This window comes from Glandiceps talaboti, chromosome 1 (genome assembly GCF_964340395.1).
Source record: "Glandiceps talaboti chromosome 1, keGlaTala1.1, whole genome shotgun sequence".
NCBI classification, from domain to species: Eukaryota; Metazoa; Hemichordata; class Enteropneusta; family Spengelidae; genus Glandiceps; species Glandiceps talaboti.
The window spans coordinates 10,044,095-10,188,273 of NC_135549.1; the positions used below are offsets into that span (position 1 = coordinate 10,044,095).

Consider the following 144,179-nt stretch of genomic DNA (forward strand, 5'->3'; position numbering starts at 1 on the left):
CGCATGGTTATGAATCAACTTTTTTGTCAGAATGCTTACATAGTCATGTCAAAAGGTCAATGAATTAATAGGACTCAATTCCGACACCCACTTTTCTTCCACAGAGAGTAGCAGAGTGTACGGGTTACATGTAAGTTCATGTTTAATGCTACTGTAGATTTAGATCTGTGAATCAGATATACTAGTACAATACTAAGACTCTCGATTATGTTAAAAGTGATTTTGTAGTATTTTTAATGAATATTGGAAGGTTTTTTTTTTCTTTTTATTTTCAAAGAAGTGATTATTGTATTACATGTGCATTCTTCTAATATTAGCAAAAGAGTGTTTGCTTTTTGTAATTACAAACATTATAAACAAACTATTCACTACGTACACTCTCTATGATCACACTAGATCATGTCCATAACCATCATGACATTACAAGACATCATATCTACATTTCACATTACATTCGACACTACAAAAAAAACAAAAATCTAGTGAGGAATTCGCGTGTTTCTGTTTGCATTACATTTTATATTATTGTACCGCACCGCATTGCATTACATTACATTACATTACATTGCACTGCACCACATTACATTACATTACATAACATTTCAGAGCATTGCATTGCATTACATTATATTGGATTGTTATATTACATTACCCATCATTACATTACGTTACACTGCATTGTTATCAATTACACTACATTACATTGCATTGCACTGCACTGCATTATATTATATTACGTTGAATTACATTACATATCATTGCATTACATTACATTACACTACATTACATTACATTACATTACATTACATTACATTACATACATTACATTACATTACATTACATTACATTACATTACATTACATTACATTACATCTTATAAGAGAGTGGCACGTCTGAATACTTTCGAATTCAGTATTTTTCTCAATTTCGGAATAACTAGTGTTATGATTACCTCAGAAGTTGACATCTTACTCCACCAATCCTTGCATCGATAGAATTTCCAGTCAGTAAGTGATCGCCTATTAATTCAACCAGAGTTCCGCCAGACCTTGGTCCCAATATCGGAGTAAAGTCTCTGAGTTGAGGAAACTGTGGGCGATATAGTTTCAGAAGTATTAATAAAACAGATTAACAGCATAGTGCGATACTTCTAGTAACAATTCTAAATCATTAAAACTTCCGGAACCGAATACTGAAGAATAAAGATGTAATTCTATAAGTAAGTTACGTCCCCTAAAATACAGAACGTAATGTATTAGACAACACTACTCTATAACTAACGACTTCAATATGTACCCCTCTTCACAGCAGTTGCTATTTAAACAAGATTTTGCTTTTCAAGTAATTCTTCTCTTAGGAGACCGCTTTTAGAATTATCGAGCGTAAACTATTCCGGGCGCATAGTGAAAGTTTAGTGCTGCAACATACAACTTAACATGCTTGTGTAACACATAAAATTGCTTCTTTAACTACTGATACATTCCGTGTTTTGATGACTACTATGGTTGAAAAATGATATCAACAATCAGCTCAAACATTCACTTTGCAATGCAAGCTTTAGAACACTCTTAAAATATTGCTCACCGTAAACTCAAACGAATCTGTTGAATTGAGTATTATGTTGGAAAAGGCTGACCAATGAAAGAAAGATACTGATACCGGGGCTTCGAATTCAAATAGTGGTGACATCACGGAACAGCTGAGAGAATAGCTGGAAATGAGAATATATATGATGTAAGATTTCTACATAATTATCTGGAATTTGAAAATCACAATTGAAACTGTGGAAGCTGTCAAAAACCGAAGTGTGCTATATATCGTCCATTAAAAAAAAGCACGATGTCAGACTGAAGAGAGACAAATCGTTGATAAATTCAATAAACAAGTATTGCAGTTTTTAGAAGTTTGAGACTTTTGGTCATAAGTGATGTTACAACTACTGCCATCTCTTGTGTTTTGGGACTTTCACAAGAATTATGACATGTTGCCAATCCAAACTTAAACTTATAAAGCTGTCATTATAGTAGGTGCTATAGCTAGAAATCAAACCACAAGCTGTCAATCCATTGGTATAAAAGTGTTTGCTTACCTGTGGTTTGACGGAAGAAACTCAGAATCGGAATAGCTGTCGTACAGATAGTCATAATCAGAGGACAAAACGGAGACGTTCTCACATTGCACCAAATAACTGATAAAGATTCGAATGGAGCTTTCCGATTCCGAGTGTATCGGCAAGGGCATCTCACTCGCTATGTTAATCGTTAGGTTGGTTGAACCAGTTACTAGTCCAGCCTCTGGAGAAAACTACAACGAACAATGTAAATGCATGTATTGTTTGTTTGTTTGTTTGTTTGTTTGTTTGTTTGTGTGTGTTTGTTTGTTTGTTTGTTTGTTTGTTTACACTAATGTATGGAGGTCTAAAACATTTCACCTGTCCTTTCATTTTGTGTGCTATTCAACGTTATAGTACAGCATAGTAGGGATATTTGGAATGAATATAACGGACGGTATGTCGTATAGAAATATTTCCATGTCACATTTCAATGGCATTTCCACATCTTACCCTCGTACATTAAAAATAACTACTCACGAATTGAAGGAACTGTATACACATATTGTCCAATAGGTATAAAATTATATTGCACTGAACCAAGGTTGACTTTGACAGGTCTACCGTCTATGCGAAATGTTTGTGGTACATGATACATGATGGCTCTCAAGTTCTGATTATTTATTAATCTAGTCGATCGTTCTCATCATCAAATACGTGTATGTATGTATGTATGTATGTATGTATGTATGCATGTATGTATGTATGTATGTATGTATGTATGTATGTATGTATGTATGTATGTATGTATGTATGTATGAATGTATGTATTATGTATGTATGTATGTATGTATGTATGTATGTATGTGCATGCATATATATATCTTAGATAAAGGTGTCTCACTGGGGAGAACAGTGCTGAATGCAATGTGTGTAGCATAGCATAGCATTAAGCTATCAAGCTAAAAAAAAACGTTTAAGAAATGGTAAATAACGACAACTTAACGTGTTGTAAAAGTATGCAAATGGTCTTACCTGAATCCAATAATCACCAACAAGTTCGATATATAGACATACAGGACTTATTGAAGCATCATCTCGATAAAAGGAGTATGCATGTTGTTGTAACCATTCAGCCCTCGGACAGAATGGCTCTAGCGTACACCTATATAATATGAAAGTGTGTAATATTATTTGATGTGATGTTGATGTGGTAAAATGATTTTAGGTTTTGATAATTGTGAGCTAACCTCCGAAAATAACCCTGAAAGTAGCTGCTTCAGTATATATATGCCGAATCCCATCTATTTCTATGTACGTGAATATCTGTTGGCAATGCTTGTCTGTCTGTCTGTCTGTCTGTCTGTCTGTCTGTCTGTCTGTCTGTCTGTGTCTATCTGTCCGTGTCTGTCTGTATGTCTGTCTGTGTCTATCTGTCTGTATGTATGTCTGTCTGTCTGTCTGTCTGACTGACTGACTGACTGTCTGTCTGTCTGTATTTGTCTTCTATGGACTAATATTAAAACATCACAACTAAAAGTACCTGTTTTGTTGCTTACACCATCCACAATAAGGGTCTGACACACATGAGGTACACGATTCGTATGTGGTGCAGTTGGACAATAGGGCTTTCATCACTCTTGTATTTACCTAATATGAACGCATACATTGTTATTAGTGATGGAATTGAAGTACGCATTGAAGTTGATCATTAATTATCGGTTTACTATTTTGCGATGTTTATACATAATAACAGCAAACTAGAATTTGCCGTCAAAATTCTTAACAGCAGTAGCAATAGCTGTTCACTTTGACACACACTATACATTGTATCACCTTTAAGTTCGTCATACAAACTGACGGGTTTCTACGACATTCCCCATGTACACAATAAACCCCAAAAAAATTGAGAAACCATATCTTTTCTCTTTACCTCAGTTCTTGAGTATGTGGTTACCAGCGTGTAGGTGTGGATATTATCTGGATGTAAAAGTAATTCTTTGCTGATAGTTGGACATACAACCACTTGATAATTATCCGGAACATATTGATGTGCACTCGCTGATATAACATCCTACACAGAAATAAATTAGAATGTTAGATAGTCATAAAAAGACTAAATTATCATCTGGGTATAGTATGAAATAGTTAAATAACAACACATGCCAGCAAGGACAATATCGCCATGGAAATAATGCCTGCACAAGGGTTAGCCTAAAGTGACTCGATTCTGCTCAATGAAAACAAGACCGGCGAGGTGTAATAGCATAGTACAGCATCATGGCTATACGCCACTCGCACAAATAGGACCAATGCTATTTATGATAGGATATCGGCCAACACCCGTGTCTACATACACAGTTCTTTCATTGCATCAAAGTATCACTGCGCATGACATCGGTCAACTTAACTCCCTCTAAATGAACACGTACAGTCGTTATAACTCAGTCCGCTCAGAACACGTTATAGAAACCAAAAATACTGCCTCTTTAGGATAACGAAATCGCCAAACCCAGAACACAATTTAATTTTGTTTTATATGCTTTAACATATTGAAACTGTAAGGTGTATATCTCTCGCTGTGTCTAACTTGGTCAAACAAAATATCAATCTAATAATATAATTTAACAAGATATACAGGAGACGATTCGATATAGTCCTAAGTGCACTTACCATTCCATAGAAAGCTCCACCATCACTATATATGAGAACTGAATGCTTTCCAACGTTAATGACTTCAGCCATTCTTGCTTCGTTAACCCCAAACACGACTTCCCCTACAAGTGGAATGGGTCCAGCGAGGGGTATGGACGGCAAGTTACCTGGTATACCACACTCAACATCGCTTGCTGTTACTTGCTCCTAAAAGAAGTGCAACAAACAAGGCAATATAAAATAAATATAAAATATTACCGGAGGGGAATAAAGGCCCGGGTTCATTACCCGGGTCCATTACTAAACTTTGCATGTAAAATCAAGATCCTGTTCACCGGATTAAACAAACATACAGCTGTAATTGATTGACTTGACTCCTACTTACTTTCTCTTATTATAAAAGTATCATTTTTAAATTATCACATACGATATCATCCTCACGTCCTATGCCAAAATAACAACATATTATCAATCAATAAAATGATAAATTCTTAGTATCAGTTGCCTCCCATCTCTCTCTCTCTCTCTCTCTCTCTCTCTCTCTCTCTCTCTCTCTCTCTCTCTCTCTCTCTCTCTCTCTCTCTCTCTCTCTCTCTCTCTCTCTCTCTCTCTCATACTCATACTCATACGATGGATGTACCTCAGACATTATGAAGATGTGGGAAATGTAATATTCTTAAAACTTGTCACGCCATCGGCAATTAACTTCATCCTGCGTTAACGCAAATCAATTAAAACAAATTTCTAGATGATACATGTTTTATGATAGAATTTGAAACAATGAACAGTCTACAAGATTCTGAACAGAAACTTTGCTAGAGAGTAGAGATTTTGATAATCTAGTTTTGAGAACAAAACATCACTTTTTAAAGTTGATAGGTATGCTAAGTTGAATAGATACTTTTTTAAATTGTACAATATAAGTATCAAAGTTGTCTCCAACTCACATTTATTGGACACTTCACACGTCCATTCCCAGGAACTGCTGACGTCAGATTGCCACCATCCAAACACAGTTGAATGTTATCTCTAAATAATCGTTCAACTTTGGCCATAGAGACAACGCAAACAGCGCCATATGACATAATATAGTAGAGAACATCTTCACTTTCTGTGTAACCAAGACTTTCCGCCATACTTTGACTAGCTTTTGTCATCTGTGCCCAGTTTACTGACTTGTTATAAACTATTTCCACGGAGTCACTGCTTACAGGCACACCTATGCTTCGCTTCTTGAGACTAAGTGTAGCCAGATTTTGACGACACTGTAATGGTATTTCCATGTAGGAACTAAACGTCGTATCCGACTGACAAATACGTGAAATACGTGACGTGTATGTGAAGTCTTGTCCAGTGAGAGGGTATGATCCAATAAAGTATTTATAACCTCTGTGATTGAATGCATAGACGACGTTATCTGCCAAGGAAGAGGGTTCTGCAAAAGATGATATGTAAATGGCTGATAGTTCGTTGGACTGTGGGTTCGATATCAAGTTAAGGTAATTCTTGGTTATAGATGTAGTATTCCTGATTGCAAATTTTGGCGTTTCGCAGTCAGAACTCGTACCATAACCAGGACTGGTTGCTATGTACAGAAGGTCATCGTTCGCTCCTGCAAAGAAAGCTGCAACGTCTGCACCTGTTGGAGTACACGCAGTTTGACTCGGTGCAATGTTTGATACAATGCATTCACTTGGGGGTTGTTGCCCCGCTGTAATAAGAGTTTCCAAGTCATAGGGAGAACAGCGACCATCATTTGTGCAAACAATTATGACATGATTGTTGTAATCAATTATCATAAACTTTATAAAACCAACAACTTTTGCGACGCTCGTCATATTCAGGTTATCATTTGCAAGTCTATATACAATTGATGCGTTCTGTGTAACTGCAACCGATACATAAATGTCGCCCGTATTTCTATCTATAACAGAGTAGGACATCTGACCAGGAATATCGATAATTGCGACAGGTGCCTGAGGTTGTGCCATGGTAACACTAACGACAATAAGCAACAAAAAACTACGGATTAACTCCATTTCAAGGCGTGACGAAGTATATATATCGTAAAACACGTGTTTGTTATTATTCCGTGCTTAGACCCATAACGTTTGCAGGAGTCAGACTCAACACACTCTTCCCATCACCACTGCATCGAGTATCTAGAAAAAGAAAAACAGTACCATATTAGAGTTAAATACTTCAATGGCATTCATATGGTTTCCATCCACAATATGCCACAAATCCCAACCATACCATTCATATATGTTTAAAACAAAGAGCACGTTACCTTTTTTTCACTTTTTGGGTTTACTTGTATTAGAAATTATGAAGTAACCAGTCTAGAGTAGTCATGTTCAGACAACCACAGACAACCTACAGATTTAAACTATCTCCCCACAACACATGGCTTTACTGTGTGGGAGAGTTGTGATTTGGTTGACAGGGCTCTCTACTCAGGCATTAATAATCATGCCAATACGCATACCAAATGACAACGTTGCCGGAAGATAGTCAAACATTATTGTCTCTGTTTAAAGACATAACCATACGTTGTTTTCGTTTTTCCAGAGATTTGTCGACTCGTGCTAACGGCACACTCAATCACCGCGTGTCTCCAAACTATAGCCTACTGCACAGTCCCTTAAAAAAACAGCCACCACTAAAATGGTTTATTTTATAAATATATTCCATATGGTGAAAATGTGTATTATTGGCGACGTTATGGCGTACATATACCCGGTACTTAAAAGAGAAATATAGGCTATCATATACTGAAGTTTGGGAATATCTCACATGGATAACAAACTTGCAACAAGGCATCATGTTTTATGTTATATGTAAAATGAAGCATTTATCTATAGAAGTGATATGGGAATGTCGCTTTATAGTTTTAGTAATTTGCAATAAGTTTAAATTGTAGTAGTTTTTTTGGCTTGTATCGAGGCTCCGTCCGATTGCCGCAGTATCTATCAGCAACTAATTATAAGTTTGTATTATGACACACCAGAGAAAGATTAGATTGAAAGTGGTGCACAACGAAATGATGACATGGCTCATCGTTTGTACTTTGTTTGTGTATACTTATGAATATCATTTTAACTTTGGTAATGAAAATGAATTCCCTTCCACTCACTACCATATCTATTTATTTAATGGGCTGTATAACAATGAAATAGCCGATGGTTACTTTTGTCCAGGTTGTGGGAAACCGTCTCATTCAATGCCGATATTCTAATATATTATCTAACCAAACATTCAAAGACAGTGATATAGAACAAAGAGTTTAAAAGGTTGTCAGGTAAAACTGTCTCATTACTTTGAAAGAGCATTCATATTAACATTCATCCGAAAGAAAATGTGCTAAATTAGACGTAATTGTGATACAAAGATCCTTTTCTATAAATAAACATTGTCGTCGTAACTTTCCGTCACTTTTGTTCATTTACAAGGTTGACAAATACACTAAAACCTTTGCTGATTAGGAGAGTCGTCTGTTTACTTATTCCATATAAATGATTATATATGGTACTCTGTGTTCACTATATATTGATGTCCGTGTGTAAACAATCTTGCAAGAGTTACGAACCATTAATTCATTTGTCACAAAATTGTACATTTTGTGTGATGTTGTAGGGTTTACACAATGCATCACGACCATGCATGCTTCAACAACATAAATACGAACAAAATTATGAATAAATATAGTTCCAGTTACAGCTACGGGGGCGGGGGCTTTAAGCAGATGACGATAACCCTATCTTAGACATTTGACTAATGGGCATGACTTCTAAGTCGGTATGCCTTCTTTAGTTTTTATTTCTTTATTTGGCATGTTTCAAAGAGTTTGTTTAAATCATAGATTAGAGAAATAAGTCAATTCACATACGTCATGGTTTAGGCGATTTCTTTTACTTTCACATTTACCGGATTGGGCCAGTGAATGCTTATTACGTAATATTGAACCGATGAGTCATGCATGATGACAGCTATTGAACCATAACTAAGACTGTGTAGGTAGAGAGACTACTGCATACCTCCATGTCGAGACATCCATTGTACAACCATGATTGTACGAAGCCTACACTTTGGTTTTGGTATTAAAAACGACGGAATATCTAGATATAAATGTGTTGTCCATTTCGTCTCAGCTGCACCATGTATGTGCAACTTACATCCATGGTTACACACACACACATGTTGTAAATCAAAATGACTTCCTGTATATGTAAATCTACAACAATATATGTAGTACCATCTTGACTACCCTGTCTCGGGGCACTGACTCGAACTGAACATTCTTCCACTTAACTGTGTCATTAGTTAAGAAATTTAGAAGAGAGAGTAGGTAACAGAAGCCGGTGCGACAGATTGAGTAATTGCGGACACGTTTTACTTTTCTTTATGTTGATGCATCAAAGTCATTAGTTGAAGGATAACATTTCATATTTTGTTTTTCTTGGCTTGACACAATCAGGGAAAGGCACGAGAAATATTCTAAACGAGGGTTAATCCTTTCTGGATACGCTTGAGAAGTTTAACATAACACGGATGCTTACTGTACTGTTGTCTATTCATTCCAATGTTGTATAGTAGACTTTGTTGTCTTTCTTCTATTGTTATTAATATGTATGAGGATTTACGGCGTTCTATGTTTAGTAACAACTTATAGACCCGTCAATAAACGACGTCTCAGTGTGGTAAATTAGTTGGAAGAGTATAAAATTGTCTGTGTTTATCATGATAAAATGACAATTTCGACATATAGTACAGTATGTTGATGGAATTTGTCGTATGCATACATTTTGCAATTGGTGACACCTATGGGGTATTAGTATGTGGGAGGATATTGATACCGTTATCATAATAAGTGCTACCTTTAGGGATAGCAATGTGTACATGAAATTGACCTCAGTCAACTATAGTGGTCTGAAAATATTGACCCAGTCTTAAAGGCATACTAATTAATGCGACCTATGGTATATCAGTGTGTAGATGAAAATGACTGAATCGAAGGCAATAATACATGCAACCCGTGGATTGGAATACCCAGTGTGTAGGAGGAAGTTTACTCGGCAGATCACCAAAACACGATGGATACATTTACATAGTGTGTGGGATGAAAGTGATGGGGTGTCGTGACTTACATGGTAATACCTATAGGGAATACAAGTGTTGGGCTCAGATCATTGGAGTTTGCCAACTTCCAGGCACTATGTACAATGTCTGTGTATTTTGATAAAATATGAATGAAATATTTGTTGTTTGAAAACAGATGTTAGGTGTAGAGTACTTCGAAGTAGACTGACCCTTTTAAAAATGTCTAAGATCACTATAAACACACGCTATACATATAATTCAACCTCGACCCATCGCCCTGCAATAAAAGGGGGATGCTGATCGTATTACACGTGTGAACTTTACGTATGTCTCGTGAAAAGAAAATAAGTACTACGATATGTCTTCTGTTCGATGTTATTAGTTTAATCTTCTTATTCATTCCTTTAAATTAATTTCCTCTTTATTTATCCCGCATTGCAGTGTCCCTTGTCAAGCCATAATTTGAAGATGTAGACCTACAGTATTTTCAACTTCACTTTTACAAGGTTTAACTATAAGCTTAAATGTGCACATTTACTCATCCGAATTCCATAGACGTCGTGAACTCGGATAACCTGTCATGGAATAGTTGCAATAACTACAGAGTTTACTGCAGTTATTGCTATGGATACAAAAACAGGAAATAATTGCTTATTTGAACAATCAATTCATGTCAAGGTTTCTTTATAACCGTGATACTAGAAAAGTGTGCACTGTGGTATTTATACCAATGGCGAAGTTTGTGACTCCATATTTAACCTCTCAAGAGTGTCAAGTGTGCGACACGATAAAAGCTAATACAGCCGTAAACAACCATAAACTGTACAACTAACAAGTGCTATGGTCAGATATTATGAGGGTGATAAATCTAAAGTGTGCATCATGTTAGGCAGACTTTTGACTACCGTTACAGTACCAAGTGCATCGTTTACATTGTTAACGATGTCACATATATTTCAATATATCACGTGATCAAGTGTTAAAAGTGGAGAATAATGAAACACGTGTTATGTATAATTAGAGTACTAGTATTTGATTAATAGATTTGTGATAACACACAGGCTCTTGATATGTTTTGTCATCCATAAAACGTTTAAATTCGACTTTTGGTGGCAGCATAGACCCTACGTGTAGGGTATATGGTAGCAGCCCAGCAGATCGCAAACCTTACAGCAAGAGGTGATAAAAGGTAACACAATATGTAGTCTTTAGGATCATTAACATTTAGGATTAAATATTGTGTCAATATTGACAGTGAACATTCCAGAGATACACAATATTGAAATTTATTTAATAATATCCTATGAAATAGACCTGGTACAAAGATTAGTACAACGATTTACGTACTCACTCACGGTCTATTTGACATTCAACTTTTAAAGATATCAAGTGTTACTGGAAGCTCAGACTACTGAGCTGGAAGTATGGGATTGGAGAGAAAAAAATTCACATTTCTTTTCGCCCACATCTCCAGACAGTGCATGCAGGGCGGAACGTAACGTAACCGTTTAGCCGTCGTTAGTCATGTGCCATGGTACTCTGTCGGAATGACTGCTGAAGAATCAACAATCCGTAAAGCCAAGCAAGTTTATGATATGTGATACTGGAATTAGCCTTGAACCTTCTATAAACTTCAACGGTAGATGTTCATAACTTTCCAGTGCAATAGTTTACATGGTATATACTGAGATTATATTAAAAGTCTAACAAATCACTTGCACCCACAACACATGTTGGTCATCAAGAAATGGGGGGCTAACCCCTTATACAAATAATGTATTAATGTTTGACCTAGAATATTTAATTTGTATTAAATCAAAACTACGCAGGGTTATATTGGAAATAGGTTGGAGGTAAGACTCCCGTAGCTTCATACATTCTACTCATCAGCTAAATTTCCTGTAATCTCAATGGGTTGATAACCACACTTGTTTATCGTTATCGGAAGCAGAACACTTGTCCGCACCATCAGGCACATTTGATTAACTTGTTCACTCCAGGGTCTGTGATTTTTAAAGGGATCAAGAGTGTAACTTCAGCTATTTTCTACTCTCTAAGAATAGTTCAGCTTCTGCATGCAGGGTCTATAATGTTAATTGACTACTACCTACAGTACCGGAATGACAGGTTCATGTTTCTTACCTTATGACGTGGTCGTAGGGAAAGTTTGAAATTGTTGACAACAACTAACACCTGCCACATTTCACCACATGTATCTTCTAGTGGAAAGACATGAAAAACATGTATGTATGTCTTCCATTTTATGGGGTTAATAGAGTTTGCTTATTGGATGTATTACATCCTAAAAAACTAGCATGTGTTTGTTCTTGTGGAATAACAAACGTGATGACAAAGCCAGACCGTTTGTGACTGCAAAGATTAGAGAATGGGGAAACGCTAAGGCACAGAGAACACTGCATGGTATCGTTCTTGGCGAAAACGTGTCAAAAATTTACAACTGATCATGTCAAATTGAAAACGAGGAGTATACAGAAAAAAATTATTACTCGAAAGGTTAACGGTATAGTTGATAGTATCTGTTCTTTGATGGTAGGTTCGTAAACACATTTATGGACGTGTGGAGTGTCAGTCTCATCCCATCGTTGACTTTATACCGTACCCGTACTTTTTGTCAGTTATAAACTGGTTCACATACAGGTTCAAATCTCTAGTCACATGTATGATATCGATTAATCACCCTTTGATTCAAAGTCTTCAAACACCGTGGAAGCAAGACGCTACTTACCGGACATGTGTGACCTTAAATATCATTTCCATATGAGAACTGGAATGAGGTTAAGATTCACACAAGGCCAAGGTATAATCGTTGTTGATGGGGGGCTTCGTAACCTACTGTAACACTCAGTCATACATCTTTGTATGTTACAACGAATTTATGACTTTTTAACGAGGATTTATACGTACACTGGTGTTGTCTATTATTTCACTTGTCCTTTGAAATCAAATGTTCCCCTCTATTCGATTCCAACACTAAGATCTCAAAGTCAGTGATGCACTGTTATATAATGGAAGGGGTGAATTTTGACTGTAAACACTGGGGAAAACGCGTACATACGGATAGATACAACACATTTGATCAAACTACATTCACGAGTTTGCGAGTAACATAGCATGTAGACGTGACCACGTACATGTATCCCCATCAGACCATTTCATATAAACAGTTTACACTTCAATGTGATGGTTTGGCCAGCCTATAGCCATTACATGTAATGCCCTACTATGCATACTAAAGATACAACAGACACAAATTCCATATACTACATGTACGTAGATTAATAATGAGGGGTGACGGAAATAATGAATTTATATCTGCACATTTTGTTTTCCCCATTTTACCAACACAGAGAACCTAAAACTGAACCCCTAACATTTTGAACATTAAAGCTTACAGTTTCTGATTACTTTCCCACGAGTTTGAAACAATAACAATTCCTGGACTGGCAGTAGACTTGCATTGCAATCATTCAGTCTCTACTGTGAAATCTGGGATTTACAAGCGAACTTCTGTCAATTATCTGCCTATTGTTCTCCTATCAATTGTTATGGATAATGATATGCAGTAAACATCAATGTATGAGTCGTAAATCTCTGGTAATTAATTCCTGTATGACCTTCTGCAACAAAAGTTTGCCTTTTTTTTCGATATTTAGTTGACTATAGAACTTGTAATGAACTCCATCACTATCCTTGAGTTCTAGCGACACAACTACCGGTATTACGTTATAGAAACATGCTTGTTACGAGGCTTGTACTCACCGTCATCTGGGTCTTCATATGGAGCATACATACACACAAAATTCCAACTACTGTAACTTCAGGATTTCAAGTCAGCTGACAGGTGATCAACTTTGTGTTATATGTTATGTGACCCAACTTATCGTATTATATGGTACATTTCGAAATGTTGGAAGATAGATAACTGTTATCCACTTTCCGACAGATAGGATGCCGTCCTTTAAGAGTTGTGATATGTGATACCGCTGGAGGCACGCCTCAAACTTATACACCAACAGTAAAAAGAAAGTGGTGACGCGATGACCTTTCAACTTTGACGGTGATAGCAATTTGCATAACAGAAGCTTACGCTTCTTCATCATGTAAGCGCCTGTTTTCATTTGTTAGTAGGTTTACCTTTTGAAAAAAAATAAACGTTGATTATTCACTGGCAACACCCTACGAGTACCTAGCCCCTCCCCGAAAACAATGAGGAACATATCACAAGTCTTTGTTGAAAAAGCGCTGTCGACAAAGTGAATAGTTGTAAGTCTGGAGTACGTGTACTTATACTAAAGTGGATATCTTGAGTGTCGAGAGAGTAACTTAATATATTTAAGTGACACTTTTCTTTCTGTAAAGTTCAAATGCTTCATATTCCCTCTCCTAGGAAGCACTAGAATTTCCACTGATAAAGCAAAAGTGTCCATCAAAAGAATATACTAGTACTAAGAGAAGAAGTAAACTGGGTGACTCTATTTTGCTGACTCCTGAAAAGTTGGGCACCAGTACTACTAGTAGACCAAGCGACATGCCACATGATTAGATGTTTGTTATTTCCCCAATGTTTTTCTTCGAATTGTTATATATACAAGGAAAATATGAATGACCTAAGGGGTCTTTGTCACTACGAGTTGCTAGACGAGTAGTGACAACCATTTGGTCACGAGTATTTTCCGCCTGAATGAAGAACAATATAAATTGGAGTATACTAGCGCCAGTAATATCAAAGAAAAATCGGGGAAAGTGATGACAATTTTGAACGTCATCACTTTCGAATATAGCAGAACCAGTGACGTAGACACGCGTTGTCGTTACTTAGAGCGACCAGAGTATATATTCCATATTTTTTACTTGGCTCCTGCATGGTATAATGTGCAAAAAAAACATACACGACTCTGTTGAAGCTCACGCTGCAGAGACAGTGTCGACATGTATTCAAAGGTATGTCATTCTAATTGGTCCATGCTAGCTTGTCAATATAGCGTATTGCCGACATACATTTTCTGTGGTATATGGAGTATTATGCAGCGTGAACTTGCTCTACTCAACAACACTTCTTGTGTTTTAACATATACTAAGTAGTTGGTATGTAGAGACATTCACAATGAAGAACTGTAAAAATAAAACGAATAAATGAAATTCCATAATTCCCAACACGACCGTCCATTGACATCCATCTGCGTCAAACATGTGTTAGCGTTATTTCGGTTCAACATTCGCTATCAAATAAGCTATGATATCAGATGTAGATGTAGATGTGAAAGACTTAATATAAAAAGTAACATTTATAGCCAGGATTTGACTATATGCAGTACTCTGAAAAAATGATATAATTCGGAGTGCATTAAAAATGGGTGCACAGAAATTCGCAGTCACAAGTTACAGCAAATTTGAGAAGAAGAGCGAGAGATAAGAGAACGCGCAGAATGTACGGCAAGGAGGGGGTCGAGGAGAAAATATTTTGGTTAACCCCCCCCCCCCTTCACGCCCTCAAACAATTTCACCCCCCCCCCCCCGATGAACCCAACAAATCCGTAGCTCCTCCCAATGGCCTGTTAGCTATACCTGCTGACTCTCACTTTCAGTTTAACAACAGACCATCCAGAAACAGACACACTAAAACTCTCATCATACCAACTTGTAATACCGAAATCTACAAAAATTCATTCATACCAAGGACCATAAAAGATTGGAATGCTCTACCTGAGTCCACTGTAATGTGTAAATCACCAGAACAATTGAAGTCCGCATATTGTCATCACTCTGTGATCCGCGTGATTAAAACACAAACATAGTGCGCACATCCCCCTGGAGGATTTTTGCTCAATTGTGAGACGGTCTCCAGTATTCAAACAGATACAGATAGAGAATGGCTAAACAGATTTTTATGTGCAATAATAAAGTTACTTACGACTTCAGCGTTCATAGAGTATTAAGATATTTCTTTATAAATAGATGTGGGGTTTAAAAACAGAGGTCTCATCTTGGTATGTACCTGTATTTGGAGATACTTTCCCCACCAATATATATCCAGTATAAATAAAGATTATTATTATCATTATTATTAATATATAAACACGTTATTTTGGGATGACTATAGCCTGTCCGCTGTTCCCATGTGTCACATATACTACATGATCACAGATAAATAACTCAGAGACAGCCTTATGTACGTAGTTCAAATCATAATTTACAATATACCTTGCTTGAAAGTTTACAAAATGTCATCTATACGTATGTAAGTCCAAGAACTTGAGTATGGATATACGTATATTAGGGTTCCCCCTAATACATCCATGATTTAAGCATGGAAGTATCACCCAGTCGGCGATACTTCCATGGTTCAGATTCTTCATTTTAGCTACACCGTCCATAGACCCTGGGTCTATGCTACACCTTAAACTCACAGATTAGTAAAAAAAACAATGTAATTAAATTAAGCTAAACAGCGATAAGAATCATGAGATTAAGAATCGAATTTCAAACTTAAAAAGAATATATCAGAAAATGTAGTATGGCCTATTTTGTGTGTGTAATAAGCTTTCCCATAATGCTTGTAAAATAAAGTTTTAACAATTGTACCAACTACATTGTGTGAACATAGACCCTCGTTGGTGGAGGCTCTATGGTTTGAACAATGGCAAATTTATAAAGCTGTTACATTGTTTTTGTTGTTGTTACCAGCACCATAACTTGCAAGCACAATACAGCAATCTAATCAATGTAATTGTAAGTGGCAACTGTTAGGCATTACAAAAATAATTGTTTGGTTCCGGTTACCCGACCCACGTAGCTTTTCACTGCCAACCCTAAACTTTTTTCTTTTTTTTACATATTACAAATTGTGTGAAGTCTCATGTGAAACTTAGTACTGTATGCGGAAACTGCCGTCAACTTAAAAAGACATCTTATAGGATGAAATAAACAACACAGGGACCATTTGGAAAACCTGAACTAGACACTAACACAGTAAAAAATATAATAAAATAATGAAAAATCTACCCACCCCACCTATTCTAAAATTGAGCGTGACCCGAACCACACAAGTTTTTTATTTAATAGGCCTTAGTGGAAAACTAGGTGGAGTCGAGAAACCGGAACCAAACAATTATTTTTTTATGCCTTACAATAAATATAGGCCACGTTGTTTTAGGGGTGATGAAAAGTTCACTGATTAATTGAAATTTAGTTGAAAGTTCACAATTTTACAAAAATGGTGTCAAAGAACTACCCACTCATATAAGGGTTTCCTTGGTTTTCTACACTGTCGCCGTTTCCGTATATCCCAGCGCGAGTCAAGGAAATTCATAGGAACTTGAAGTCGGGCAATACGTCAGACATTTTCCTGTACGATGCTGTCAACATACCAACAGATCTAGTTCCAGACCAAACAATAAAGTACAGTTTTACAAATGGCGGAATACCAATCTCAAGTGCAGAACACAAATCTCAATATTAATGTAAATTATATGTGCAATTTTGCAAACCGCAACACACAGGTTAGTGTACTGTACCTATAGAGTGTACGCATGCTCAGTTTGATTATTGTTTGCGATTCAACATGGTGGGCTTAATTATACTGGGTATCATTCTCCTCGCCGTAGCATTACTGTTTACTATATCAATTCTCATAGGATATTCTGGTCTTTTTCACAGTATAGATATCAAAGCAGGCAAACCGCCTGTGCAAAATATAGTGATCGCGTACAAATTCCAGAAGGGATCTTACAAGAACGCTGGTGATTTATTCACAGAGACAGTGAAATTGGCCCCCGATCAACGCTGCTTGGCTATCTACTATGACCAACCTTGTGAGGTAAGATAAAGGTCATTGTGTTCAATGGTTCACAGGCGTTTAAAATTGCCAAAAATCTAAGCACACTGATGCAGCGATAGCTGTGGTAGACCCCTTGATATGTAGCCTGCGGTTTGTGTTTATAACCCTCGCCAGTTTTCACTTGCAGAGTGCCAGGGTTGAAAGGTCACAGCCTTGTCAGAGGAATCAATCACTGGGTAATGTTACGAACGTCAAATTTATATGTTTATTGGGTGAAAAATGATGGGAATCGGGGGAAAAGGTCATCATAGATAATCATTTAAACTCGTCGATGTTCATAAATAAAGCCTGCGTATATCATGATACCACATTTACTTACTAAGTATTTCCTAAATAAAAACCCTCGAGCGTTTCCGAACGATTACATAAGGGGTCCACAGTCTATGAATAGAGACAAAGAAAACAACAAAACCACAGACTAGCAGGAAGGAAGGAAGAAACAACGAATTTTCCAAACAAAAGAAATGCAAAGCTTATGCAGACCAGTGACAGACAGATCACTGCCATTAGTTTTCTCATATTTTCACTGAAACAAATAGTAAGCCTAGAAAATTTGGTTCAATCTTTCCGCTCGATATCCTAATACATAGTACATTTATATGCTGTGTGTTATTTCTAAAATGTATGTATCTACTATCTTGTCATGATAATATCTACTTCCTGGTATTTAAAGCACCAACAATGATGTATAAAACTGACAGTAGATTACAAACTGAATAAACCGTAGATAGTGTGAACAATTTACTAAAAAAAAATCATGCTTGATTTATAAAATATTTCAATTTACAGTTCTGGTAATATTTCAAAAAAGAGATAGTCAGTCTAGATTTTTTTAAACAGTTTGAGAAAATGTCTTTGTTTTGAATCCTCAAATCTAACAGTTGATCATGTATTAATAGATATAAATATATTGGAATTGTCGGTGGCCAAGCGGTTAGCTTGTGTCCTCCTGCAGTCTTGGTTTGAACTCATCCAGAGTCAGTTAGGTTTGATTAGTTTCTCAGATTTGTATGTAAGAAGGCAGGTGATGCTCAGTTTGACAATACTAAACAATAATGGGGACTTTTCCTGTATATTCAGGTTTCTTCCTGCTTTAACAATAGCACAATTGAGCATTTCACAAGTGGTGACTGTATTTGAATGTCTGAATTTCATTTGGAATAATAAATTATACTTATTATTAATGGAGTGGCTATAATACCACCCTGGGTGGTAATAATAGCGAATTCACTATTGCCACCCCTTATGTTTAGTGTTGCCTTACTGTTTTTCAACTAAACTTTCTCTGCCTCATCAAATGGTTCCACCTGTATTTTTTAGTTGTAATAGTGTTGATTCACCTATGTACTAGAGTATTGTTTTCAAGATTCAAGGCGTTAAACTTTGGATCGATCCTACCATGCATATCTTTAATGCAATGACCCTTGACCGAAGCAACTAATGTAACAGCTGTGGAACGGTTATGGTCAAGTCGGTTGCAGTTAGCCAGTGATTGATTATCACAAAATTTGTCAACTCAATCAACTGCTAGAATGATTCTAAATTGTATTCTGAATTGTACTATGCAGAGCAACAGTTTCACATGGTGAGGGGCAAGTTTATCGGCAGAAACAGTTTGAAGGTAGTGCAGAATAGCGAATTCACCATTACAACTGGGGTGGCAATAGCAAATTCACTATTACACCCTGGGTGGTAATAGCATTGGCCCTTTATTAATATTGAAATGTTTATACTTTTGATCACCAAGACTGTGATTTAAGAATACTGATTGTGTTAGAGCTGACCTTCCCATGGTCAAATTACAAGTTATCTATATACATATACATGTATATAACAGGATCATCATCATAAAGGCAGCTTGTGAGAAAAGTTACAGCAATAAAAGTCTCATTCAATATTGTGTTGATTGAAGTATCCATGGAAGAATATAAGGGTTGGATTTATGATTGTGACAACTTTCTAGATGATTTGGTAAATGGATACACATCTCATTTGTACAATGGTGTAACCCTACTGAACTCACAATGGAATTTGACATGCTAACCTCACACACAGTAACACTTGTCAGTTCCTTGAATTATGAATGACATTATCTGACATTTGTGTGACTCAACTATGTCATGTCAATAATGTGCACTTTCTCGTTTTGTAGGTTGCTGATGGGGAACTACGGTATGTAGTGGGCTGTATTCTAGCAGAAGGAGACAAGAAACAAAGTAAAGAAATGGAGGAAAAGATGAAAAGTAATAACTTCAAAATAACTACATTACCACAGATTGATCATGCAGTGTCAACTACCTTTCCTTTTCTGAGTGTCTTTTCCATCTATATCGCCCTCTACCGAGTCTATCCAGCCCTGGCAGATTTTATCAAGGTAAGAATAGTTACAGAATTCAGATTTAGGGCATAGGCAAATGTTTCAAGTGTAATCACTCGAGTACAAAACAGTAGGTTTTGTACCTCCCACAAGTTGAAAACATTTAAACAAAAATACAGAATTTATACCCTGGTCTTGTTGTAAATTGTCATGAAAGTGCACATGTACATGTTTGGTTCTGCCATGCTAGAAATGTGAGTCAAAACATTCAAAAGTGCCGTGACTTTTTTTCCATATTTTCATAAATTAAGGTTGTCAAGGTTCAGTTACATTACTCCTAAATTTTGATGATCCATGTGTTTGTGTGCCTGCATTGCTGTTAAACTAAGTTCATTTAAATGAGAAAACTACTCCACTGGAATCAGACATTTGTTTGTGACTATAAGAATGCGAATTATGTGTACACAATCATAATGGTTTACTTCTTACACTATGTTATTTATTCCTGTTGTTGTAACTTGTCTGATATGTCCCTTTTTAAAAAAAAAAAAAAAAAACATTTTTTTTACTACAGGACCCATAGATTGCTAACATTTCATCATTTTCATATCTTTTTTACATTTATGGTTTGGTTGCAGGAAAAAAAATTGTGTGCGTACCCTTTTCTTGAAATGTACCACAAAGATGTAATTCAGTTTTGGGCACCACTAGCCAAACAAGATGAATTCTACGTACCAGAATCAAAGACAACATCGTCACTGTTCAGTGAAGAACCCTACGATTTACCAACCGACCAAGTTGACATTTTACCATCAAAGGACGATGACACAGTAGGAGAAGAACCTGTCACTAGTCAAAGCAAACAGAGTCTTGATGCAGCTGATGATGATGATGGCACTGGTGGCGATGATGTAACTGGAGAGCGTGAGGAGGAGAAAGATGAAAGTGGCGTATCAAGCTCAGGAAGCGAGAGTTCATTTGAGGAACTGACAATGTCTAATAGTTAAAAACAGGTTAATTTATGAATAGTCAAGTTGTGTTAGTGTGGACTTACTTAATTCTCTGTTTCTCATGACCCGACCGACTGTACATTTCTTCATTCTAGGTAAATTTGTGAAAGCTCTGATGCCCTCTATGGCAGGATTAGGAAAAAAATCACATCACTTATTGTCAGATGGCAACTCCACAATTACAGGTGCATATCTGAGCAAAAATTATCATTTATTGCTGAAATATGGGGAATTTAATGAAACACATGGTTCACAGTTTCCGTCGGACTTTAATTGTCATTTCTATGTAATTCAGAATGTTAAAATATGGTTTTGCATTGAAAGTATCACCAAGATACACACACTTACTTTTTTTTTTAATGTAAATTTTTAATCAATCGACCACTAATTTTTAAGGTGTTACGATGAGAAACATAGAGTTAAGTAATGGCGGCCATTATCATGGACACAATTTTATTTATATGTACGTCTACAAACAATGTTTTGAAGCAGAATCTGTTTCATCTGTTAGCATCCATTCACATCAACAACTTCCTGTACAGATGTTGTCACCAATCAGCACTGTTATGCAATTTTCATATTACTCGTTATTATAAAACTTTTCTGTGAAAACAAAGTGTAGATAACTTCTAATGAGTAATACTATGTTTGGTTTTAAAAATAAGAAATGTTCTCTTTTTCTCAATAGATGAGTGTTATGTTACTATAGGATTACCATCCATGTGGATTTTGTTTTCTGTTTCATGACATCGTATGTCTAGGAGGAAGACTGTTGCAGGTAGCACTTGAACGATTGCCTTTCCCATTCCTTGCATGGGGACAAAAATATTGGGGTGGGGGTGAGGGTTCTTTGCTCTTTCTCTGTACATTTGATTTAAAAGAGATTCAGTTAGAGCTTATGTACAACTTGTCTGATGGTGATAGCTCTAAAGTTGCACACACATCATACAAACTCAAGGATTTAAAGTTAAAGGTATACCAGCTGCAACCGGGATGTTTTCTGAAACATTTTTTTATAGACATAATGACTTACTTGTTATGTCATACACCCTAAACAGTATAGAATCACCTGTGGGGAAATATATTTCTGATGCTGTACTCACAGCAATATACCCAATCAAATTGATTTTGGGTCACACCCTAAAATAAGTGCCCGCAATGTGACCACAATATAACCCGTTGCTGTACTACTAATAGATACAATCGACCTCTAACTAAAATGCACAATGTCTTACTATTGGTATTTTATCAGTTTTCAATGAATATATTGCCATTTGTCTGATTGACCAATAATACATCAATTACAGCTAGTGGAGTTTTAACTAAATGCAATGAAACTTTTTTTTATTGATTTGAGTAATGAAGGCACTGCCACTTAAAGTCACATAAAGTGGCAGTTTTAAAGATTTACATGTATGTACTTTTTAAAGTTTTGAAAACTAGGTGTTTTGTGATTTTTTTTGTATTTGTTTGAATTTTATTACTATTGGTAAATAGTGGCTTGTTGATCCATTGTATAGAAAAAAAGGCATGTACAATACATTCAATATTTTTTGCAAGGCAAACAAGTTGTCAGTTTCATTTGCTGCTTGAAATTCAGAAAACATTGACACAAAAACTCTCTCTCTCAGGTATGTTTCTGATGTGTAAATATGTATGAATGTTTAGAACTGTATGTTTAAACTAATTGCAAATAGTGAGGTTTACTGACTAGTGCATTTTGTAAATGGATTTGGATCTTATTGAGTTGACTGAAGATCAAAGTACATTAAATGCAGTTTGTTTCACTCTTATCAGATACAAATCTGTACACATTTTCTGAAAACCCAGTTTCGAGATCTCATCATGGCAAACCACAAACCAATCACCACCCCCTCAATCAAAACACACCACTCTCCCAATCAAAACATTACCTATCACCACCCCCCCTATCAAAACATTACCTATCACCACCCTCCCAATCAAAACATTACCTACCACCACCCTCCCAATCAAAATATTACCTACCACCACCCTCCCAATCAAAACATTACCTACCACAACCCTCCCAATCAAAACATTACTTATCACAACCCTCCCAATCAAAACATTACCTACCACCACCCCCACCCCCATCAAAATATTACCTATCACCACCTTCCCAAGCAAAACATTACCAACCACCACACCAATCAAAACATTACTTACCACAACCGTCCCGATCAATACATTACCCATCACCACCTTCGGATAGGTCGCTACATTTGGTGTATGTTAATCTTTTCCTTGATTTGTCCAGTAGCATGACGAATATCCTCAGTGGTACAAACTAATAGTTTGTAAACAGTTCAACCTGACATTTTATTCATCATAAAGTTGCCAAATATGTAGATGACTGAATGAGAAATGTATGTATCGAAGAAAAATGGACCTACCATTCTCTTGAAAGCAGTGTCTCTTCGGAGGCAGGCGTTTCAAGTTGATGCCTTCTTCAGACCGTGTTAGCGCCCTCTGCGGGCCACGTTTCCTGTTGATAGTAAGGTTGTTGTTGGAGCTGTCTATATGTATGCAAACAATGTATTGAATTGTAGCAAGAGAGAATAATAATTCGGAGACAAATTTTCGATGTTTAATAATCCCGGGCACAAAAAAAGAATGCCCAATTTAGCACAATGTCAACACTTGGATATACATTATGAACCCCATTGCTTCATAGAACTACGATATTGAATACAGCGTTGGTCTTATTTGCAGGGTTTTTTAAAAAATACACCCAGGACTAAATTTTGTTGAACAACTAGAAACAATGAAATTCTGCGTTCTTTATGGAGATAGATGAAATACGTGCCATGAATTGTATCAGACTTCAGACAGCACCATGGACTTCATACCAACCCGCAACATTAATCATCTACAGAATGTGCCATATCGTTGAGTTACATACTGATTTCAAAACAGTGTTAAATGAACCATGTCAATTGGTCTTAACAACACGCACTATAAGTTATCGTGTGGGAACAGATCTGAGCCCGACATGATGATGATGATGATGTCACAGTCGATATGAGATCTGATCTAGCCCATCATGATGACGTCACAGTCGACATGAGATTTGAGCTCGTCATGTCGATGATGTCACAGTCAGTCGATATGAGATCTGATCGAGCCCGTCATGATGATGTCACAGTCGATATGAGATCTGAGCCCGTCATGATGATGTCACAGTCAGTCAATATGAGATTGAGCACGTCATGATGATGTCACAGTCAGTCGATATGAGATTGAGCCCGTCATGATGATGTCACAGTCAGTCGATATGAGATTGAGCCCGTCATGATGATGTCACAGTTAGTTGATATGAGATTGAGCTCGTCATGTCGATGCTGTCACTGTCAGGCGACATGATATTGAGCCCGTCATGATGATGTCACTGTCAATATGAGATTTGAGCTCGTTATGATGATGTCACAGTTATCTGAGATTTGAGCCCGTCATGATGATGTCATAGTCGACATGAGATTTGAGCTCGTCGTGTCGATGATGTCACAGTCAGTCGATAGTACATCACGTTGAGTCCGTCATGATGTCACATATGAGTCGATCTGAAATGATACAACTCTATGATCATAAAATTTCCAGTTTTTGTAATTTCTCTAATTTCCACAAACAAATTAGACGAACACGATTACGCAATTATACTTGATTCCCTGCCATCACCACCCCATCCTCCGTCCCCCAAAAATTGATATACTCAATATTTTCTATGACAATCTTACAGTTACTTTTATTTCTCAGAAAAAAAAAATGATACATGAATAATCTAAAACTAAAGTTAAAACACACATGCCAGATATTCAAGATACAGAATACAACAACGACGGGCGAGTATACTTTAATATCATTCAATAAACACAGTCAAACAGACAGGTGTGACACAAGTCTAACAAAATAACTCATAAAGTAGTCACAATTGTCCTCAGCCTGATCAAATTCACATACTTTGTGTGAATTTCAGGCGATATCCACTCACCCTCATCCTAACAAATTGGTCCACATATGGAACAAAGATTTAAGTATGAACGAATGACAGGTAAACTATAGAAGGAAAGAACGAATTAGGTGTCAGCAGAATATAGTTTATTTCATGCTGGTATACTTTAACCTCACATCGTTTCCATACTTACGAATGTAGTCTGGTTTGTTTGGATAAACAGATTCCTCTCGAGCTCAAAAAGGACAGTAGGACACTGTTTTAATGGTTCGAGGACATCCTTTTGACTACTACAACTACTTCTTCATACCTATTCTGGTCCTAGCAACATTGTATACAGAGTATTTGTAACAAAATAACCCGATTGCTTAGATTTAGTCATATTTACATTAAAAAGTCGCAAGACTAGTTACAGGTAATCCAGAAGCTAGAAGGTCTATCATTGGTCCCTCGTAATAGCGCTCCCTAGGAAATTTCTAATCTTTCGCTGTAACGATATTCAGAATACGTCACCATGGCAGTACTCTTAGCACATATGTAATCCTCTTTGTGTTCTCTATACGTAGAGCTTTAATGTTATAGTCTCATAAACTAAGGAAATGTTTATAACGGTATACTTTACACAAGCCATGATTTGTGATTGAAATGACGAGTAACTAACAGTAGAACTATTGGGTGCATTCAGTGCATATGAATCATTATGCATTTCTTATAGAAGTCATATTTCTTAATTTGGCAACGAAAATTGGCTTAAAACAGCTGTCAAGAACGGTTTAATGGACGACTACAGTGTATATAGAAAGTTTCCTGTGTGTTATTAACGCTTAAGTTGTGCATAGCGCATTTCGTTCTCTCACTAATGTTTATTCACCCAGCATTCAGCTCCTATCTGTAGTTATGTTGGCCCGCCTATAGTGTTTTGATCATAAAATATGGGTTATATCTATGCAGAAAATAAATGTACTTTTTTTGTGTGTGTGAGGGGAATTCAGATCCTTTCTAATAACACGCAAGTAGAAGTGTTTTCTAAAGGTCTGTAGTGGAAATGGGGTTTGGCGTTTCCTGATATTTGATAAGAATTCGAACGAAGCAAAATTATTATTTATCTAAATTTCATGTGAAGCAATTGTTAATGGATGGTTAAGTACACCATGCAAGGACAATATCTTTATAAGGAAGTTCTGGTATTTTGTTAATTGAATATGACTGTTGTTATTAAGTAGAGTATATGAAGTGTGAAGAGGCTGATTACATGTCTATTTCTGTCTTGTTGGTATGTTACGTACCAATCAACCACCAACAGCCGAGCTTGAATCACTTTATAAACATGTGACCTTAAGTATTCCTTTATACTATGCTGGAGAGTCACTTCGTGTCATTGCAAATCGTATAGAGCTGATTAGTCGTGTGGAGAGAAACGCCAATTTTTACAAATTACGGCAAACATAAACTTATGAATTACAAAGTACTGTAATAATACGCGATATTTTGATATTGCTGTGTCCACTAAAAGAGCAATTTGAAGTCTACTGAACAGTACTATTATTGAGGCGGTGTAGTAGACTGCGTGTCTGAAAAGTCGAGTTAAACTAAGACGTTATAATGCACCGTAAAAGAGAGGAAATTCCTTTTAAAAGAACCGTTACAATGCAACACCCTAAGTGAATAGAAACTTAAGTTCTTTGTTCGCGTAAAGCTGGAAAACATACATTAATTGCTAACCATAGAACTACAAGTCTGTCGTGGTAAATCATTTTGTCATGATAAAGCATTCTCTAGGCGATGACAGCTTTTATGAATACAGGCTCACAGCATCAAAAGTACACACTCAATCTGATGTTTCATTCACCGTCTTTTACAACCTAAATTATACATTTATGCCGCTTCTATACGAGCTATAGGTAGCAGTTACTGCAATGCCATTAATTTAATCTTTTGAAGAAAACTAGTTTATTTGGGTTTTTTCAATCCCATCATCCCAAGTAAAATACGGTATTGGTACGTTCCTAAGCATCACTTTGTACAGACTGACAGATGATGGAAATATCACAGTATGATATAATATGGTAAACAATATTGCTAATAAACATGATTGTTTCATCTTTGTTGCCATGGATACAAATTTAACTTTGGTTTCTATAATTAAATCGAACTGCCGGAGCTTGGTTTCGTACTACTTATTGCTTATTGTGTAAAGATCTTGTAACGATATAATGATATACCGGTATATGTACATCAACTTTCCATGGTATTTTATCAAATTTGACTCAAATAACATCATAAGGTAATACGTAGATATATTGTTCACAGGTTGCTATAGAGACTGTTTTCACAGGTTGCTATAGAGAAAGTCGTATGTTTTCACACAGGTTGCTATAGAGAAAGTCGTGTGTTTTCACACAGGTTGTTATAGAGAAAGTCGTGTGTTTTCACAGGTTGCTATAGAGACAGTATGTTTTCACAGGTTGTTATAAAGTCGTGTGTTTTTACAGGTTGCTATACTAGAGAAAGTCGTGTGTTTTCAGTGGTTGCTATAGACAGTAGTATGTTTTCACAGGTTGCTATAGGGAAAGTCGTGTGTTTTCACAGGTTGCTATAGAGACAGTAGTATGTTTTCACAGGTTGTTATAGAGAAAGTCGTGTGTTTTCACTGGTTGCTATAAAGATAGTGCGTTTTCAAAACATTGCGCTGCGAAGAAAAAATGTCACATTAGAAGGTTTTTCAGTGCTTCCAAATTGTTTACCTATCATGCTGGATTTTCTACACTGGCAATATATTAATTTATGACATTAAATAAATATCCCATTTTGTCCCCACATTATGACATTATCATTTCACAAAATTAGTTATATCAACAGATTGTAAGGCTAACGAATAATGGTAATATGAATGCGAGAGAGAGAGAGAGAGAGAGAGAGAGAGAGAGAGAGAGAGAGAGGGGGGGGGAGAGAGAGAGAGAGAGAGAGAGAGAGAGAGAGAGAGAGCGGGACATACAGACAGACAGACAGACAGACAGACAGACAGACAGACAGACAGACAGACAAACGGACGGACGGAGAGGGAGATGGTAGAGGTAGAATATAGTTCAGGCAGTTGTCGCCACAGAAATGAGGAGTGGGGCATGGGAAACTAAAGAGAAAGAGTGTGCGAGAAACGATTACTTACGATTCAAAATGTATATAATGTCATCGGCACTCTGATAACAACATCAGTTAAACCAGACACCACGATTTGTTAACAATAGAACCAAATCTACATGTCTTGTTTCGCTTTAAAAAGTCTCCATGGTTGTTTTTTTCACAACTAATCTGCTAGGCATGCAATAACATTTGTTACTTCTGTCCTACACTAGTTTGTAGCACCAATAGCAGTCCCACGTGGAATTGTCTTAAGAATGTACAAAATAAAACAGACTCGTTATAGCCTGCCACTGACATACACGTCAAATTGCCATGTATTTATATGCAAAATAAACTAGACTCACAATAACTTGACGTGCTTTAATTTTGTTTGCCGTTACTTTCGACCTCCATGTAAGTAAATAATGGCGTTAAAATATATCAGTATATAAAGATACATCATCACAAATATACTTTTAACAAGCATCTGAAGATGGGATTGTACTTTGACTTGTTGCCTCTATAATAATTGATGAGAGTTTCTGTTCATTTACCATAGCAAAGACAGATACAGGTTGAAGGGACGGTTGAAGTATAGTGAGACCAGAGAGAGAGGATCAATGCTTGTTAGATAGCTAACGTTTGCGTATTAGTGATGCACTCCCTCTTCGTCATCGTCACCACGAACACCACCCATTTATGCTAGATCGTTGTCTGCAGCTCGCCGTATATATCAGTAATTTCTGTCGTTGCCGCAAACGTAATTCCTTCAAATCCGTCTCGAGTGTCCGGTATACTGCAAGCCTTCTTCAAAGCCACGTCTGTTGACAAAGAAAACATTCAATCCATTCAGTACTTGTCTGTGTACTGGTGACGAGTCTTGGTCACCGCCTGGTCCATGTGATCGATGACAACCAAGGGAGAAACGATGTTGAGACAATAATAGCGTTGGTTTGTGTGACAGCAAAGTTCTGTGACATTATTGGGCGTGATTTCGGTTGTTGTCAGCTGTGAAGATGGCCACTGATATCATGTGGTTGTTCGTTCGTTACAAACTTGTGATCATCAAAGAGATAGATGAAGTCAAATCGATGTCGGTTCTGTAACGATTGTCTTGCCTGACGTCACTGGAAGGAAGATCAGTGTAATTACCTGATGAGCTCGTAGCTGGTGTACGGCTGTATTCTCGACCATTCATTGTGCTTGGTTGACGGTTGCTCACTTTTGTTGCTTGACGGATATTTTTGTGAGGCTGGAAAATCACAATGTAGACTTTTGGCACAAACAGAAGAACAAGAGCTACAGTGCCGCTCATATTAAGTGCAAAACTTAAACTTGTCATCTGAATCTGGTGGAAAAGAAAACAGTTAAATAAGAAATATTCTTAAATAGAAAACACTTCAATTTTGAGATATTTCATATGCTTATCAGATTACAGTTTTATGATAGAGAGAGCGTTATATCCGAAAGTCATAATTTTGTAAAAGAAAATTGTCTCCATGTTGCTTATGTTCAATATTATGTAATTTCGTTTTATACGATGATTATACATTTGCTACATTGATTAACTGATACAAATGGTGCCTATTGATACCATGTTACTTTGTTCTAACGTCATGGTCAATTAATGACGCTCACCTTTGGATCTTTGTCAGCCGTTGCGAAATAAATAGGAAGGAACGCCAGCCACACGATGCAAGTCGTGTACATGGTGAATCCTATGAACTTTGCTTCGTTGAAATTTTCTGGTATTTTTCTTGTTTTAACTGCATAGATTGTGCATAATATTATTAGTATCATATTGTATAGCAAAGATGCCATCAAAGTCGTGTCGCTGATGTCACACTTTAGCACAGCACGATCACGTGTTATATATTCAATCCTTGTCTTGGGCGGGTCTATAATCAACCAAATCGTTACTCCAAGAATTTGCAAAGATATTAACGCAGAGCATATGATGATCTGCGACCTCGGACTTGTGTATTTTGGTCTTATTGTACTTCTCATTCCTTGGTTGAATATTCTTGAAATTCTGTTCGTTTTTGTGAGCAATGCCGCATAACACGTGACCAAACAGAGTCCTAGTCCCAGTCGTTCCAGGCAGCATTTGATTACACTCGGTTTTGTCATAATAACAAATGTCATTGAGTAACAAAGAAATGTACCGATCAATAAAATAAACATTAACTCTCGCCCAGATGCTCGAATTAAAGGTGTATTGATGTAAGATACAAACACTGCGAATATCAGTGTTTCAAATATAATTCCTGTTATTGCAAAGGCTCCTGTAGCAATGGCCCAGCTAGAAGTCCATGTCATGTATTCCTGTGGTATTTCATAGCATCCTGTCCTAGTGTCGTTAGGCCAGTTACCAAGGCCACAGTCTTCACATGTTGATTCGTCCAATAGATATTCATGTTGTTCACACTTGGTGCACACCCAGCAACACTTTTCGCCAACATTTCGTTTCATCGCCATTCCCGGAGGACAAGGATGTGAACACACAGAATCAGGAAAATCATAACCCCAGAGGGTCTTGGTAATGTCAATATCTAGATCCTCAACCCATTGACCAATGGGAACATATTCCCATGTGTTATTGACCAATTGGTATTGGTAGATATCATAATTACCTGGTGCATCGCCTTTATTGTTGAAGCGAACATCAGTGTTGGCACTACCTGCAAAAATGAACAGAGAACTATTAAGTTAAACCTCACACTAGCCGTGGTTATTGTTTGTAAAAAGGAGCTTGGATGTTGGCTTATGAACATATGGATAAAGAGATAAACAGATAAATAAAAAATATATAAGTATTAAATAAACAGTACTTTCCAATATCATGATTACGCGAATGGCACCTCCAGTAACTACGTATGGAAAGGGCCGAGGTAAATGTAGGTATGTCAGTTCTCGGAGAGGGCAACATTTAAGAAAATTTAATTGGGGAGAGTCACATTTTAGTTTGATTTATTTAAATATTATCTAACTTTGCATTTTTAGTGATTTTTGCATCCCACCATTGCCAACGCTGTCACCTCCACTGCCACCGGTGTAGCACAATATCAGAACATAGTCAAATTGCTTCTGATAACCATGCAGTGAATCAATTGTTAGTAGTTATGGAGTCATGAAAGGAGTGTGTCCCACGGAAAAGAAGAGGGATCACGTTTAAGACATTGGGGATGTCGTGGAGCAGTGGCCCTCGATCTAGGCTATGTCGGTATAATAGTTTACTTGTCTAGTCTTGTCAAAGATGTGGTCTTTAGCCACAACACCAATTAAATCCAAACACAGGGAATTAATGCAGTGTCTCCAAGCAAATTCGCCTGCAGTAATAGTAGTGGGAAAATAACCAATGCCATTAAAATGATGAATGTGTGCGAGATAGACTCTTTACCATCACATAGATTCTCATATTCGTGTCCATTTTCATTTCGGTCAGCATAAACCAAATTATGTTTTATCAAATGTTTGAGTACTGAGGACGGTTATGTTTTAGAATTTGAAGTGTATCATATCTGCCAAAGTTTGAATTTGATCAGCCACATTAATTGTTACATTTTACGGTACAAAGTACAAAGCAACTAAATGTAGGTATACTTGTTACATTTTACGGTACAATGTACAAAGCAACTAAATGTAGGTGTACTTGTTACATATTACAGTGCAATGTTTCGTACTAAGCAACTAAATGTAGGTCTATTTGTAACTAAGTGGTGACACGTATTCTAATTCCGTATAGCCTAATTTGCATAATATAGCCTTACAACCGCAATTATGTACATGTACGTATAATTGGCAAACGTAAGGGCCATGTTGTCCTTCGAGATACCTCGGGGAAAAGGTAGAGTCGCCATGGATTCCAGGTTTGAACAGTGAACAGAAAAATTGGTCTATAACATAATCTTTATATATGTAAATCTATAAAGTATACAATTAAGCTAAATTAAAATATTACAACGAAAATCACAAACCCTAAAACAAAACGTAGCCTGGCTTGACAAAAATCTCACTAACATTGTTATAGTTTTTTGTCTGGCCGGCTAGACAAAACATCTCTTTGATAATGTAAATCTTCTCGTCTGGCTTGACAAAAATCTAATTAATATTTTCCACATGTTATCGTCTGGCATGACAAGAACTGAATTATAATATTACATTTTAGTCAATTGACTGTCTCAAAAATTTAAAAGAACGCCCCTTCTTTAGGTTTACCAGGGGCGGGCGTATAAATTTGGCTATGTTCTCCTAAGATAATGGTAGCTCACACAAAGAAAGTGTAACAATATTGGTAAAGATGTTTGTCATGCCAGACAATTGACGAAACGCTGTTGGTAAGATTTTTGTCTAGCTAAACGATAAAATGTAGCAATGTTAATTTTGTCAAGCCAGGCGATGTTTTGTTATGATTTTAGTTGTAATAGAATAAACACTAAGAACATATACCAAACCAGAAAGACTCAAATTAGGCGGCACTAGGTCTTTCACATTTCATACAACGTGGTTTGTTACGAATTACACTAACAAAGTGCATGCGCTGATAGCACACACGTACATGTAATTTGTGACAACAAAATGTTGTGTGAGATGCAAAAATCTCGTGCCGCCTAAGTGAAACTCTATAGTCACTCTGGTTTGGTAGTAACATCCGTCGTGTTGAAATATTTCATCGACCATTATAGCGCTTTTTCTTCACACCACACATATCAATCTGGTAGGTGGTTTTGGTGTAAAATTTAAAATTTTGAATTTGTTCCCAACAAAATTAATTATCTAAATTACCTTTAAACGTTACTTTTCGTATGTACTGAAGGAAATATTCGCCAGATTTGGATTTCATTTCTTCACAGTATTCGTCTGAGTCAGGGCAAAGTTCATCTTTCATGTTCTGCAAAGCATGAGCAAATGCTAAGATTGCATCCACCACAAACTGTACCAGACCCTCCTGTTTGTAACCAGACTGGAATGATATCTTTTCTTGACCTATGGAGTGGAAATTGTAAATCGGAGAATATCATGTAGGGTAACTTGTCATGGTCGATTCGATGAAGAGTGCAAACAGGGAAGTTTTTGTGATCTCAATGTCATGTTATTACACCTGATGATAAGTTAAATTGTACTACTAGTATTTTCTTAGTTGGTGTTAAACGATTAAATAGGAGTTAATATTACAAATAAGAATTCTAAATGACAGACAAACTTCAAAGCTGGATGGACCACTACTTTCTTTTAGGCAAACATTTTGTTGTCTTACCAGTACATATATCTCCAGCCACGGAACGATTAAATGTACATTTGAAATGACTTTCCCAGAATTCTTTGAACCAAGGATTTCTTGTGTTGTTACCGGGATTCAGTGACTGGAAGTAATTTTCGAAACCTGAAAAATCAACGAACTTCAATCATTATTATCGAGAATATTGGCTCTATTATACTATTTAATTGCAAGTTTTCTTTATAATACGTGTGTTTGCTTATATTTCGGTCTTTGGCCTTGTTCGTTCTGTCTTTGTCTTTGTCTTTGTCTTATATTAGTCCCTCCCTCTCCCTATCTGTCCCTGTGTCTGTAGCTTAGCAACTAAAATTCACTGAAGCACCAATGTTCTGTGCCATATATGTAATATGCATTATTTATAATAACACATGCTATAGTATTGGTATGATAGTTTACATTTACCTGGTAGAGGAATGCGTTTCGGTAAAACCGTAATAGCTCCCTCAGCGACATGTTCTTGTCCTTTGACGGGCGATTGCTTTGTACCCCAGCTATCACTAGCAATCCATATGAAGTGACCAGTCATGTTGTTGCGTTCTGTGGCCTGCAGTAGCTGTTTTAGGTCGTCTTCATTTACGAAAGAAATTACTGCTCTTGCTTGTGTTTTTTCGTGTAAATACCTAACGATCCGATCAAATGCTGAATCCAAAGAGTCCGAGTAGATTTTCTCAGATCTTGCTATGCAGATACCTAAATAAAAACACAGTTGAACCACAAAATATTTAATTATTCATTATGTTTTAATTAGTCCCTTGGGGGGGGGGGGGTATCACAATGGGTTCCGTCCGTAATACGTCATTTCTCTGTCATGCAATATCCGACTTCAATAAAATCTGGCATATAGGTGATATACCAAATGGGACATATGTACGTCACTTTGTTTTACAACAAATGCACATTTTACCGAATGACGGCCATATTTGTACTTAAAAATCAATATTTACTTCAAAACTAAAATACTGTAATGCACAGAGACTCCATTCAAGTGTCTACCCCAATATTACCATGTACAAGTTTTCTTTTAGGACTGTGACCTTTGATCTTGATCTTCATGGTCAATCATCAACATTAAGCCAATTAAGCCAATTCCTACTTGTCACGCACACCTTGTTGTACTTATTTGTCGCCAATGTCTTTTAAATCATGTTTACAGGCAATATAAATAAAATATACACAAGCATTATATTTTACTGATTTATAGCAAAAATAACCCCATACAACCACATGCCTGCTTTCTTGTAAGACAGTGACCTTTGACCTTGACTTTTGTCCTGCATATTAATTTTCAAAATTAAACTATTCATTGTGTATTGCAGACACTCTTGTATTTATGTGTAGCTAATTTCTTTTAAATAATTTCAAAACATAGTACAGAACAAGAGTAGCGTAAACATGTATTACTTTTGGTGCTCATGTCACTTTTTTGTGGCTATATTTGTAGTGAACAATCATGATTTACGTAGCATAACTCAAAAAAGTTAATACACGGAGACTCCATTCAAGTGTCTACCCCCGTATTATCAGGTGTAAGCTTTCTTTGAAGTGCTTTACTTTTGACTTGACTTTGCGTTATCAACCAAATCAGACGATTTCTCGCATATCACGGACACTTTGTAGTATTATCTGTTGCCACAATTATCTTAAAATCATGCCACCTTTCAGTCATATAGAAGTAAATTGTTTGAGTGATATATATATATATATATATATATATATATATATATATATATATATATATATATATATATATATATATATATATATATATATATATATATATATATATATATTAATTATCTGAGGCAGAGTAGAGCTGTAAGCTGTAAGCAAATGTAATGATGCAACGTACACAAGATATTGCTTCAATTTAACCTTCCTTCTCAGTTTACATTTCATTCAAGTTTACTGAGAGACGCCTCGGGAAAGCTTTTTCGGGTCAAAAAGTTAATGAATATATACGTGGCGTCAAGGTAAAGTCAATCAGTACCAGTCGGATGAACTTTCATTGTGAAAAAATGAACTTAAATTGCCTCTAGCGAAAGGGCTGAAATATCTTAAGTCAATTCCAAAGTGGTTGGTTAAAGTTATGGGGAGATTCCAGACAGTATAGACCCGTTAGCTGTTTCTATGGACACTAAACAATAGCGAGCTAAATTATTGTTTGTTTGTTTGTTTGTTTGTTTGTTTGTTTGTTTGTTTGTTTATTCATTTGTTTGTTTGTTTGTTTGTTTGTTGTTTGTATCCTGATATAGATAAATATTGTGGAACTATTACATCGAATGGCATGGTTGTTGAGATATCGAAAAAGGTATCGTTCACTCACTTTTCAATAATCAAAATGCTTGCCGTAAGCCAGACTTGAAATTGTAAAGTCTGACGTTTGAGCCCTTGTATGGTAGAACGTGGACCAATGTAACGCTAAATCAAACAACAATGTCTGGCTTTGAGAGAGACTTAGTATGGAAGAACGTGGACAATATAACTCTAAGTCAAACAACAAAGTATGGCCTTTGAGAGACTTAATATGGAAGAACGTGGACCAATGTAACTAAGTCTGGCTTTGAGAGAGACTTAGTATGGTAGAACGTGGACAATGTATTGCTAAGTCAAACAACAAAGTATGGCCTTTGAGAGACTTAATATGGAAGAACGTGGACCAATGTAACTAAGTCTGGCTTTGAGAGAGACTTAGTATGGTAGAACGTGGACCAATGTAACTCTAAGTCAAACTAAAAAGTCTTTTTATGCCTTAATACAGTTTTTATCTTTGTGATATGCGTCTCATAAATTCCATGGTCCGGAAGTTATGTTTTTACTTGAGACAAATTTGCTACTAACATGAAAGCGTACACAGCTGCAAGGAAACCAGTTGTCCAAGAACGATGAACCTATTAAAGGTATTGACATGTCTCGCTGAGATAACAGAATTGCAAGAAAAACACGAAGTCCATGTTTAGACACAAAATTGAATGCAGGGGGAGACACGCTGTGCATGAAATAGTTATTTGTCACCTCCAAGTAATTAAACCTATACACACATTGCTAACTGCTCAAAATGTATTGCATCAAACACAATCTATTTAAGTGATGAGTGTTGGCATTCACTGCCCCAATATAACCTGTATCATACCTTACAGATAACCATCTACGGCCATCTAAATCTATATATACGTAGGTACTGATATCCAAGTCAACTTTATTTTGAATACGTCGTATCAAATGTTTCACGACCTTGAAAGAGTTTATATACTCCACTTGAAACCGACTCAGTCTTGATCTGTTAATCTAGCCTTCAAACTATGCTTCCTGTACATCCTGACAAGTTTAAGTTCTATTTTCAATTTAGCAATCAAGTAGATTTATCGATGTACACACATACCATCTCCCTCTCGACAAAAAAGACATCAACAATATAAAAACAACTTATAAAAAAAACATACATACATACATACATACATACATACATACATACCTACCTACCTACCTACCTACCTACCTACCTACATACATACATACATATACACACGTATACGTCGTATTGCCGAACATCCTCATCAATTTTCGTAGAAGACACAATCACTCAAACAGACAGACAGACAGACACACACAGACAGACAGACATACAGACAGACAGACAGACAGACGAGGTGAGAACATCAAGCGATAAGACACTGATATCGCAATGAGAGGAGAAATCATCTAAAAAGGCATACTCTGTTGAATGTAACAATGCCAGCGATATCCTGGATCGCCTCAGTCTTTGAAATAACCGATTGTCTGTTTCATTGTTTCTACCCAGAAGACATCGTAATTTGTCACTGTTTATCTGAAAATAACTAGTCCAAAGAGAATCTCTAATCAAATATTAATGAAGCCATTACATTAACGTTTGCCTTTGTCTCTGTAGACTAAAGACACATACCTGGTTGCTGAATTCAATTTTGTGTTTAATTTTGAATCTTACAAGTTGTCACTGAACAACCTGTCATTTACTACTACCTGAGATGAAAATAGTCTGCGACAGATCAAAATTTAACTACGGTAAAGTTTTTAGAAGGTTCATGACCTGTAGATTTCAAATCAATATGTGAACGATTTACACCAGAAATGTACAAAGCATAGCAATGATGTCTTCTCATTGAAATCCCATATGGGGGCAATTGATGCCTGAAAGATACTGAATACCATATCATACTTTGTTATCTGAAATGCAACCCAAGGCAGTGTTGATTGTATACTATAGTGAGTGAAATTAAATGAAATTTGAAATCGACAATTCCGTTGCATTTCACAGTTCACTTGTTTAGCTCAAGTCAAGCGTACTTTATGGAGTCCTTTGCCGATCACATTCTACAATTGACAATCACTCTGGTTTTGTAAGATTGCGAGAAAAGAGCCCACCATCTGTCTCATGATCTGTCAATCAAAAGGCAGGGTATTGACATGCAAATTACCCATTCCTGAAAAGGCTATAATAATGTTTTAAATCGATCAAACTGTAAAAAAATAACACATAATGATATTAACTATGTTGTGACATCCTCAGTCGAACATTCAACTTTTCGAGTATGTAATCTTTAGCGAGCCCCATAGCGAATTAGTGGACAATTTTATATCGGTAATTGAAAGAAGAGACAACTGTTTCTGCTTAAAGCACTATGTGATTACAGATTAAAGAAATTACATACCCTATGCACAAGAAAACCCCAAGTAACCCTTCTCGCTTTCAAAAGGAAAAAAGTAATCATGTTTCGCCTTGTTCAAAGTTTGAAATGAAAATGAAAACCCTACAAAAGTCACTGTTACGCATAAACAGAAACTGACTCATACATTAAACATTCATTTTTACCTTTGAAGTTTGCATTCTCAAGATATTGGCTTATTAATACAATAATCAATTATGCAAATAATTGATTATAATAAAAACTACATTAACAGACGATATCAAGAACGTGCGCTTTGTTTATCATAAGTGCATGTACCAAATCATATGAGATTTGAAAATTTGGTAAGGTTATGTTATTTGTCTGTCTGTCTGTCTGTCTGTCTGTCTGTCTGTCTGTCTGTCTGTCTGTTAATATTCAGGCAATATCTTAAGAATGCAACTTTCAAATTCAATGTTGTTTGGTACATGCTTCAACCATATCAAAGCACACATTTCTTATACAGCTTTATGACATAGCTATTGATTGTAATGTGTAATTTGCATAATCAATGATTTTCGGTAATTAGGCAGCATCTTAACAATGAAAGCTTCAAATCTTCAAATTTCACATCATTTAGTACAAGCATTTATGATAAAAAAGCGCAAGTGCTTGATGTCATCTGTTGATGTAGCTTTATATTATATCAATCATTTGCAAAATCAATCATTTGCATAATTAATTATTTATCAATTAGGCAATACCTTGAGAATGCAAACTTCAAATTTGGCAGATACATTGATGATAACAAAGTGTCTCGAGTGCATAAAGTACATCTACTTAGCAATGTATTATAATTGTTAGTCCTAACTATACTTTCATGAGTAGAAGTCTTGAATTTGTAGACTAGCGAGTGAAATGTTGATGGTCAGCTATATTTTGTGCATTTTGTCTGTCAATTCTCAACAAAACATGTCACAAAACATATTCATCTAATCAATGTTTCCTTTTCAGAATACTGGTTTCTCTATTTCTCGGGGCTTCACTTTCTTTTTGTTTTACCTTCAAATGGAGTGGAAGTACACCTGCAGTATTGAGATAATACTGTCATATCTTACTAACTTTGGCTATAGAGGTATCAGCAGACAAGCTTTTGAAGTTTTAATACCATTATATATAGCTATCACTGAGAAACAAAGAATTAACTAAGGCCACCCTAATACACATACGCTGTAATTAAAATGGAACTGGTCTACGTCTACAGCAAGGTATGATTTCATGGATCAACTGGTGCTTAACTACACGTGAAAAATTCATCTAGTAGTAAAAGTTTATTTGTATAATCACTCTAGAAATACTGGTTTGACAGGTACTGGTTTGAGAATGGGATAGGCAAATAGATGGTCATAAAACGTGGCCATCACTTTGTTATTAACCAATGAAGGGGGGAGGGCAAATGTCTATTACCACATAACCTTATCTACAGCTGTCGAAGTTTATTGATTAGTGACGCAGGTAGTGACATCATAGAAGAGTACTCATACTAGATAAGGGTTGGCATTCTACAGCTGAAGTGTCCAAACGTCGGCTGATATCATATATATGAGCTGTTCATTGTTCGATAAAGCCCACCATCCAGACCAAATTAGGCAAATTTCACATGAACTCTAAATCACATACATTACGATATATGAACGTACTTGCAATCATCCTGCAGACTTACTTTTTATGCCAAGGATAAATTTTAGTATGAAGCGTGGATCATTGGGTAAACAAAACATTCAATAATGCAATGAATCGATGGTGTATCATGAACTGAACTGGTTCAGCAGAAACTATTTATCAACGGCATGACGTTCACAACCATTCGATTAGCGTAGCTGCATATAAAACAATTTCAGCAAAATCACAACTTTGCATTCTGACAAAATGTGTACAGGAACAACAATCTAAAGGCTTGCTTTTTGCCCCCTTATGACACAGATTCGGTTTACATCTTACATCTGATTGTTACAACAGCGAAACGTAGTATACGTTTCTAGATAAAGCTCTTGCAAATGCCATCTGATAGACTACCACGACAAGCATGCACCTGACTGCATGTATATATCTAGATATCGATTTTCGATCGATAACTTCTTGTTCGCTAGTGACACATATATACAGTACATCTTGAAATGTAAATCAGTAGGTTAACACAGTGTAGGGCAAATATGACCTCATAATCATGTTATTGAGCTATACTTTTGGTCCAGTTTTCATTTTCATCACTTTTGTTTTCATAATTATACTAAATCGGAGTCTAGCATCTAGTATTTTCAAGTTGAAGGTTGTTTTTTAGAGATGATCTTGATATTTTTCACGACATATTCAGCTCAGAAATGATAAACTGAATGATGATATTTTTTCGTCTACTCTTTCGAGATAAGACAAAAGTAAATTACATCAAGTATTATTATGTCATCGGGGTCCAATGGTTATGAAACCGTTGAAATGAGATGAACACTAGTGGCTGTTTTCGATTTTGGTATACTAAATCAATTATTTATACAACCGGATATAGGATATTTTGCCGTTAGTCAAAATAGCATTGCTAATAAAAGTAATTCATGCTGGTCTCATATTGAAATGAAACAACTGCGAATCTAGTTTGGTGCCCACTGGATTTTTTAAAACAGTCTCCCAATTTTGCTAAATCTGATTTCCTACAGAGGCCTAAAGACTATTATTAAAGATTGCATACTATGTTCTTACCAATTACCACGAATTAATTCGATTTCAGCAGAAATCTCAGTTTGGATTGATTGGATTGCATTGACAATGTGACAAATGCATTCATAGTCACTTGACCTGCTATAAGAGAACATGTTGTTATTTCCCGGTATACGACAGATGTGTCACCGGGGGTACTTGGAAATGAGCTCTTTATGACCACGTGTGTTTTTTCGGAAGTCATGGGGTTAAGTGAAAATGTGTTCTCAACGAATTTGCTAAACTTCACAACCGAACTATACTACAATGCTGCATTGCGTATAGCTGACCTACATGACCCAAGGCTCAGTTGTATATAGAATGAAGTAATTCCCTTTTTTCTTGCTTTTAACTCTGTAACCCTTGAGGCATATATGAAGTCGCTGTGGTGTTTATTCTCCGTGAGGGACATTTATAGTTAGCGTCTAATATAACCTGAAGGCTTTCTTGAGCCGACGTTATATGACCTGTGAGACTGCTCTTCCCACTGCAATCTTTTCTTCTCCTTGTTTTATAAATGAAAGTCATACAATATTATTTTCTATTTTTAGCTGTCTTCTTTCTTTTTCGGGTATGAAGGTATCATATTGATTTGCAATTCTGTTAATTGTTCTCCATGATCTGACCATTATTTGTCAGTTAAGTAAACGACTCGAGGGCATGCACGTTGACTTGATATTGCTTTTTTTTCAGGGTTATCTTCATAACCCCAAGGGGCATTGAAACTGTAAATGAGTCAAAATCCAGTCAATTATTCGAGCTATACCTTCTAATGTTCAACTTTCGTAAACCTTGTACGCATTTGTGATGATAATTGCTAATGTACCGACAGACAGCGACAAGTTCTGTGATGATTCAATACTCTTTAAACAATGATAAACGTGTCATCTATAAACAACGATAAACGTTCTTACTGACACACACACACACACACACACACACACACACACACACACACACACACACACACACACACACACACACTAAACATATATATAAGCTTACAGGAAATAATATTGTTTAAAGCCTTTGATGCCATTTAGGCCACAGTCCGTTTATCACAGAGGGGATTGTATTTAGGCAAGCCATTATCATGTTTAACCAAGACTGTGGTTTAACCAAAATCATTTCAAAAATGATTGGCCAATATATACTTGATTATACTTGGTTATACAATGTGTAATCTTATTTACCTGTTTCTTTGGCCAGCTCAGTGAATGCTTCGACTCCTCCTTCACCATAATTACCTTCCGATGCTACGGTTGACACATACTCCCATCCAAACGCCTGTACTACATCAACCATGGTCTGTGCTTGATATGAGTCAGGAGGTACAACTCTCGAGAAATATTCATAACGGGACTTGTCACTCAACTCTGAACTCGTCGAAGCATAACTCACCTGTGGTATCTTGAAATAGAACAAAAAAGAATTCAGTTTTGAATTTCTGATGTACTCATGGATATAAATTTGCACAATTGCAAGGAAAATGGCTATTGCATATGTAAGCTATATTATTATATATACGGAAAATGGCTATTGCATATGTAAGCTATGTTATTATATATAACTCTGTTTTTGAATTAATATGTGCACTTTCCATATACTTCAATTTCAAGCAGTATAAACACGGTGCAAATATAGAAATGGGATGTCAATATTATGCTGCAGCAGTCGATATGCTTTGATCAATTGCACAAGATGAAACTTTATAGCCAGAATTAGTTTATAATATAATATAATATAATATAATATAATATAATATAATATAATATAATACTGTGCCTACAGTTCTGTGTATGTATGTACGTACGTATGTATGTATGTATGTATGTATGTATGTATGTATGTATGTTTTCTATTCTCTTTGTTGTGAGGATGTGTATAGTTGTTACCGATATGTGAAAAATATCGCTTTACACCGTTGGTTGAAAAAAACCAACCTTGTGCATAATGTTAATCTTATGACGGTTGGCGCTCTTATCACCATGTTATAATACCAATTTGTTGTTCTTTCATTTATACTCATACTTGCTTTGAATTGCTTATCAATAACATTGTGAATATAGGATAACATATAAACAATTGATATGAAAATTATGAAGCTAGTTCAGAACTTCTATTACATATTTCAAATGAATTCAATGTGTGTTTTACTGTATATATATGGTCTAATCCAATTGACAAATCTAGGACAATGTAAATTGAATTATTGTACAAATAAAAAAAATCTGCAATAATTTTCAAAAAGCAAATATTATCCTTTACTTCTTAACACATCACTTCGTTATTGCTTTCAACATAACAAAAATAGCGACTTGTACGTCAGGACATTAAATAAAAAGAACTGATATGGCCATGTCTCTTACTCGTATTTGATGGGTTAAATGAAATGCAGCATGTTTCATGCACGCTTTTCACATCGTTGAATTGCATGTTCCTTGCTACCGAGCACCTAGATCAATTCAAAGCCATAAAATTACAAGCATAAGCTGATTTAGACGGTCAAAAATAGAAATCCAAACTTAACTTTCAGTTTGGTACAAAATGTCACTTTATCCCTTTCGTTTCGTAGCGATATGATAAGTGTTGATGTCCACGCCGTCGTTTCCCGTAGAGCACGATTCATGCTTAACTTGTAGTTGTTTACATCTGGACCCAAATAATCCAACAAAATAATATGTCTATTGGTCGATACAACAACATTTGTACACATAAATCAATGTTATCAATTCTCATTATCACTGCTTTCATTAAGAAAAGAAAAGAAATAATCACCGTAAATGAAATGTTAAAAAAAACTTGAATTGTACCAGACTAGACTGACTGTGACCAGAAGATGTCATGTCGCTTCTTGGGCGTTTATACCACAATAAAAGGCATAATGTGATGTCTAGATCTGCTTTTTGTTTCACTTACAAACGCATTATATTCTACCAATGGAAATTTCACGCCGATTTCATTTGAAATCCATTAAAGAATTCGAATAAATAGTCATCTTGTGTTCAAATTTGAACAGTGGGCAAAATCTTCCAAATTATAATTCGTTTTATTTCAAATTGTGAAAATTGGAAATTCCGTATTGGAAAATTAGGGTTCCCATTTTCTTTTGAAAATGTGTTTGAAAATTGCACATATTTTTATTTCTATAATAAGTGGAAGAATATGGAAGAAACTTAAGTATGTGTATGAATGGAAACGACAAGTTAACTTTAATAGGTCTAATGTCACAAAATCTATGACTGATATTGGAGGACAAAATCAAAATTGACCATCTTGTATCTCAGGGCTTGTAATGTTGTTTACGACCAATTTACATAAGCCTGCTCTGACTAAGTTTATTAAAGTTACTTTAAGGTCTTTCTAGTCTTGATCAGAATGTGTGTTTTCCATGCGTAGATATTCTTTAACACGACGAGTGATATAATCAATAAGGTTTTTCAGGAACGTAGCACTTATCTAAATGATCAGTTTTGTCTCGTTTATGACATTACAAAACAACACTAAATTGCGTAAAAATGAAGACTGACTTAATTCCGAAGTGTTTTGTTCAATTAGTGAAATCTATTTAATATTTGTAAAGTAAGACTTTTCACAGGTGTGGACGGGATGAACCCACCAAGTCGATTTATGGTCTCTTTCCATCGTATCGAGGTCGCATATTAAAGTTGATTAGGTTATGAATGACTCACCATCGGCTAACACAAAGGCTTACAACAGACATAGTGCTATGCACTCCTAACATTAGGGTGCTTATTAACGTCAAGTGTAAGTGGTATCGTGAGAACGTGGACCGCTGTTATCTGATTACGGTAACAAAGGGATAATTGGTTGCAATGCAGTATCGTTGTGCTGTGACAGCGTAATGACAGCTCCAAACTACCTTTCCCAAATTACCAAACACACATCAATAGGTTTCAATATTTTGTTTTTAATTTGTGTTTCGATCAATGTAGCGAACATGCACCATCAAACATGGCAGTCTGTCACGAACAGACAGAAAGTGAATACTTCCAATTCTTCTATTTTCCGCAGATATTAATTTGGATAAATTGATTCCTGTCTTCCTTCTCCAAACTGTAAGAAGGTGTAACCTTTTGTTTGTTGAAAAGTAAACCCTTGCACTAAGAGGTCGTTGCTATCATGAAAGGCAGATTGAGTCTCCCGAGACATCATCAATTGCCGACAATACGTTGCAATAATTTGCATTGGAAAAAAAAATAGCAACGAAAATCAAAGAATTTCAAGTTAGTAATCACTAGCGCCCGCACCGTACCTTGGGGTTGATTTACCGGTGATTGCAAAAAGTCAATTTCATTTTATGAGCTGGCTAATCAACGTTCGTATAACAAGGGTGGATCAGCACCATATTGTTTATAAGTCGAAATACACAAATTATAACCCCAAAACTGTAGGGAATAACAACGAGTCAATTGAAGTAACATAACAGACAATCAGGACTGTAAGGATAAATTGAATAAATCTAAATAAGCCGTACTAGTTGTACAGGTGCCTTGAGACGTACGTAAGGCAGCACAATCTTTGCCAGTAGTATTGTAGCCAGAAGTAGAACAACATGTATACATTTGTGTTTCCATTTAAATGCTCATTTTATCACATTTCTCAACGTTTAAAGAGTTGGTGATTTGTGCTTACACTTGGCTTCATCATAAATGCCCATATAATTATTTTGATTGATTCCTTTCATTTTATGTGTCATTACTGTAAATTTGATATGTTAGAAAATTGTATTGTGAATGCAATCATTTTATTACATTGACCATAAGCGACACATGTGTTTATTTTGTCTTTTATTTTATTTTTTTTAAATTGATAAATATATAACGGCGAGTACTATTTGACATTGTTTTGAAATTGGTAACTCTTTGATGCTGTACGTAGCAGCAACAGATTATCCAAGACATGTCTTATTTTCTACATTTCATTCCTTGGTGTAGATGTGCCACAAAGTTTTGGAACAATTTGAATTTGCCAAAAAGACATGTTTTGGGGACATGTTTTTCTAGGTTTAGGCCTACTATTACAAAGTTTCTTTATGAAGTGCTGATATTATATTTAAAAACACTGATATTTATGACATATTCGTCAGAACGGCAGTTTGAGATATCAATGTCTGTCTACTATACCATATATGGGTTCTTTCTGTTTGGTAACATGTATTCCAAATGTCTGTAAGTCTTTCAGCCTTATAAGAATAGCTAAAGGTTAATTATGAACCTGTTATACACTATTAACAGAACACTCCGTAACTATGTTCCCTAATAACACTCTGCTCTTGAAATTACGCCCTTCATTTTGTAGACTTTGTTTTAGAAATACCATTTATACCATGCACGAGCCAGGTTCAACAAAAAATATGGGACATACACTCACGTCATTCTACGTCACGATAACGCGTGTCTATGTCACGACAACGCGTGTCTACGTCACTGATTCTGCTGTGTTCGAAATATGAGTAAAAACGCTCAACAATTCCATTACTTTCCCAGATTTTATTTATATTACTGGCGATGGTATAATTATATTATTCCCTAATATTTTTCTTCATTCAACCGCAGAATACTCGTGACCTAAGGGTTGTCATTATTCGTCTAGCTACTCGTAGTGACAAGGGCCCCTTAAGTCACTCGTATTTTCCTTGGGTGAACGAAGAAAAATATAGGGAAATAATACCTAATTGTCATTTTCACCATATGCTCGCCAAACCATGACAATTATTGTTTTTCGTTTCTTCAATTACCCTGACGTATATATGAGCTGTGGTTAGTGCAACATTGTAAGAGTCCTTTATTCAGTAAAGATATTTATTCTACTTGCTATCGCAGGTGGAAATATCGCCATTTTGAATTCTCCAGACAGATAGCTGCCTTGACAGGCAATATCAGCAGCTGTCTTGTAATCACATTTTTCTGTTAGCAAACCTAGTATAATTCCCTGCTGTGTCTCTTGGGTGTTCACACGATTTCCTTTTCTCGACCCCTAATTTGCTATCCATATTTCAAAGCCTCCTTTTTCAAAGAGACGTCATTTGGATAATTCCCACCGTTGGTCGGGAGATAAATAGAAATTCATTACAAGCACAGTGTATTTGATTCACAAGAATTGCTTCATTTAAGTTCTTTGTATTGTCTGGTTTCTGTATATTCTCTACGAGCATTGAAAATTAACCTGCAGTAAGAGTCACTTCGTATTGACTAAAGTAGGATTCAAATAAGGTTTTGCAAAAGTCTTATAACCAGTAGAGCTTTGGGCAGTGTAGATTAGAGATAGAGAGAGAAAGAGAAAGAGAAATACACTAACGAAAATTACATTTTATATTGCATGGCGGACGTTGAATCACTCAATGATGGTCGTCAGTCTACACTATATGGTGGTATGACGTTCATTATCAATACTTAGTATATTTGTCTCATTTTCTTTCATCATATCTGATCATGCATAATAACTGTTTGAAGTTGTGTAAACAAAATTGATACTTACAACGCTACAGGGGAACATTTATTTTAAGATCCAAACACACTTTGAAATGCAGATAGCTTTATATTGCTGTTGATTGAATGATTACTGACGGCGAACTGAAATTGTATACATGTGTGTGGCACATTCCAAACAATATAGACGATGCAGTTAGTCTATGTTAAGATACTCGTTGTAATCAAACGAAGCAGATGAAAATCAGTCTATGTTTTGTGGATGCCACAATGTATATGTGCATGCCAATCACACTGTGTTAATCTGCAGCATTGTGATCATTTTAGGAAGCCGTGGGTATAATGTTAGGCATGCCATATTCAAATATGATATGTCATTGGCATGGTGGCTTATTAAGCTTGTAACTTTAATTTCCAATTTCCCATTTTTAAAATCTGCTGTTAAATCTGTCTGTCTGTCTGTCTGTCTATGTATGTATGTATGTATGTATGTATGTATGTATGCATGTATGCATGCATGTATGTATGTATGTATGTATGTATGTATGTATGTATGTGTATGTGTGTGTGTGTGTGTGTGTGTGTGCGTATGGAGTCTTGCATGCCACATATTCAACACCTTTGAAGAAGTCTAGTGCATTTCTCGGTATGAAAATAAATGTAAAATGCTGAGTGGTCACAGACTGTAAAAGGTGAAACTAGGTCATTCACTCCGAACATTTCAATCAAATCAAATCTAAAATGTGTGGGCGTTGGCTATATATACGGCTGAGTCTTCATAGATAGGAATCAATATAATTCATGAATTGAAAAAAGTTTTCAACTTCGAAATGCATGTCATCCGCTCTTTGTAACAAGATTAAATGAACGCATTGTTACATGTTTGCCCTAGCTATAGCCTTTATTAATTATGGCTTACCACTGTTCATATCACACGTGATAAAGCTTTGATAAAGAAGGCATTTCTTACGCTCCATATGACTAAGTAAAACTGACTAAGGACATTGAGAATTATAAATAATAAACATCTTTGTAATACATTATAGATGAATATCTGTAACAGTAAATTATTTTGAAAACCTGGGTAATTTTAATTGCCTTTATAAACGGCTTAACACAGTTGACTGCACTCTAGTCAGAAATACAAATGGCTTTACAAGAATGCTAGTTCGATGCCAATGATTCTATGAATACTACCGTGTGTCCTATAGTTGGACATAAACAAGCTCTGGTGAGTAAAAGTACAGCAGTATGTACACCTTCATATCACGGTGATCTCAGCAGTGTGCACACCATCAGATTTAAAGAATCAAGATTACACTCATTGTTCTTGGTAATTTGTACTGGTCATGTTGTTGTTGTTACTGTATATACTAACATCTCAACGCTTTAGAAATCTTGCCAGAGTATCGTTGCAGTCATCGGCTAGGGAATGTTAGACCATTTATATCTTCTCCAATGTCTAACCTTTGGTTATGATAAAAATATTATTCGCATTTCTTTTACAAATTTATCAAGTTGGATCATTCCTAACGTTAGGATTATAGACTTGAAGTAGCAACGAATGCAAACATGTCGTCACATCCTGCACAATATACCTTATACAATGTACCTATACTGTTACGCGTCATGGTCAAATTTTGTAGAATTTTCGGTTTCCATTAAAAAAAATATTGCCTTCAGTTGAATTTTATTCGGATTAGAGTAGGAGATGCAATTTTCATTACAAACCAAAAGTTTCAAAAGTTCCAATCGTTTTCTTGCAGCTTTTGATTCTCTGAAGCCAATCTCGAAGAAAGTACTGAAATTTAATTCTTCTAATTTGTGCCACTTTAATCAAATGTATGGGATTTCTTTCACTTGTATTTGTTTTACGCTATTTTTCACTGGTTAATAATCATATAGTCATACATAGATTACATTATACACTCTGGTGAGTTGGATAACGATTATATCATATATCGTCTAAGATGTGAGAATGTAAAAGTTACTATCATTGACAGGTCTATTAAAGTAATTGAAAAAACGTGTCCCAAAATGATTTACCGGTAAGTTAAACATCGTTGAGCGTAATTTTTGTAATAGGACAAAATCTATCGAGTCGTGAGAGTACAAGTTGTGAACTCGGAATTTGACAAAGAGATGGATCATTTTACACATCAATGCTGTAATAGTGGACATTGTACCTGTTAATATGTTGTGGGTTTTATCCATTGTAGTGTAGTGGTAGGTTTAAATCTTGAGCTAGGTTTTGAATACGGTCCCATGTTAGTTTGACTTGATGCCCATATATGGCAGTGTTCATTGAATATTCAATATCGAGGGACACAAACTATCTAGGTCATACACTTGTTCTGGTCGATGGAGGCACTGATTTTTAAGGTCCGTCCCGTATAATGCACATTCATTACGTTTGCTTACAATGTTATGTTTACAGCTACACACACACACACACACAAGTGTACCTAGATGATGCAATGCACCTCATGGTGTATAGCATTTGGAGTAAGTCATAATATCTGACTAAACAGTTTCAAAACATTATTCAGTTGCAGCTTATCTAGTGCAGCTTTAAGTGAATGTATACAGTGGCTGTGGTTACCATTACTGGTTTCTGTATGGGACTCACTTCACTCAGCACTACATCTGACAACGAATCTAACATAAACCACCAGTAGGTAACTTAATGCAAATACATGCTCCTGAAAATGGAATTCAACTCGAAGAAGAGGTAAAGATTCATCCATGTAACACATCTAACATTTCCTCAAAAAGGGTAGATTTTGCTGCCGAGCCTACTGCTGACTACCATTAATCCTTTTAGAATAACTTTTATGAAAAACATAATATAGAGAAATAAGTCGATAGCATAATGTTGTCGTCGTTAGTGTGCGCTTTGAAGACCACGGGAAGTTGGCTAATTATAAATGTAATTGTATGTGACTACTTTATTCAATCGACATTTTTAGTTGGCGTCAGTGCTTTACGCCGAATAAAAATGTTATCAATAATCTTAGACGGAATATGGACGTTGATTCTATTTCTTCGCTATACCGTGTCAACGTCAATGAGGCATAGCATCGTTGGCCAGTATGTGTGAACTATATCACGATGTCGAAAATAACAAAATGTGCTAAATGAATTATTTCATATCGTCACGATTTGTGTCCAAGAAAGTCTGCTAAAACCGTCCATTTGAGAAATAACACATTATTATATCAGATTGGTTGCAAATAAAATAAACACTAGACTTTATGAATAAATTATCTTGGCAATGCGTGTTATTACTACTTCTTGTTAACGGTATTTTTTTTATTATTTTTACTTTTTAAAACAAACAAATATTAACAAGATACACTGAAAGTGTTAAAATGTATGGTTACGTCGTGATATTAGAAATATCAAACTGGTGTTAGATGATAAAATAAATTGAATGATTGATATGTGTGACAATAAATCAGCGTCAATCGTTGGAAATTCGCGTGAAAGTGTTTTTTTTTCACGTCACAACTATTCTAACACGAAGTGCAGGTGCAGTTGGCTGTAAAGATGCCCCTTTCAATTGTAGAATTTAAACGTCTTTGGCGTCTAATTCAATCATGCCGTCTATTATTTTTTATACTCAACCGTGTCTTTATGTCTTGTCAAATGAAATGCTATAGAAATTGAATCTCCTAGGTTCAGTTCACATGGTTACTCAGACACCTCTATTTGGAATAGTATTTGGTTCGTGCATTGCATGAATACAACCACTGCAATCATGTCGAATACGCTGCCGATGAATACAATACGTTGGAACTGAAATGAATTAGCGTTGAGAAATGTCAGATTGGACATTATTGCCAGGCGGTCCTCAAAAGGCACGACTATGTCAATAAAACGGCTAGCAATGGATAGCATTCTGTGGTTTACGATCTATGCAACAATGAAATAATCATTAATAAAATGATCAATCCTGTAATGAAACGACTTGGCTTAATTCCCATTCCTATTGCAAAACAGTCTAGTAGGCAAATTGATACTATCGCTTGCAAAGCAACTTTGTGTCCAAACCATACCATGAATTGGTCAAATATAACCAGGGTCCTGCACCATTATTGCTTAATTGTGACGAATTGTGCAATTTGCTTTTCTTATATTCTTATATATCTTATTCAATGGTTGGATTATAGTTTAGAACCCTAGTTGACATCCTATATGTATAATGGCATCAATTTTAACAAAATGTAGTCACCATGTATGGAAGCAAACCAGGAAAGACACTAAATGTAAAACATAATAACATAGAATGGCGTTATCTTTCATAGATGTCTTGCAAGGGTAAACCTGTATACATAGTCACGATAATGTCTTTATAATACTACCTCCATTAACGCCAATGACAATATTCCGTACTTAATCGCGCAATTTGATAAGTTAATAAAAACACGATGGATTTTTTTCCATATGTTTCCCCATGGTACTCCATATGTAACAATCATAACGCTATCGTACCTTGTTGTTGTTTATCCTTCACAGTTAGCAGTCGTGGCGTTTTAGGAGTGATTTTAAATAAAATACCTGATTTCAAATAATAACTTTTATCGTCCAGTCTCAAGGTTATTCGTGTAACACATAGTTACCTGATGAAAATGACATTAAATTTAATGACTGGTATTTACAATAATTAGTATAGTACAGTGGTCAGGAGCATTTTGTACTAATTGCAATGACTAAATCTACTAGTTAAAGTTGTGGTACGCTCTAAAAGGCATGCATTTGGTTTTGAGGTTTAAATATGTACTTTACTATTGACCAGTTGAACTAGACAATGTTCATGGACAGAGTTGGCCAGCTAAACAATGACAGAATAACAATTGTATGATGGTTGAATTCAGTAGGTATATTTATCCTGTATTTATTTTTAGCATTTTATGACTTTCAATTTTATCCATTTTATCTATTAGTTTTACCCTGAAGAAGGCAACTGTTGCGTTGCCGTGCCGAAACGTCGGTTTTAATATAAAAGATCATCAGAAGATTATAGTGACTGGTCGAGACATCTTTAATTTTTACCTCACACTTTGCCAACATTTAGATGTACCCCCACCCATTTCTTTTAACTTCAATTGTTGGACTGAGCCTATTTCTTGAACCAATGCATTTATTTTTTGATATGTACGATTATACTTAACCTTATACTACACGTGTAAATAGCCACATAACTACATATTATCTCTCTCTCTCTCTCTCTCTCTCTCTCTCTCTCTCTCTCTCTCTCTCTCTCTCTCTCTCTCTCTCTCTCTCTCTCTCTCTCTCTCTCTCTCTCTCTCTCTCTCTCTCTCTCTCTCTCTCTCTCTCTCTCTCTCTCTCTCTCTCTCTCTCTCTCTCTCTGTACGATATCTGGTCATCCCAAAAACTTGTAATATGACAGGAGCCAATATTATTTTACCGCACCACACCACACGTTACTAAATTAACCTATCTGTACACGCCTACCTATTTTGCGTGTAGAAAAACAAAAGGTTCATTTAACGCCTTGCTATGATTAAATATATGTGTCACCGATTACAATTAATCTCAAACAGTGACGTCATCTTTGCACTACATATTGATTGGAAAGAACCCGTGTAAGAATAAACTACGGAGAAGTATTGATCACTTCTTATGACATTTTATACGTTGAGTTCATGTACATTTATGGAATAAATAGAAGCTCTTTTTAACTCTAAAGTGACATGTATTTGTATAGACGTTAAAACTGTTTGTATAACTCTTATCCAGAATCTAAAACAACAGCCATCACTTTTGTAAACTGTCACCAACGCATAGACTTATTGTTTCATTTTGTTTTCTAATGACGTGCGTTTTGTTTTGAACATGTGGCCTCACACCAGGTCATCTTAAATAAGCTAACCTGTGATCACGTATTATGTTTTTATTTATTTTGAAAACCGAATGATTTACAGAGTGGTGTTGATGCAGCTGATCTAATTGCATGTAATCTACGTCGTGTGCAGAATATCAATGAGATACGTTGCACGCTAGTTCACCCATTCAGTATCGACGGTAGTATACTATTAGCAGACTTAACTCATGGAAATATAAAATCATTTATGTGATATTTTTCATAATGTTCAATATCCGTCATTCATTGTTACCACATTATTACGCCCCATACACACACCACGCACGCACAGACAGACAGACAGACAGACAGACAGACAGACAGACAGACAGACAGACAGACAGACAGACAAGCAGGCAGGGATGCATACATACATACATACATACATACATACATACATACATACATACATACATACATACATACATACATACATATTATTAAATAAAGTAACGAAGCTGTTTCATTTAAATTGACTTGTTCCAGAATTTTACAATCCAGGCGTGTATCTCATTGATATATATATACACTTCAGTCTTGACAGTATTTTGTGAATTATTAATAATATATCAGAAGTGAATAATCACAATCCGAATTCGGAGAATCAACATACGAATATCTTGTCTAATATTCACAATTCGTGTGATTTGTTTTATTTGTTTGTTCATTACACATCAAAGATAATTCAGTAATTACACAGTAAACTCTAAGTTGAAATGTGTACTTAGAGCGACCATATACTTGAAAAGTTTGACAAGTCATAAAAAAAATGTCCTGTCAGGACGTACTTGGAGTAGCACAGCTTGCATATTTCAAATCAGTCAGAACACGGGTAGTAGCACAATAAGTTTATATATATATATATATATATATATATATATATATATATATATATATATATATATATATATATATATATATATATATATATATATATATATATATATATATATATAGATGCGTCATTATCGTATGATTGAAAGGAAGATATTTCAGTCTGAAACGTTCCATTATGTAAAGGTTGCATTTATGTTCGTTTACCGGATTAAAGTAGATTAACGCATACAATATTATCACACTTTAATCGCTTTGAAGTAAACGGCTTGACCAAGTCACTTTCCATAATTCAAATGGTTTTATACGTATGAGATTTAACTCACAGTATTCAAAATATTAAGTACTGACATCATGTGACGTACAAGATGCCAAAGGTCAAAAACAGACAGTTAGCCACTCAGGTAGCATTAATAATGTCTGCGTGTCTGTCTCCCTAGCTGTCTGCCAGGTTGTCAGTTTCCGTTAGTCTAGCTGTCTGGTGATGACTTCATATATGAAATATACATTTCATTTGCATAGTTTACAATAACCTGCTTTTGTTTTTTGATCAGACTTATCTACTTAATTCAAGTTATCATACTTGCATGTGGCCGAGTAAAGTGATAGAATTTGCAGGCAAATTGAGAAAGACACGAAGGTAGATATACTGTATCTATGAATCTAACATTTGCACTTTCCTTAATAATCAGATATATGGAGCGAAAAGTTACATTAAGATTTGACAGCAGACGAAATCACAGAAATACCAGCGCATCTTTAGCGGCTTAATCTGCTAAAAAGCACTCTGACTAATTATAAAAAAAAATGTTATCTTTTCTGCCTATTTCTGTCGGTTCTGTATATGTCTCCAAAGAGTTAGAATTTTAGTGTCAGGTAGATGGACACACATTGTAAGAGGTAATTTTCTCTGATCAAATGATGGATTTGACTTCAACACTCGGTCTTTCCTGCTCGAGTTGAGGCAAATAATAATTTCAGTACTACTTTTATGTTCTGTACTCGGTTTGCGGATTGCATTTTAAATGCTAGTGAGTTAAGTTTCAAATTGTATCACCTGGTTAGGAGGGCAGCAATTCATTACTATATGTTACAACTGTTTAGTTTATTCCAATACCTTAACTTCCAATATACGTCCACTACTTACTTCTAATACATAACTATTGACAATCTTAAAACCAAGTACCCTCACAAGAATCTGTTATGATGACACACAGTAATGTTTATTTTACTACCCAGAGTTATTATCTATTCATGCCATCACTTATTCACGATCGGGAATGAAACTTCGCCACATTAATGATAATAATATCTCACAACTAATATTTATGAATGTTAACGTTTCAAGCAATTATTTTTACTTGGTCTTTAATCGTTAGTTTTGTATTTATATACGCTGCACAATGGTTTGATACCATTAATTACACTGTGTCACTTTTATCATATGCACGACATTTTGTTCTCTTTTCCAGTTGTATTCTTTAATGTGATTTGTAAGACCTCTTAACCAACACGCTGTATCTTCCACTCAATTCAATTTCAGCTATTTGTCAGCGTCGAAATGGCGTCACAAAGAACTGTATTTCGAAGTGTAAAAAGTGTGAGTAAATCGCATCCCTGACAGTATTCATCACTTCCCGACAAAAAAAAGGATGTTGTTGTCATACAGAGAGGCCAGTTTTCTAGATAAAACAACTCAAATAAAAATCCAGCTAAAGTTTACTTGGTTACAGATTATTACATGAAGCGTTGTCTAAGAATACAGTTCTAGCCACCTGTTGAATGGTAATTAGTAGTATGGCAATGACACGGTATTGCCATTTCCACTCCGACCATATTAATTCAACCAATCACTTCTGATCATACACACTATGCTATAATCTTCTAATGGTTTGATTAGAATAACAGTTTGCCCCCAATTCCATTTTATCGATTAATATCCACTTAAACCACTGACTTGTAATACGCATTTCTCCCCGTTTAAAAAAGACATATTAATGTGTCTCTCCACATAAAAATATATTTGAATCAGCCAATAGAACTTGCCTGACTTGATTGTTATCAACAGTCTTAGGAAATTATCAATCAGTCACAGCCCCGCTTTTTATATCAAGAAATCCCTAATCAGAGACCTGGGGCGTTCAGAAGCACAAATTGCTAAGTAATAAATCTTAAAGAGAAGAGAAAACAATATATGTACTATACAAGACATACTGAATTATTTTACCATGATAATGACTGTACAGGTTTCGAGATAATGTTTAAAACTTCAAGTGTTAATTATATGAAATACACAATGAGAATATCAAGCCTTCTTTATTGAATGGATGCTTGAACAGTAAAACAATCATTGTTACATAATTACACACACACATTCTTGTATAATCGCCACGAAAGCTTATAACGTTAATATCTATCTTGTCAAATGTAATTTCGATATCAAGAAAATGTCCCAGACTTTTGCTTCTAGCAAACAAAGTGGTGAAAAATACCTGATTGTTGATTTCAGCTTAGACGAAAGAATAATAAGATATATAACAAACTTTACATCTACAGCAATATAAAACTTGAATGATAACCTAACGTATACAATAACCAAATCTATACACAAAAATATTGTTTACGACTCCTGAACACTCCCGTAAATAGTCTCATCTCATCGTGTTATCATCATCATAATAATAATAATGTTGGTTTTTATATAGCGCTTTCCCACTCTGTGCTCAAAACGCTTTGCAATTATTACCCCTGGCTCTGATCTATAGCGGCACAACGGCCCTTTACACTTCCTCAACTCCCTTGGGAGCATACGATCCATCGCAGCCTTTATAAGCGCATAGGATTAAACCATTCACATTGCAACCCCCATCTTAGTGCTAGTTGCTAGGCAACATCCTCCTCCTAGGAATAGGAACACAACCATATACAATGGCCACTGTATCGTTACATGGTATATTTTTCTACAGCCCTGCTCCACTTTTCCAGGACTACACATTCCGGTAATATAACTGTGCCACACCTCGTACACGGCTTTGTAGATCCATGTACCATCTATGTTGGTATCATACCCTGTAGTTGCCCCTTTTTATACATCCAATCAGCACTCTTCACACAGTTGGCACATGGCTGTAAGAAATGCCCCTATTATAGTAGTGTTAACATAGCTGGCACATGGCTGTAAGAAATACCCCTTTTATAGCAGTACTAACATAGTTGGTACGTGGATGTAAGAAATGCCCCTGTTATAGCAGTGCTAACATAGCTGGTACATGGCCGTGGGAAAAAGCTCTTGTACATAGATGTGTAAGCAGCATCGCTATTTCTCACATCCACTTTGCACGGATTATGGCCCACCAGTTATACATCTAGGTATGTTACAGCAGTGTGCTCGCTAGAGCTGAACATTACAAGAGTATTTTACACATATCTGGTAAAGCCGCTATGGCTCACTATACAGCTATGTTCATAACCATGTCCTAGGTATGTGACTGTTACAGGGGAGTTTCCCTTGGAAATTATATGAACGGATTGATGATAAATAATTGTCTCCAAATATCGTAGTGACGATAGCTACCAATATTTTCAGGTGAACAGGTGACAATTATAACAGAGAACAGGCATTTACTAAATAACAAGTTCTCGAAAAATTGCGTCATAATATCTAACTACACCTACATTGAACATACATTGAACTTAATATATTCTGTACATGTCTGTTAGCACATACAGCCTGGAATCCACGTACTAATTTCCGACAATTCGGTGATATTTTGCAGAGCTATGTGTGTCAATTGATGTATTTGGCATGACGGTATTTTATTTTGGTCATTAATTAATGTTGCTCAAATCGTGAATGGCGTGAGTTTTGAATCCAATTACAACTCGAGATTATATGGGAATATAGCTCGACATTCCAATCTGTTCAAGTCTGTTGATTCGTAATAGATGTTTCGAAGAGGAACTTGTTGTAATTGTAGAACCAGGGGTAATACTTGGATATTACGAATGTGTCGTTTCACCTAACAGCTTGTATTTGATAACTAAAGTCCACGAACTTGCTATGAACATTTTGAACAGCACGCCATCTGCAACTGTGAACAGGTACAGAACACTTTCCTTCTACTTTTAAATCTTAACCTTCGAAGTAAATTGAGTCAAGCAAGTCAATCTTTTCAGTGAAACTCTCATCCTCTTATCAACCAAATTCAGCTTGGTGCATTAGAAGGTGTACATGGGAATTTACTCGTGATGCAGTTGGAATCGTAATCAGTTCAGTATTACATGACAAGATTTACTTAGGCAGAAGCATTCCACTTTACCACAACATATGAACGGCATCAAAGTTCAATTCCACCTTATTCGTTACATTTATATCCAAAACATAGACTGATCGGTAAATTAGTATAATAGGGATCCGTACTGAGTTTGATTGGCTTCTTGGCTTTCTATTCAGGTCCAGCTGAGGTACATATAATTGCTGCAAGAAATGAATGATTATTTTGTACTTTCTACGGCAATTTCATTCAGATTTACGTTGAATAAATCACCTGAAGGTTGCATTTTTCCCTTGTATTCAAGTATTTTTATTGGAAGCTCCAAGACCCAATGACCCAGATCGGCGTGTTTTTTCCCAATGTGATTAACAGACTTCTTTGAGAAGATAATCGAACGATAATGCCTTCTATTCTCTCACCTTTACGGAAATGTAGGACATGTACACCCTGAGAAATTGGTTGACTGAAAAACATTATCATAACATTCATTGAATAAAATTGTCAATTTCCGTACATACAACACGAGCATATTACATGGAAGGTCATTTTTTCTCAGTTACCATAGAGTGAGTTAGAAAAGATGTAAGTTCAATACTGTTAAAATTTCATCCTCACATTTATAGTACAGAGAAGAGAGAGGGGACGTTTGTACCTGGCGACATCTTATTCGAAACAGCCGAAGGCATTGTCTTCGTTTCCTTGTATTGAGGTGTGAATAACCAATGTACTGAAGAAACACGATCTGCAGTCATTTCATACGATGGACCTTTTCTGCATATCTCTATCTGTATTACGATCTAAATCCGTAAAGAAAGAAAGACAGGCAGGCAGACAGACAGAAAGGCAGACGGACGGACGGTACGGACGGACGGTACGGACGGACAGACAGACAGACAGACAGACAGACAGACAGACAGACAGACAGACAGACAGACAGACAGACGGACGGACGGACGGACGGACGGACGGACGGACGGACGGACGGACGGACGGACGGACGGACGGACGGACGGACGGACGGACGGACGGACAGACAGACAGACAGACAGACAGACAGACAGACAGACAGACAGACAGACAGACAGACAGACAGACAGACAGACAGACAGACAGACAGACAGACAGACGGACGGACAGACAGACATTTAGTACCTATCAGCACTGGTCAGCGTTGTAGCAGGTCTCGGCGTATATCGTACGATGTTGTGATAAACAGTAGAAATTTGATTGTCTCACTTGATCACAATTTTCCTCAAACGAGACAGGAGGCTATAACAGATGTGATTGAAATTGTGCCAAGGGCAGTTAAAGCGATAGTATTTATATTTAATCTACCGTATAGATTTTCATTTGGAGCTATCAAAGTTATTATGAAACATTATTCAACCAGCAAATTGCCACGACTGTGTATGACACTTAAAACAATAAAGCCTTTACTTCCAATATGTCGCGTATTTATTATCGGTACTAGTTTGTTAAGTTATTGAACGCAACTTCAACTTGATGAAGGAAACATTACTAAATAATGACAAACTTAGAATTCAAACCGAAAACTATTAAAGGTCAATAACGTTTGGGTTATGATGTTGGTGAGCAAATATGTATTATCTGTTTGTCTATATTGGATTTGGCAACGTTTTCTACGTAAAGGGTACAGACGTGTCCAGAGATTAACACTTTTATTTCAATTCCCCCCGTCTTTGGAAATGAAAACACCTATCATTAATGAACTAAGTACCGTCATTTTGAAGATTGGCACGTTTTCAATTTCTGTACCCCTTGTATTGATGAATCAAAATAAAAAACTAAAGACAATAAATGGCTTCCTTATATTGCTACATAATTGATAATAAGACCACGCAATACATATTCCATTTCAATTTGGTGTTAATAAAGTGCAGGGGGCAATCGTTTTTGTCTGGAATTACGTGACGTTGAATTTCCGCCGATTTACGGTCTTTTACGGTCATTAGAACAGTTTTGAAGCAGGCGTAATCTGTGTTAGTGCAATAGTTGTCTATCCAGCCAATAACCGTCTATATTTCAATTACAGAATGCAAATTACGCCGTCTTTCTCCATGAGATAAAAACACAGTGAAAGGTCGTATACGTGTACGGGTGCGTCATCTGCTCCGTGAGATTAAAGGGTGCGCTAATGAAATTAAGGGCCAGAAAGAAATGAAACGGAGCGCGTTTCCATTAGAGAATTAGCTCATTGACAGATATGATTGGACATCTATGCGACAAAACAGTTTGATTTTGTAAGTGTTTACAGGATACTGTGTGTTTTTCACAATGATCGAATTGCAGCTTTTATTTACTTATCTTAACTTAATTTAGTACAATACAAACCAAGACAATTCGCATTAGAATTGCCAGTATAGTATAGTGTAGTATATTTAAAATATAAGTAATAAACAAAGGTAATTTAATTATATAAAGAATTCAAAATGGTATGATAATTATTGAAAAAAATGCCTTATATTGCTATGCTATCCTATATTATGCCATTCTACTAGAATGGGGTATGCCACACTCTGTTATGCTTACTTTTCGTTACTTGCATTGTTTTGCTTTACTTTGCTTTGCTGTGCTTTGCGTTGCTTTGCTTTGCGTTGCTTTGCTTTGCGTTGCTTTGCTTTGCTTTGCTTTGCGTTGCTTTGCGTTGCGTTGCTTTACATTGCTTTACATTGCTTTGCGTTGCTTTGCTTTGTTTTGCTTTGCTTTTCGTTGTGTTGCTTTACATTGCTTTGCGTTGCGTTGCTTTGCTTTGTTTTGCTTTGCTTTGTTTCTCTATACTATCACATTTATCAGTATGACGCTATGCTATAGAATGTCTAACTAAACCCTGATAAGCCCTTCTCTGCTTTGATTTTCCTTTGTTTTGCTATAATATTAGCTAGTTTAGAATACCAGTAGCATTGAATATCTCAAAAGCCTGCCCATGGCCTGAAAAGTTACTACAACTCTGACAACAAAAAGAAACAATGAGTAAAGCGAATTTCTAATAGCAAGGCATGTGTTTTGAACTCTGCTTCAAATTATACAGATACATTGCCTATTGGGATTTCCCTCAAATCGACTAGATTTGATAGATTGCTTTGAAGCAGATAACTTTTTGAAGTGTCCAATCGGGCAATCTGTAAAATATATCGATGGATTTTCCACTCTTGTTCCTATTGCTCTTTCCTGTAATTTGAACAAATGTCTTCAAATGCAGTAAATGTTGTTTATGTAAATTCTGTATGTAATGCTCGATCGTTCACAGAATTAGAATCCCCTTTACGTAGCCAGTATTTGCATGTTAGCAGTCACAAAGCCCTTTACGTAGTCAGTATTTGCATGTTAGCAATCACAAAACCCTTTACGTACCCAGTATTTGCATGTTAGCAGTTACAAAAGCCCATTACGTAGCCAGTATTTACATGTTAGCTGTCACAAAACCCTTTACTTGGCCAGTATTTGCATATTAGCAGTCACAAAAGCCGAGTACGTAGCCAGTACTTGCATGTTAGCAGTCACAAAGCCCTTTACGTAGCCAGTATTTACATGTTAGCAGTCACAAAGCCCTTTACGTAGCCAGTATTTGCATCTTAGCAGTCACAAAACCCTTTACGTAGCCAGTATTTGCATATTAGCAATCACAAGCCCTTTACGTAGCCTGTATTTGCATGTTAGCAATCACAAAGCCCTTTACGTAGCCAGTATTTGCATCTTAGCAGTCACAAAACCCTTAAGGTAGCCAGTATTTGCATGTTAGCAATCACAAGCCCTTTACGTAGCCTGTATTTGCATGTTAGCAATCACAAAGCCCTTTAAGTAGCCTGTATTTGCATGTTAGCAATCACAAAGCCCTTTACGTAGCCAGTATTTGCATCTTAGCAGTCACAAAACCCTTAAGGTAGCCAGTATTTGCATGTTAGCAATCACAAACCCTTTACGTAGCCTGTATTTGCATGTTAGCAATCACAAAGCCCTTTACGTAGCCTGTATTTGCATGTTAGCAATCACAAAGCCCTTTACGTAGCCAGTATTTGCATCTTAGCAATCACAAAACCCTTTACGTAGCCAGTATTTACATGTTAACAGTCAAAAAACCCTTTACGTAGCAGCATTTGCATGTTAGCAGTCACAAAGCCCTTTACGTAGACAGTATTTGTATGTTAACAATCACAAAAGCCCGTTACGTAGCCAGTACTTACATGTTAGCAGTCACAAAGCCCTTTACGTAGCCAGTGTTTGCATGTTAGCAATCACAAAACCCTTTACGTAGCCAGCATTTGCATGTTAGCAGTCACAAATCTCTGTATGTAGCCAGTATTGATAACAGCTAGATACGCGGCAATTAGGAGTAGAATCAGTCCAACTACAACCAACAAACCAGAACTTGAAGAGAACATTAAGTTTGACGATAAAGCAAGAGTTACATAGTTACATAAACGTTTTACTACCAACAACTTGCCAACAGTTTGATTGCACATAAAGGATCTTTATCTCTATCTAAAGAATAACAAACCATTCAAAAGACACTATAAAAGAAATCAAATGAAAATATAGAGATGTACTAATAAGTAATATAACGTCTGTGAAACCAGACCCTCGCTTAAACTTCGATACATGTATGAACTTTGTACAAACTGCTTAGAGTATGACCCATGGTAACCGTTATTAATATCTTTATGGCTTTTGCAGAACATCTATAACCTTTTAAAAAGCTGAAATCTCATAATCTGCACTAGGCTGTCATAAAGTAAAACGTTGTTCGTTTCGATGTCATTGTATACTTACTATAGTATTGATAAGTCAAATTCAAGCTATCCAGAATAGAATGTATTGGTTGGCAGTTTTCTTCTTCTGTCGACAGGTGTGCCAATATCTTACATAAACACGATATACCTTATATGCACTTAGGCTGACCAGGGCTGGAGTTACGACTATTGATGTGCCATTATATATAACCTATGAAGTGGTGTGTACACTCTGCAGCTTGACATGAAAGTACAAGTTATGACGACTTATTTGAAGGTGAAATGAATGACACCACTGTCTTTGACGTGACAAGATATAAAAATGACAAGTGATTGAATGTCGTGTGCATGTTGATTCCTTTGAGCTTATTCATGGCGCGCCTAGAGATTGATAAAAGTTGATGAAAGTTGACTGGATGCAGAAATTGAAACACGTTACCAATTAGGTCTAATGGCACCCGGCGACCTACGCAAACAGTGCTGCTACCATGGCAACGTGGCTTTCAGTTACTATTATTATGTGCAGCACGCCCGATAGATGTAACTCCAGAGAACGCGAATTTAACAAGCGTTATTTTATCAGAATCCTCGACCTGTTGGCACCATCATGCTCCAAGCCAAAGTAGTTCTAGTTTCATGTTCACTGACTATATTACGTTTACTTGTTACTTTTATTTTTTTTACTGAAACAACTACTGATCAGTAGTCTTCGAGGATATTTGGAAATACTAGCGAGAAATAAATAATCAAGACAGCTTCGTTCATTTTCTACTACGACCTGCTATTTATGTAGGAACCCAAGCATGTCTAATATTGGCTTGTAAAACAATTACAGGTGGAGTCTACCGTCATATCGGCAGTAATTTACTTATCTACCAATCATTCATGCTTTGATAAAGAACATTTTTAGACTTCGACATTTCCCATATTTCAATAATCCAGCCTGCTATTGAGTTGAAAATGTTATTCACTTGCACTCTGGCTATTAGTGACAGAACCAGCGAGTACTTCAAATTGCACTAAATCTCTGCTCAGATTTGCAGACACACAATCAACATATTAACAGCTCGGATGTGAAATGGTTTCCAAGTTAGATACATGCATTCATGTAAGCCGAAATGCATCGATATCATATCATTTTGAGAGTCTATCCTGGAAAGGATATATTTACGTAATGTACCATTGGATAAAAGCCTATGTTTAATGTAGTAAATTGTGAAAAGGATAAAGTTTAAAAGCGTTAATAGAAAATAAAAACAAATGCTGTCCATAAGAATGTGTAGGTGGGGGTGCGGTTGTATCATTTGATTCCTTTATTTTAATGATTTTCTATCACTACTGGAATGTCAACATAATTAACTTGTTATTTTACCATGTAAATTGCATCTGTATAGCGTTAATATATATAAATAGAATACCATATGGAAATCAACACCTCATTACAAGGTTTCAAACACATCGTGAAGTATGAACCCACCAGATAAGTCTATTTCATTTGTATATTTTGCGTGAAGGTGAAATGGATCCATTTATGTAATTAACAGCGAACTAATGTAAAAGAAATGAGAGAGTGAGAGAGCAGACGGGTGTTGCTTTCGTTTGATAATGCTATTCAGAGTATTTTACCATGATTAATAAGTCTTAGACTCGAAAAGTGGCTTTCCAGAGTCCATCAAAACTTATAATTATATTGTATCAGACGAGTAAGTCTATATTTCCCAAATACTATTTTACATGTCAATAATCGAATACCATAGCACTGCATTGTGGTCTTCTATAGTCACAATAGTCTATCAAACCTTTGCCATACAGAGTACCGGACATGTAGTACTTAGTACTATCTTAAGCATTTGCATTTTACTAATCGAATCATCACCATTGACACAACTCATATTATCAACAATCAACATTATGAAACTCCACAGAGTAAGATGTCTACATTATTTGATTTGATTTGATATCCATATTTAGTGATCCAATCAACTGCATACATATGATTTAATTGATATAATGGCCAACCTCCTATGGATATGTGTTCATTAAAGGGGAACACCACTCCAGTCATGCATATGTATGAGATGAACAAGGAGACTATTTTTCTGTGTACGATGAAGCGCTGGATCAGTGCTGAGACAGTCACAGCACAAGTTTGTGCTGGAACTTAAATCCTGTGATTCATCCTGATCAACACTAGGCAGCATCCAACAATATTTTACAACGTCAAAATAATGGGGAGAAGATTCAGAAATGTCAACTCGTATAATTCAACTAATTGTGTATTTTCAACTACACGTTCAGCTCCTATGTTCCTTGTTATGTATACATTGAGATGTCTTGTACTTTGTGTTTGTCAGGAAATGTGCTAATTAAAAACGGAAATGTCTCATTTCTCAAAACATACAAATTGAGTGTGGAGAAGTCCTCTTGGTTTCACGCCAAGTTCTTGTGTAGGCGTTTACTACTTGGTTGGTTATTTTTACGCTTACACTCTTTTGTATGTATGTATGTATGTATGTATGTATGTATGTATGTATGTATGTATGCATGTACACTGAGGAGAATTTTTTTCCACCTACGGGGCTCATAATGTCTTTTTAATGAAACTTTAGATTCTAGTGTGATGGAACGAAGTCAGTCTGCTGGCAAATATTTGCAATGAAGAAATCGTGGTATTAAAAGGACTTTAGTTGCCCCCGTGGGGGTAATGTCAAATGATGGAATATCAAATAATTCCTAAACTCTCACGTAAAAATCCTTTCCTATATTTTAGCCACGAGGCTATTGCGATTACAAATACACATGGTTATACATATTAAAGATAGGAGAATGCTTAGGTTGCGTAGGAGTTTTCCAACATTTGTATCTGAACGAACCTTTAGACAATCCCTGTAGTCACTGTGTGAATACTACGATGAATTATAATGAATGTAATGTCAATCCAGATACCGAATTGTAATCTCGGAGTTTAGCTACGATCTCTATAGAATGGATTGTTTTATCAAAATAGCATACATTGGGATTGCATATACATGCATATACACACACACACACACACACACATATATATATATAACTCGGTGAGTATCAATCTGCTAAGACAGTACTCTATACCGCAGTGGCAGAGCGCTAATAATTATATAAAACTATATATATATGTGTGTGTGTGTGTGTGTGTGTGTGTGTGTGTGTGTGTGTGTGTGTGTGTGTGTGTGTGTGTGTGTGTGTGTGTGTGACATTATATATATTAGGTACGTTTATACACTGATAATTATATGTATTACATGTACGAAACGTTTGAAGAGGGAGGGTTTGAATCTATCATTTAAATGATTATCTTTGGCTTGCAGGCTCTGCTTATTTTCCATGCACATATACTATAAATATTTTTTTTAATTATAAATCTTTTCACTTTGTACACAATGGATAATACATTCTCAAAAGATTGATATTAGTCATATCTATAACTGTACTTTTCAAAATAATTTATCATAATTATTAAGCAATTTAAAATATTTTTGTTATCGGACACGTCAAATATATTTCCATTCAGAACGTTCAGTTGCCACGGCGATTTTCTTACATTTTAATAAAGTCGCTGGAATCTAAACATACGTGTATAAAGCTCGTCACATTTGACCAGCTTAATCCTGGTTCTCCAAACTTGCTGGGTTTTTTTTGTGTACAAATACCCCGACTGGTAGATAAAAGACTCTCTGTATAAGATCAGAGTTACGAGAAACAAGTAAATGTAATAGTTTAGATGAGCATATAAATGTTTTCTATTGGAAAAGAACGGTAACGCGTTAAATTCATTGTATCAACTCCAGATGCATGAGGAGTTAAATTCTGATTAGACTTAAAAGTCTAGAAGTGTCCATTGCTAATGAACCTGGCATCGGGTGGATACTGACATTTGACAATAATATTGCTAACATTAAGGTAGAGATGAGTATCATGCCAGTGTATCTTACAGGTTCGCAGCAGAGGCACGGAACGATATGGATTCTACATCCAGGTCCACGTCTCGGCATTGACGTTATCTTATAAAATGATCACATTACGTTTTAACGAAATCCACATGACTTTGGAGAAATATGTGAGTTAACGAGGATCTTCAATATTAGCTCCTTTTTTAAGTGTGGAAAGTTGGTGGAATAAAAAATACCTTATTTGGAAAACATCTGGAATAAATGAACAGTCACAGTGTGGTTAATATTGGCTTCACATGCTCCAAGCTAAATGAATACTGTGATGGTTTATATACCCTCGATACATTGCACTCTTCACCTTGGCCTGGCAATTGGAAAAGTCAATTAGATACATGAATAGAAAATGTTATAAACTGCACTCAAACCAGTCTATGTGACATGTATAGTAAAAAAAAAATTGTACTATATTCATGTCTGCACTATACTGCAGACATCTGATGATATTTCCGTTATATTACTGTGTAGGCACTCTAAGAAAACAATGCAAATACGAACTATTGTCAGGTCAGTCGGGGAGTAGCATCCGTTATATTCCACATTGAACCGTGCGGTACAAACTATTTTTCACGGTGAAACAGATAAAAATACAGCTACTCATGGGACAATGGATAGTTCGTATGACATAAGCGAAAGTTTCTTCATGCCGATGATGGCTTATTTACGTGTTTGTGTGCAGATGGCAAACGACTCATAAACTACTGAATGACATTCACAATTCCGTATTATAAATTTGAAACCGATAAGCTTTCTGAAGTTTTCAGCGAGAGTTTTCTGTAAGTTTAAGCTCTCAATCTTTGAATCTTTAATAGGATTTAAAAGTGATGACCATGACAGTGAACATGAATGCAAACGTATGAATCTGAAGCAGCCCATCACGCCATTTGTTCGGTGACTGTTTGCATTAAGGAAAGATCTAAATTTACTATGCGTTATAATGATATTCCCTAATTTCATGTTTTCTCAGTATCCATGACAACCATCTTTATCTCAGGCAGATTACTTTTCTTTTAAGTGGAAATGACCACTGCGTACAGCAGTTCCTTTCAGAGACATAGGAATGACCGCTGTAACTATATACAGCAGTTCCGTACAGAAATACGTAGAGACCACTGTGACTAGTCGACTACATACAGCTACAATTCCCTTCACAGCAATCTTGAATTCAACATACAACATTATTGACAAAATAACATTACATAACCTTAAATGATATGACGGCTTAGCCATAACCACCCATGGTTTTTCCAAGTCTTTTACATTTATCAAAGGTAGAAATTTCGAAACGCCAATTTCACTTAAATTCTACGTAAACATTAAAATTAGAGAGAACCCAAATATTGCAGATTGTACAGTATTGTGTATAACTTGGCACCCTAGGAGAGGCTTTATCCAATGCGTTGCAGTGATGGAAAGAATGCTGATCAATCAATACTCTATTTGATATTCAAAGTGCGGATAACAGCGTGGGGAGATGAAAATAGTTCGTTTCATGAGCAATACTGCATCTTGCAATTGGAATGACTTGTAATGATGTCATAGGGAGGTACTGAATACGGTCAGTAATTTGAACAACACACGCAGTGCTTAAAAAGGGTCACATCAACAGTACTGTATTGCCGTCATGTTGATTAAAGAAATTGCATCACTCACGCTCAATATCAACGACGTCTCCCGACACGCTTAACACTGGAACAGACTAGCGCAATCATGCTGGTAGACTCGTAAGCGAAACTTTTGCGAAGAAAATGGAATATGTAGAATAGCTGAATCACATGTATTTGTTTTTGAGCCAGAATCTGGCCGAGATATGACGACACTTGAAAGAAGATAATAGGTTGCCTGGATAGTGGGTGGAATACATGTGTTGAGAAAGAGGTGTTACTACTGAATAAACAACATAGTATGGTATGGTTTGGTATGGTATGGTATGGTATGGTATGGTATGGTATGGTATATAATATGATGTATTAATTGATTGCTTGATTCATAATAAGCAAATACATTAAAGCAACATCATGCCAGAATATATAGACTGATTCATGTGCTAGACATTTTTGCACAACATCAGAAGGTATCTGATTGATTGACTCAGCGATGTGGTAAAACATAATATATGGAGTCTAGGGTCCTACTCCATAGAAGAACTTACTTAACTCAAACTTAGGTAAACGATCGAGATAATAAAATTACCGACAGCGGCTTCTCTTTACTTTTAGAATGCGTAAGTCGGTAGAATCCAAACAGTGAATACGTATTCAATTACCCTGCCAGGTTTATTCAATCAAACCTTATTAATCTCGAATACATATCTTTTGTCGATGCACTTAAATGCAAATGAGTTATTTAGATTATTTCAATGTGTAGAGATATTGCCCCAACATGGTTTAGATTTCATCATGAATATTGTCGACATCTCTATCAACCGGAACCTTTGTGTCATAAGGGACATGAAACAAAAAAAGTAGGAACTGAATTGGTTAGATTAAAGGAGAATCAGGCAAATCACTGAGGTTAAGCCATATATGTAAGGGTAGATTCCATACTGAGAGACTGTCAACGTTTAGATTAACTTCTCAGAAATTACGTCATTCAAAGGTGACATTGTGAAATCTTATAAGACTGTGAGCAATATTGGCACTTGTTCCGTCTCTGTTTAGCATATCTAACTCAATCCTCACGAGATTAAGAATTATAGAACAAAAATTGTTGAACCGAACATGTGTAAAGATTGTTTCGTTTCCACATTCTGTACATGTTTACACTTGTCGGAATATGCTAAATATATCTAAGGTTTAGAACAGTTTTAAGAGTCACCAAACTTCTGGTAGGATCCCGAGGGTTATAATTATAAACTTTCAATGTATCACATGAATACCCTGTACTAAAAGCTAAGTCATAAAAGTCTCAATGTTTCTCATTTGGAGTTTGCAGACGACGATATCAAAAACAAGAATAATTCAAAACTACAAAGTTGTGCAAACTATTGGGCTATTATCTAAAGCGGGAAAAAATGATACATTTTGAGAATTTTAAGTCACATAATTACAAATGCGACACGTTTCACACTTATATGGGGAAATCCAAAAAGCTATCTCACGACATTGAGAAAATCAATGATTCTAACCATTATGCAAAATAAAATAGCTCCCTAGGTACGGGTCAGGATAAACAACAACGATAAAGAACCGTTTTACGAGAACATCAGATCCTCATGTCAAATAAACTGAAAAGAGCTATTTCAAGAGTATGATAGAATGATCTCAAGAATGCGAACAATAAATGCCTCTCGTGACAGCGCTACCCGTCTCGATGAAATCACCTCTCAGAAGTAACATTTCAAGTTTGAATGAGTGCATTTTCGACATTCAGATATATCAAGGAAATAACGCCACACACTGAATAAAACAATTTAATATCTGTATGTAAAAGAAAATGTAAACTAAACAAAATTCAAGTAGTACAAAATCACAATAGTTTGTGTCCATAAAAGGATTTTTTACAACAACAACAACAACAACAACAACAACAATTGAATATGATTGACCAAACTAAAAAGAGTGCCGGCTGATGGACGAAAACATACATTTGAAACATTTAAAAGTACAAGTTATGGAAAGTTAATTTTGGACAGAGTCTGTCGGAAATCAATCAAAAGTTTACGAGCAAGTGTACTGTCAATTAATATCTCTTTTGTAACGATTAGCACGTAGGCGATGTATCCAAAAAAGACATTTCTCACTTGACAAGTTGTACGCCTGTATTATTCGCCATATAGAAAGACAGGTTAAAAGAAGGAGCAGCTATACTGTTTTTTCGAGAATGCTTAATGACTAAATATGGTATATGTGGGACGAACAGCTACAGCCCTCAGGGCTGCAACAATGAAGTTAATCATGAAACATAGTGATGATAAGCGATGTGTATAAGCCAAATTATATATAACGATAGTGAATCTAGTCATTACAATGGTCCTTGAAGCAGATGGCGTTAAAAGTAAAACTATCATACCATAATACATGTGTAATACATAAGACATGATAAAGATACACTGCCGAAGTTGATGGTCAAAGCACGGAATTATACTAAAGTAAAAAGAAGTTGATGACGTCATTCCGGGTACCACAAATAAAGCATCTGTGGCCTTGTATGATTTCATCACGTGTTAACCACTGCATTTTAAATTAAACTGGATTTGAAATGAACATATCGAAAATATTAGTTTGACAGAGCTGACATTTAAGATTTTAATTAATCATTATATTCATTAATGACACGTCAGAAAAGTGTTGCAAATAGACTCCCAGTCTCGTTATGTGCAAATGATTTATAAGCTAATAACAACGGAAACATATACACTTTATTTCAAACATATACACTTTATATTTCAACATATTTGGGTCATTGAGGTAATTATACTGGAAAAGGGACATTTTCTTTCCGTTCTTAAATAGAATAAAATAAAATTCTCTGTCCTGGTAGTAGATTCCAGCAAAGAGATATATAAATAACAAAAAAGTAAATATTACCCAATATGGAATCAATGATACCATGATAAATACGCTGAATAAACTTCAACAAGAGAGAACCTAAAACCAAATATTTGACCATGGACACCGAATACTATAGATAAAAAAAGTAAGGAAAGTATTTGACATATGATTGTCACCGTTCACACCGTATGGTAAATCACCCAGTATATAAGGGAACTGTATACAAAGTTAGAAATGGAACTAAACAGGTCCTAATGCTGATTTTGTATCTGATAACATTGCCTGTCAACTCATTATGGTTACAAAGATATATACTTTAAAACATCAACGACAAAGAGATGTGAAAATAATCCCACAAAGATCGAATTATGATTTGTTCTAAACACTGCAACCCACTTTACAAAACTTTATACGATCACAAGACAAACCGAACACATTTATCAAAGCCTGTTATTCAATATATCGACAAATACCATAAAGGAGACATATAATACTTTACTTAAACATTACAAAACACTATCATCTTTAAATACACCATCTCAACTGTATTACCTTGGGTATTCACTTCATTTAATCTTACACAGATGCTGAATTTACGCGTAGCCTCTTTTTGTAGTCAAGGAATGTATCTGAAAGAGATGTTGGCCAGCGTATCAAAGGACTAAACTCTCTATGCTGTTGGAATCTAGGTATGGATACCTGACAGGAAAACGTTTCATCCTGCTCATCGTAAACCCAATTAGCGTTTGTCAGTTCACAGCAAACCAAGCAAACTGCAATTACTGTTTGTTGTTGCCGTGCTACATCATATAACTCAAGAAAGATCACAACCTCTGCTTTAAGAAGACGACGGTCTTCATTACTGAAAAATTAGTGATCATTTGAAAAGAAATCACTATTCAGGGGCACTCCTGATATGAAAAAAGTCAGTACTTGATAAGCAATCCACTTGAGTAAATGATTACAAATATAATGAGTTTCCGTTTTACATGGTAGACCCGGAAACTTTATTCATGTATGCATTTATTTCAGTTTGTCTTTATATCATACAGATCACGATATGATAAGTATTGCAGACGGTGGAAAGTTCACTTACAATATATTCTCAACCAAGTATTCCCATGCTCATGATGATGTATCCGTTTGAACGGAATAACGATAAGACAGAGTGCATGAAACAGAATCGATCGTCTAGGGTAGTCGGCTTATCAAAGTAATACAGTGTATTATGTAATGGCATCATCATTCTGAGTGTGACCCGTATGTATGTTGAAATAACTTTCTATGAGATTTATCAAAATGGTGTTCAAGCTCTATCTAAGAGTGGCGGATGTTATCAAAACTTCAGTCCGCATAGTTCTACGTGCATCAAACTTTGTGATCCTAATCGAACACAACTCTCCAAACTTGAGTGTGCAAAGTGCTTAAGTTTCAGTGAAAGTTTTCAGCTGTCGTAAAATCTACAAATTACATATTTATTTCCTTCCTAAAAAGTACGGTCCCTTGATGACAGCTACATAGCAATTGAGTACACAATTTTCAGACATTCCTTGCAAGATTTCGGCCCTCAAACTTGCGACAACCAAGCGTTTGATACACAGAATCGTGGTTTTACAGTGGAAATAAACATGTGAAAATGGTTTCCACTTAAGATCAATATTGCCAATCGATACTCGGAAGCATATATGAACAAAAACTTTGTAGCTATATATGGATTCACAATCATAAATCAGAAATGCTCTGTTCTCTTATTTCGATTCACTCGATATTACGTCACTTCAAACAAAACCAATATGATTTGGAAATTAATAATGTAGAGGTGTGATAACTTAACGGGTTTTTATTTATTCTCGTTGTACATAAAAAGCTACTTGCACTCTTTTACTAACTGGAGCATGTTTAATTACGGTATGCTACTTGCCAAACTTTCACGTTTCATTTATTAAAATGTGTATAAATGGTCCGATGACGTATTATTGTTCAATCTACGTGATTTACACATAATATCTGATGACAAATTGAGAATTCTCTCAAAGGCTAATGACACGTAAACAATATGCCTTTAGAGTAAGGTAAACAAGGTTTTATTCAAATATATCAAGAATAAATGCTAATTTAGGGGTCTATGTAACTCTATGCATAATTGAGATTCACAGTCGGTAGATTGAGTTTACTGTCAGTGGCATTAGTTAAGATTTCGGAAAGGTGGTACAGAAAAGGCGATAGCCAATGGAAGAAGGACAGTGAATAGCATTATGTTTTAATATATTCATTATCGTCATATGCACAAGTAAGTTTGGTACAGAGACTCTGTGACGTAGGACCTAGAAACACGATGTCTATGTTGTTGGAAAGACTTAATATAAGTACATTCGGTTATTGAACGTTTATGTATCTAACTGCTGAAAGTGAAATAAAAACTTGCCTTTTATTATATTCAAAGAGGTCAAGTGGTACTTTATCTTTATCGTATAATCAGATTGTATTTATTTTCAAACTTTATGATGAGCCTTCGAAATCTATAACATTTTGCATTCAAATCAATGACAAGTTTTATCAATAATCCATTAGCTTGACTGATCTATCTTGCATAAAACCAAAATCAAAATGCATGATAGGCTAAAAAGTAGGGTTTATCTTATCTAAGGCTAAATAGATGCTAACTATTATTGGAATTAATTATTTTTACAATATCTACAAGATAGAGTCTGTATCTACGATTACCACTGGGGAGCTGAACTACTAGTACTGCGATTGAGCATTTCCATTCTCTGAAAGTTATGATGGAGACAGTCATATCAGTGACGAAACGTATGAACTATGCAACCAGTGATAAATGGCCTATTTTATGAATATCTCCCAACTGTACTATTTACCTAGAGTCGACGTGAAGCCAACGTAAGAGTCCAACTGTTTGGACAACATAATTAGCAATACGTTTGTATCAGTCACACCTTGCCTATAGCTTTATTTTATACCGTTATTTGAAAGTTCTTTGTTTCACTAATACCCTTTATAAATTATTGTTTCCATTTTAAATTACCTTATACGGCATGCTGTATGTTTTCCTAACTACCTGTACTGTCTGCCGCTACATAGCACCCCGTGTTGTCTACTGTGATTTCTACGTAGCATGTACTAGTGATCGTATATGGAATGTAATCGGTGAACAAGTGAAACCCCTAGACCGGCATTCAAATCGAAAATTAGATGAAGACTTCGTGCGATGTAAATGACGAAAGAAAACCACTGGGGTCTCTATCTGTTCATGGGTAGATAAGAAAGAGTTCAATTCACGCAAAAAATAAACTCCACCTTTGACCCTTCCCAGTGGTAAATATTATACCTAAAATATAATATTCCCTGTTAACAAGAAGGAAATCTTTCCGCTTATTAGCGCTTGGGCAGATGTATATTTGTACATACTTCTAGATTCCTGTGTATTGTTTAATTTTAACTCATTACTGTGACTCATTTTAAAACTTATAGAAACTCTGCATGAGTCGTGATGGAAGTCGATTGATGTGCTTATTCAAACACTTGATAGCTATTATTACTGCAGGGTATTTTAACTACATCTGTTTTTCAATTCTCCAACTAGAATTACTAACCCCTAGCTGTTTCATCGTATTCAACCTCGATGTCTTTGTCTTGTTCACGATCTACGAATAGTTAAGACGTGAGATCTAAGCTACGTGCTACATCTATCTTAAATTGTCATGTACAAGCGTTTCGTCTTACTTCTTTGCTACAATATCGTTCTGTACTTCGACACAACCTTTTACAATCTGCGCAGAAAGCCGGCTAGCTTTTCTTACTGATAATTACACTGTTCAACATTCCTTGTAACTCATCGACCCGTGACACTTCACAAACCGATCCTGTTGTCGTTTATCCACAGGCAGTCTCAAGTGTCTAATTTGTGCATGAAGCAAGACGCGTTTTTAGACAGAGGGAGATGTTCAGACGTGTGCAGCTTTTAATATGAATGTAATAATTAGCATAGTTGCAGCGAACCACTGAAAGCAAAGTATAGAAATAGTGTTATTCATAGTCATACTCTAATGTCATTCTTATTAATATCTATCTTACTTGCTTCCTACACAAATAAACGACCTTCGAGTTGTCTGACCATCTTCCAACTTTAGACTGCCCATCGGATAGCCACGATTACTACCAGTATCATACAAAACTATCATACAATATATGTATTGGTCGATCAATTGCAAACTATCAGGTACATGTAATGGGTACAAAAACACGAATATCGTGTACAAAAAGTTTATTGCTTTACACGCATCACGCATGCACATGCATGCACACACACACACACACACACACACACACACACACACACACACACACACACACTGATGTAGAACAAATACAGAACCAACGGGTGTGGACGCAATATGGCCAATACCGTGGACAAATGGGTCAAGTCTAGACAAGATAGCCTTAGCAACTCCACCGTGACCGGACGCAAAACAAAAGTAATTATTTTATGCCCCTAAAGCCGGTAATTCGTCGAATAACCACACGAGGAGTAGCATAGAAATACCGTGATTACGCCTATAGCTATGGGTGGGAGACACCCTAGAGAGACAGTGAAGTTATTTCGAAGTGACTGGGGTGCTATCACAATGAATACATGTATCGCAAAATCTACTAGTTTGATTTAACACTACCTTTTTTCAGACACCTCGTGGTTATTGGTACGAGCGAAGCATTTCTTTGAGAGAAAACAAAGTAATGTAGATGTAGACATACTGGAATGACTGTTTTAGCTTCATTTAACATTAGCACTATCCCCCCCCACACACACATACATACATACATACATACATACATACATACATACATACATACATACATACATACATACTCACATACAATCATCTTGTGCCATGTGCATTCTTGAGTCTGATCCCATACGAAATTGAGGAAAATTAAGAAAAAACCGACATTCATTATTGCATTCACGTTATAAATGAATGCTTTCATACATACTGTGATTTCAGTTTGAGTCATATCCAGTACATTTCTAGACACGCATAGCATATAGGTGAGCCTCGCTTTGCACATTATGCCAGTAAAGTCCCTGCTATTTGTGTTATTTTTGGTATTTCAATTAAACTTTATGTTACTGTTGTATGAAAAGTTCAATTATCATTTACGGCTATTTCCTTTCATTGAGTCCGTTGCTGAAGTTAAGTTGCTATCACGCTAGAAGATTCCAACACTGGCCTTAGCTCCGAGGGACTATCCTCCAAAAAAAATGACTTGAAACTTGATATAATATCCTTCGAAACCATTGAAACCTTTTTTTATATAGTTTCTCAATAACAAAATTACTTCGTATGTTCTAGTGTATAACCGTCGGCAGTGACGAATCAGCGATATCGCTACATGCATTGACAAAACAAACAACTCTGGCAGACTATTTAGATATAGACCAGCAAAGTACCATGTTGTTATTGCTAGTACGATATAGAATAACTGTACAAGAATACGAATATATATGAGAAACAATTTATGGCGAGACCATGACCGGATTTGGGTCCTTACGATGTGCTCGTGCGTGAAATTCCACATAAATATCCATATTGAACATCAATCTCGTCATCCATTTTCACTACTTTTGACAATTTTGATGTGTCCAATTTATTCAGATTATCTGTCGGTAACTGTTTCGACGGAATGAAACTGTTGAAAATTGATTACTCTCAATCAATCGTTGTACTTTGTATTGACGCCTTGGTTAATTGGACTCACTGCACGTACGTCATTAAAAGTGTATTTACTCTCGTAATTAATGGGCAAAATGCAGTGATACGAGTGGATTTGGTGTAAATAAAGCGGTGCGATGTGAAACGGAGATCTGGCCGTGAATTCAGTGTTTTCAATGCTCGGTCACAAACTGTGCGTGATCATTCTAAAGACGTGTGAGCTGGTGTAACCTATACCGCCTAAAATGGAACAATGTATTAATAAACTTAGAAAGCTATGCGCATGAAGAGAAAGGTTGACATGCGTCACTGGAATGTTGTCTATTACTAACTGTACCCTTGTCATGGCGTAGTAATATCACGGCTTATTAGGACGGCATGCAAAGTACACATGCCAAACAACTCCATTCATTATGTCAATGCCAATACGTGTACGAAAGTCGAGGATTCCGACAGACAGACGGAATTCTTCCTATTCCCTCAATCGACTAACATTTGACCTCGATATGAGATATACGGCGATGCGTTTCGCTTTACTCTCAATAATGTTCATTCAGTTCTGTGACGTCTAACCTTCTCTTAAATGCAATGACTGTATGACATGTGCTCAAACATGTAAGTCATTCCACGTTGCTTCATTTCTTTTAAGTACTATGTTGTAATTTCGTATTCAATTTTAAGTTTGCCATTTCAATTTAACATTGCAACCTATTTATCGTCCATATGTTTTGAAGGAGTCTTATCTGTGCCTAGTTCATCGCTAGCTAGATCAAAGTACTGATAATACAGACTGCATCTCTGATAACGACTTCATTCTTTTCTTAGCCTCGGGTCTTATTTTCTACTTGTACACTAAATTCATAGATGACTAGATCTCGGCATTCTCCAGATTCATAATATAAGTCAGTGTAGATTGGTACATTTTTTTTTTCATTTCCGTACTTTCTTCGACTTTCACTATTTTACGTTCTTTCGCGTATCATTTATCACACATCAATGAGCAAGCTTGATTAAGTTTTCTCTTGTCACCAGTTCATTGTCCATGTTTCTTTTAAATTACTTCATGAAATAAACCTCTTGGTTTTCATTATTTGCGTGTTTTAAGGTTGTTTTTTTGAAGTATTCTTTTGTGTGAATATTTGAGGTGAGGAACTGAGTTCTGTTTTTCTATCTTCGGTTCATCATTTATTTTTCTCCGTTTCTTTCCCATGGTTAATTGTTCGATCGTACGTCTCATATCGATGGAGTTAAGAACTAGTAGTACGTGCATTTGCTTGAAAGTTGAAGGATGTGGATGGTTTTGTATTTTATGAATATTAGTATTATTGCTTTAATTTCAGTAAATTCTGGTCGACATGCGTTGTAACTATTCCACTCGTCCATTTCCCTTTTCCTTCGCGTCTTCCATTTTACATGTCAAAGATTGTGCTATTTCTTAGAACAGTTAACTTTATATTTTGAGGTTCGCCTTCCTTAAATTATATACTACGCATTTAGAATGCTCGTGTAGGTATGAATACTAATACTTTAAAATGTAGCTTCACTGAATTTACAAATCTATTTTGCGAGTACACACCACCTACCTTAACTATATATAATGTATATATATGCATATTATTTATGTAATATATATATATATATATATATATATATATATATATATATATATATATATATATATATATATATATATATATATATATATATATATATATAGGTATATAACAGGACGAGAGCTAGTCAAGCTTATTTGGCAACATTTTGAGTTCAGTTTTGTTCAGACCGACCATTTTCCATTTTTCTACAAGCTACTGTAAGAAGGGCAAGTACAATTAAATGTTCTGTGTGTAAATCTCTTCAATTCTTCAATTCCCTCGCCTTTGTTCCCTTTGCTTAATCGCGCGAACATTCACTTCGCCAAGACATAGCATATAGCATACAATGTAAATATGGCTATTACTGCATACCCTATAGGGCAATAATTTAGAAGATTTGTGAGACAAAGTTTAAAGTGTGTCTAACCCTAACAACGTTGTTTTAAATCTTTAGATTGAGTAATTACGAAAGGTCACGAAAGGTCACGGAGAGCAGCGACTGTATTGGCTGTGAGGTCGTAAGTGTTAGGGATGTAAAGATAACGGTGTATCTAAGTAACTACGAGTTGTTGCAAACTTTGAAAGTCACACTTCTTGATAAGACTACCTTACAGAGTTAACTACTAGGTGTAGTAGCATAACATACTTCATCCAAAGACTATAATTCTTACGGTGAAGAAGTGCGTAGATTCGATGAAAACATTACATTCTCTCAGCATATCAAACTTACGCGTAATAATGCAATGCAATGTATCACGGCTGGACTTTTAATCATTTTGCTAAAACATCTAAGTACGTAAACAGTATGGTCGCGTATAGCAGTGTCTATTTCCAAACAGTACGGAATACTGTGTAATCATTTGAGAATTACATTCTCCATGTCACACATACAAGTTAACAGGAAGGCTGTGGTGCGTGTATGTATTCACTGTGTCATAGGCTCTTTTTTTTCCAAACAGATGTACATGTACTTAACATTGCATTGCTATACAGCTATGATCTAGCATTGTAGTGTTATTTGATTGGCGACCTCACTTGTTTGTTCAGTTGAGATAGGTGACGGCTGGCTTTGTTGACAATCAATATATGGACTATCACCATTGTGTACATGACAAGTATAATATCCAAAAGGAGAAACGAAATTCACACTCTTAAAATTGAGAATTTTTATGGGAAATAAAATGAACTGCGATTGCCTACCTGGAATAAACCTAATATGTTAGCCACCATGACGGAAACTGAGCTGGATGACGCCCCGGCGACTCCAACAACTGGCTGGGGTGGACTGTACATGGGATCGCTTCCATTCGGACATTGGACATTTTCCAAATCCACGTGGCCCATTTTTGGTCCTACAAACTGCATAGCTTGTTCCAAAGCAAGTGTATCACGGGAACAGGTGTCCAGAATGTGTGTACCAATAGTAATATTTGGAAGGAGACTATCATCAGCGTTAATTTTATCTACAGCGTATAACATTGCTTCCATACGCTGGATTCCTTGATCTTCCTTGACGTTACCACACGGTGTACCCCTACCAGGACTGTGTACTGGAAATAAACCACCGAGTATTACATCGCCAGGTACGCGAACAGATGCCATATCTCCGGCTACACAAGATACTAAACCATCAAGGAAAACAAAGAATAAAAACACCGTGGCAGGTTCAAACATTGACTCTCTGTTTCTTCTCTCGAAATATTTTGTAAAAAGCATGGTTTTTTCACATGTGTACACTATACACTGTTAAGTTTGACGAGATGAAAAATCGTGTTTCTCAAATCAAAGAAGTACCCCCAACTCACTGGCTACTGACTCATATTGAAAGATCATTGAACAACTTGAACACTGGTACGAATGTTTACACGTGCATCTCTAGGCCTTCTCATGTAAACTGACAATGTTTCCGTCCGCTCAATGTGAAACACAGTAGAAACTGTTAACTGACGATTTAGCCTTCTTCAGTGGTTTGACTAAATAGACGAACAGGTTTGTGACAGAATTTCACAAAATATATTCGGATCTCCAATATCAGCAAAATAAGCGGCTAGTACAATTCAAATGAAAGTCGTGTCTGAGGTTGTATTATCTCTTGACGTGAGTACGCGTCTTGATGGCAATGATGTCGTAAGCAGAATCCCTTGACCGATGTCAATCTTCCAACCTTGCACAGTACCAAATATATCATCAACAACTAGGCTTCACTTGATAAGCAGTTCAATATTCAAGCCTAGTTTAACGCGAACGCCCGCGTTGGTTCGAGGTTCATGCCTGTTAACTGTATCGAATAGAAGAAATGCTGTGCACTGCTTTCATAGGGCCGTCAGAGTGGTGATATTGCGCACTTGAATACCCCATATAGCAGAACACATTATGTATTAGGTGAAGTTTGAGCTGCTACCATACAGCAATGCAAACATGAATTATTATATGTCTGTCCAGCACTTTTCTAATTATTTACGTATGAAAATGGCTTTTCAAAGATTGGACTATTGGCAATTAGCCCAGTGATAGCCACCCCAGGGCTGAATTCAACGGAACCGAATTAAACCAACCGATATTGCGTCCTGTGTAATTGTAACACTATTGATCTGTGAATGAAAGTCTCTTATCGAGATTTATCGGCAAAATAAGCTAAAAGCACGTCATAGCCTCGTTTTTATATACAATTGACGAATGCGCTGGAGAATTTCTAACCATCTATTTCAGCGATGATGCGATCTGGTAGCTACACACAAAAAGAGTACTAAGTGAAATACCACAATGGGTGCACATTCTCGCGCTAATTTTGAATAGATAAAATTGGGGTTTCATGGTAGCACGTGGTTACTGGAGAGGACAACATTGTTGTGGTATTATGGAACAGATTTAGTGCTTGAAAACCCGTCGTATTATGGTTTCTTCGCTTTAATATTATAATTGAGTGACATGCATGAGGCAGTTTTGAGTGTCCATGGTGATGATATTACAGTGTGAACTCACTGCTTGTAAAGTTTTTGGAATTATAAGCTATCGAAGCATACAAACATTTGGCAATTTTGCGCAAATTTTGCCTTTTCAAAAGGGCACCAATTTTTTTTTTAAATGATTTTTACTTGGAATTCCTGGTGACTGTGTTCTTGTTGAGATGCTCTGCTTGTGACCTTTTCCCTAAAATCAATAAATTCGCTGACCTTTTTTAGTATCCCCTTCACCTTAGGGTGGTATTACGTAACTGTTACTAGATATTTGCACAAAATTTGTATGTTTTTGTTTTTTGTCGTCTAACATATCTTAGACTAATTTTTGCGAACAGAAATATTTTTCGGAAATTTTTTTCATTTGTACCATTCAGGAATGATATATCTGACGTACTACGATGGAAGTACGTACTATACTAGTCCATGACAAATCAAACCGAGTAATGGGTTTACAATTACTACATGTTGTAAGTAGAACTAGAATAACGAATATGAAGATAACCATGTAGTAACCAAGTATCTGGTATTAGAAACTTCGAGACTACAGGTTTGAATTATCATAGCCTGAGTGATTAGCACCATGGCCAAGCATCGACCTACTCCCCGCAACTCATTTCCTCCTAGATAATCGGTTGGTCATCAGAAATAATTGATGAATTATTTGCCATGACCTCCTATGACCCGTCTCTAATACATGTATTTCATAAGTAATGAACACTCGAATAACTCAAAATGGTCATTCACCTTTTGGAAATCGTGAATTTTCTACATATTTGACGGTTATTGAACATTTACTGTGGTGGCAGTACTGTGGTTATTGACTTACTGTTTAGTTTTGAATAGTCGAGTCTGACCGTTTGGTGAACCTGTAAAACTGGTGCTGAAATGAAAAATATTGACATTTTTTTCGTAATATAGAACGTGTTTAACGAATTGAAAACTTTTGACGTATTCCTTTATGCTTCATGATACTTTGACAGGTGTACATGTTTCCATATTTTATCAATTGATTTCTGCCATTTCAACCTTCGATATGTATAATACCGTAGAGATTTTAAGGCATTTTATAAGTATAAATCACTTTCCTACTATCTGGGATTGAGTTTCAAAATAGAGTATGCCGTTTGTGTAATCATCACATCAAGCCAAAACGCAATGTAAAGAAATTTGATGTGTGGGAAATTTGAATTTTCTATATCGGAGAAGAGACAAAATAAATGAAGAACAAAACCATTACGTTTTAATTCAAGACGCGTGTCTGACACCCCAACAATGTGTTATTTCTGTCCTAGTAAGCCTTCCCGGCGGCCCACAACTTCACCAGTCTACGTAAGAAAAACAGCGAATGGAATGATTGGTTTTATTTACATGTATGTGCACTGTTCGTGTTATTACTATGGTCAGTAACGTTCTGTCAAACGTAATGACGGCAAGACTGGAGGAGATTATAAACGTTGTGGCTCTACTCTTGCCAAGTGCAAGTATGACTCAACGAAGTTCGAATAAAAAAATTCAGCACCTTGTAATTGAATCATTTTATACCGTTTATACAGAACAAGTAAATTTACTCAACTGTATTTGATTCCCATTCCTTTTACAAGCTTGGTCAGAAAGAGTAAAATTAGAACAAGTTGTTTTTATATGTTTCCTTAGCAACGGCACATTTTTGCCGGTGTACCAGACACCATTAGAACGTACGGAATGTAAGCTATTAAATGATTGGCATATATTGTATCACGGAGCGCCTCCAAAGGGCAACCTGGCCGTTCGTTCAGCTAAACGCGTGTGTCATCCGTTATCATGGCTCGCCATCATCATCGATAAAGTGGAGTGATGCGATATCATTATCTTTAGAAGCCTTTGGTTTATCAAATTATCGCAACTTCAAAAATGAAATGGAAGGCCCTTTCTTTCAAGGCCAGTATGTATGCTTCCAAATCTTGGCGTTACCTAGGTAACAGTTTCACTGTCCTATTTAACTCTTCTAACAGTCTACGTTTATGGTACCCTTTGCCACATACACGCGTGATTTTCCTAACCTTAAGAAATGCGCCTACATTGTTCACTAATGCATTACAATACCAAATGCGACGTTGCTTACTATGATGGTGCCAATTATGTCTAAACCCTACATTCATTGACGTAGTCAATAACCAACCTGTCTTTTCTTAACCCTTTTGAAGTGTTTTCATCATGACTGCTCTACCCCATTGACTGCATTATATAACCATATACGCATCGGTCTCTGTTGAACACGCTTGCCTATTCAATGCATCAAAGTCTTACCATCGTCCTCTCCTGTATTTCATAAATTAGTCAATACCTCATTTACACAATTCCAATACAAAATACACCAACCCCCATAGTCTGATCAAAGCTAACATTTACCTTAAAACCAACCCTCGCCCTACCATTCAACCATTTCTGCCTTTAGTTTGATTCTTAGGCTGGGGTCAGAATTTGCGGAGGGGGGAAAGAGAAATTGGGGATGAAAAGAATTGAGGGTTCAAGGGGGTGGGGCATGAAAATTCTGAAAGTCTGAAAGGGGGGCGAAATATTTTGCTCATGATTTGAACCAAATTAAACATCAGGAGCAGTCGTTTACAGAACAACACCCTTTCAACACCCTCCCCACTAACAACCATAGGGGATGCTGTTTCTGCCCAAAATCAAGAATGAAAGACAAAAACCTGCAGACTAAGTATTTCCAAGTACACTGGTTACAGTCCAATGGACTGATGGACTGTGGTGAGACATTTTTTGCAAAGCCCACATATATTTGTAAAGAAATCTCTCATTGTTATGTATGGACGCTGAAGTTGATTTCCATTGTTATTTTAATGTAGTGTACCATACTGAACATCTCTGAAGTGGGGAGGGGGGGGGTTACTGTATAATTACACGTTAGAATATGTGTAGCCGGGGGGAGGCTACGAAAATTCTTGGGTTCATTGCGGGAGGGGGGGCATGAATTTTTTTGAGAGCGTGAAGGGGAGGGGGGACTGAGAATTTTTTTTCGCCCCAACCCTACACACACCAACTACTAGTGCTGCATTTAAACTGTGCATACTACCATACCTTAATGTGGCGCCTTTCTGTTTCAAATCCAGTCCTGCAACTATTCATCCGTGTAAACATTCATGACATATTCATCTTTCCTGTCACGAACCCAACGAACAAACTCTGTATACCATGGAGAAATCTAACTAAACATTACGTACCATCCACAACATCTCATCCTCAACATCTATCGATACAACTTAAACCAAATGCACAAAATATCATTCACTGTCTGCTATTAATGGGTCTTAACCTATATATAACCAGTTTCCACATTTTCCCCTCCCAAGCCTAAACCCTTACAAACATGCATTGAAATGATGTCAGTCATGCCTACCCTATATACAACCTAAACCAATCTCAAATTTCCTGTTATTAGGAAGTTACTATTGTGTTGCCATGGGTACAACTTTTCGCTCTAGAACAGTGTTTTGGAATTCGACCTGTGCTTTATCACCTGTCAGACAAGAAAATAGATTTACACTCTAGGTAAGTGTATTGTAAAGTGATAGTTGTACGGCGGTTACTTTGATCTTAGAATGCAACAAAATTTATCTGAACTAGTGCAATCCACATCATCCTAAGCTTACCGGCTAAGTCAGCCACAAAGTGACTTGTTCTATTAGGTTCCATTAAGTCCATTGCTTTGTCACAACTCTATCTTCTAACGGAACTTTGGAAAATGGCCCTGAAGAAAGATTGTCAACAGTGCGAAGCGTATTTGTGTACAATATGCAGGTATATATGGTACAAGACATCACAAACATTTCAAACACCCTTTTAATTTCCTACGTCGTTTTAGTATTTTCTACACGTTGGTTATTCCTTTTGTTTCTTTTTATGTTTTCTTTTGAGTTTTCTTTATAATCAATCTAGTTAATAACTAATGAACAATACATTTAAGAACTGACAAGCCTATGCATAGAGTCTAAAGAAACGTGGGACATGTTCAGCATAATACACACAGCGAGACAGCAATCTACCATTTCATTATTTTTGTGCTTTGGTTCTCAGCAAATACACCTTAAGTTTGCACATTTCAAGACAAGCTCATAATGAAATGTAGACACGCCCAAGCAATCACAATAGAGGGATAACTATGGGTTGGTATGATACATTATCTTATAAAGCTCTTACAGTATACCTTTAATTATTTGCTTCCTGGTATGTCAGCGTTGCTAAGCTTTGCTTTCTCACAAATGAGAGGAAGGTCAAATTTATTGATAATGGATAGTATTTGTTATCATTAGGTAAACCTTGATATACTAAAAGTATCTATGATATGCGGTCGTAGCATTGCAAACATGCTTTTATGATTGTACGAAGGCCAAATGTAACTAGCTTAAAGTTATATTTTCAACCCTCGCGTTTACATATACTGAAAGTGATAAATACTGAAAAACGAAACTACTTATCGCGAGTATAAATATCAACATAATAAACACAGACGTACATATTACATGCATGCATGCATGCAATACATACATACATACATACATACTTACGTACGTACGTACGTACGTACGTACGTACGTACGTACATACATACATACATACATACATACAGACAGACAGACAGACAGACAGACAGACAGACAGACAGACAGACAGACATACATACATACATACATACATACATACATACATACATACATGCATGTGTGTATCTTGTATATTCATAACTGAAAACGTCAATCTTTCGCTTTCAGCCGAATGTCTTTCATAAAAAGGGTTTTTCATAAAGACATATACTTAAATGTTGACAATATAATATGTAGTACAAAAAGTCGACATTGCTGGCATTTTATAATGCACGTCATCTTGGGGGCATGCTGTATGCAATTCAAGGTTTCTTTGATTTGCTTGGCTTATGATTTATTGTCAATTTTAGTCTCCTTTAGATCGCCTAGTCTTTGTGAATTTCCTAGTATAATACATCACTTTAGGAAAGCTGCTAAGTGAACCATTGAGACATTCAATCACCATCAGTTTTCACCTCGTCCAGCTTAATAGCCAGGATAGCAATAGAAGAACGTGTCCAATGTTGCCATCATTGTAACACCGATACTGCTCAGAGGGAATAGAAATTCATTCTACATTTCATATTTATGAAGATAAGTTACCGTCTCAAGTTAAATCGTAACTCTCAATTGAGTGACTACGAAGTGAGTTTACTGCCCTTATACACGCGATCACTTTGACCGCGGTCACCCGACAACAGTACACTCTAGATTAGGTGAAAGGTCATATCCGAGACCACCATATAAGGTTATTATCCACTACCAAGGCTGAAGAACGTTATCGAATTGCTATTCCTGCTTCTTGTGACATCTCCTCTTTCTAGTCAACACAATCACTTCTGTGTGATCTGTGTTAGTTGATGACATGTTTGGCGATGTAGCCTAATACTGTTATTGTCTCCTTTCGTCTCTAGTGATCTGCAATTACTGTATTAAAGGCAGACAACACAGCATATTTATAATTTGAATTTGAATTTGAATCTTCAAATCATTCATGTTTCTTCGAAGGCCTTCAATGTTCCTAAACCTGAAATCTATATTTATCCTGTAGTGACTGTCCTAATATTCAACATTCGCACGGTACAAAATCAAAGTCTGTATATTTTGGATAAGAGCATAAATTCTGTCACATGCCTTCTTACCACTCAATATACGAGATTACCTATACCTTGTATATAATATGTATGCATATTATGCAGCATTGAGATATGTATGTCACGTGGTATTATGACCTGATTAAGGGGAAGAGATGTGTGCAAATACTTTGGTATAAACAAGTTTCTGAAAAATGTAGCGATAATACAAATTAATTTTTTCAGCATCGCAAAGATTGTGTAACACAAAGGAGGAAGCTAGCCTCCACTCTTGGTTTTCTCTACCCAATCGACAAAAGGGATAGTATAATCCACTAGTACTCACGGTAAAAACATCAATGAAGCCTTTTAGTCCTACTAAGGAGTCGACTAAAAGTTGTACTAAAAGTTGTGTCAGTCAATCTTCTTTTTTTTTTTGCCTTTGAATAAAGAATTAGTAATCATTTAGTCTGAAATATACTAGTTTTGTATTTGGACACCTAAACCCGACATCGATGTCAATATGCAATCATTCGCGATCAATTTCAGGTGGCCTTTGAATACGAAAACAGTTTTGGCACACAAATGAAGAAAAACTACGATTTCAAGGTAATTCTACGACCTACACGATAAGATCCAAACCGAATGCCTCTCGTATAAGGTCTTGAACAGTGTTAACTATATGTCGATAACAAATGTGTGTACCAAATTTCATTACAATCAGCCCATTTAAGTAAAAAGATACATTAATTTTTGTTTAAATTTTTTCAGTTACTTATAAACAGGCATTGTGCCTGTTAATTGGAGGTTTGTTTCATCGGAAGTTAGTGTTGCTGTTGTGACAAATTAAATTCTTGAGCAAAAGCTTGGTTTTGAATGCGGCCTCATGTATAATACACTGATTTACTCAGACATAGACCTATATATGGTAGTGCTCATTAAGTATTCAATATCGAGGCTCAAGCTAATTCATAAACGTTCAGTGACAGTAATCGCCAAGTATTATGTCACGGCGTGCCTCGTAAGTTAAAATTTGCTCATGCATGTAGACATGCAGAATTAAACTGTCACTGTAATACCAAATGGTATGTTCATTAGGTTGATTAGTATGCACACTCTTCAATCCAATCATGTGACCCAAATTGTACGCTCTGAGAAAGTTTCATATCAATGTATTCTAGATATACAGGGGAATTATGAGAAAATGGCAACATCATGCGGTAACTAGACACATTCGTATGCGTGAATATCAAAACTTAGTCATGTGTCAGTTGACCGAAATAGCTATAGCAAGTGTTAGGTTTGTCAGAACAGGATCATTAACAATGTTTGGCAAGAAATGCTAGTAATACTACTTATGGCATTGCGCGGATTTTGCTCAAGTCAGTAAATTTGGTACCTGTAACAAATGTGTGTACCAAATTTCATTACAATCAGCCCAATCATTTTTGAGATATCATGGACACAGGCAGTTGGAAACAGACAAGCATCATTCCATTACCCTCTTCTTACGAAATGTTAAAATGACCCCTCGTCTCAAATATTGGCAACTAACATCTGCACATAGACTTGTTATCTCACATGTCCATAGAACACAAATTAATTCTTAGTGCGTACGTGAGTTAGCATTACCTAAACAAATTTTAGTTAATTTTCTCGAATGTGTTAATTTGTTCAGTTATGTAACAAACACTTATAAACCTTTTTCATATTCAATATTATAGTGATCCAGACACAATGAAATCACTAATGTAGTCATGCTATAAGTTCCTTGGCAAGCATCTACGGGCTCTTTTATGTTGCATACGAACAAACAAACTAAGTTATGGCATATCGATACAGATTGATTTTACTAAAGGGATACTAGAATGAGTTTGAGTTACACAGTGATTGTAAAACATTACTTCACAGCAATGCATCAAAGGATTGTCCTGTTTCGATGATAAATAGACTGAACTTTGTGACTAGCAAGTGATTTAAAATGCCGTAAGTTCTCAATACCACTTAATCTTTTGGCATCCAATGACATGGGAGACGTAGATAATAGGTTGTATATTTACCATGGTTTTACTACTCGAGATAATTTTCTGGGTTATATTCCTCGCCTGTGGCTTGTAATGATGTCAGAAACCAGATATAAACCCATAAACTCTACTCGAAATGCGTCTCGTACTGTTGTATATATTGTGACTATTTCGATAACAAATGCATTTAGTATGATAATGCATGACTTTTTATCTTGAAGATGGTCAAGTCGTACATACTAAAATTTATTATACCAGTTACAATATTTTGGAAATTTCCATGTATATCACGGAAATAAAAGTAAGCTGACCATAGACCTGCTTTGTGAGCCATACAATTCGTGAGAACTATTAAGTAAAAGTTTGGTTATATACCTACTCATTAGCATATCTTGGCTAATTTTGAACAAGTTTATTGTGCACCTAAAGTCCTGTTTTGGGAATTAAACAAATGAAACGAAACTTATAACTATGTGCGTTATCTTGGTAGAATAATTATTCATATTTGATAACTCGGCCTGTAACCTTGACCTTCACCTTCAAGGTCATATGGCCAAATTTGTTCTGTGCAGCACTATGTCTCTATCATACACCATCCGATTTAACTACACGTGACATGAAGGTAAGTAATGTAGGTAACAATTGCACGTCTGTTTCCTGGCTTTTTTCCATGGCTGTTCCCCACAAATACTTTTAATGACTTCTATGTGACAATGATGACATGATGTAAAGGAAAATTGGTGGTAACATGTAAATACTACAATGTGTATGTGATATGCAAGGATTGATTGATTTGATTATAATCAGATGGTCAAAAGTACAAGATCAAAGTTTAAGGTCACACATTTGTATATATTTGTTATGTTATATTACCTTTAGACATGATTTACAAGAAATTGGCCACACGTAAATGCTACAAAGTGTCCATGATATGCAAGAAATGGCGTTGAAAGTTCACCCTGACAAGGTAAGGTCTTAGGTTGCGGAAGATAATATGGGGTAGGCTCTTGATTTGAGTCTCTGGGTACTACAATTTTTGAGTTATTCAGTTAATATTGATTTTTCGACCAGAAAGAGGGTCGCAATTTGGTCACATTTGTGTATGTTACAAACCAAATCGACGTGCATATGTCCAATAGGATACGTGACCTTTGTGCCTGGTTTGATAGAAATCGGATATTGCATAAATTAGGGAAATGACGTATTACAAACGCACGCACGGAGTTTTAAGCCTACCCACGACCGTGTTATATTATGTTTCAGTCAGGTTAGCTGCATCAATAAGTCCGCGAGATGATTGAGACCTACTAGTTGTCCTGAACAGGTTACTATTTAGATGGAAAATGCATAGGGCGAAATGTAGGTCGAAGGTGAAGGCCCACTAATCCTGATAGTTTGATAGAATAATGGGTGTCAAGTCAGGCCATGAGTATTAAAACAGGTGAGGTAAATGATGTCTCCAAAGGCAGCACAGCCTGACCTGCATGCAATGATTGCACCTGGCTGAATTTGAAATGGTCCATGACAATTGTATCAGCATAGTTTTTTAGCTTGCAGAACAGGTTTAAACCAGACTATTCAAATGAGACGGATTTAAAATATCTCTCTACACTTGCTGATCACGCCTCTACGCCAGCTTAGGTTCTTTCCGTCACGATATTGTACAGCAGCATTCCCAGCAAGCGACATTTTCCCCACTTTGTTTAAATAGTGCCTCATGCCTAGTAAACCTCTTCAGACTTGGTCTAGCTACAAATTAAATTCCTTAATGTGTTTTAATGTGTTTTCCTGAAAATCGGGTATTTAGTAAAACGCAAACGTGCTCAGGTTATTAAATACTATATCAACAATGTACAGCAGGACTAAGCATACAGACACTCGGTTTGAGCAGTCGTTGTCAGAAATTGTAAAAATGTAAATTCAATTTTAGCGTTTCCTTTAGTCTCGTTATAGTCACTTCATTACAGTTTGAAAAAAGTGCTTGAATGATGAATTAGCTATTCAGATACAGATTTACCTGAATTAATATTTTATGATGACTATTACATATATACGTATATAAAAATTATGTGGTAATCTATTGCTTCGATATTCCTAACCCAGCCAACGTTTTTATTTCACAAGCATTTTACAATGTAATAAATACATGAATTTATGCTCCGTTATACATTTTTGTAGCCAAAAGTTTCATTCATGAATTAGATGATATGTTTCAAATGTCTGTTTTGACAAGCTTCGTGATTTCCTTTCGGCATTGGCAAACTCGAGAATTCAGTTTGTTATAAAAGATATTGATACTAGACGAATGAAATCATCTCGGATTACATAGAGACGTATTTAAATGCGTAGCTTTAAATATATATCTTAGATTGGACAAGCATCTGTTTACCATTTAGTTGGCATTAAATGACAGATGAGTCATACAAACGAGGCTGCATATATTCGCGTATCCAATTGTGTTTAACTTCAATCAATACAGCTATTCCTAGATGGGCAGCTTATGGGGGATTAGTTATTGATTGATAGATTGATGGTATACAGACAATATTTATGATTGATGTAGTGAATTGGGGCTCGACTTTTGTTTCATTTATATGGATGAATTAAACTAATCATGCAACTATTTGCCATACACCTGAAAAGGATTTTGTTGCCTATTACCACAGGTCCTGTAGACGTTCAAATCGCAAAGTGATAGATGTAAATTTAGTCACAGTGCTTTGATTTATATATTCACATTGATATCACTAAGATATGTACTCTCTGATGATACATTTACCAGATCGATATTATTGTTAACGTAGAATCTGATTGGACAACTACCACTTTTTGGACACCAGCTAAACGGTACTTGTTGCACTGCCAAGCATAACAAAAACGACCATCATTGCTATGGTAGAAATGATACAACAAATCGAATTCATCACCATGGAAATGGGGAAGCGAGTAATTTGATATTACTTTTTGTCATAACTACTAGAGATGATACAAATCGTGGCGGTCTTATTTGAACTCAGTATATAATTTTGGGTGTCAAGGCTTTGCAATTTTTCGGATGTGAAATAGATTGCAGGAGGAGCCACGAGGAAGGACACTGCAATATATTTGACTCCACGGGCCGTCTTGTGTGACCTAGTTCTCGCAGCAAGACCTTAATTTGATCAACTGGTTTGGTAAAAAGGCTACTTCATAGAAAGCAACATTACATATAGTTTATCATATGCAGCTGTGAAATCTATTTAAGGGTTTTATGATAAACGGCCTGTAAATTAGTTTCCCTAGTGAATTTTTATCCCTGATGTGAAATAACAAATAAAGCAGCAAAACCGTAGTGGTATGTGGTATGTGTATATCATAACTTGTAAGATGTGGCCAACCTGCCACGCCACTTCCCATGTTTCATGTCACATGATTTATCTAATTCTGAGGTAAACTTAGTTTCCTCGAAAATACACATAAGAGAAATGTTGTCACGGTGTGGATAGCTAAGACGTCCTTAATATGGCCATATGGATGCGGTTTGGGTATTTATTTTGGAGTTTTAATTTATAAAACAATTTTATCATGGCTTGCTACTTGAAAAAATAAACTTTATAAGGTGAAACAGCATATGTAAAGTCCTTGTTTGTAACTCAATAAATTTCAAATAGATTATAAAATGTTTGTCATTGTATGTACAATAACAAACGGTTTACATTTTATTGTAGCTTTTTTCAATGTAATGATTTACAAACAGAGACCTGGTCTATGTTATTTAACATGGATTTATCAAGAAGGAAGCCATTTTAAAATTGTTTTATGAATAAAAAAAGTCAAAATAAATACCGATTCCTCATCCATATGGCCACTTTAAATAACATTCGGCTAAGCGAAATGTGGTGTTTTTGCTATCTTTACATCCACACAGTGTCAGTGGTTTCTTCACAACTCATTCATGTTATTTAATGACTATAATACCTCAAGAAAGTCATTCATTCACTCAATCATTTCAATCAGTATGTCCATCTCTCTCTCTCTCTCTCTCTCTCTCTCTCTCTCTATATATATATATATATATATATATATATATATATATATATATATATATATATATATCAGTATGTCCATCTCTCTCTCTCTCTCTCTATATATATATATATATATATATATATATATATATATATATATATATATATATCAGTCTATATATCTATCTGTCAAGTTTATGTGTTTACTAGTTATTATTGTTTATAGGATCAAAATTGTATATTTGTCGACTCCACTAAGTTTCGCCTTCTACCACTGTTCTAATTGATAGTGTATCCTTGCAATATCAATAGCCGTTTAGTACCATTGACACCGAGTACGTTTATTGGTGTCTAGAAATTCAATTGTCTCTGAGTATTTACCAAGAGATGTAGTCATATATCGGCAACTATACCATGTTCTACTTGACAACGAGTGTGAAGAATTTGCTATCAATTTGTATTGGTGACCAATCAAGTAATTAAATGAAAGGAAATAGTCACAGTAGGGGTACAAGTAAAATATGCGTGCCAACGCAGTCATTTTACCGGTTGTCATGGTGAACGCCTAATGTTATCGCTGTCTCATTCCTAGTAAGAAATTAACCTAGGTGACTGCAGTTTATTACCATTTTCAAGGTCGTACCAAATTATCAATCACTCCATGTGTTGTGACCGGTGTTGTTGTTGGCGGATAACGACTATGATTATAATGTGGCTTTGGTCTGTCTACCTAGAATAATCAAAAGGCAAAACAGTTCTATCCTAAGAATTCAGAGTTGAAGCTCTTTTGAGTTTATCTTCACAACTGTGATGTGGATATAGTAACTATGGTGACGAGAAATTATGATCACACTTCCCAGTGCAGGTACGTATACAAGAAATGCGAGAAAAGCACATTTCACCGTATCAGAACGATTGAGTTCCTTGAATAAATGAGTTATGTTATAGTTTGTTAGATGTTAATATGCAATGCAACCACGTTTTGAAGGGGAAAACATCTGCGTTATGTTATCTGTACATCAGGGGAAACGTTATATTGCACCGTTTTGTGATTTTAATTCAACAGAATATTGTAATGAAGAGATACGCTTTCTGTAGTTTAATATGACTAGTATTCAAGCATTACTTGAGTGACAATTTGAAAATAAAATCGTGAGTTGCCTCAAGTGTGGCCACATAAGTAGTTTTTTCGTTATGATACCGAAATGTCAATCTAAGCTGTAAAAACTCTTTTGAACTATGTCACTTTAATGGACCACATAAGTGATGATCTTTGGAGGAAATGATAGCAACCAATGTCAATTAGGATCCTGCTGCTCTCCATTGACGTAATCGACAGTTTACATAATGAATAATATTTAATGTAAAAACCGCTCACTGTGGACATTTGTTGGAAAATAGTGTCACTCCATTTAATGCGTTCCTTCATTTTACTCATCACAACCGTTCGTTCACCTTACACTGACACTGTATCTTTTGCCAACGTAAACCTTCTCAAGAGAGACTGTGGATTTTACGGCATCTCCATGGGTGGGTTGGGGTCAGTAAACGGCAAATTACAACGACCAAGACTAAATTGAAAGAAGTTGTCTGAAGATATCAATTTGCTTTGATAAGTGACAGGACGCTTCAGTATTTAAATTAATAGGAGTTTCAGATGTTATTAATTTGTATTGACAACATTCCAATTCTCGATTCACTTGGTGCAGACAGATTTGACAACGCGGTAAAACTTTTATTAGTTTGCCAACTGTCTCTAAGACACATAAAAATCCGCAATATTATACGGTGGAATTCTTTGCCATTTAACTTTTATTGAAAAGTATAATACCATGCTTTGAAATGCTAGCATCTGATTTTTGTTTGACGCAGCCGGATTTACTGCTAACCCCTGAAGTGTTCGTATTTTGTTTACGTTAAGCGAATTTCAAATAAGGTGTTTCTGTGAAAGGTAATGTAGATTTCAGTGATCGATCACTCGTATGTCAATTTGACATGCAGTGCAGTCAATTTCCTTGTCTAATCTGTCAAATGCTCGACGTAAATCCCTTGAAAGCAATACAAAATGGGCTACTTAAACTAAAATTGCTTGCGTTGACAACTTTTACTCCTGAATAAAATCAAATTTAGTAAGTCTGTTTCTGTAACACCGATGCACAAAGCAAAGCAAATTACACACCTCAAACGTTTCACACCTGAAACTCTTAGTTATATATGCCATATATGCCATTAACATTATAGGGTCCTATGGTTAGCTGCCATTTAAAAGGGGTTTGAACGTCAAATTGGGCTTTTCCGTTAAACTCATTTATTTGCAATGTGATTACGTATAGATGGGATACAGATGGAAGTATTGGATCTTTCACACCATGCCAGATTTGTATATAAGTGTTGGAGTATTGCGAGACGAAGAGGCAATGAATTCATCCTATCTAATTTGTAGAAGGCTATTTATGACACATTAAACAGCGCAACAGAGTCCCATGGGTTAGTATTACTTTTAAACAGAAAAAAAACAGAATCGGTATTTGAGAGATACAAGAACACTTCTCTTTTATTCTCTGTATCATGTTCTGTGCACGTGCTTATACTACAATATCATGTTCTGTGCACGTGCTTATCCTAAAATATCATGTTCTACGCACGTGATGATCCTAAAACTGGAGACGAGTAAAGAGAGATTTCCAGCTGAGAATCAAATGGAGCAAATTGAGACAATCGAGAATTTCTTTCTGATATCAAGTTCATTCAAGAATCCTCTTTGCACTATAATGACGTAATAAAAGTCTTTGATGCACCACACGTCATGACGTCATTGTCCACATTCCTCAATATTAAGGCTTCTTCGATTTGTCGGAATTGGGATGAAATAAAAATCGCCAGACATAGTTATTTCCAGTTGATAATAAATACGACGATCGCGGTTTTATGATTTAATTCCATTAAATTATTCCACTCGTCTGATTTGACATAAAAACACATTTGGACAATGAAAGTTTTCACTACCGTGACAATATCCATGCAAAGATGGAGATGGAAATCCCAAACCAAGAATTTGATTTTTTTTTTTTAAATTAAGATGATTAGTATAACACGATTGAAGAATCAGTCATTTGTTCGCATGATGTAATATTCTTCAAATTTCACATGTTTATTCATATCAAGACGTTGCAACTATATCCTCTCAACAAAAATCAAGTCATGAACGTCCTAGTAGTAGCTAGATAAGACGAGATCGTGTTTACTAGTAGACGGTATATGCCGCGTCTGTTGGAAGGCAAAAATAAAGTGATCCACACCTGCTACACCATTAACATCCATAAACAAGATAGACAGTTGGGTAATAGCAAAACTGACATTGGCTTACACAACATTGAAGTGAAATAATTTGAACATCTTACCATCGTTACGTGATGATGGCACACACAAAGAAAAAACCTTGACATTATTAGAAGTGATCACATTATATGTATGAAGTGGTTTCTGAGATTGCCACTGTCTAATTACATCGTAAAGTGTCGCCTTGTCAATATTGATGGAGTGTTTTACTTAAACTGCACAGTGGCCCAAAAATTCACGATCACTACATACTAAGAAACACAACTTTACAGCTAGAAATCCCTAGAAGTATGTCCAACAGTCATTCGTAGTAATAAAATCTACCATTACTACCATTACCGGCTCTTCTTACGCAATGTCATAAAAGGCAGATATAGAATATTTACATTAAAGAAATACACTTACACGCACAGTAAAACCAAGAACGGGCTGAACGACAACTATAGGGAGTTACAAAATAAAACACTAAAACTGAAAAAGTTAAAATTAACAGAAAAAATAACATCATTCCAGTGTCGATGTCACGGATATAGTACGGGAATTCACGTCATTGTTGTAAGAGACTATTGGCCTAAAAATGCAAACGATATAAGGTTACATAATAATCAAACTCTGGTTACACTGTTCCATTCTGTTCTGAGTATTGAAGACTGATAAATGAAGGCTACAAGACTCTGTATTTCATAAGCTTGATCAGATGATAAAAGTTGTATAAATCTGTCAAAATTAAAAGATGGAGAATTCATTTGGTAGAAATATTGTGGAATTTTTTTTAGATTTGAGGTGTGCCAAAAATACAATTCAAGAGGATTTCGTTTGAATAGACAAAAGTGATCAATTCTGTCAACTTAATACTTGACAAACATTTATCCTTCAAAGTGGCGTCGTCTGGCCGAATCAACTGACCATAGCCGTCAGAGGTGGGTGGCCTCATTCGTAATGCGTTACAGTATTCCATTATCGAATCTAAATAGAGTGGATATTTTTGATCGAAATCGTAGACTGATACAGTAATAATGCCATCAATACGAAATCTAGCAATGATGATCAAGTTTCTAATGGTGTCTCGTAGCATTTTGCATGGTCATAAAAACAAAGATAAGTGCGTAACTCTACATCATTCGTTTCATGTAGGAAATTTACTCTAACCACAAATCCTATATTGTTACACGTACATATGCACTGGAATTTTAAGGGGGGTCGATAGTAGCCATCAATGTGATAAGCGTCATATCTTGCGATCGTTTTATTCTCAATTATCCCCAAGGTCTACAATTTGTCGTAGTCTATTTTATTGAAGCTAGGACTAGGTTAGTCAAAGGCGTCCTTGTATACCTGTTTGATGCTTTCTTTATACCAAATTTTCCGTCTAAAATCATACGAATGCGTAAAACGCCGGTACGATTCGTGCTGCGTTTGACATTATTTCATTCCCTACAAGCCATCCATTCTCGTACGATTTGTCGCGTGGAATATACGACTCGTCGATAACGGAATTCGAAAACACCACCCGTAAAATTTAACTATTAAGTTCTTAAATTCCTCCATAACCATAAACACTGTATATGATTGACGTGGTCAGCTGACCTAGTACATTGATGACCTGTACATTATAAAATTAATTTGGTTGGAATCTGAGGTCAACTGCATTGTTAGTCGAGGTAACCAGTAGATATGTATTTACCAGTTTTGTATTGCAATAGGATAGGATGAGTGGAAATCCCTCTGGCTACACGTAGTAGTAACTCAATTGGGATTCACTGTATAGATGTCCTCATTAGTATTCCTGTCATGTTCTCTAATTATCCACCTTCTAATGACATTTCCTACCAGTCATATCCTTCAATACAGCAAAATTGCTTTCAATTACCTTCCCAAAGATTTTCCCATATACCGTCTACTGGACTGAAATTACAACGCCGACATCGATCGTTTTACTACTTCGTCATAAAATCTTGCTAAAAACAAGCAGAACGAAATAGTTCCTCGACAATAACCCCGCTGTTTCTATTTAGAACGGATTAGCATTTGTTTTTCTTCACAGTACACAGAGTCTGGAATAGTGATACATGTATACAAATAGTTATTGTCAGAGATTTATTGGTTGTGGGCTATGTGTGATATTGATGTCGACAGCTGTGACGGCCTGTAGGGTGTTTAGTGTCAGAGTGTTATAGACATACGATGAATGACAGGTGTTTGTCGTTATAGATTATTACTTTTCAAACGTCCGTCAGAAGTAATCTATGTCAAGCGACAATTCGTAATTCTTATTAATGTATTGTTGTATTGATTCTACAAGTAGAATGTTTTAGATCCCCATTTGTAATTAGACATATACGTGAATTGTTATGTTAGGATTAAACGAATTCTTGTGCCATTCCTGTTTGTGTTTCATAAAGAGTTGTGTACCAAGTCTGTGTCAATAGGACCATATACATACGATGAATATCAATTAGATAGTCAGTCACTGTACTATTGCGATGTTCAATGTTATCCAAGCCAGCTTTGTGTAGTACTCGTTACGTCATCTTTTCGTTTTACTCCAACTATTTATCGTTTAATACGTCATCTTACACTCTACTCTTCATATCATTACGTCATCTTTCACTCTTCTGCTGCAATTACGGCGTCTTTCGCTCTACTCGTGCTTCATACATTTGTTTCATACGTCATCTTTCGCTCTACACGTGTTTCATATCATTACGTTATCTTTCGCTTTACTCGTTTTTCATGTCATTACGTCATCTTTCGCTCTACTCGTTTTTCATGTCATTACGGCGTCTTTCGCTCTACACGTGTTTCATATCATTACGTTATCTTTCGCTCTACTCGTTTTTCATGTCATTACGTCATCTTTCGCTCTACAGGTGTTTCATATCATTACGTCATCTTTCGCTCTTCTGCTGTCATTATGTGTCTTGCGCTCTACTTTACTCATGCTTCCTATCATTACGTCATGCTTTACTCTCAACTCTAGCTACATATCATTGCGCCATCTTTCACTGTATAATGTCACTACCTATTACATGTAAAACTCATGGGAAAGATTGTACACAACTAAGTCGTGATTTTCTCTTTCTTTCTTTTTGCACTTTCTGTTCCAGTTTCATCTGAAAAAAAACTGCTTAAAACATACTACTTCAGAGTTGTCACCTGCCATCTTGAGACAAGCCCAGTGTGGACATACTTTAGTTAACATTTTGTCTGAGGCTAGAACGTAAGAAGAAACGACAGGTACACTGTATTATGAACTGTGCATGCCTTTCTTTCATGGTCATTTAAAGTATACACCAAACCGCCCCAGATCTGGCCCATGGAACTTGACAGCTTGTGTGGTCAGTGATTTCATTCCATGCCAAAGTAAACTGTGTCCTCAGTGCTAAGTTTGACTTAGAAGATCGCAATTTATAATTGACTACTGTATTCTGTTTATAACTAAACCTTGTTTTTACAATTTATATATCTAAGACATGCTATTGTAAGATATGGATGGCTATGTGTCTATTCACCCAATACAAGCCATGAAGTTCTGTTACCTCGGAGATAGAAATCTTCATCAGTATACCAATCTTTCCAAAATCATAGAGGCTAGCCATGTTATGAAATGCGGTGGAATTTGAACATGTGACTGTGAGAGATGGTGGGGCAAAGGGTATAAAGACGAAAAGTGCATAGTACGTGATGGCGTCCATTTCGCAATTTGCCAAGGGAAAAAAAGTTGTCGATTGAATGATGTATAGCAATATCACGCATGTAAATTATTACCCATGATACCTTACTTCAGTCTCTGACTCTGACTTTGACTCTCTACCTCTCTCTCCTCCCTCTCTCGTTTTCTCCCCTCTCCCAGCTCTGATTGTCTCCCTCTATCGTTGCTATTCATGATCTCTCAGTACATGGATGCACTCACGATCTCACATATTCACGCTTCTCAGTATATACATGTGTTGCATACATTTATTTATTAAGTCTCACTAGACTGATTCAGATACATTTCGACTCAAATTTGATGCTTAAGTAGAGACATCGACATCTGACCTTGAAAATACAACATTTGACCTTCAAAATACAACACCATGAAACAATCACTCAGACACTATGACCCACATCATAAATAGTTCAACATTGTAGTTACATGCAGTCACTAAGATTTCAAAGTCTTGTATATTCCTTGTTAATAAGTCATTATTAAAAAATGAAGTGATATATAAAGAAGGGCGCTTTCAGTAATTACAAGGGGGAGGGCGGGGGAATGGGGGTCACTTTTTACAACTCGGTTTTTGGGGGAGGTCATATTCTAGAAAATGGACATTAGGGGAGGGTCACATTTTATATTGGCTCAATTTTTATGTAACTTTGGATTATATTGTTATTTTGGCATGATACCGCCACTCCCACCAGTTCCAAATTCTACTGCTACCACATCCCACCACTGCCACCATTGTAAAGTACTATCATAATATTTCAGTGAAATGCAATGAATTAACTGTTATTTGTGGTGTGAGGAGAGGAGCGGGTCTCACAGTAGTAAAGGGGAAACATCGTGGCAAGATATTGGGGAAATGAGGTGGAGTGGAGATGTTCACGTTTGTCTTCAGTTGTGCGTTCAACTAGTCTTCGGCCGGATCTCTGGGCTTCAGCTCAACCAATAGATCCAAACATAGGCATTGATAATACAAGTACAAATTCACTATGGTGGTAATAGTGGAAAACAACAAATGCATTATCTCTCAAATATGATCCTCCCCCTCTTCAAATATTTAAATGGAGAACATTTTAATACCGCCTCCCTGTAGTTGTTAGAGCTCAAGATTAGAAGTCCTGGCTTCGAGTCCTACTACAGACATGGAATTTTTCTTTAGTAAGATCACAACACATTGATAGTTTTTAGGGAAATTGGGGAAGGGTCATTTTTCAGCACAACAGACTAGAACGGGGTCACACTTTATGCCACAGACAGTGCTTGATTCCCCCTACCCTCCCCTTTGTAATTACTGAATGCTCCCTAAGACAGCGTCGCCATACATACATACATTCATACATACATACATGCATGCACGCATGCACGCACGCACGCACGCACGCACGCACGCACACACACACACACACACACACACACACACACACACACACACACACATACATACATACATACATACATACATACATACATACATACATACATGCATGCATGCATGCATTTCGTGTTCACTTCATTATTAGCCCATTTAATTGCTAGGCAGTTTGGAAACCACTGTATGAAAGTTTTCTATTGCAGTAAAAAAATTGCCACTCATATAGAATGCAGTATTTGATGAATGTTTTATGGAACTACTAAAGCTGTCATGTGTCGGTACTTACAATATAATTGAACACTCAGAATGATTCTGCATTAACTACGTTTGTCCATCGTTAAAGTACACCACGGCACGGAAACAGATCATACACTAAAACCCTAGACTTTCTATCATTTACATCTCTACCTGACAACCAGTAGTGAATATTTGGTGGTATCTGCATCATACCGTTTTACATACTCTCAACACAATCATTTGTTTCCAGTATAAAACATGAAAACAGTACTGACATTAATTATCTAACTGAAAGTGAATTACTTAAACTGACAGTAGCAGTAATTACATACATACAAGATCTTCCTCAATCTTCGTGGAGAATGAACCACAAAATCACAAAAAAGTACAATTTTCTAAAGTATTATTGCACCTTCGGATCAGTCGCCAATGCATGCAATGACGATTGAAGTGTTCTTTAAATGCCCCCATACGAGCCTCATTGTGTATTCAGTGTATGGCTACTTCGTAAACGTATTTGCAATGTCTGAATTGATGGTATGCACTTGAAATTACTTCTAGAACGATAGCACGACACAGTTTCTGCTTGTAAAGGGTTTTGATAACCTGGAGATGACAGCCAGTTTAGCAAACGGAAGATCAATGGTAGTCACCGTATATAACAGAAAGGTTGTCAAATAAACAACGACGGTAGCGATGATGCAGTGAAATTCTGTCGTATTCTGTAAAACGGTAACTAGGAAAACATACTAGTCGACGGAGGGCGCTGTTCGGCACGAACATCTGACTTCTACTCTTCCCAAGTCTCATTACATCAATGAAGCCTGGCTTGTATCTGTGTTTTGGCTGTCACACTGAGCCAATGAACTGTGTAGGTGGAGAAACACGTGACCTAAATAAAGAAAGGATGGATTGATAGAGATCAACATTGTACAATTGAACTTAAGATAAACGTCAACTTTTGATATTCAGAATAATTCTTCAGAGACGTAGTTTTTATTTATGAACATGAACCTCATCATTATAGTTTATGTGCGCGCGCGCGCGCGCGCGCGCGCGTGTGTGTGTGTGTGTGTGTGTGTGTGTGTGTGTGTGTGTGTGTGTGTGTGTGTGTGTGTGTGTGTGTGCGTGCATCATTAATGCAGATTTGGAAACATCAACTCAAAGAACACACCGCCACCTAGTGGTCATCTACAACTGTACCCATTCTGTTGGTGAAAGACTCCTGTGGTAAAATGCTTTATATCTAAGAAGCGGCGGTTTTATATCTATACTTAACAGCTTCACCTCATCCTATGTTTTTTTAGTTAAAGTGGCCATATGGATGACAAATGGGGGTTTTGGTTTGGAATTTTAATTCATGAAACAACTTTACTATGTTTTCCTACTTGAAAAAAAGAATGGGAAACAACATATACCAAGTCCATGTTTATAAGTCATTAAATTGCAAAAGCTTCACCATCAAAGTGTGTGTGCGTTTACGTGTGTGTGTTTGCGTGCGTGTGTGTGTGTGTGTGTGTGTGTGTGTGTGTGTCGCGAAAAAGCTAGAATGTGTCTAAAAAGCATGTTATTGTACGTACAATAACAAACATTTTGCACATTTTTGTCAATTTACTGAGTTACAAACAAGGATTTAATACACTTTGTTTGTTTCACATTCTTTTTTTCAAGTAGGAACATAGTAAAGTTGTTTTATGAATAAATACCCATTTGTCATCTATATGATCACTTTATACCAATCTACTGTATTATCAATTAAGCATACATTTTCGTTTTATGTAATCTAAGTGCGATACATATGCACCTGCCTGTCTTTCTCAGCATCCCTGGACACGTTATTAGAATGAACTCTGATGTATTGGTACCACGGATCATAAAACTTGACAAATTGTTGGCAAATTTCGTGTTTATTAAAAGCCATGACTCTATTACATCATTACTGAAAAGGAATTTTTTTAAGGCGATATTATCATGAAATGTTTGCGAAATTCGAGATCTGATTAAACGTAATAGTGAAAATGAAAGTTGGTGTACATGACGATATTTGGTGGCAGACATGTGCTTTTGGTAGTATCACAATTCCGTGTTTTAAATAAACCGAATTATTTATCACGGGGCATTACTACTAGTTGAGTATTTGTCTACAACAACCATACCAAACCCTTATTCAAACCCAAATATGACCCAAAGGTTGTTGCGTGGCTTAAGTTAGATAGTTTTAACTGTCTGGAAAAATAACACCAAGACAAAAATGTCTGCATATACTTTCATAGTGAATGACTATATAAACCAAACTTACCATGATTATATGTTGAACCAGGTTTTCTAAAGGTGGCTGAAGTGCAACTTAATTTACGGACATTCTTCTCGGGTTGGAAGACGATAATATAAACTTTGGGAACAAATAAACATCCCAACGCCACGGATGCACTCAGACTTACTGCAATGCAAAGAGTGGTGGTTTGGATCTGAGAATTAATAAAAATAATGTCGCGTTACTATCAATACATAAAGTTCTAAAGTCACACCACAACGACATAGTGATATCTAGTCCATGTACTTTATAATCCAGAGATCTATAATATTATTTTTTTTCTATTTAATACTTGACAATGAAAAAGAAAGAAAAAAGCTGGAAAAACTTTACCATATACTGATAAAGTCAAATCTCTTTAAATGAGTTAGAATCATAAAAGCCTACACCTTCAAATATGTTTATACACCTAGCTGCTTTGAATGTAACACAGCTATACGATATTATCAACATGTTTATGCAGCCACAAAACACTGGAACTCATTACCCGACCAACTGAAAAAAAGAGGAACAAGATCTACCTTTAAATCCCAATTAAAACAGTATTTAGTAGATATTTTTTGAATAATTATTATAAACCCCTGTTTGCCAATTGTATATATATTCAACAGGCATAACTGTTTTGCATTATTGCACTTCATGAATATGACTGTTTTGTTTGTGTTTGATTTTTCGTCGTGTTTTTTTTTTTGCTTTTATTTTTGGTTGATTTTGTTTTGTTTGTTTTGTTTTGTTTTTTGTTAGATGTATATATTACTGTATATGTTTTCCTTGGGCCATAAACCTGACTAGTTACATACATACATACAAAATTTTGTTTTCTGCTCAACCTCTGACAAATAAATAAATAAATAAATAAATAAATAAATAAATAAATAAATAAATAAATAAAGTCACCAAAATATTTTTTTTTAAACACACACACACACACACACACACACACACACACACACACACACACACTTACCAACAAACATGAACACGTACATACAAACAGCACAAACTCAAACACAAATAACTAAACACTAACTAACTAATAAACAAAAAAATAAACACGGAGTAATTTAAGCACATAACGTACCCTGAAGTCGCCGCCCGTTCCAAAGTATATAGGCACGAACGCGAGCCAGACGATGCAGGTCGTATACATAGTAAATCCTATGAATTTAGCTTCGTTGAAATTTTCTGGTATTTTCCTTGTCTTGAACGCATAAACAGTACAAAGAATTATAAGAAACATGTTATAAACCAGTGAAATAATCAAAGCTTTGTCATCTATTCCACATTTCAGAACTACGATATCCCGTCGTCCTTCAGGGGAGAACAGCCTCGTCTCAGGTGGATCGATCACGCACCATAAAATTTCTCCTACGACTTGTAGAGCAATGATACATAGACAGATTACTAACTGAGAAACTGGACTTATGTACTTGGGTCTCTGGGCTGTACGATGAGCAGAATTGAAAATTCTTGAAATTCTATTCGTTTTTGTGAGTAAAGCTGCGTAGCAGATACAAAAGGAAAGTCCCAACCCACAACGCTGCAATCCACAGACGATAGGACTGGGTTTCGATAGTAATGGGTACGTTACTAAGTAACACATAAGTATCCCTCCAAGCAAAAGGTAGCTGAGTTCACGTCCGGATGCTTTTACTACTGGAGTGTCATTATGTCTAATAAATATACTAATGATAACACAGGTTAGGCAGAATCCTATAGCCGAAATAACGGCCGGCAATATTGACCACATTTCTAGCCAGTGCATATGATCCTCTTCTATCTTGTAACATCCTGTCAAATCTTTGAGTGGGTAGCTACCATTCCCACAGTCGACGCATGTAAATTCGTCTTTCACATATTCCCAAGGTTGACATGTTGTACAAATCCAACAACATGAATCCCTTCCCTTTACTTTTTTTACTTCATTTTTTTCACACGGGAAACTGCACTGGGAATACGGTACACGTGGTGTGACAGCATCTTCGCTGTCTTCGCGTTTTGAAACCTTGGGATTAAATTTGACAAGGTCAGAATCCATATGTAGAACATCTACCCATTGCCCAACTTTGTTATAGCTATAGGTGCCTGTTTCTGGGTCTTTCTGATAGTTCATGATGTCATATCGACCGAGGCCATCACCTTGTTTGTCAAATCTGACATCAGAATTTACCATGTCTGGATTGGGAACAAATTAAAGGTAAATATTAATATTAAAAAGTCATATATAATATCAAGTACTGACACCATACATAATATGTCGTTTTTGCCAATATGGAAACATAGGAAATATTTTCTCTGAGTTTGTTTGAATTCTTGTCGTTTCACGATGATGTGACAGCGCCATCTTTGGCCGAAACAACGAATAACGACCATGTAATAGGTTATATGCTGGCATACTGAATGTCTCGTGTACATTTAAGTGTTGGACAACATTATCAATGCTGTGTGGTCAAGCTATGCTTAAATAGTGTTTGAATAATAATGTCGAAACAACACGCACGAGCTAAGAAATGTATTTTAAGATTTCCACAAGATGCACAATTTTGAAATGGCACGTACCATGCAGTATCAATAAAGTTTATGTTTGAATGGAAGGTATTTAAACTGTAAACCTGAGATGTAAAAAAACCAGAGTTGTAACTGCTAAAATCGGCACTGGCTATAATAAAGAACACATTCCAGATAGAAGGACTATAACTATTATTTACAGTCATCTTTATCTATAGTGCATTGTGACTGTCGGTACTTCTTTCCATACGACATTCCCACTCCTCTGCATCCATTAGATAAATATTGACATTATATTTTTGACATGCTCTATTTACTACAAAATGTGGTTTAGGCATACAAGTGTATCCCTTTATACGAAGACATTCAAATGTCAAATGACCTTTAACATTTTAATCCATCATCGACAATGACAGATAGATTGTGACGATATAGATCTCTTCCATGTCTTGCTTCTTTTAAACTATGTATTGTCGGAGACACAGTGTGTGTGTGTGTGTGTGCTTTTCGTTTTGTTTTATCAGTTACTTTGGCCCTACGTGTTCGCAATTATATATTATTAAATATATTCTTTGACGCGATACCTATTTACAACTCATATTCTGATTTTTATAATCATTATCATTTTATAACATGTACTCAATCTCTTTAATAAACATTCTGAAATTGAAGTGAATAGGATAGCTAGAAACATCTTACCTATAAAATTGACTTTTAGAATGTCTTCATAAAGATCTGATCCTTTCACTGGGACCATGGCTGCACACAAACGCGTAGAATTAGGACACAGTTTGTTTTTCATGTTATGAACTGCATGGGCCATTGCGTAAACAGCATCAATGACAAATTGCACTTTGGAGTCTTGCACGTAATCTATCCGATCAAGCTCTATAGTTGTTGGACACGGTGGCTTAGTATTATTACTGTTATCGCTATTAAATCCCACTCTACATTCATGTACATATTCCCAGTACTCGACAAACCATGGATTTCTAGAGTTCCTTGCTGGATTCAACTTTTTGAAGTAGATATCAAATTTTTCTACCACACGCGTTTGTAGTTCAAGTGTTATTGCACCTTCAGATACTTGCTCGTTGTCTTTGACAGGGGTTTCTTGCTTGCCCCATCCATCACTAGCTATCCATATGAAACCCTCTGTCAAATTAGCACGAGTAGCAGCCGATAAAATACCCCTGGTATCGTCAGCTCTGGTGAACAAAATGACGGCACGAGCATCTGGTGTGCTTTGAAGGGCTACTATGATATCATCATACGTGTATCTATCTGTTGAGGCTGAAACAACAGTTGATTTCGCGATGCAAATATTTTTGGCTCTGGCCTCTTTTAAGAATTGGCTGATTCCCATTTCACCGTACTGTCCCTCCGAGGCCACCGTAGAAACGTAAGTCCAGTTGAATTTCGACACCACCTCCACCATAGCCTTTGCTTGCAAGTTGTCGGGAGGAACCGTTCTTGCAAATAATTCGTATCTAGTTTTGTCTGTGAGTTTAGCGCTAGTAGAAGCATAGCTTATTTGTGGTATTTGGAATAGTCGTAACAAATTTGCTACCTGTAAGGTAACACTGCTGTATGCACCACCAATCACTCCGGCCAACGGTTTTACAGCATCGCTCATACTTTCTGTTCCGTTGATACAAACCATCTGAGTTTGGCCGATGGTGGTTAACGAAGATCTGATGAATTCAAGTGATTGTTCTAATGCATAGGTATCACGGGAACACGTGTCAAGGATATTGACTCCTATTGTAATGTTGGGCAGTAATGTTTTATCTTTGTTAATTTCATCAACAGCAAACAACATGGCCTCCAAGCGTTGTACACCCCTATTTGTGTTGATAAGACCACATGGAATATCGCCTTCTCCCTTCTCGTGTACTGGAAATAATCCACCGAAGATGATATCTCCATCTTCACTGACGCTATCAAGGCCTGCACCACTTCCAGACTCATTACCCACAGTAGTTGCGAACGTCATCAGCCAGACAAAAAGTAGACCGGCATACGATCTTATACAACTCATCGTTAATAGTTATCACGATCAAAGACCAACAAGTGAAAAGATAGCAGTGAAATGTTAAAATAAGATTTTCAAATTCTCCACCATTGATTACAATATACTAGTTACGCCATGGTTTTCATCGTAGGTCTGGATATTCCCATGTTGAAATCAACTTGACGATATCGCTTGCAGCTGTACACTGTCTTATCTAGTAATCTATGTTCAACACAACCCCGCCATCTCAATTATATATCTTGAGCGTCGATTATTTTCTGTTGAACTGTTATGTATACAACGGATTGAGCCGAATTTCTCATCGAAAAGCGTCGATCTTCCGATAAAAATAAATGTCAATTCGCCGATTCCATAGAAAAGTCAATATTCCAAGCAAGAGAGATCATATATCGTGAAGACTGGTATTTACATTGGCATTCTGGCACCTGCACCTAAAACATAAAAGACAACAGTGACAGAAATTACGAACAGACAACTTATATGACATCTAAGCATTGATTCCAAGTCTTGTTTGATCACTATGTTTAGCTTGGGTGACATTCTTTGATTAGACTTTACCGTATACGTTGGTTTTGAATTCTGGTCTTGCATCATCACTTCTCTAAATGCCAGTGTAAAAATAAAGCTGTATGTGTAAGAGACTCGGTCGTTGTATCCGTCTACTTTTAATAGGTAGTTCACTCCAGGAAACATACCATTAGATCATGTTATCCAATATCTGACGGTTGGAGTGTGTATATCTTACAAAAAGCGCAAACATTAATCCACCTTCGGCATACATTAGTCTGGGTCGGCAGTCTCCCGCTGTCTACATTCAGAGTCATTCTCCATCGAGTCTTCGATTAGTGCATACATATTAACATACAACACATTAGTAGCAATTCTGATGCATTATTAACCCCTCGCTCCTGAAATTTCATGACTAGTAATTAGTAATTAAATTGGCTGTGACATTGATACATTACATTATAGAAAACAATGAATATTCAACGATGCAAACGTACGTGTTATGTCACTAAACTTCAATTTTTGTACGTAAAAGAACACTAATAGTTCAAATTGTCATTTGCTATCAAGTACACGTACTGACATTCGGCACATAAAACTTGTTATCATCGGAAAAAGTCTGGGGGTCATTATTTTACGTAAGGATACATTCACAGTATCTCTGCATTTTATCTACATTCTCGTTATCAAGTTACGGTAGTACTTTCTCTGAAAAGATCTCAATTTGAATTTTACCTTCGATTTTTATCACTGAATCGTACAAGACTGCAATAAAGATGAAACAGACATTAATTTGTTATGATCTGTGAAAGACTTAGTGTTTGTTAGATAACTTTATCTACGATATGCGCTCTACAACGTCGACCTGTGATAAAGTTATCGCAACATTACATGTAATATGACCTGTACTACCATATACTAGTCACATGTTGTATTACATGTATACGTATGGGTTACTTGTATCACAAAAGTATCAGACTAACCAATACAGCTTACAGGGAGGAAAACTATGGAGACAAGACAAACGTCTCTGCATATATTCACCGTAGCTGACACCAATATGAATCTGATATGTCACCGTCAGATTACGAGGAGGACGAAGATAATCATACCTCCACGAAAAACTACATGTCATGTCCCCCGAGATGTTCCCGATATTGTACAGAGACATTGATATCATAAATTGTAACTCGTGGTTATATCATACGTGTGAATGTGTTCAAAGGTCTCACTGGCTTAAATAAATGAGGTTGTTGTGTTTTTTTTGTAATATTACGCTGCTGAAATACAACAAAACCTCCTCAATACAAATCAATCATTTCATGTGATAAAAATAAATATAGCTGACAGAAAGTCGTGTTGCAGAGTCCACATATGTTTGAAGAGTGTACGATACTTGGAAAATCAAAGAGGAAAATATATACTGAATACAGTGACTTTGTAAAAGATTAATATCTACTTGACGTGTTTGGTCCACGTGTCTTCACACGAAATTCGACAAAAATATCAAGTCTGGTCTCATAGAGTACGAACTGGGTGACTAACAGCTAGATTAATGAGTAGAAAACAACACCGTTGCCGGTAGCACTTTAAAAGGTATCGCAGAGTGTGACATCATGGGAATAAAAAGTGAAGATTAGTGAACCGTGTGAGTTTCAAGTACTCGACAATGCTTTTATGCAAACACCAATAACATGGCGTAATACCATGCCATCTAGACTATTATCCAAGTGTAATGTTCCAAATACATGTACATACAAACATAACCTTATACATAAATATAAATGCATTAACAAATATATTTTCCACAAGTAAGTATGTGTGTGTATGTATGTATGTATGTATGTATGTATGTATGTATGTATGTATGTGTGTGTGTATGTATGTGTGTGTATGTATGTATGTATGTCTGTATGTATGTATGTATGTATGTATGTATGCATGCATGTATGTATGTATGTATGTGTGTATGTATGTATGTATGTATGTATGTATGTATGTATGTATGTATTTATGCATGTATGTATGTATGTATGCATGTCTAAGTATATGTATGTACATATGTATATGTGTGTATAAGTATACATGCCAATTGTAGATAAATACTTAAACTATGAAAATATCACTTTAGCGACAAATTAAAAAAAAAAAACGTTTTCTGAACAAACATATGTTACTTATGCCATGCGTGACAACACAATTGATAATGCCAAAATGTACAGCTAATTGGACGTTGAAGAGTTTACAACAATGTTGTAGTAGTAGACAACTGTTTTTTGCCCGAGTTTTGGTGTTAGCAGCCTATATAATACGTTAAGTTGGCTTCGCTTGCTTGTATTTCTAGCTTCTAGTTTCTCTAGATGCATGGTGGTTTGTGACTACACATATAAAACGGGTAAAAAGAACGCTTGCACCTAGCTATCTTCCTAATATCCTATCCTTTATTAACGGTACGTGTATACGAATAAGTTTACTTACACATGTTAAAGTGAACTACCAGGAAGATCAGTCAAATTGGTGTTTAAACACATGGCAGTGTATGAGACGAGTTGTCACATCCCATTGGCCCTCCCCCACCCCACCTCACCCCTATGCACTACCACAAATTACTCTCCGTGAATATCAAATCAATACAAGGTGTCCTACCGCATACTATGCATAGTGGTTCCCATGAATACCTGAATTACACGTGACATGGATTGTAAATATGCACAAACGGATGTGTACAGTGTTTAATATTGCAAATCAAACAAACATTATGAAGGTCAGCTGAGTATTAAATGTAGTAAAATGACCGCCAGTGTACTCTATCAAGACATAATGCCAATATGTTAAAGTTACAAGTTCAACCGCGCCTTTACTTGATACGGAATTTAAATGCGCCGTCCATGTCTATGCATACCATATTAACCACTATAAACCTGTAAATCTTACAAAGCTCTCAAGTGAAATATATTTTACCTACCTCTACATGGGATTAGTCAATTTCACTAGCGCTCTTAAGAGACCAACACCAAATAAATTCTTAGATGTGATGAATGGAGGTCGCGCTTCTTCTGTGTGTTTCCGTTAATTTCAAGAACCATCCGTGCAACCTAGATATGAAACGTAAATGGAATGATCAAAACTTGATATAATCAGAAAAGAATCGATTTCTAATCACCGAAGTGCATAACAGATTTGAGAGAATGAAATATTTGTGTTAGTGGCTAATGACCAATAAGTCTTGCCAAGGAGTTGAGGATGCTTGGTTATGGATACACTGCAGACTGCTAGGGGTGCTAAGTTCTGTATTCATGCATCGCTTATTTATGATAATTTCTGTAGAAAGTAGCATTTTATCAAATTTGACTCGATACATCAGTTGTTTGCATATTACGTAACTGCTCTAAGAAGAAATGTAAACCAAGCGTACGAACGACTACCATTTTCATTTGAACTCAAGGTGAAGCAGTGATGAAATAAAGGATTTCTATTCATAGGTAGAATTAAATCCAATATTTGTGTACTTATATGAATCCGGGCTTTGTTTTCCCAAGATATATCAGCGTTAAGTACACTGAAGACAAGGTCTCTGTTATCTACGCTAACGTGTGTTTTTCAAAAGATTTCAAAGTCTAGTCATTTATGCATCATACCTAACGACCACACACACACACACACACACACACACACACACTCTTACACTGAATTAGTATATATATATATATTATTCCTAACTTTATATACGTGCAGTTATATTTTCAAGGGATTTAATTTTCACTCCAAAGAGAAATATATATATATACATACATATATATATATATATATATATATATATATATATATATATATATATATATATATATATATATATATATATATATATATATATATATATATATACACACACACATGTACTAGTATGTTATACATGTGTGTGAGTATTGCTGTAAGTTACGTATGTGTGGAGGGTGAATAGTGCGTTAACTTCATATGATATATATTGCTACAAAACAAATATATGCACATTTATACCACTCATACGCTAACATGGAGTGTTTGAAGAGATTCTCACCCTGGTATGATCGTTATACCTTTTGTCTAATGCCTACGTCAACTAGTAAGTCTAACACATTGTTGACAATTGTATAGCAATCTTGAAATATGCAATTATACAGTGTTGCAAAAAAGCACAGAATTTGACACCACATGTGTGTGATGACGTCAAAGGTAATGGCAGATGTAATGAATATCAAAGCATATAATAGACACTCCATTTGATCCCTATAAATAATCTCGTTCTATAGGCATGATTTCACATAAGTTTCCAGGATTATCGCGACGTGTCAGCTCGTAACCTTTGACTTACAAGGTCACGTATTACTTCGCGGAGTAAATGAGTATAAGGCTATTTACAATCATTTTCCATTCTAAGTTCAAAATATATATTTAACGAGTCTGCGAGTTAAATATTCCCTTAAAATGTGACAAACCAGAATTATATTGACTGATTTTATGAATGATTTAGCATTGCCTAGCTAGTTTTCCCTTGATAGATCTATAATGAAAAAGATTACAACACATGTATAGGAGAAACTATTTTGATTATTAAATTTGAATATCATATTTCAACACGTGAAATATGTGAACATAGCCACATCTTACTAAATATATTAAAATACTTATAATAATTTTACCACTACAGCCAAACGTCGATTAAATCTCTCTACTACATATCGTATAAGCTGACGTTTTTGACGTTGCGAGTTTGCAAAACACGATTGGAATAACGGTTGACAGATTTTAGTGATCAATTCTTTAAATTTCACTTTAGCACTCGGCTATGTGAGCAATACTTACAGAAACATGTGGAGAAATATTTACAAGTTGAATATATGATATCCTTGTAGAATTTTAGATGAGAGAACGTTATACGGTGATATTTCGTATGATGGCCTGAACAATGAAATGACACCCTAACCTTGTTGATACTGTTTACTCGCAATATTTTCCATAACACAGAATTCACGTTAATGCTTCTAGACAGACGATGAAGTTCATTATTGACGCTTTCTTGTAGAGCACTGCAATTACGCTTGGTTGGAAACGAGCACAGAGGCCGTGAAATTCATTTTGTTACAAGACTCACTCTACAAATTGAAATTCATATGTGTTGGTAAACCATAGTATTCAATTTTGAAGTCACGTGTTCTGAGTAGCGGGTCAATCTGTTGACAAAGACTGAAGTGTGTAGTCGAAAATTTCAGGTAAATTTTCAAGTTGTGTTTGGGACAACAGTTCACATTGAATACTAAGACCCACTCTAGTTTAATTATTTAAAAATGAAGGAAAAAGAGAAAACCCAAATATAGTCTTCGTTAACTGCTGTACGAAATCTTTCTGTTTACGTTAGTTGAAGCAAGTCGAGCGAGTCGTGCTATTATTGCGTTTCGAGTGATATTAATGCAGTTATATACCAGCTAATCTTAGAGTGGTAGCAGAAAAAGCAGTGGTAATAAACACCACCAATAAGACAGGGTGATTGCCGGCAGTCTACATCCTTCTACATGCCGACCCATCGATAACAGCAATTGTAAATTGAAAGTACAGAGTTTTTGTTCAGATGATCTCTGTACTGGATGTTAATGCATTCTTGTACAAGTACGACTCATTCATTGTAATTAGTGTTAATTGTTGCCTAAATCCACTGTATATAGCTGTCTGAGTGGTCCGAACACAAAAGATTTGCAATTCACCACACTGTAACTGGATATTGATGAGGAAGCCACAGCGTTACAGAAATCATATTACTCTGTTCTCAAGGTTTTGTTCAATTCAATATGCTGTTAATCATGTTGAAAACTCCCCTTTATATCAATGATTCGTATTAACAAGCCAAATGGCTTTTTCATTATGTACAACCAAGTAAGAGCATTTCGTGATGTAGTGAATAACATTTTCTCTTTCCGTCTTGATCAGAATGTGCTATCATTAATATGTGTTACACAAGACACTCAAGACGTATGGATAGCAGACATAATGAGAAATTAAGATTGCCTTTCCGACTTAACGGCGTTTTACTCGCGTAAATATCGATAAAAGCGTGACATGGTATTGATCATAACTTTAATATGTCTTGATTGGCGAAGAGCGTAGACGCTGAATGTGTTAAGGATGGCGATATGGCAAGCCTTGGTCAAACGTTTAGGAAAACAAATTGATTGTCTTTGAGTCGCCACTATGAACGATAATTAGTCTGACCACAGTCTCTTGGACAATGTTATGACATATACTTGCATGATGTCTACTGCCTTGTGTTATCAGAATTCTTCATATACGTCATGCTTTTTCCATTCTATGTAGCTTGATTTCATTTCTCTTGAACGATACAGAAATTCTACTCCTCAGTTTCATTTATATATTATTACGATAAGATTGATATCTATACAAAAAAAAGTCTCGTTCCAATTTGAGTTGAACTTACTAAATAGTAATTTGATCTATTCACAGTAACATGAGTCGATTAATATTTCTTTTTCTCTGAACTGTTATCGATTGAAAATCTTATGGAAAGCAAATTGCACGACAAGTAAGTTTTGGCCGCGAGACATTTAGTACGCTCTTGAAACAATATTTCCAATGACATGTAATAACAATATTACCTTGGTCTTTTTGTGTAAGATGACAAAAGATGACCTTTGTTGTTGTCTTAGGCTGAGTTCAACGATAAATCAGGCATAATTTTCCACTCGAATCGATTATGAGATAGATTTCCTTGTTATAAAACTATATCGCGGTACTAAATAGTTGGTACGTTCAATTCGACATGAATATTCCCTTTAATAATACGTACGACCTCTGCTCTGGACGGTCCAATCAATTGTCTTATTACCCCTGTCAAGTAAAGAAGATTTTCATCGAGAATTACTCGTCTATTTTTAACATTGTCTATTTACCCATCATGAAGGCCGAGTATCGTCATTACCGTCACCTATCATATTACATTGCTAGTATTTTGATACCGCAACAATGAACTCATTAAAATACTACTAAAAAATTAGAAGAAGACGTTTGATACGCGTGTCATTAGTATCTTATCATCAAATAATTTCAAATTTGTAGAGTAAATAAATTGTAAACAGACATACAAATTGAGCGTCTGTCTACTGTCTGGAGGTCCAGGGAAGTAAGACTGAAACATCGGATGCATAGCAGACGATGCATGCTTTTAGCATATTTTACCTTGAAATGAATTCATTAAAGTGTGTATTCTTTGATTACTGTAATTCAGCGACTGATCCATTACGTTGCCATAGCAACAATGTTTTTTCTCATTCGTACAAAGAAACATTTGAAATTCTCTGATTGAAAGTGAGAGCGGCGAATGTTTAAAGAATTTAAACCATCTCCTTTTGGGGTACACTCAATTTGTTGTAGTCTCGACAAATCACTCACCTTTAGGGTAGTTTCTAAATACTGCCAAAGGTACACAAAAAACCCAGTCAGACAGCAAGCCATAGCTTTATAAAAATGTATCAGAAATAACACGGTTTTCTGTGTCATCCAATTTGTCGCCTTGTTAACATCAATTATGATTATATCTACTTCGTCATAACTCACGAAAATTACACACACAAAAATGCGACCAGTTTTATATTAAAATAACGACACAATAGGGTCATTACTCATACTGCAGGCATTATCAGCGTTCAATTTGTAAAGAAATACATTTATAATAACATGCGAAAAGGAGAGACTGAGGTTTGTTGCTTGAACGCCAGATTTAAGCCAAAAGCAACTTTGTTTTTGCCCAGAGTGGCACAATGGGAAAAGATTTTTTTTTTTTTAATTTCATTTTCCTTTCATATTTCACTATTATTTTGATCTTCCTAGATTTGCGTTTGTATCGCCCTATCTTCATTATAATTTCGCCAGCGGTAAGATGTACATCATCTGAATTTAAGCCTGCAGCTTTCTGTGATATTTCCAAACTGTCTGATTTAATACATACAATGAGTGGTAGACGGTCCACATAGATGGTCCAACTGAATGCTTGAGGTTGACCTGAACAGGTAGATTCGAAAGAACCCGTCACCCCATATTTTATTTCGTGCAATATCATTACCTTTCACATGTAAAATCAAACTAAAAGAATAAACCACCTTATGTTAGGCTCTGTGCTCTCACGCTAGTCTCGCAATACTGCCTATGGTCTTTTTTTATAAACAAGTAATGTACTGTCACAAAACAACAAGATGAACCCTTTGGATTCTAGGTATAAAGCTTACCCTGCTATAACGAAGTAATCAACAAGAAAATGATGCGCTTTGAAAGGTTGACTAGAATAGCGACGTAGGTGGAACTCGTTCACTGCTATCATATCTAATGAGAACACATACAATCTCGCATCATACATGCTGTCTTGAACCCGTAATTTACCTCGTCTATCCCACAAAAGCGAATGTTCACAATTATGTTATAGAGCTCGAGGTTATGAACAAAATACATGTAATAATATACATCTGAAGCAGTCTAACAAAGACCCGTTTTGCAAAGTATTGGGCAATCGAAGGACAACCTTTAATGAACAAAACATGAAGTCTACTTAAAACTAAGATCATTGAGAATTGACGATATATATGTGTCTTGGACAATCTAAGGAAGCATACCATTTTATCAAATTCGCCATGTTTACTCAGAAATAAACAAAGATATAAAAATACTTTTTTCTGAAATCTTGATGGTAGTTGATTTAAGTACATTAGGTGTAGGTATTACAAAATAAGGACTGTCAACTGTATTACCTAAAAGCCTTCCATCGCGGTTGTATTAGTAGTTATGGCAACTAAATCAATATTTTTTTATTTTCTATGTCTTTCGTAACTGTGAAACTTAGGTTGACAATAGCCAATATGGCGGAAAGCATTTATGATATAACATGGCGGTGTAAAACCCGAAGTTGCACGGATGGTTGAAATAAAAGTGGTGATGTAATGTTAAATGTCATAAGGTATGAAATTATGTGAACAACAAACATCTGTGCAATATCGATAATTAAACGAATCAACGAGTCTCCTTTAGCCTCTTCTAAATTCTGAAATAGCGTCACCGATGACGTGTAAGTCTTTGAATATCATGATTCCTGTCCACTGCAGTTAATCACATATACCATGTATCAGGATGTATATATATATATATATATATATATATATATATATATATATATATATATATATATATATATATATATAGATAGATAGATAGATAGATAGATAGATAGATAGATAGATAGATAGATAGATAGATAGATAGATAGAGATAGATAGATAGATAGATAGATAGATAGATAGATAGATAGATAGATAGATAGATAGATATATATACGATAAACTGTAAAGTGTTTCGTATATATGAAAACGGAATGGTCTCTACAAAACTCAAAGGGTTTCCAAAACCTCTGACTGACGTTCTATCAGGACAGCATCATTATATATGTGTGTGTGTGTATGTATGTATGTATGTATGTATGTATGTATGTATGTATGTATGCATATATGTATGTATGTATGTATGTATGTATGTATGTATGTATGTATATATGTATGTATGTATGTATGTATGTATGTATGTATATATGTATGTATGTATGTATGTATGTATGTATGTATGTATGTATGTATGTGTGCGTGCTCTATAAATATCCTATCAATACTGTCTGAGTCTGTTAAAGCTGAAATCGGATGAAATCCAGTAAAAAATGATTTGTGGTGAAAGTGGTCGGTAATTGTCTATAACACCATATGCTCAGCAGGGAATTTGTAAAGTTCCTAAAAGAGAAATACAATTCCTAAGTGGAGTCTGAACATACTGAAACTGAAAACCAATAGTTATAGATCAAGTCAATATATAGTCTACATGGCACCAAAAACATGATGAATTACAAAGCAGATTTGTCACAAATGAATGTTTTCAGAATATCTTTTCTCACCTACCTTTCATTTATTTCATAACCCCTGTCATCATTGAAGTCAAAGCGACATTTATTTGTCAATCGTGTCCCAGAATCGATGCTAATATGTTATGTTCTGACATTCTAAACATATGGCCCTGAGTACGGAATAATTGGTTACTTCCACGGACTAGTAATAGCAATTTGCTCTATGAACATCCGGTCTTTTTTACAATTACAAAACAATGTAAAACCCGTGGTGAATCAAATCATGACACCAATGATCTCCACTTCTTGATGCACATGCACAACAACGTGACAAAACAATCGCATATCGATTCTGCCCCAGTAAACATATCATCTACACAATATACTTCGAACTAATATTGCATCCAAGCATTTGATTATTGCTTTAACAAGCATCTTTCTCGCAACAGTTCAAGAACGATATACCGTGAACTTTTTGTGACTTCAAACCTAGCTCTGCATGTATGTACCTTTGAACCATTTGTAAGTAGAGGGTGTTGCACGTGTTGAGTATATACATTACATGGTTTGTTATCGGTGTATCATCAGTAACTAATGTAGGTCAACAATTGTCTACACAACTTTGGAGAATTAAATCACTAGGAACCATTAGGGCATATGCCACACAACTCAACAATAGATTTTATTGCCAAATGGCTTAATCTTTAAATCGGTATCTAAGTTTCGAAACGATATTCCCCTTATTTTTACGGTTTAGTAATAAATGTTCACCGACGAGCCGCTCACTATATTTAGTCTGGAATGTATGTATTGTGGCTCTAGAACTTTCTATGGTGTTTGCTTTACAAATAGGCAATGAGGTATGACGATTCACCACTTAATCTGTGATCAATGTGATTTTTGACAATAGTCGCTAAATGTCACGGAAGATGTCTCTCCCGGGAAAATTTTGGAATGTAAAATTATGTTGGATATAAATCCCTCACAAGGATAGGGATTAAAGTGTGGAATGTACGTGGACTGACCTTATTAGCCCCGGTCGGTCATTTCAAGACGAATTCTTCCCAGGTTTACAGCTGACTACCTCCGTGCGAGAAGAATCCGACAAAGCTGTCAACATCGACATCGGTTTTCAGTGGAATGGAACACTATGAAAACCATAGCAACCTCGTCCTCAATCCCGAGATCCACGTAATACTGATCACCTTCTATTTTGAAGTATTACAATCGTACAGCAAATGACAGTGTAGTTTGTATGAGAGCAAAGCACTGGAGTGTGAGACATCCGGAATCTAATCAAATCCAGAGTAGCGGTAATTCAGACGCTGTATTGCCATCAATCACTGCAATATTGCCCCCAACAATGACGATAATATCCGCTATAGGCAACAATTTTACTGCAATGATAGGCTCAATTAAGGCACGGGATTGCCGGGTAAAACCACCTCACAATGTGAGGGTAGTTTGCCGTCATACATTAAACGTGAGCTGACTTGCAACTGGCTGACAGGGTACAGACAGTGAATTGAGTTAGTTTTGATTGGTAAAGCAAATAGTCATTTGAGCTGTGTGTTGACTCACTAATAATTCAATTTAGTCAGTCATGAATTAGTATTATGTGTACAGAATAGACACATGCCAAACTATGGCATCGATACAACAGCAAAACTCAACTAAATTGATACCTTAAAGAGTTGGCAAATAGTTTAATCGCCAGCCTGTTCATACATGTATAGATCTGAGTTGCCATTGACTTGTGGGAATTCGCTGATCAAACACATGATAGAAATATGAATTTAGTTTTCTGGGGACGCCCACTGATAACACAGGCTATATTGATTAGGGGTACCGTAATGTTGTGTAGCAGGTGAACAATTCATTTGTAGATACCCATTAACAACATCTAATTGGCAAAATACTAGTAGTGAATGTTTGGTTTACTGATACATTGCAGCCATGTCTCTAGCAGAAGGTCGTTTATTATGACTCAGCCTGCCACTGTGGTGATCTGGACTAATGAGCACTGAAATTATCTTATATCTGTCTTAACTTTATTTGCAATTTGTTATTTGAAATCCAACCACTAGGTAACCACATTACGATGGCTTAAATGATATTACGGTTTATTACCGTAAATTCCACGATGCTGACAGCTAATTTCAATATTTGCACATGTAGAATACGTTGACTGGGTTTTACCTTTCGCGTAAAATGAAATGCTATAGAAACCAATTACAATCAAAAGAAGGGATGGCCAATGAATAACACAAAACGTTGTTCTCTGGCATAGTCCACTCTATCTGTTGTAATGTCAAATAAAAGCTTTTACACAGAGCGAGGTATCGGAACTGTAGTAACGAATCGCCTGGAGATTTTCCGCTTACACTAGACAGCCATTGCTCTGTCCTTAATTCGAACTCTGAGTGGACATGACGAATTCATTAACAGAAATTTTTGTTTCATTGAAGGACGTGCTCAGAGAAATACAAAACAGTTACTAATCTATTGTTATTTTTTTAATGCTTATTTATTCGACTTAAGTAAAACCACTGCTACAGGTACTTTGACGAGGTCTTCTATATTAATATACTATATTTCATTCATTTCCATAAATATGAATACATAAGACACAGTTAACCATATTTTTTTACTTAATAGCACGCAACGGGATTAGAAGTAGTTAACTCGCAACTAATCGAGTTCCCCACGCCCACCTTCCCACACACATATCAATCACGTGGAAACTATATCGTGTAGTGATTGCACATGGTGATTAGAATTTAACTTTAACCGAATACGTCCTCTTTTACATCAACTAGGTAAAGTCCAAACCCTAAGGGAGTGTGTGGCAGAAGATCTATATGGCTGTTACTGAGGGAGCCATTTTAATAGTTAAACTATGGTTATTAGGTCTGGTCGGTCATCATTACTACATTTCAACATTACTCAGTTCATAATAAGTCATCAAAGTTTAACTCGCTTTGACTCTCAGAGAAGTCAGAAGCAAGATACAGGAACATGATTTGATTTGGGGGAAAATATATATATTCGATACAGTGATAATGTAAATAGCAAGTCATTTATATTCATTTATTCTTGTATGGACAGTGTTAAAAATAAGTTATTTATTCATTTATTCTGAGGTCATCGCTGTCCAAGTAAATCACTATAAAATTAGTAACTGTGAATCGGCTATTGACACTGTCATGTTATTCTAGATTATGGTAAATTGAGAATTTGTAAGTTTGGGTTTATTTTAAAATTCGTCCAATGTCAGCATTTCGTCGTTCGTATTTGCCATGTATTAGCTTGGGATAGTAGTTCCACTGGAGACACACTGACTGTATTTGCTTTCTGTGAAAGAATACATGAAGAATATGATAGTTTTTTTAGTCAGGATCAGCATACTTAGAACCGACTGGTCATTCATCATTGCAACACCAGAGTGGCTCTCTCTCCTTCTCTTTCTCTCTTGACAGTTATCCTACTCATTGAAACCCAAGGTTACACGATACTGCAAAGTCCCATGACAATTGGAAGGAGCTTCTCGTCGACGGCACGATTTGTATAAATCGTTACTACAAGAAATTCAATACAGCCAGCCACAGTCAATCATCAATCGTGTAACAGTTGGCGGTTGAGATTGATGTCCAGAGTCGCATAAAAAATGTGATACAATTGTGTTACCAACTGTCGATTGTAATACTAATCTCTGTCCTTCATATCACGATGAAAATAACTGAATTGCAAACGTTGTTGGTACAATAATTCCCTGAATGTAAACATCTGTTCAAGTTCAAGTTCTGTTGCCCTTGCTCGCATTGTTCGCTATCATCAATAACGATGTTTATGTCACAGTTCACATCATCTCAGGTCACACCAGTAACGAATCCTCTGTCACGTGCACTATGTACAAAAGTGTGTCCACATTCAGTAACGAATCCTGTGTCACTATGTACAAAAGTGTGTCCACATCAGTAACGAATCCTGTGTCACTATGTACAAACTGTGTCCACATTCAGTAACGAATCCTGTCACTGAGTTCACATCAAGTCTACCAACATTCAGTAACAAATCATGTGTCACTGAGTTCACATCCAAAGTGGCCACACTAGTAACGAATTATGTATCATTTGAGTTCTAAGTGGAGTCTGAACATACTGAAACTGAAAACCAATAGTTATAGATCAAGTCAATATATAGTCTACATGGCACCAAAAATATAATGAATTACAAAGCAGATTTGTCACAAATGAATGTTTTCAGAATAACTTTTCTAACCTAGCTTTCATTTATTTCATAACCCATGTCGTGATTGAAGTCAAAGCGACATTTATTTGTCAATTGTATCCCAGAATCGATATAATATAATGTATCACATCATCTCGCGCCAGTAACGAATCATGTGTCACCGAGTTCACTTCAACCCTTGCCACATCAATACCGAATCGTGTATCACTGAATGTGCATCAAATCTGGTCACATCAGTAACGAATCATGTGTTACTGAGCTTACATGTACATCACGTCTGACCACATCCGGAATGAATCATCTTTAACTGAATTCACATCAAATGTAGCCACAAAAGTACAAATCATATTGTTACAGAGTTTACATCAAATGTGACCACAGCAGTACCGAATCATGTGTGTGCCTAACTGAGTTTACATCTGATGTGACCACAACAGTACCGAATCATGTGTAACAGACATCAGTATCGAATCATAATTGAGTCCACATCAAGTTTGACCATATAATACCGAGGAAATGTCATAATATTTACGAGATTATCTTTGTTCTAAGACTCTTCACACGATGTCCTTGTCTGAAGTGAAGTAAGTGCTAGCTTGAGTACTGGAATTATATCAAATCTGTGCGAATTGCGTAGTATATATAATCCTTTCCCATCTAAATCCAGGATCACAGTTACGACATTGAGTTTATCTGTTGATGAGACTCGACCATGCTTAGCCACAATAGTACAGAAAAATCCAGACATAAAATGTCCATTCTCAGTTGTCATGGAAAGTTGTCCATTTAGATTTTTAGATTATCAACACGACCTCAACCATTCTTTGTAAAGACGAAAAGACGATAGATGACTTGCTCAAAAGAAATGGTACTTGTAAGATTTGTAGAATGAGAAGTAACCCCACCCTCTTGTTTTGCTACTAAAGGCCAGGATACCCAGGGGTGAATGTCCAAAATCCCAAATGAATCAAACTTTCAAAAGTTTTAATGACAGGAATATGCAGGTTTACTTGAAGTAGTGCCTGAAAGCTTATGCATATTTAGGTGCAATGCCCAAAAGGGGTGGATTAGTGACAACATAATGTGTAAAAGTTGTAATAGTCATTAGATTAGTGAATATTAGCTGCAAGCATGATTAACAACGAAATCAGGAACAGTGTGAAAATACGTCACCATTTACCTTTAATACATAAATCTCTGGATAGCTTATTTTACTTATTTTAGAGTCTATGAGTTAAAGTCGACAGATCTTGTTTCGCTATTTGTTATGTGTCATTCGATCGAATATCTTTAGCCGTTCATCTGTTCTTTGAATTGCTCCCACGCTCCTCGTTCTCGGTAAATCGTTTCTGATGTTAACAAATGACACTGTCAAGACATTTGACAGTCATGCATAATGTGAATTAAACTGAACCGTTGACTAACCGATCATATTGCACTAATCATGCCTGTTCTGATTTGCACCTGGTAACCCCCCGTAGCCTCGGACAAGGAAGGGGATGACGAACGTCAGAATTGACAACCATTTACAAGTAAATGAGCCCAGGGCTGGTCATGGTTGTGGTCAATGATCTCTCTTGTTGCATATTTAACTTGTAGGCTAAGTAAAGGTAAGTATGTTTCATAGCAAACTTCAAAATCAAACAAAATGATCAGGCTTCGCTTCTTCTAGTAATGTTTTGAGAACGTAAAAATTCAAATTAGCTAGTAACAATATATAGCACTACTGTGATTAGATCCAATCATTATAATCTCATACAGCCACTTGTTATGTAAATGTATTCAGTGGTATTAATAGTCACGATTCGCTAGTTATAAACAACCTTCACATTCGATATGGAATGAATAACAGTTCAACCATGACCATAGGAAATTATAAAGGTGGTCATTTCTTATGCCTATGCAGGGCTCGAAATAATGGCCTTTTACTTGCCCTGGGCAAGTGATTTGAAGGCTTGGGCAAGTTGTTTTGAAAAGTACTTGTCCCAAGGGGCAAGGATAATTTCTTTGATCAGGGATATGTTTTTGCCTGTGTTCATGCTGTTCTTATCAGACACTGCACATGTCTGATAGGACTTTGGATACATTGTATAACCATGGTGCCAACAAGTCTGGAAAATTATAACATTGTAGCAATATTGAGAAGACGTCTTTCTTGACTGATCACTTTTCAAAACAATCTGGACCAGCTGTCCTTGACATACTTTGTTTACTCTATCAAGAAAACATACCTCGAATGACCAGTGACTCATTGAATATTGTTCAACAATAGTAAATTACAGCATGATTTTCAGGTTTTGGTTGTTTGAATCAACTGCAAATTTTGTGGGAGAAAAATAGTTGGTGTGGATGAGGAAGGAAAGAAAATATATTGACATGGTGCAAAATGAAATACTTAGAAAGATTTTATATGTGTTGAAATAAATGTTCATTTTTTTATATTGATAGCTTATGAAAGTGCTGAAAAACTTGTGATTATTTTAACAACTACTTTTTACAGGTGAACAAAAAATTGTATGTTATGCTATATAGTGATATGAATATTAATTAGGCCATATTATCTAGGACTCGGACTGTTAAAAAAAATTTTTATTGTAGAGAGAACTTTTCAGTACCCACAGAAACTTTCAAAGAGACATTTTTTTATAATAAACAAAAGAAAGACCAATCAATCTCAACAGTGTATTTGTAAGCCACAAAAAAATACCCCACTATTTGGAATGGGCAAGCATTTTTTTATTTGGGCAAGTACTTTTTGTTTTCTACTTGCCCAGTGGACAAGCGAAATTTTTTCATTATTTCGACCCCTGCTATGCAACTTTCGATTATTAAACGTACTGCTTATACCAAAGTGTTAGCCCACCTGTACCTCAGTGTCAACCAGTGACAAATAATCTACCGTTTATGATGCACCGTCAAATAATGTCGACCAGTGATAGTTATATTGTTCTGCATGTACCAAAGTGACTTACTACTTTGTACCCAAGTGCCAGTCAATAATGGTCATATTTTACTTCTTAAGCCAATGCCAGTCAAATAGCCATAGCTTACTAGCAACAACTTACTTCTTGTGTGTAAGTGCCAGTCAATGATAGTCATAACTTACTACTTGTACCAAGTGTCAGTCAATGATAGCCATAACTTACTATTGTATCAAGTGTCAGTCAGTGATAGCCAAACTTACTATTTATACCAAAGCGTCAGTCAATGATACCATAACTTACTGCTTTTATCAAGTGTCAGTCAATGATAGCCATAATTTACTGTTTATACCCACATGTCAGTCAATGTCAGCCATAACTTACTATTTATACCAAAGCGTCAGTCAATGATACCATAACTTACTGCTTGCACCCGCGTGTCAGTCAATGACAGTCATAACTTACTGTTTGTACCCACGTGTCAGTCAATGTCAGCCATAACTTACTATTTATACCAAAGCGTCAGTCAATGATACCATAACTTACTGCTTGTACCCAAGTGTCAGTCAATGACAGCCATAACTTGCTACTTGTACCCACGTGTCAGTCAATGACAGCCATAACTTACTGTTTATACCCAAGCGACAGTCAATGATAGCCATAACTTACTGTTTGTACCCAAGTGTCAGTCAATAACAGCCATAACTTACTGTTTGTACCTAAGTGTCAGTCAACGACAGCCATAACTTACTGTTTGTACCCACGTGTCAGTCAATGTCAGCCATAACTTACTATTTATACCAAAGCGTCAGTCAATGATACCATAACTTACTGCTTGTACCCAAGTGTCAGTCAATGACAGCCATAACTTGCTACTTGTACCCACGTGTCAGTCAATGATAGCCATAACTTACTGTTTATACCTAAGTGTCAGTCAACGACAGCCATAACTTACTGTTTGTACCCAAGTGTCAAGTCGATGACAGCCATAACTTACTGTTTGTACCCAAGTGTCAGTCACTGATGTCCATAACTTACTGTTTGTACCTAAGTGTCAGTCACTGATGGCCATAACGTCCTTCTTGTGTGTTTGTACATCAGTAACCAAACGTGGCCAGAATATGTCATTTATCCAATATTTACACTAATTTAGAAAATGTAATTAGTAATAACATTGGTTTTGTTTAAACGGTTACCTGAACGTCACCTAAACTCACTGTTATTTAGTATTTTTCGTGACCATGTTTTACTTTCACAGTCATTCATCAAGTTACTTGTTCAATACCTGTGTAGTTCGGCATACGGCCTCTCCTTCATGTATTTCACATACTGTTCTTGTTCGTACTCATTCTGGCATGACTATGATTCACTAGTAATATGTAACAGTCGTTTTTAGTGATTATATAGTCATTTAGATGTATTTTAAATCCATTTAAAATCTTCATCTACCTAGATCTATGAAACAGTTATTAAGTGAAGGCCATGCTTGCCTTAAAACCACTGGGTTCTGGCAATGGTTCAATTTCGTCACAGCTGTATACAAAGCTGTGCTGTGCAGTTTCAAATACCTACGTATTGAGGTCAACTGAGTCTTAACCAGCACCGAGTGGTGATTGGAGTATTCCCCATATTCATGATTGAATTCGAATATCCCCGATTTCCGCACGACCAGTGATGAAGTACTAAGCTTTATTTATAGACGTATTGAGATACTTGGCTTCCAAACATGAATAAGAGCCACTTTCATTTCTCTCTCTTCTCCATTTTTTTTTTCGTTTTCTTCAAAATGTCAATATTGTTATAAGAAAGGAAATTTCCAAAACACTTCCCCAATCAGTTGTTAAAAAAGAAGCATGCAGTGACAACATGACTGCCTGTCGGTCTGTTTACAAACCCTACATTGTGAGTGGTGAATCTGTATGAGGATTTAAAATGAACACAGAGTCAAATCTCACTCGACTGTTGTTTCAAAGATTACACATATCCGACAAATGAAACCTGTATTTAATCTACGGTTAATACAAAAACGCCAAACAATTATGCTACAAAATCTCAAGCTGTCCTGCCAGGCTTCTAAGGGGTCAGTCATTTTTAACTGACTTTAATACAAACAGCTTCATCAACAATTAATGTGTAATGAGTTAGGCGTGGATTTATGTTATCTACTGTAATACCTTCTGAAATTATATACATGGTACCGTTATAGCTATCGTTCCAAATTGACACATTGAAAAGGAAAATTGTACCAAAAGCATTTCTGTTCTTAATTAAAATGCTGACAAATGACCGCAATTTGATAGAATTGTGTGTATGCTTATGGCGTGTCAAAAGAATTGGGGCGATGGGGGGGGGGGGGAGATGGTCATTTTCGAAAATGATTTTTTACGGTCATCGAAGTCAGGGTTCATTTAAATTGATAAAACTCAGGTTCAACTTCAAAATACCACACCCCATCCCCACCCCATACCCCCATCCCACTAAAAAAAACTACCTACTCCTAAGTATGGTCACATTAAATACTCAGATCTAGGTTTAATACTTTGTATATCAACGCACTACACGAGTGCTCTACTCAGTTTACTCCCAGGAGTTTACTATGCCCATTGATGTAAATGCTCATATTTACATTTTTTGTACTAAATGATAATGATAGAAGGTCCAACAACTAAACACTTAGACCTCGATTCATTGGGAAAATTGTTCCATAAAACAAGTACTCGATACAAGAAGAGTGTTATTGAAGCAATAATAACTGATATTGATATAACTCAGCTGGCAAACGTAGACAACAAATGAATTTTGATATACTCATATTGCCATTTCAACAAATATTGCTGATTTTATTGTTCCTGATTGTCCTGTATATAGTACACTTGTTTCCACATATGTTAACAATTCATATTTTATATAATATTGACTGTACTTGGACCATGACAGCCTTCATTTTCATCTTGGGAGCCTCATCCCAGTTATCCTCAGGTGTATATATATTGCACATAAATAATTCAAAATCGTTGGCGTCTGACATTTGGTTACCATATTTTATTACTTATAACATAGACTTGCTTTCTACAAAGCGTTAGGTTTATAGTACTGGCTCTTCCTGACAAACGGACAGCTCGTCCATGGGTTTATATATCTTTTTACAAAAGGCAGGTCAAACATTATTCTGATGATATCAATATAGTATCTATCGACTCAGTTAATAAGCCTACCTCACGCTATATACGAAATGTATAGATTACACATATCTTCAATTTTCTGACATCACTAGTGATATGATAAACAAGTTTGTGTTCTACAGAGAACCGTCTTATGCATCCACACACATGACACATAGAGTTACATTTCTGAAATTAATAATGATATACGCTTTTGGTGTTTGTAACAACAACAAAAAACACAGACATGATCATCGATACATGTCGACATATTTTGAATATAATTACACATGTTTTCCGCTCTGTATCTCACGTTATTTAAACCATAGAAAAACTACAAAAGTACCCAATAATGGATGTCCAAATCAGATGAAGCGATCACTGTTTATTGGAACAGAAACTTAATGATATGATGTCAAGCGAGATATGTACGTAATGATGAATAACATCATTCATCATACACACAAACACTGAACAAGAACCTCGGTAATACAAAAGCAAATCTCAAAATTACGATTCCAAACATTTGACACTGATTTAGTGTAGATATTACAAATGCACTTTTATGTGTTTTTATGTTAAATTTCATATCTTTGAGACTTCAAGCACAGAGGAAATTAAATGCTCAAAGATAAGCGACTATGAAATATCTGTTAGCATTTTTAACTGCATTCAATGACTCCAAACATCGCTATACGTACATAGTAAAATCTGATAACAGTATTCAGAGATCATCACAGCTGTCTGATAGCAGATCTTGTATCGATCTTTATTGTTCTCTGTCTATACACCGATTACTCCCTAATTTTTCAATTTTTGGCTTGGATTGGTAATTATCTAGCTTACTTATCAATTAATAATTGAGCTACAATTTATCTCTACATTACATAAATGATAGATGATGCGTTATCAAATGATTACTCATTCACATCATTAAGGTTATGACATCATTAATGTCATCCAAATATCTCTCATGTTACCATTACCTGCACAATTCTACTATTTGTTTCGCTAATCCTTGTTTCTGCAATCAAGCAATGCAATGACCTGTACTCTATCTGGCATATGTGTGTCAATCAAGTAAAACAATCTAAATTCAACCCAAATGGCGGGGTACACATTTGTCAAAACAACTAAAACTTAATAACAAATATCAGGATATATATTTTTACTGTTGCTATTATATAACGACTGATTTTTTTCGGGAACAGTTCCTACCATGTATATTATCAAATTTACAGTTCTGACTTAGATTGGACATTTCCAACTATTTTCACTGTCTGACGCAATTGCAGAAAACGAACAAATCAATAGATATTGTCATTTGCCAAATTTGTAACATTTATAATATAAGGTAAAACACTTCCGATAGTTACTGTGTATGTCCCATTCATAACGTTTTCATATAAGTTCCAAATCTGTTTGCCCCTACAAAGATGGAATATGTAACAAACGAGATAAAACGATAACAGGTAATTCGATAACTTAGTTTGTTATTCGGTCCTTTTTAGTCAGGAAAGATGTCTGTGGACATTATGGATTCTTGTGTGTACTTTGGGGTTTTTTCATGTCAAAAAGTAATATAACTTACACATTACAGAAAGTGACGTATTCATCAAAATGACGTAATTGATACTATGACGTAATAATTTAGAACAAAAACGACGACGTGGAATGAATCATGTACAGCCATATGTGTGTTAAGACCACTTTTCTATAGTGGCCTGATATGTGTGTGTTAGAATTGTGGCAATGTTTTGTCATGGTTAGAATACTTCATTCAATAGATCGTGTAAAAGACAAATGTTCTCTTTGAACTAAAGCAACACATTACTGGATTGTGTTCCTTTAAAGCCGACTAGTTACTATGTACACTACACAACTGATTCATCCCTTGGTCTTAGAAGAGATTTGATTCAGACATATTAGGATACTTTTCACGGATTTGTATCTCAATACCTTCGATTAGAGTTAGATTTATGCATTAGGAAGACAGTGTCACTTCAATACGGAAAAACTGTAGGATACGATTTACGGTTTCAAAGATCAAGGTCATCAAAAATGATAGTGACTCACTTTTATTTAATGTCTTATTTATATTATTCGAGTACACAAGCCACACACGAGTAACTTTTATTAGGTTACCACAGAGGATGCATTAAACCTAAAGTTACAAAAATGTGGAGAATTGAACTTAGTCTAAATCATGGATTACTCAATCTTTTTTATATCCTTGATAGTTCAAATTCGACAGTTTTGATGAAATCCAATCTCTGTAATACGAGGGTCTGACTTTGTTTGATGAGATGATATTGACCACTGCATCCAATCTGGAATGTAATCCTAGGTACCGCTCCAATCAATATAAGTTAAGTTTTATATGCTGCAATATGTGTAATCAAAGTTTAGTCTGAGAGTCGTATTAGGGACATTCAGTTGCGTACACATGTGCCATGCGCTAAATACAATTTGTGCGTTGTAGTCGCTGTAGTCATAAAATTTAGTGTTTCCTATGAAAATTTGTATTCAAAATTATCTTCAAAAAAGTTACAATACCACTGTCGCTGATTGACAACAACAGTAACAATTTTGAAACGTCTTCATCACCACCACCACCACCACCACCATCATCATCATCATCATCATATTCTTCATCATCATCATCATCATCATCATCATCATCATATTTCATCATATTCATTATCACATTTACCGCGATCTCCTTCAGTTTTTCTTCATGTGATAAATTTGTGATGTGCTTAATCTACTGTACTGAATATTTCATAAAAATCCAACACCCTTCATTTCATATATTGTGTATATATTGTGGGATAATTTTTTTATATAATAATGATGAAATAATGGAAAACTTGAGAAGTAACATGGATTATGTGAGAACAATTTCTATAGGTTGACAAGTGTCATGAAGCAGTTGTTTAGTATTTTGAATAAACCCAGGAGAAAAGTGAACATATGAATATTTGCATAGATCGCACACTCTATGTTTTGAAACTTGTTCTGTGACACCCTAGTTATCACGACAGGTTACTGGGGTTGAATTTCCAGCGTCAGTTTACATCGCCAGGGTTTTGTACCGAGAACAAAACACTATCAAATTGTCAACTTTTATTTTGAAAGAGCGTGATTGGGGTCAGTCTATACAGCTCAGATGGCTTAACCTAACGACTCTTCACCATTTATCAATACTGAGTGTTTCAATACATGGCACTTACGGTGTCCATGTCACTATTTAACGACCCCTTGTAAAAACCGTTGTTCAAATGACCTCTTAATTCATACTTTAGTGCAACATTTTAGGATCGACAGCTGTTGCTATTATCTATTGATTCCAACAAAACACTTTTCGGTGAACATTTATAAATGAAACAATACTGAGCGAATTAAAAGTTGAAGGAGACATATGTTGCCTCACATTTGGTAGTATGATTCAAAAATAGGTTTCGGTTTCAGGAGGGTATCAGATGACCTGTTTGTTAGTTGTCACAGCATGTGGTTGAACAATGATAGCACTTGACTACATTAATACAACAATATACGATCCAAGCGAAAATGTCCGTAAACATAATACGATATGTTTAAAATTATTAAAGTCAATATCGAACATACCCATCTCATAAAACATACACAAAGTTTAACATACATGTTGCAGTATTTAAATGATGTCTAGTGAGCTCAATACTTACCACAGCCCTACACTGTGCAGGAAGCTACCCAATGACATCCACCTATCCCAAAGCTATGCAATATACACCGGGTCATCTCTGAAATAACATATGTCAATCAGGCGATGTTGCCCACTTACACGAGTAGACCGCTAAACAACTGAAATAATCTTATTGAAACTTATCAGGATGAAATAACATGACGATATTCATCATGAGTCAACTAATGAATGAATGAATTAATGGACAAACTCTAAAACAAATAAACCAACCAACCAACGGGCGGGCGGGCTGGCGGGCGGGCGTGAGTGCTAGTGAGTGAGTGAGTGAGTGAGTGAGTGAGTGAGTGAGTGAGTGAGTGAGTGAGTGAGTGCGTGAGTGAGTGAGTGAGTGAGTGAGTGAGTGAGTGAGTGCGTGCGTGCGTGTGTGTGTGAGTGAGTGAGTGAGTGAGTGAGTGAGTGAGTGAGTGAGTGAGTGAGTGAATGAAGGAAGGAAGGAAGGAAGGAAGGAAGAACTTACAAAAGATACTTTTTCCTACTACACATTGGGTTTCACTCACGTTGTTGACTATTTTCTATGACTGTGGAGACGAATTTCAATTACATCAAGTAAAGACTCAACATGAAATGCATTTCGCTGTATTTGTATAAACATTTGAGGAATGATAGACTATGTCATCAAATTGTGATTAATGCCAAGGAGTCTTGACACGAACTTTGGAATCTAATTGAAAAGATCAAGAGGAAAGACATGAAATTTCTCTGAATGACTGAAATGTATAATTTGAAGAAAATGATTTTTATATTAAACCGAATGGAAACATTAGTATAGTGTGACATTTGAGAGAGTTGTCACTAGAAATAGTTCTATTTTAAATTGATTATGTAATAAGCAAACATAGACATTTCAGTGTTACTTATCTATCGATCACCCTCACTGCCTAATACATGACTAGTTTTTCCGGTCTTGGATTAAGTGACTGGTACTGATTCATTTTAGTGCATTTCAGAATATAACCTAGACTGCCATCGATTAGTTTCGAATTCGTAGATCCTCTCTTTCTCAAAAGCACTGTTGTCATTGAATAAGTCAGCGAGTGCTATATGCATGAAGCAGTTGAGTGATATTGTTGTCTATGTAAAGGAAATACTAACACAGCTTTGGCGGAACTAGACCGTCTTACCTGTGAGCTCCTCCAGCATCTCAAGAAGAATGACATAAGTATCGCTATGTGGTCGCATAGAAAATGTTTTTGGCCTGCAGGGTCAATATATCTACATATACATATGCATACTGATTTATTTCATAGTGAGCCCGGGACAAAGTTTGTACACCACCCATAGTTGTGAGACATTATTTTCACTTAGGGTACATTTATTGGCGTCCTTGGTTAAGTTGGCTTAAAATACTTTTACACAAAGGTCACCAGTGTTCAAAAGACCTACACGCGAATTTCCCCTTTCTCATTGAGATTAAATGTACTCAATAGTACAGAGATAGCATATTGAGTATTCATGCAGAGAATGATATTCATTGAAGGTGTAATATGACCCCAAAGAGTTGTACTCCCATGGGGCTATGTCAATGGATCAACATGGAAATGCATAGTTTTATTGTATGGACATACAAAGGAAAGAAAGAAGTAAATTATGAAGCCCACTGTTACCAACGTAATTGAGTCAAGAGACAGCATGGAAGCTCCGTATACATTCCAATAAATATATTTTGTACTTTCCTAAGACATGAATCTGATTATAACTAATTCAATTAAAGACATTTTTAGAATTAGGTGCCTCTTTACGAATGTAGTCTGAAATATATCATAACAATTACATTCAACAATTTGTTTACAACTCGAATCATGGGTTTTTGAATTCTGATTTGCTCTTCATTTACGCACACACACACATACATACATACATACATACATACATACATACATACATACATACATACATACATACATACATACATACATACACGTATAAGCAAAGCATATTTATCTTGTACCGTCTGCGTGTTTCCCAATCCACTTTTCCCAATCCAATCTAATTCATGGTTGGTCATTCATGATAAAAATAATCAAATCGAAATGGGAAATCGAAAATGAATATTTCTGCGTAAATAATCGATACATGTACTCATTAAAGAGAGTAAAATGAAGAATTTATATACCCATGCCCAGAATAAAATCTATCGTTCCCTAATCCTCTAATGGTCTTACGGTGCAATTTACTAAACTGGTCTCAAATGAAAGTTTTGAGTTGACAATACCTGAATGTGAGTGTGTGCAATTAATTCAAGTAGAATGCTTATCCCAACCAAGATTGAATTTACTTGTACAGTGTACGATATGGTATCAAATTTAATGACACGCTCAAAGTGTAAGGTGAGTGTAATACAATTAATCACGTACCTTTGGCACTAGGACAACATTCATTTCAAAAAAGTTCTTTAAATTTATTGAATATCGGGTTCATTTAATTGGACTCACTGAGAAATTCGACAAGTAAACCGTTTTAGCTAATACATGTCACAGGTGGATTTTTTCTCTCTTTTTTGCGAGTTTAACTTTGCCTATTCTTTTAAATTGTGTGCTGCACTACTTGTTGGCTATAATGAACTCGTCATATCACTCCTTAGTTTAAGTAGATGAAGTGCTTATTAATGGCCGTGTCAAGGAGTTTTCGAATGAAAGACATACTTAAAGACCACATAGTGAAATATATATTGTGGTGTTCTAATCAACTAGAAATAGAGAGAAAACGGTAAAGTTCATCACCAGACCTTTAAATTCTACGCCATTTTATCAATTATAGATTAACTGGGTATGATAATTTAAAAAAAATATGTGTAACAGTTACCAACAATGGCCGTTGATATCCTGTTATATAAGAATAAATCGCATACAAGTTTATTCTTTGACAGAGAAAAATTGAGTCAATATTTGGTAAATTTCCTCGCTCTTAAAAATGAAGAGATTTCAATCATGAACACATAGTGTCACTTTATTTACATTAACGACAACTTGAACACGATATGTTTTATAAACTTAAGCTGTTTATTTACTCTTTGTTTATGGGAAGTCGTTTTTATGGGGTGTTTATTTGATATTTGTTTTGTTGCTTCAGGGATTTGACGTTTTTATGGGTTTTTACGATTTTGATATGTTATATCATAGACCCTCCACGTGGACAGTATATGATTATACATAAATGCAAAGACCATGCTTACATTTCATAAACGTTCGGTCAGTTTTTTTGTTATTCTGATAAAGACATGAGCATAAGTTAGTAGTAACGATCATGCTAAGTCTTTATAAAGCATATTTTCAAAATGTGCTCAAATCGCTTTAAACTAATTAACATGGCATGGACCAATAATGGCACAACGACCATTATACTTCCTCAACTGCAACCTTTGCATGTTTAAATATTGACGCGACAACCTCTATCCTACCAGGTCCCCAATTACTGTATGACTGAAAATTGGAAATTTTATTTTCGCCTCTAGATATACGGCTAGGTTAACTTGGGCACGAGCGTGAATCTAATCTAACGCATGGATTGAAGCCATTCAGAAACAAACAGTGGCGGCTGCAATATTCAATAACGCACATGACAGGATATTATATTGAAATCTAAAGATGTAGGTATTAAATATTAAAAGATGTGATACCGACTCCGTCTGTCTGTACAAAAGCATAATTTGTCGTCTCCTAACGAAGTGCAAATCGCTTGTACTACAAAGACACGAATCCAGAGCTGATGAAACATTTGTTCAATAGCATTAATGCGGTATTGTTGTGCCTACCTTTGGAAATTAAGTCATATATGATTCTGTTATCACTATCATTCGTACTAAATATCATTAACAGTTATAATAGTGCGCATGAGTATATATCTGGAAATTTATCTCATATTCACTGAAATGAAAGAATGTACCCCGTGACAATTTTGTATTAAGCACTTTTTACATTTATCTTAATGATATCCCACACAAAATGCAAGAAGAGCTGAAGAAAACTAACAAACGATTAGAAACCTCGGCAGTCTGTTTTCGAGAAACTCTCTAACTGCTAACAAATAATTTGGCGGTACATTTGAGTTAAATATGCGACGATATATTCTTCATGTATTCCTTCCGTTAAGGAGGATTATGTTAGAGCGTTGTCTGTCTGTCTGTCTGTCTGTATGTATGTATGTATGTATGTATGTATGTATGTATGTATGTATGTATGTATGTATGTATGCATATGTGTATATGTGTCTGTATGTATGTATGTATGTATGTATGTATGTATGTATGTATGTATGTCTATCTGTATGTATGTATGTATGTATGTATGTATGTATGTGTGTGTGTGTGCATGCATGTATGTATGTATGTATGTATGTATGTATGTGTGTGTGTATGTATGTATGCTTCATCAATTCAAATGAAACGTTGATACACATCTTACTTTGATTTTAATGAGTCGATCACATGATTAATGAAATTTACCAATTAAGGGGTATGCCATACATATATGTATAGTAGCTCAGTACTTTGAATCCTGATGTTTTTACAAGGTCATAGTATAGCATTGTGTGTTGTTCTTCATTTGAATAGCGGTTACTTATATATAACTTAGTTATAGAATGTATTGGCTGTTGTAAATCATCTTACTCTAATTTAAATACTCCAAGCTCAAATTATCTTATTCTAAGTCATCCTTATACACGAATTTGTGTTTAATTGATTATTTTTTATCAGCCTCGAAATAGAATAACTCAATCAAAGGCCAACCAGCATCTCATCATTCATCTCAACATTGTTATTGGTTATTTCAACATACCAGTGCACTCTCTGTGTTAAGTTAATTGTGTAGAATCAGATTTAATTCTAACTTTCAGCACCGTGTTTACATTGATATACATCATTGATGAATTGATGCATGTTGCATCATTTCGCCGAATCCATGTAAGCCGCCAACATTAAATTGTAGTCGTGTGAGATCTTTGCCAAATCGTTTTTGTTCTTATATATCTTCAATCTATGTTAACAAATCTCTTGGGTTTTGTCTTGTCATATTCAATTTTCTTTTCCACAATCAGGTTATATATGTACATTAATGCATACTAATATAAACGACCTTCCAAAAGTTGACTTTTTTCCCCTCTACGCCACCCAAATATCTTATACAGTTAAAATTTCAACATGTGAATAGTTGGTACATCAGTAACCCAGTCGTAAATTAGACATATTTCTATGACGTCATAAAGGCCACGTGAAGAGCTATTTGACAAATTTGACAGGAAGGCTCAATATCTTCTTTGAGTGACATAAATTGTCAACAGAATAGTCTGTCACGTTTATGACAGTGTCTTTGATTGCCAATCATGACATACGGATATGTAATTATGGCACTGGGATACGCAATCATGATAGTGAAATATACATACATGACAACAGGATACTATAAAAATGTAAATACATACGAATATATGGTTAAATACGTCCATGCTAAAAGGTGGAAGTCAATTTTAAAATAGGCCTAACTGGTAAATGGAGGACGACGCTTGTCTAAGTGCAATTACTGGCCAGCCAACATGTCGCCGGGATAAAACATGAATTTTATTTTAAAACACATAAATGATGGCAAGGAATATGAGCCTTATGTGGCTTCAGTTGATCGACATAAAAAAAAGATTGTGTTTCACTTCTTTGGTTAGCATGCCCTGGTTTATGAAGACCAATTTCAATGTGTATTCTGTAGAGACGATGTCAAACTAATCTACACGATTAGTTACACTTGTCAAATAAAATCTAGTTCCTACTGATGACCCAACGTACATAAATTAAGCACGACTTCATGTGTGCCCATCTAACATGCATAACGTGATATAAAGGGACACCTGAAACAGCCACACAAATTCAGTTCACGTAGACATCAAACTATACAGCTGTTCAGCCGGTTTAATTTTTCTGATTGTATTTACAATTGAAATCTTCCAGTGTGATTTCCATCGCAGTTTACCCTTTCGTCCGCTTCATTTGAGACGTGTAATTTGGTGGTCACAATCTGATTTAATAACAAAACTGTGTACGTTCACAGCATATTCAGTTATTGGTGAATCGACGCGTGTATTTCCCACCTGGCAGGCTGAAAGGCATTGCCTAAAGTAAACGCATGTGTATTCAGTTCTTCTGTTGATAATACATTCAACCCACGCTAATCATAGCAAACCTGCAAGATAGCGTGCAGACAACAATGAATGTATACAATGATAAAACATAGGTTACTTCAAGTCTTCTCTATTTGTGTGTCTCCACATTTCCTTCTACTTGTCTATGGATGTGCATATCGGTTTTTCACCATTGACTGTTTGCGTAAGACATCCGTCTACAATACCAACCAGAGGTTCAACCAAAACGCAAAAGTGTTCTCATAGCCTATAGGTTTACTTTTTGTGATAGATTAAATGCAGGCAAAGGGTGAAGTATATCTTGTGATATCTACATTTGTAACAGTGTCCTCTCTCACCAAGTTTATTAACTCCATTTTGACCAAACTCATATCATTAATGAAGAGAAACGATGCATCTAAAATCATGCAAATTAGACTAATTTGTATGCGCGAATTTCGCTTAAATATACTCGGCTTTAGAAATGACCATAACAGAGAATCCCAAAGTTCATTTAAGTCAACAGTTTCGTTTAGGTAATGATGATTTTGGAAAAAAACAAGACTTTGTTATTTAGGCGTATTGTGAATTTAATAGAGTAGTCGGGCTATTTTTTCTAAATATAACATACAACATTCCGGAGTTTATCGCAAGATCATTACGTGTAGAGTTGGCACAATTGCTTTGATGCTGACAAAATAATTCAATTACAATTTTGTATGAAGTGTTCTTTATTAGATTGTATTTACAATTGGACATATTGCAGTTAGATTTTCATTGCTCTTTTTTTAAAAATATAAATCTGGAGAATAGAAATCATTTGTTCTGCATTTCGCCTAAATTTGCATAAAGTTCACTCCGATGTATGTTATCAAACTATAAATTATATTACTGTACATAACATTTTTGTCCTTGGACCTTGTTCGACAGCTGCACAGGAATGCACTTGGACGTGATCGTACAAGATATTGAGATTTTATTTTAGCCAAGTTGATATTTAAATCTAATTAATAATTATATAGTTTAATGTTGTCAACATATTTTCATTGTTTACCAAAGTGGGTTATATATACCCGCCGCCTTTCATCAACATTTGGTGATACACTCATAAATGTTAACAGACGTTAATCGTGTCAAACTTGAACAAACTGTACATCTAGAAGGTCACCTTGTAGTGTATGATTTTTTTGAATAAAATACATTTACGAAATTACTGAATAAGTTATAAATTACAATTATTCTGTATTTCCAGCTTTGTCTGATATAAGGTTATGTACAAAAAAATGATAACAATGTTGGACGATCCAGCTGAATTACCTTAATGAGAAATCAGTTACAGGTTTTATGTAAAAACTATTGGTTAATGTTCTTAACATGGCAATCCTTGCGGGCCATACTCGTTACGTGTACTTAGACATGTACGATGCAAACTTGTCTAATGGTACCCCTGGAAAGTACGATTACGTCTTAGAAGTTTTTTTGTATCAAGATACTTCCCTCAAAAGCTAACTGCAGAGGGTGAAAATGCTTGCCTAAATTAACAATACTGTTATGTATATTGTAATGATTGAATGACGAAAGACTGTTAATATGTAAATTAATCAATGACAATAGCAACTGTGCATTTCATTAGAGTGTACAATAATTATTAAGAGTGTACAGTAATCTGACGTCATTTCTTGGAACGAGGTTGTAAACAAAACGCTCAATCACAATCCACATTATTTGCCAAGAGATATTTCACAGAGTTCGTACATATCACCATCAAAATGATTGATGTGATAACAAATTACAAGGCTTACTATTCACAATTTATTTACTTCATGTTTCCATCATTTCCTACTAACCCCTTGTCAAACGCACGAACCCCACCATACTATTACACCGTCCGCCATCTTGTGAACACGTCAATCATATGGTTCTAGGCATGATTACTGTGATCACAATCATGAACGAATCATCGAACGCGCCCCAGCTGCTCTCTACATTTCCAATGAAGTAACACTATATATATACAAATAGTCTAATGACGCAACACTATACATACAAATGAGCCACGGACATAACAATATACATGTAATTTATCTACATAACGTAACACTATATATGCAACGGATCTAATGACGAACACATTTCACATAGATGATCAAATAAATTAATACTATAGGCCTACGTACAAATTATCAATGGACATAAATTTATACACGCTATATAAAATTTAATGTACATGTAAATGATCTAATAAAGTAGCAATATATATGTGAATGATCAATTGACATAACATTGTGCATGTAAATGATGAAATGACGTAACAATATACATGTAAATGATCAAATGACTTAATACTGTGCATGTAAATGATCAAATGACGTAACAATATACATGTAAATAATCAAATGACATAACACTGTGCATGTAAATGATCAAATGACGTAACAATATACATGTAAATGATCAAATGACATAACACTGTGCATGTAAATGATCAAATGACGTAACAATATACATGTAAATGATCAAATGACATAACATTGCACATGTAAATTATCAAATGACAACAATATACATGTAAATGATCAAATGACATAACACTGTGCATGTAAATGATCAAATGACTTAACACTATATATTTAAATTATCAAATGACGTAACAATATACATGTATTACACCGTACTATGTAAATGACTCAATATTCCATGCTATGCACATGTAATCTACTCAATGACGTCATAATACTGTAAATATATATTCATTTATTGTCAGAAATGTGTTCAGTAAGTTAATATAAACAATACAGTGCAATGATAAATGAGTACATGTTAGCGTGTAATATAACACTCTGCAAGTAGCCATTTCATTTCCGTAATTTTGTCGCAAAATCGTGTCGTTAAATAAGGGAAATGTTACAACATCGAAATAAAACTGTAAATCCGCATTTCTGTATTATTAATGTGTCAATTTCTTTGTGCACATAACATAAACTTAATGTGGGGTTAACACGCCATTCATTGTTGCAAATGAAAGGCTTTTATTCTCCCTTCTATGTTAACAAGTCGTCACTGATTTTGATCAAATTGCCTTAAAATAATGTGTACACATATCAACATGACAGGAACAAATACCAGTTGGCAATGGCACAATGCAGATGTTTACAGTATCATACATAATATATTTCCAATGCCCCTTAAGTCTCAAGTGACGTGATTACCACTTACAGGAGAGGTAGCTGTGTAAGGCGATTTACACATTTTTAGCGGGAAACAGTATACGGTGACCTGGACGACGGGAAAGTTATCTGTAAATATTTCATCTAAGAAGCCGCTATTGAGTCTAAGCCTTTTATATCCCTTATTTGCCCTCCTGATACTTTCACGACAACTTCAATATTGCGATTGATATCTGTAATTGAACTCAATAAAACGCACTACTGCAATACAAAGGGTTTTCCCGACACCAATGGTATATCCTTTGTCTTTTGGCGGAATTTCCCCGCCGGTTCTATTGCCATGGGTAACACTGAAACATAGTCAATATAATGACACTAATTCGATCGATCATAGAGCGTGTTAGCCATATCTATAAAACAAAATCCAATTTGAAATTGTGAATGTATTGACATGGGATGAAGTTAAGGGTTTGCACACATACACCTATTGCTAAATTTCCTTGTCTAATATTTTGATAAATGATCAAAGTGTAATGAAACCCCGTAACTGACATAACTTCCGGTAGTTTTATTAGCTTTGCTTTAATTCTTGGATAATTTTCATCTCAAACATTTGTTTCTCATTGTGTAGAAGGGGGTTAAGATCTTTCGATTTGGTAACAGAGGCTGACATGAATTTTTCTCCACGTGAATAAATTTAGGAAAATTACAAATGCTACTGAAAAAGTATGAGATGATATCAAATGTAGGATTAAGAAAATACTTCACCGGCAAATGAATTATCTATCCTGAAATTCGACAAATAATGCATTGTGTCGAAATTCTTGCCTATAGCTACAGCTATTTAAATCGTTACTACGGAGTTGAACCACAGAAAGTCAACATGATGATGCATGGTATGTGATATATGCAGTTGAATTACTCTACATACTGAGTGTCTTATTGAGCCAAGTTTTCAAAATAATGGTCATTAAAAATAACGCCAATGGCGCTGTAGCACAACTATACATTTTTTTAAATGTTTACCCACATAATGATCCATGCCAGGTATTAAAGGTGTTCATTTGCTGAATGATTATCCAGTTGATTATCCAACCCGGTTGTTATCTTTGTAATACACATTGCAATATACATGATCATTTGACTGTTGCTATGTGCGTGGTCTTGTTGCTAAGCACATTTACATACATTTTTTATTGTTTATTCACTTGTCTATTAATCCCTGTTGTTATCTTTGCAAGATATGTGATCATTTGGCTGTTGCTATGGGAGTGGTCTTGTTGCTAAGCATATTTGCATACACCTTTTGAATGCATGTTCACTTGTCTAAGAATCCCTGTTGTTATCTTTGTGGAATACTCCACCGTTTAGCTGTTGCCATGGGCGTGATCATCGTTGTTAGGGATATTTGCAAACAGATTTTGAATGTTTACTCACTTGCCTACCAGATTGATTGTTGTTATTTAATCAAAATATAGAATAGAATAGAATATAACTT

The 144,179-nt window shown here is 35.8% G+C and overlaps 4 protein-coding genes across 5 annotated transcripts in view; 1 reads left to right on the forward strand and 3 right to left on the reverse strand.

Moving 5' to 3' along the window:
- The window catches only part of LOC144432918 (hepatocyte growth factor receptor-like), a 13,981-nt gene extending 7,285 nt beyond the window's left edge, over window positions 1–6,696 (reverse strand). The window contains exons 1-6 of the mRNA XM_078121227.1: window positions 5,653–6,696; window positions 4,724–4,912; window positions 3,984–4,124; window positions 2,090–2,304; window positions 1,585–1,711; window positions 953–1,089 (exon numbers count right to left, since the gene is read on the reverse strand). Coding sequence (XP_077977353.1) covers window positions 953–1,089; window positions 1,585–1,711; window positions 2,090–2,304; window positions 3,984–4,124; window positions 4,724–4,912; window positions 5,653–6,696 — 1,853 coding nt within the window. The remainder of the gene's footprint in view (window positions 1–952; window positions 1,090–1,584; window positions 1,712–2,089; window positions 2,305–3,983; window positions 4,125–4,723; window positions 4,913–5,652) is intronic.
- A 10,691-nt stretch (window positions 6,697–17,387) lies between these two features.
- LOC144440581 (testis-expressed protein 264-like) lies at window positions 17,388–21,060 on the forward strand. Its single transcript, XM_078129970.1, has 3 exons — window positions 17,388–17,642; window positions 19,816–20,037; window positions 20,619–21,060. The coding sequence occupies exons 1-3, from the start codon at window positions 17,388–17,390 to the stop codon at window positions 20,985–20,987; spliced, it is 846 nt and encodes a 281-aa protein (XP_077986096.1). The 3' UTR covers window positions 20,988–21,060.
- Window positions 21,061–28,782: 7,722 nt separating this feature from the next.
- On the reverse strand, window positions 28,783–80,352 carry LOC144440220 (metabotropic glutamate receptor 8-like). Its single transcript, XM_078129540.1, has 8 exons — window positions 79,951–80,352; window positions 41,946–42,162; window positions 33,761–34,048; window positions 33,338–33,463; window positions 32,866–33,066; window positions 29,719–30,761; window positions 29,233–29,428; window positions 28,783–28,901 (listed from the first exon to the last, which is right to left on the reverse strand). Exons 1-8 carry the CDS (start codon window positions 80,350–80,352, stop codon window positions 28,783–28,785), a joined length of 2,592 nt encoding a protein of 863 aa, XP_077985666.1.
- A 21,612-nt stretch (window positions 80,353–101,964) lies between these two features.
- Window positions 101,965–112,498, reverse strand: LOC144438391 (metabotropic glutamate receptor 3-like). 2 transcript variants are annotated; one of them, XM_078127420.1, is made up of 5 exons: window positions 112,378–112,498; window positions 107,570–109,336; window positions 105,444–106,537; window positions 104,348–104,516; window positions 101,965–102,940 (listed from the first exon to the last, which is right to left on the reverse strand). In XM_078127420.1, exons 2-5 carry the CDS (start codon window positions 108,909–108,911, stop codon window positions 102,858–102,860), a joined length of 2,688 nt encoding a protein of 895 aa, XP_077983546.1. In that variant the 5' UTR covers window positions 108,912–109,336; window positions 112,378–112,498; the 3' UTR covers window positions 101,965–102,857. The 2 variants fall into 2 exon arrangements, with proteins under 2 accessions (XP_077983546.1, XP_077983548.1); XM_078127422.1 differs by lacking the exon at window positions 112,378–112,498 and adding an exon at window positions 109,464–109,547.
- Between the last annotated feature and the right edge of the window lie 31,681 nt (window positions 112,499–144,179).

Coding starts and splice junctions, on each gene's coding strand:
- LOC144438391 (XM_078127420.1), bottom strand. CDS start 108,911: ATGAGTTGTATAAGATCGTATGCCGGTCTACTTTTTGTCTGGCTGATG. Junction 104,517..105,443: donor GAACGGGCGGCGACTTCAGG/GTACGTTATGTG, acceptor ATTAATTCTCAG/ATCCAAACCACCACTCTTTG. Junction 102,941..104,347: donor TGGTTCAACATATAATCATG/GTAAGTTTGGTT, acceptor TTCTTTATTTAG/GTCACGTGTTTCTCCACCTA.
- LOC144440220 (XM_078129540.1), bottom strand. CDS start 80,352: ATGGCATCTGTTCGCGTACCTGGCGATGTAATACTCGGTGGTTTATTT. Junction 33,464..33,760: donor GAAACGCATTCCTCTACCAG/GTAAATGTAAAC, acceptor TTGATTTTTCAG/GTTTCGAAAATTACTTCCAG. Junction 33,067..33,337: donor GGCTGGAGATATATGTACTG/GTAAGACAACAA, acceptor TCCACTCCATAG/GTCAAGAAAAGATATCATTC.
- LOC144440581 (XM_078129970.1), top strand. CDS start 17,388: ATGGTGGGCTTAATTATACTGGGTATCATTCTCCTCGCCGTAGCATTA. Junction 17,643..19,815: donor ACTATGACCAACCTTGTGAG/GTAAGATAAAGG, acceptor CTCGTTTTGTAG/GTTGCTGATGGGGAACTACG. Junction 20,038..20,618: donor CCCTGGCAGATTTTATCAAG/GTAAGAATAGTT, acceptor GTTTGGTTGCAG/GAAAAAAAATTGTGTGCGTA.